This window comes from Centrocercus urophasianus, unplaced genomic scaffold (assembly GCF_019232065.1).
Source record: "Centrocercus urophasianus isolate 14NV4802_14NV808 unplaced genomic scaffold, USGS_Curo_1.0 seq_14, whole genome shotgun sequence".
Classification (NCBI taxonomy): domain Eukaryota; kingdom Metazoa; phylum Chordata; class Aves; order Galliformes; family Phasianidae; genus Centrocercus; species Centrocercus urophasianus.
Genome location: NW_024884586.1, coordinates 45,373,572 through 45,484,281, shown reverse-complemented (window position 1 = coordinate 45,484,281; position 110,710 = coordinate 45,373,572). Strand labels below are relative to the sequence as shown.

Sequence of the window (110,710 nt, the reverse complement as noted above, 5' to 3'; positions counted from 1 at the left end):
TTTTTTTTTTTGAAAAACAAACATTTATTGCTGACTTGTCAGGCATATTCCTTTATGTTGTTTTTTTAACTTGGCCAGTTCTTTCAGTACAATAGTACATTGGCCATCTGTGCAGAGGAGAAGAGGGTTTTAATGAATAGACAAAGCAGGGAATGATTGACTGATTGGGACTGCTTCCCAGTCTCATTCATACCAGCCATACAATGGAATCACTCCCCATTTACACCGCCAGAAGTGAAAGGAGAATCATGTCTGTTTTGAGTTCATTCCTCAGAAGCTCAGATCATCCTCCTGGGCAAAAGACTTTAAAGCACGTGCTGCTGAAGCCAGCCTATCTAGTTTATTCAGTACATACCCAAGCCTTTTATACTTGCTAGTAAAATTAGCTTCTCCTCGGCCCCTCTGATGGTGTCACGCAGCAGACGTGGCCTTTGTATAGGGCTAGGACAGTTTGTGTCCGGACAAACTTGTTTATGCAACCCAGTATGCCCCTTCCTTTTTTTGTCCCCATGTATAATGACAAAGTTCTAGGCACGTGGGCAGATCACTTTCTTTCCCCTTTTGTCAGAGTACAAATTTACAACAGCCTGTTTGCATACCGTGCGCTGGATTTTAATCAAGTTCACTGTAAGGAGAGATAATAAAAATGAGAACCATGATTACTTCACAGTTGATTTCATTTGAATAAAGAGCCGCTCAATGACAGATGGTTTCTAGAGCTGCTCTATATGTGAGCTGCCATGATGTTGAATAGTAAGAAGCACAAGAAAGTGTGCTGCTGTGGTCTTTGGATCCTTACTTTGTCTTATCTATATTCATGTTTTATTCAGGGAGGAAATTAGATTCCACACCATTTTTTATTCAGAAGAGAAGGTTGGAAAGGGATAATACACAGTATGCAAACCTGCCAGCCACTCTGGGATCAGGCCCACAACCCTCTACTCTGCCAATGCAGCTTTAACAGTATTCTCCAGCAGCAAAGCACCTTACTGTAAATACAGCCCATATCAGAACTGTGCTTTTACCATCATGATTTGTTTCACATCCACCCTCAGCCCAGAGGCAAACGTCTTATCCCCAAAAGCCAAGTACAGGTTTGCATCTGTAAGATCTGTGTGAGGACGTGACATCTCTATATGCTCACTGATGTGCAAATCTTTGCAGCTCAGACATGAGCTGTACATCCGTATCCACTGCCTTTGCATTTGGTTGCTTCTTTTGGTTTCTTTGGCTGTATGGATATGCTCCAGTAATACACAAAATTCCTGATGACTTCGTATTTGGAGTTTCATTCTGTGGCAAAAATGCCTCTGTGGCACATGTTATAGCTTTTATTAGGCCACCCCTTGTACTTGGAAAGGTTAGAGAGAAGGTTTCTGAGTGCACCACCGATCTTCTCTTCAGAAAGCATCATTCTTCAAAAATAAATTCAGACTGAAAACCATTGCTCTGAGTTCAGTTAATAGAACAGGAAGAGCACTTGAGATAAATGTAGTTTGTGTCAGAAGGGCTTGCTAGTAAATACTGAATCCAGAAAGGCATTAGCTAATGAGGTTCAGAGAGAGCAAGGTGATTTAGCACTGAGGAACACAGGGGGATTTGCTGAGAACAGTTAGTACAGTCTTAACTATATCCACACATTTTGCACCCAGTACTGATTAAATCCAAGAGGTAAATATTTCACCTCCTAAAGCCTCATCAGTGAACATTTCCAGTGTTTTTAAAATGCTTTGAATTGTGCCCATGTAAAGCACATTCATCTTGCAGGCTTTTGGACTAAAGTTTTTTGGCTGTTGAGTCATGGGTTCAGCTAGTGACCACCTGTGACCCTTGAGATCACTGTGATTATTAGCTTAGGCAAATGCACTTGTCTTCCACTCCTCCTTCCTGACTCCATTTATCCTAGGCATTCACCTGTTGTATATTGTCTAAATTCTTGATCAGGAGGTCTCAGGGTCAGAGCCTGTCTTTGTGTCCTTTGTTAGATCTCTTCAATATTAATCCCTTTCACACTGGCACTACATGAAAGGTAGATTCCTCACAAATTCCTATTAAGTACCCAATTAGTAAGAGCAAGAGTGTGTTAAGAGCACGGCACAGAGACAATGCTTATTCAGATGCTGCTTGAAATCTTGATGCTGATACTGTCATTTGAGTGAAGTCTGTCTTGATCTGGGGGTGAATCCCATGGTGAGCATTAGGGGAGGATTATTAACAAAACTGGAATTCTATTTTTTTTTAATTTGGAATTTGAGGTTTGTGTGTGTGTGTGCAGTGAAATAAAAATAACAAAGGATTCCTTTATTTTTCTCTGTGTAACATTCATATCGATTGAATTGTAGAAATTTGGATAGAATTTTATCTTGGAGGAAAAAAATTAAATTGACCTAAACATTAGCACCTAAACCTGAACATAACCTGAACAAATCTGCTTTGCAACCTCTTCAGAGGCGAATCACAACTCAGAGCCTTTCCTGGTCACTCATGACTATGTGGGGGAACAAGCCCATCTAGCATCCTGTCCTGAGACATCTCTGTTTTTCGAGGAAGTTCGTAATTTCCCTCGCGCCAAACGATTAATGTAGCTCAGACAGTGTCAGACTCAAAATTTGGGTAGGGAAAAATCTCTAGGGTCATCAGTGAGGAACTTTGTGGCAGTTAGGCACTGCTAAGCAGAGAGTTTCATCTCACACAAGGGCATTTAGGGTCTGTGGCAGTCGGGGACTGACAAAGACCAGATGATCATGAAGGCCAGCAAGATGAAGGAAAATATTCTTATAGGTTTGGCTGGAACTTCACATTGAGTGAAAACCCTAGGTTTTACCTGAAACAACAAACTAATATGGCAAGTGAATTTTGGATTGTCCTGTGTGGAGCCAGGAGTTGGACTTGATGATCCTAGAGGGCCCCTTCCAACTCAGGCTGTTCTATGATTCTATGACTTGTTTCATTGTAGACAGCTTCACGTTTCTGGAAGGAACCTCCTATCTTGGGATCTGTACAGAAAGATGCCAATCTGTGAAACCTGCTTGCAGGCTTGCAGGCTCCCTTCCTTTGCAGGGTTTCACCCTTCTTCCCTCACTCCAAGTCCCCACCAACACAAACGTCAGAAGGCATGGGCATGCACAGAGTGCCTGGAGTTTCTGACTCTACCACAGCAGTGCCTGGAAAATATATTCCCACGATGCGCCTCCGGCCATGGATGCAAGAAGATAAAGGCAGGTTTCTGTGTGCTCCTAAAGATGCTGGGTGCTCATTTTGCCATTCATTCCCCTATAGAGCACCATTTAGGCTGCTCTGAATGGTAACAGGTGCTTCTGGCCCCATTGTGCTGTCCCAGCTGTCAGGGATTTCTGGGGACCAGAGAGTGAGATTGTGTAGGAGTTGCTTTAGTGGCTCTTTGCCATTCAGGAATTCTTTTGCGCCAAGGGAATCCTTCAACAGCTGTTTGGGCTGGCTTGGTGACAGCTTTGTGCTGCCGGAGCTGGGCAAAGTGGCCCCAGCTGGGCCAAGGATCTGGCTCCTTGCATGCAACTTGCTTATTTAGGCCTGTCGCCCTGTTTTGGAGGTAATCTCTGCTACTGTTATTGAATGCAGTGAGCTGCTGAAATCGGTGGCCTTTGCCAAAGAGCAAAATACCAACTGATGTAATTGGAATGTGAGATCTGCAACGCTTGAAAATTCTGCCAGAAAGTTGTTAAATGGAGATGACATCTCGTTAAAGGGAAGAATGGGGCCTCTGTGCATGTTTTCCGTCCTTAGTCCAGGCATTGGATCTCCAGCAAGATTCTTCTGCAAAGGATAAGCATTTGAAAAAGGAGATGTAGAAGAGATGGATCTATGGGTGAAATGTGTAGGAGGAATCCTACTTACTCAAGGATGTGACATCCCAGTGCAGCAATTGAAGACATGGCTGAAAGGTACGTGTTCCCTGCAAACAAAGCTATGCTTTGCCATGCCATACTTTTCATTTGTTCACGTGCCCTGAATGTCTTTCCTCATCCCTTTGTGTTGCTGCCTATTCAGGAGCCACGAGGAACGTATCATAAGGCCAGCTAGCAACAGTGCCTCCGTATCTACTGAGTCAGGATTGGCCATGCAGTCTTCAAGGATCAGCTGTTTGATTATCCAGAGAGCATGTGGCTTTACTCAGCTGCTCCAGCAAAAAAAGCCAAGAAAGACAACTGACTGATTGTGGAGAAGTGTGGGCAATGAGGCAGGAGGGGGAATCCATGTGACTGGTTTCTGAGTGTGGTCCTTCAGTACCCAATCAAAATAGAATTTGCTGGAGCTGTGTGATGTCTTGCTTATGTAAAAATATTTGTCCTTATTTGAAAGGAAGTAGGACACCATAAATTGTGAATGGAACAATGCATGCAAGTACATGGAAATCCAAGAAGTGCCTTGAGCTAATTCATACAAAATGACATATCTCCCCCAGTGTACTGTTGATGGGCAAAACCCGTGATACTGAGCAAGCCCATTATTTGCCTGATGTTAAATAGTTAAACTGAAATAGGTTAAGAAACTGAAGCTTAAAATAAGGTATTTTTTATTGTTCTTGCCTGTATTTTGTACCCTAATGGATTTAAGTGCAAAACTGATAGGCTGTTTTAATGAGATGTTCCCTGTGGGACATTAAGAAGACTTTATATATTTCACCAGACAAAACAGCCGACTCCCTGTCTTTGCTCTGGGCAAAAATGGGGCTGCTTTTTATATTCAGTGCTACTAAAGGATGTGCTTTATTTTGGTAACCGGATGGAGGAAGGATACGCAGTAGATAGGCATCATCTAGAAATTACAGTATTTGCTGTTATTTGAAGTACATCTCCCTCAGGAGGATGGTAAGCACTCACTTCCCTCACCTCTGTTATGAATGGGTACAGAATTATGTGGCCTGGATTTATCCCCAAAATTAATGCCTTGAGGGTATCTTCCCAAGGGAAGAGAGGTAAACGTGATCCTGTGGTTCCCATCCGTTTCCTCTTGGGGCTTTGAGAAGACACTGCCTGCAGTTGGCGCCCCTGTGGGATGCCAGGCTGGAGGGGCCAGGGTTGTGTCTCCAGGCTGGTTTGTCCCTGAAAACCACTTGGTTGTCAGCTACTCTGCCTTTCCTGCAGCCTCAGCACATGAGATTTCACCACTGGACTGGGACTGCTCCCATCACCCGGCAGTTTTGGCATCCCCATTTCCTCTGTAGAGGAAGTGAGTGCCCACACCTGGGCAGCTGAGCTGCTGAGCAGTTTCCCACCAGAGGCTGGATGGGCTTGGAGCCAGAGTTCACAGCTATTTGAATGCAGAGGCAAACTTCATCATCTCCCACAGCCAGAGCGTGGGGGGCTGAAGGGAGGGATGGCCTCTCCCTGGGGGGATATCTTCCCTGTGAGGGACTCTCCAGGGTTTTTTGAGCGTAGGCTGCAGAAATCTCTTTGATTCATAGGTACATGTTGCTCTTCTTTGAAAGAAAACAATTATTTTTTTCCCCCTCCTCAGGCTAATTTAAAATCTTCTCCCATGAGGACTTTATCCAAAGAAGTCGTTTCCTTGTTGCACTAAAGAGTGTAAGTTGTTGCATCAAACTCAAAATAAAGCTGGAAAATATTGCCAAAAATTATAATAATAATTTTTAAAAAAAACTGTCTACACGCTGTGAGAAAATATGTTGGAAGCAAATTAAAATAGGAAAGCAAGGGAAAGCTTTTCTGAAGTAGAGCTCCGAGGATCTTTCAGGGCAAGGCCTGAGAGATGCTGACCCAGTGCAAATTAGGAAGAAAATCTCCAAGCTCCCCACAAAGTTAATGCAGGAAGAGGACCAGCTGAGACTTCATGCAGCACTTCTTTGTCTGCTTGAGCATGAATCATAGAATCATACAACCATTAAGGTTGGAAAAGACCACTAAGACCATCTAGTCCAACCGTCAGCCCATCACCACCGTATTTTTCATGCTTCATTAAAATGCAACAAAGATTTTTAGGGCAGTGTACCTCAGTCTTAACTGCCTTAAAAATCAGCAGTACAAAATGTGATGCGGTCACTAGGACTGACTGATGGTGGACCAGATAGTGAACTCTTTTCTCAATGCTATTTTCATCTCATACTTTAATCCCCCATCAAATCATTTCTTACATATTTCCCTACATATTGCAATTTGTTGTGGGGCTGGCCTTGGATATTCTTTTTAGTTAGTTGCTACTTCTCTTTGTTTTTTACGTAAAATACACTAGTTATAAGAAGCTCTGCCAGGGGAACATTGTCTTATGCTCTGTATGTCAGTTGTGTTTTCATTTGCTCCTTTCTTTCCTTTTTTTGTTGGGCTTTTCCTCCAGACCATTCCCCTTTCTAATTCAGCCCTCAGCCTCTAGTTTTCAGCTGAGCATACTACTCCTGTTAGTGATGTCATTCCAGAATACACACCTCTTAGGGCTCAGATAAGAATCTTTGGGGTTTTGTCTTTGGGCAGCATCTTTTCCTTTGGCCTCATGTACAAATGTTGTTACAGACTGTTGCAGCAAATCTGTACCTCTTCGATTCACAAATTCATCCCTCATATCCCTGTGGAGCTAATCCTGTAATTGGATCCAGGCACAGAAGCCACATGCACACTGGTAAATTAAACATGCCCAGCAGTGCTGCTGGACACTGCGGCCAGTTGGCATGGAACAGGCAGCATCTGTGCTAGTGATCTGCCAAATTTAAGGTGTTTACATGGTGATCACTTACTGGAAAAGGTCCCTGGACTGGTTGAAGTGCCGTTTCTAGGATCATTTTAAGACGGGATAAACTCATGCCAGGGATGTTTGACCTTGCTGAGCTTCATTTGGTTCATGTGGGGCCATTTCTCAAGTTTACCCAGGTCAACTCTACCACTCATCTCGGTGTCATCAGTGAACTTGCTGAGAGTACACTTGATCCCACTGTCTATGTCCGAATAGATAAGGATGTGGTACGGGACCACATCAAAGACCTTGCACAAGTCCAGGTAGATGACATCAATTGCCCTTTCTTTGTCTGTGGATGCTTTTCATCACAGAAGTCCACCAGACTGGTCAGGCACAATCTACCCTTAGTGAAGCCATGCTCTCTTTCTCAGATCAACCTCTCATCTGGCATGTGCTCTACCGTCTCTTTCAGGAGGATCTGCCCCATGATCTTCCCACAGAGGTAAGGCTCATTGGCCTGTAATTCCTCAGGTCCTTCTTTCTCCCTTTCCTAAAAATGGGAGTGATAAGCCCCTTTCTCCAGTTACTGGAGACTTTGCCTGACAGTCACAACTTTATGACAGAGAGTGGCATGGCAACCAGTTCCTTTAGGACTCTGGGATGCATGTTGTCCAGCCCTGTAGATCTGTATACATTCAGCCTCATGAAATAGTCTCAGTCTTGCTCTGCTCTTACAGATTTTGTCCCTCTGATCCATACGTAAAGGCCCAGGAACACAAGAAGTATGGGAAGCCTGACTGGCATTGAAGACTAAGGCAAAGAACTTGTTGAGCACCGCAACCTTTTCAATGTTTGTTGAAGCCAGTTCTCCCTTCTCATTTACCAAAGGAATACACTCTCTTTTGCCTGTATTTTATGAACAATGTACCAATAGAATCCTTTTTTTTTTTTTTTTATTTTATTTTTCAGATCCCTCTCCAAGTTTAGTTCTGTCTATGTTTTAGCTTTCCTGATCCCATCCCTGCACATCCAGGCAGCATCCCTGTATTCTTCCCATGCCACTCATCTCTGCTTCCAGGGCCTGCATTTTTCTTTCTTTTCCCCCATTTTGAACAGAAGGTGCTCCCTCAGCTGTGCTGTTTTCCTGCTAAATGACAGACATTGTTGGATAGATAAGTAGGTAGTGGGGAAGTAGGTGATAGATACATAGATAGGCAGATAAACATACAGACAGATAACTCAGGATTTTTCATCCTTCGGGTCATTTCAAGTGCCTAATTAGAGAAGATAAGGTGGAAGGGACCTCAAAGAGATCTCACTGCAGAACACTGACATAAAAATGCGTATATAAGGGCAGCCCATGAGTGCTGCTGCCCCAGGAACTATCTCTGACAGTGACCTACGCTAGGTTTGCAAAGTCCAAAGCTGGGCATTACAGTCACTCTCCTGTGAGCATTGCCTCCTCTCAGCTTTTAGCAGTCTATGACTTCCTAAGCCTTTGCATTCAATAGACATTAAAGGCATTTTTCCTCAATGTGTCTGTTCCTTTTCTGAAAACACTTATAGTGTTGGCCTCCATAACACCCTGGGCAAGGAGCTCCACAACTCCATTAGATGTGGTATGAAATCACATTTCTTTTTGTCTGAAAGAGCTTAGTGCTTGATCATTTCTTTGCATGTCTCCCAGTTCCACTGTAAGAGCAGCTGTCTTTATTTACCTTTTTCCATGCTGTTTAGGATGTAAAAGGTTTATCTCAGATATTGCCTTTCATCATTTTTTTTTTCTTTTTTTCCCATAAGGAAGATTCTAGTTTGCTTGTTCAGTCTTCACAAAGAATTTTTTCCTCAATAGCTATCATACCATGTTCTATCACAGTACCTGATCACTGATCGAGTCTAGTGCTGTTCTGTGCTTTTAAGAAGGGGGCAGGGAAGGAGAGGACAGGTTTGTTTGAATGTATGTGGATTTAAGGAACGGCTGAATAATATTGTCTACTTTTTCCTGTTGGTTTTTTCTTCCCTCCCTAATAATTATTAACATTCAATTTCCTTTTTGACCTCTACAGAGCACTGATGCAATATTTCCATAGGGCTGTCCCTAGTGTCTTCAGTTTCCTTTTCCTGAGTGGTAATAATTAGATGAGAAGCCCTCATTACATACATAATATTCAAATCTTCTTTCTCTGAAGTGCATTGCTTTCCATTCCCCAACACTGAATCCCTTTGCTGCTTTATTGTCCCATAACTTGGTAAAGCCAACCTCTCTTGCAGCTCTTTTTCTATCAGCTGTAGTTTTGGCAGCCAGCTCCTAGCAGATTTAGTGGAATCCCTTGTGCTCACCCTTTATTTGACTTTGATTCCTCTCTGTTAACAGAAGTCAGTTTACAAAGGAGCCCATCCATCCCTCTGCAGACTCTCTGCAAACCTACACACTATTGCTGTCATCCAAACAGAAGTCTTATCAAAGCCATTCTTCTCCAGTTGATGTTGAACTAATGAGTTAAATCTCCTATGCACGTTGCTGGGAATGAGATTGGACTTCTCCTACTCTATAAGCAATATACTGTGCTCCCTTGGCCCCTTGTAGCAGTTTTCATCTCCACATATCAAAGTACTTGCAAAGATGGGGGAGTATCAATGTCTCCAGGTGACAGCCAGGGAAACTGATACCCCTTTTAGCAGTAACAGTATGCAATGTTCTAGAGTGGCTTGAATGCTATTTGTTGAATAAATTAGTTAATGAGTAACAGCAATAGTTGCTAATTAACATACTCAATGAATATTTATGCTGGAATCTAGCCAGTTGTACATCTTATACAATGTGTCTTTCACTCTCACTTTCCCCTTATTTATTTCATACCATGGGCTCCCATCGGAAGCAACCTACCCTGGCTCTCCCTCTGCAGCATCTGTCAGAAGGAAAGCTGACTTCTTCTTCCCACCCTGCAGTGGCCACTCACAATCCAGTGTAAACTTAAAAAGTAATCCCTGGCCTCATTGTGTCCCTGCTTCCTAATGTAGCACTCAATCATTGGGCCCCACAAAGCACCCCTCGCATTTACAGAGTCAAATCATACATGGAAAAAGAGATCCCAGCCTATGGGATGAGACTGAACAAAAAGACTGACACTGGAAGAGGTGTGTCTTCGAAACATGAATGTAGTGGAATATTTAAAGCCTCACAGAGAAAATCAATAGCTTAATTTCAACCTGGAATCCAATCTGCAGCCAATGTAGCTCCAAGCTCATCACTGTACCCCTCCATCTGGACTAGCTCCAGTGCCTGGAATAGCCCCAGGCGTGTGCATTACACTCATCTCACTAATCAGGCATCTCAACTCAGTGCTCTCTGTAGAATGGTGAGGTAGCAATTGGTGTTTGTAATTCAAGAGACGAAGGAATCTGTCAGTATCATCTCTTGTTTTGAGATGTCCAACACAGCTTTGGTTCAGGGAAGAGCATCGTACCAGCATAAAACTCAAAGCCTTATGGCTTGTGTCCAACAGTACCCTTAATGATAGGACTCTGTATTCAGCTCTACTAATCATGCATAGGTTTGTCAAAAGCTAACGATGAATGTGAAGAATAAAAATCATAATGCTAATGTGAAGAATTCCAGAAAATCCCACACTGCCAGTGACATTCGCATTAATGAATGATAAATTAACAAATAAAAGTTTCATGTCCACAAATGCAAAGTCATGCTTATAAGGTGAAAAAAAAAAAAAAGAAAAAAGAATAAAAAACAATCATCCACACCCTGACAATGTCTGTACAGTAATGGATATTACATTAGCTGCTAACGCTCAGGAAAGACACTGCAATCACTGTGGGTAGTGCTATAAGTACTTAACTCAGGAACCAGCAGCTCTTAGGAATAAAAACTGGAAAGACAGAACTATTAGAAAAGATACTGAGAAAAAAAAATATAACCTCCTTCTCCCCATCTTTCTTGTCATAGACATGATGTTCTCCAAGTGATTTTGAACGACTGAATTAAATGTCTTATGCACGTTGATGGGATGAGACTGGACTTCCTTTACTCTAAAAGCAATATACTGTGCCCTCTGCACCACTGCAGGCAGGGCTGCTAGCTGTGCCTTGGGAAAACAGAGTAGAACTAGGAAGGTTCACAGGAGATCAACAGGATTGATCAAAGCTACAGAAAGCCTTCAAACTAAAGAAGTATATCACATGGGCTGGGACTGTTCAGCTGGAAAAGAGACCACTGGGACAGCAGATGAGAGAGGTATGTGAAGCCAGGAATGGCCTGGAGAACATGATAAAAATGTGTCTCTCTCAGAGCAAGAACTGGGGAGCCTTTACATAAGATTAAGTGTCAGATTCAAAGCAAAACACACCCAACACAAGACCGCATTGTGACTCTTATTGCCACAGGATGTGGTGGAGGCCAAAAGTAGAAATGGGTTCAAAAATCAATTAGAAAATTCTTGAAAGGAAAGTCCATCAAAGGCTTGTAGACTGCAGAGATGAAGATACAGCCCTAGCTCAGGAAGTCCCTAAACTTCAGATTGCCAGAAACTGGGAGGATGAAGTGGAGGAAATACCTCTGTTCTTGCCCAGTTCTTGTACTCCTTTGCTGAGCATCCGCTGGTGGCTGGCCAGAGGCAGGATATGGTCTGGGTGACCCTTGGTCTGACTCAGCACTGCTGCTCCTGTAGCCTGGCTCTCTTCCAGCTGGGCTAATTCACACGATGGCTGCTTGGAGGATGTATTTCTCCATGGCCAGCTGTTCAGGTTGTCCAGGAAGAAGGATTGCCTTCAGCAGTGAGGGAAGAGCCAGTGAAGCTAGAGGAAGGTCACAAAAATGATCCAAGGGATGGAACACTTCCCTGTGAGGACAGACTGAAGTGCTGGGGCTGTTAAGCCTGCAGAAGGGAAAGCTCTCAGGTGACCTGATAGCAGCCTTTTAATATCTAAAAAGGAGCAACAGGAAAAATGGGGACAGACTCCTTAGCAGGGTCTGTGATGAAAGAACAAGGGGAAATGGTTTCAGGCTTAAAGAGGGTAGATTTAGGTTGGATATAAAGAAAATCTTCTACAGTGAGGGTGGTCAGGCACTAGCACAGGTTGCACAGAGAGGTGGTGGGTGCGCTGCCACTGGAAACAACCAAGGTCAGGCTGGACGGGACTGTGAGCTAGAGATAGAGCTGTGGGTGTCCCTGTTCACTGCAGGGGGCTTGGACTGGATAGCCTTTAGGAGTCCCATCTAACTCAATTTTATGACTCTGTAATTCTAAGTCAAAGGAGCATAACGTTTTGGACACAATGACCAGAGCTGCAGAACTTGATACTGTAAGATTCTGACATGTAACTGCAAAATAAAGTGATGATAAGGGCAAGAAAGAAATTGGGCCTTGGATATGCCACCACCAAACCAGCACCAGCTACCACATCTGTCTGGCAGGATACCACTAGGGTATAGAAAATGGCATACCATGTATTCTACAACAGGCCCTATCTCCAAGCCGTGTGGCACAGCATGGGAACACAGCTTACAAGGGGTTTTGGGTCTGTGCCATACCCAGCACTTAAAGGCTTTCTTCCAACTTTGATTTCCACTGGGGTGTAGCAGCTCTGTGCTTTGCACTGCAGCCCTCCACCAACGAGGGGGGGGAGGGTTGCTCCAGGCTCCTGCCAGCCCCTGCTCCCAGACTTCCCGTGGCAGATGCACAGAGCCGCAGGAGGTTCAAGTAAGGCCTCACTCCAAAAACACCACCAACAAAACAACAAACCACGGGAGCACCCAGGTAATGAGTAGCACCTGTGCACCTCTAGGCGCACGCTGCTTCCCAGCGGAGCCCATAGAGCTGCTCCACATGCTGAATATGATGCCTGCACTTCAGGATTGTGCTTTATAGGGGCATAAAAGTGAGCGAAAAAGCCCTCCTTAGTCTCACTTTGAAAAACTGGAGTAGTCCTGAATGTCTTGCTGCAGATAAGCACTTCAAGTACATTGTAGCACCATGGCTGTTTTTGAATTACTGAAATCCCAACACTACATGCTTTGTCTGTGATAAGCCTAATCTCCTCTTCTCAGCGTTATCATGCAAGAAATCATGCTGGAGGCCTTTGTAATCTGACTTCATCTTGCATTAACCATAATTGTGAGAACTTGCTTTCTGCATGCGTGTTTGGGCAGGGACTTATACAATTTTTTGCCAAGGACTTATACAATTATTTTACTCCCAGAAGTATGCCAGAATCAACTGCTTTTGGCTTGATTTATAAAATTAAAAAATATATATTATCCCTAGAGAAAAAAAAAAAAAAAGAAAAAAAAAGAAAAGCAGCAGAAGAGAAATTCTGTGCTATATACAGCATTTACAAAGTCAGAGGTACGGGGAAGCCAGGCTTGGGTAAAGCCAGGCTTTACTTCTGTGAATGCTGCTGTGATGGATGAAGTCCCAAAACAACAGCCCTTCATAGGGGCAATGTGTTATGGAGAAGACTGCAGATGTACCATTGTTGTTGCTACTCTCTAATTAAAACAGACACAGCTCTGGGTTTGTACCTCCTATTTTCCCCCTTCCATTCTTACGAAAATTACATTTTCCATTCACTCATTTCTTTTTCCCCTTCTTTACAGACTCTCAGGAGCTTTCCTTTCCTACAGGGGCCAATCCTATTCCTGCTAACCAACAGGACATGTGGGATGGGACAAGAGTGGGGATGGGAACTCCAGAGGAAGCTTTGGCTGCCGTGTGAGGACAGAACAGAGGCCAGCAGCTCTCCGGAGTCAATCAGGAGCTACAGAGTTCAAAGAGCAGAGCCAATGTTTGCAGATGCAAAGCAGACCTGATGCTGATCCCAACCCTTCTAGATCCTGGTCTGATATGAGAAAGAAAATGATTTTGTAGTCTTTCAATTAAACACCTTATCAACGATATCAAAGCATTTGCAGCAACTGAGTGCTAAGGAGGAGAAATTCACTCTGCATGAGAGAGGTTTGTAAAGAGGAACACCTAAAAACATGAAACCAAACGTTTTATTATGGCTAATGAAACAAAGGTATTTGATTAATTACTGACATTGCAGCTGAAGGAATACATTTTTAAAAGTGATTACTATAACTAGAGATGTCGAGGGTGATAACATGCACTAAACAACACACGGTAGGGCTGTAGGAGATTTATGAGGTTCCCCTGCACCTTGGCTGTAACAGGGTAAGCTGAGTGTCAGGAGTTCACAGGAAGAGACCTCCAGAGCTGCGAGTCTCTGGGAGTCTTCCATGCTCCAATTTCCCGTCCAGGACATCTCCAAAATGTGGTCAGCTTGCATTACAGATACGAGTGTTGGTAAATGTGTAACTTTTCATTGACATCTTACACATTACCAGGTGTTACAGCTGGATCAGATAGTCACCTATGGCCAGCACAGCAGTCTGAGAATTACAACTGCTGCTCTACTCTTATCTTTCTCCTCAGCCACCAACATATAGCCCAAACTCAGCTTACAAGTGACATGTGTAACCTGCAAACTAATTTTCTCTCATCATTCTGTTTGTGCTCTGGCTTTGAGCTCCTGTTCACAGTCAGAACTAGCCATGCATATTTAGACAGTGAGGTGGAGAGCCAAGGGTTTAACATTGCCACCTGCATTTGAATTGAGGACAGCCCCTAGAAACACTGCTGCTCTGCACTCCGAATGGAAGTACAGCCTCATTGATTACAGGTAGAGCTACAAACAGAGCAATTCGGACAGGACAAATGATGATAGTGTAAAGAAAATCAAATTATGTATATAAATATGTATGTATATACATACATGAAGAGATATAAAAAGGCAAGTTGCAACAGTGAGCACTGGGGGTTTGTCTAAGGGCTAAAAAATAGCCTGGTGTTTGTAGGTGCTCTTGGATAACTGCAATACAAAGCTTGGAACCAGGTTCTTTGGCAGAATAAGCAAGCAATGAAGTAAATTGCACTGATCTGATTTATAGCAGCAGAGACTCTCTGCCATTAAAAGCTTAGATCCCTCCAGAAGAGCAAAGGGAATCTTTTATGAGTTGCTGCATGACAGCAATTCCTTGCGTGCTGAAGAAATAGCTCAATGACTTCACTGGCAAACATGCCTGTAAGGATGTTTCAAAAGGTGAAAAAATAACAATATCCTTAAGCTACCTGCAGCAATTGCTAATTTCCAGCTACCTTCTTTTTAATCAGTGAGACTGGCGAATGTTGACATTCCTTTATCACTGTTGTTAATCAGATCTGACTATCTGTGTTTAACTACCACCTTCATATGCCTCGTGGCATTTCTTTTTTTCTGCATTTGTATGACAGCTCCATAACCTTACCTGCATGGCCCTACTCTAATGACACAATGTAACGTGATAGGTTCAGATAAAGGTGCTAATAAATTTGCTTGCAGAGGCCCTTAACATAACGGTGTGTGTGGAATATTATGGGTCCTGCCCTTGCCAGTAGAGGTCACTGCAGAATGGATGTGAGAACATTCACCCAGAAACCATCTTAAGTCCAGTCCACAGAGTGCATTTCTTCTCTTTCTCAGACACACACATGCAAACTCAAGCATAGAAGTTCCTTTGTTTTTTTTGTTTTTTAATCTTTTAATTTTTTTTTTTTAATTGAAACTTATAGAGACCTGTATCCAAAGAGTGCCAGAGCCTACATGTAGTGCAGCAGATGCCCATGGTGCTCAGGTGACCAGACACAACAACTCACCTCTGAGTCTGTTCTGCACAGATCATGGATCATATTGGTTTTAGGTGACTGGACCCATTGCACTTGGAGACAATAAATTTTCTCACAGTAGAAGTATACTTTAATACAATTGCTAACAGATCAGAGATCAGTTACTTTTGACAGCAGACCTATTGTGTAGTTAAAAAAAATAGTATATTTTAGTTATTATTACTCTTCATCTCAGCTTATGTGGCCCTCTGTTGAATGCTGTAATTTCAGTGAGATTCAATTATAACTACCCAGCATGGAAACGTTTTCCTCATTGCTTTCTCTGGTGTATATAAACACAAGGTAAATATGGACCATATGGATTTCCTGCGAACCTGCGGTCATGAGAGGGTTGTCAGAGCAGGAACTCCAGGGGATCAGCATGGGAGATCTCCTCTGCTAGAAGTACAGCTGAGGATCATGATGATGATCCATCTGACCTCCTGTATAATCACAATATAAAACTCTCTCCAGTGAGCTCTTCTCCATCTTCAGATCTTGTGGAGGAGCTTTTGGGAAGTCATCTACCCTTGGCTCCAAGAGAAACAGAGAATCCAACTTTACTCCAGTAAGTAGAGGTTAATTGCCTATAATTTTTACCTTACTTCTGAGCTGGATGTGTCTAGCGTCAACAACCAACCACTGGATTTTATTACAGGTTTATTTTCTGCTTGAAACATCTGTTGCCTTTTCCCCATGCTCATACTTGTAGACCACAATCAAGTCACCCCTTTGCCTCATTTCAAACCGACAAATTCCACCAACTTTTTAGCCTCCTACCATAAACTTTTCCAGATCTCAGATTGCTCATGTACCTTTCCAACCTGCCAGCACCTTTCTGAAGTGTGGACATGAAATCAGGACAGAGCATTCCTGTTGTAGCCCCACACTTCTGCATGCAAAAATCGATCCAGGTCATGCTCCCCCTGTGCATGCTTGGGACATTCTGCACAGCAGCATTGTGCGAGGGGCTGACCTGTTCTGATTTTTTTCCCATTGCCCCTGCATCTTTCCAGCTGCCCTGTGGAGCAGAGGATGGAGTCTTCCTCTTCTCAGAGGCATTTTTGACCACCCATCTCTGTACACTGGAACGAAAGGAAGAAAATGGCTGCCCTGCTCCTTGGACCACTTGGCTTGGGACCAGCCCCAGGTTTAAGTTAGAGCCTCCAGGGAGGCTCCCCAGCTGCAACAGCACAAAAAGGATGGAGCTGGGAGCAAGGGTGGAGCCTGCATTCCTCAATCTAAAAGGAGACTTTTAGTCTCTTCCTCACCTCCTTTTCTTTGAAATGTCTCTCAAGAGATGGTTAGAGAACAAAGGAAAGGAACGAATAAAACACATTATCAGCAGCTTGCATAAGTCTTGCAGGGAAAGGTGGAAGTTCTCTCATTATTTTTTTTCTCCCTTTCTCGTTCCTCCCTTCCCGCAGTGACTCCCAGGGTTCTGGCTGGCTCACTTCTCTCCCGTTGCAATCCTTTGCAGATCTGCCCTCATTGCTGCACGAGATGCTGACTCCCTTCTCTGTGGGCCTTGCTGCTCAATGGCTGACATTTATTAGCATAATCCCCTTACAAATGCCTTGATGGCAGTGACACAAATGGTAGCAGTGGAGGGAAACGCACAAGAATGGGAACAAAATGCAGCACAATGATAAAGGTTAAATAAAAAGCCTTAAATACTGTGAGGTTGTGCATGCCACTGACTCAGTCGGGAAATACTGGATAGACCACTGTTACAGCCTAGAACCACGACATTGCTAAAATAAATAGAATCCTCCTTTTCTGACTCTCAAAGCATACTTTTAAGAACAAAATCGTCCTGTGCTGCACCATATTTCTTTTTATTTCCACGCAGGATTTTAATTGAAGTGATTCCTTTCCAATCCACAGAGATTTACACAGTTTCTCTAAGTGTAAGTCCATTAGTGTCATGCCATGGAAAATCAAGCCCTGCATCTTGTCCTAATTGCTCATAGTTTTTTGTATAGGCCAGAAAATCTTTTGCATGCATTCTTTTATTGGTTAATAAAGGTTTTGTTCATTTTCCAAGCAAGTCCTGCAGAAGACTAGCATTTGCTAGCCTGGAATATGTCAGCATAGCTCCATGAACAATGTAAAGCCAAATCTAATAATGCCATTTGTATTAATTTGCATGATCACTTAATGTAATCAAGGAAAGATGGATAGGGATGGATTGTCCCTGTTTTTTGGTTGTTTTTTTTGTTTGTTTGTTTGTTATACTGTAGGTTCAAAACAAACAAGATGTGGTAGTTTTGCATGGAATAGATAGCAGATCTATGGAATTGCTTGCCAAAGGATTTTGTGGGTGATAAAAGTTTATGAGGGTTCAAGCAACGACTGGACAAATTTACTGTACAGAAATGCACGGAGATTACTAAACGTATAGAAACCACACCTAGCTCAGGGAGTCCCTGAACTGAGAGTAGCTGAATGCTGGAAGAGTATCAGGGAAAATATCTTACAGGTTTGCCCACTCCTTACTCTTCCCAACTGCTAATGATTAAAGTCCAGAACTAGATGCTGAGTGGATGGACCTTGTCTGAGCTGGTATGGTTACTTGTCTGTTCTTACAGTGTGGTACAGATAGCTGTGAGCAGGTGGATATAGCTGTGCTTGTATTTCGTGAAGAGCTTAGTTCTTATAAGGAAAATAACATAGGTATTTGTATTTATTTCTGCTACTGCTGTGAGTTTTGGCTTATGCATGCTATCAAGAAGCACTGCTGCTTAGTGGCAATGTTACTTAAATTTTCTGTGGTTTATTCTCAGTCTCAGAAAAAATCAGGACAGAAAAAAAAAAGAAAAAAAAAAAAAAGAAAAAGAAAAAAGAAAGAAGTGGAGTACACGTGTTATTCTGACCCCAAACAAGTCCGTGACAGCTTAATACACATAGACATTTCAACAGGCATGTTGGCTTTATAATCCATTTTTGGCGTCAGCCTAAGTGATGAAAGGTAGCCATGTGTCCAGATAACTCCATATGAATGATTTGAAAACCTGGTCAATTTTCCTGTGCCACAGGCCCCTACCTGCCTTTTTCAAGACAGGCTTAAACCAAATGCTTGATGAATGCCAGCTCATTGCGGTATTACCAGCAATGGCATATAGATACCTGTGAACATGTAGCCCAGCCCTGCAAGAAGCTTGTGCCAGGGAAGAAGATGAAAAACAGCCCCTGAAAGCTTGAATGCTCCAGATGGGCAGACTGTCCCCGGGGAAGAGCTCTTCTCTTGTTTCTATCAGCAAGCAGAGGGAAACAGTTAAAAGAGACAGGCCTTGTTTGCATTAATATTTGGAGTGTTTTGGCCAAAATGTAGCTAAATAATGAATCTGAAGGTACTAAACACTGTTGTGTGAAGCTGAAGCTCAGACCAGACAGAGAAAGAAGGGTGGAGGAAGGCATCTTGGAGAAGCAGAGATACTGCTTAGCCCCAGGTGCCATTACAGTCTCTCTGGACGATCCCAGCTCTGAGGTCACAACAAACCGAACAGATCCCAAGGGGAAACATTAGTGCTGGTAAAGAGCTTTTGCTGAGGAAGCTAAGGACTGCAGCTGAGATGAGAAGCTCTGATGAGGGCTCACCTAACCAGAAACTTTGTCTGGATTAACCAACAAAGCTTTGAAAGCAGCCCTGAAGGGCTGGGGATTGCCTGAACTTCCCTAACGCCAGTCAAAAGAAGTGATGAAGGAGGGACAGGCACTGAATCAACACTGATACGTACAGTACAGATGTACAAACAGGTGGAGAATCGAGCTCAAAAACTACTGCCAAGATGCTGCTGGGAGTGGGAAATGGTGAATCTTACTTGGCAGATGCAGATTAGATCTAGATGCAGACACAGATATTGTTGGTTTATTAATGCACCTATTCTCAAACTGGGTGGCCTGTCCCCTGGGGGGGGGGCTGGAATGCAGAGGGTTGAGTAGTTTATATTTGTGAGGTAGAGAGTGTGTCTGAAGCTGATCCCCCACCCCACTTCCCTCCACTGGAAGGAGGATCCCCAGGCTCATCCTCCAGACCTCTCCGTCCAGTTGTGCTGAGCCAGGCCCCAGGCCTACCCTCATTTGTGTCTATATGCTATAGTGAACATTTGGAGGAAAGGAACAAAATCCCAGAGAGGTTTGCATCTGACTGATGCCCAAAGTGGGTAGCTTTTTTTCTGGAGGAAAATCAGTGCATACACATGAGCAAAAGATGACTTTGTAGCTAAAACCCTCACCAAGGACCTGGAAGAATGGGATTTAGTTCTTTTCTACGTCGTGTGCCTCTGAACATTATTTCCCCACCTTTCAATTTCTTTCCTGAGTAACGGGGAGTTTCATCTTTGTTCTCCCATCCTTTGCTGCTCCTGTGCTTAAAATGCCAGTTGGTTAAGCAAGAGCTGTTTGCCCATACTGTGTGCATACAGCTTCTATGCCTTGGAAGTCACAATGGGAATTTAGGACTCCATTAAAATGACAAATCCCAACAGGAAACTTGCTCATCCTGCAGGCTGCATCTATCAGGCATCAGCATATGTGGTCAGTGCTTTGAGAGGCATTACTCCGATATTTCCTTGCACCCTCTGTCTTTGACCCATGTGCTGTCTGACATACATGGCTACGGTGCGCGTCCCTCGTTGCTGGCCACTGACAAATAGTCAGCCACCAGCCATTCTGACGTGTGCCAGACACGTAACTGGGACATGTGCTCCGCTCAACCCATCTGCACAACAGTCTACAGATGCCAGCTGCCTTGCTTGGAATAATGTGGAAGACAGATTAAAAAGGGAAAAGGAGAAAACAGTAACTGAAAATCATATTCTCCACTCTTCTTTTAACTCATTTCCCTCTTGCTCTTGTCTTGCTGTTGACCACTTCTTATCTCCTTTTCATATTCCCATTAATTAATTAGGTTATTGAGTTAATAAGTTTATTGAGTTTTTATTCCATGACAATAAAATACGACCTGTTCCTTAAATGTCTCCATACCTATCTTTCAACATTTGGGACTTCTATTCAACATGTCCACTATTCCCATGATTAATTAATTTGAATACACCCGTGAGAGTCCAGGGTTCTGAGAAACTTCCAGTGTAATTCACCCTTCCTTCACGAAGAGGATTGGTTCTGCTGTTTTCCTTGGAATACTCCCGATTCATGAAAGGGTAAGATGCAAAAGAGCACTGGAGATCATAAGCCTAACCTTGTTCTCCATTATACTATGGCTCTGACTCCACTGACTGTGACAAAGGTTGATTCTGGCCAGCAGTGACTGCAATGGGAGATGGGCAGACTGAAATGAAATGCAGCTGGCCTGTAGTTGGTACACAGGAAAATGCCAACATGCAAGTTCTAAGGCATGCTGGTACAGCAAATCCGTGCCCAGGTCTGCTCAGTAAGTAACTGCTCAACAGGATGAAATCTACAAAAGGGGAAATGGTGTCACCATGATTTTCATGCAAAATCATAAATATTTTCTGCCAGCATTTAAGAAAGAAAACTATCTTATTACATTTTTTATCCGCCTGGTGCAAGCCTCCACACAAATCCTCTTAGTTTATAATAAATGGAGCTGGATACGGTTTCATGCACAAAAGCACACAAACACAGCTATATCGCCTGAATAAATTCCACTTCAATGCAACTGAACTGGTAATGCAAAACAAAGTGCATTCGAACAGTCAGGTGTAGGAAAAAAGAGCAAAGAGATCCTCACTGTGTGCAGTTTTTCCTTTTGAAAACAAAATGAATGAAAGCAAGCAGAGGTTAATCATTCCACACACCCTCAGACGAAAGGCGATGTAGGTGAAGGCGAGAAGTCCTTCTGGGAGCTTTAGGGTTTTTTTAGCACACAAATTTTTGTGGAATTCTGAATTCAGTCAGCATCTCCCACATCCCAGATTATCGGGGAACCCTACAGACCCTCCCTGCATGTGTAATGAATAAATAAATATTGTGAACAGCAGAAGCCACATTTTTTCTGAGTGAAGTCTGTCTGCACAGACACACCATATGAATGAAACCATTTTCAATTCACAGCTCTTATTAATTTGGTGACAGAGGGGGAGAACACAAGCCTGATGGGTACAATGAGCTAATTGGATAAAAGGCATGTGAAAACACTATACCTATAATGTACCTTGTTAGCATATGCAAATGAGATAATTATACAGGCTGATAACAGTCAGACACAGTAATATGCAGTCCCTGTGAACTGTCCACAAATGCTTCTGAGATCAAGAAATGAAAGTAAATTCTTTAAACATCCTAATTGGTTGCCAAAAGGAAATTCATTCCAGCTAGAACTTAATTCAGGGTAAAGCAATGTATCTCATTTGATCTCAATGAAGATCAAAAAAGACAGCCACATCCAGACAATCTTGGATTAAGGCGCTTTGTTTGTATATATTTACCACATAAAGTTGTTATGCAAAAACAACCTGAATGAGATGAAGGCTCTCTGAAATCATCCATTCCCATTTCTCATGAGTTATTAGTGAGCTCCAAGCGGTTCTGTTTGTGCAAGGAGGCTCCTAAAACCTTCCTAAAATCTGGGTTCACATACAAGTCAAGCGGATAGTCAGATATTTCTCATTCCCTCAGTTGCACTCGGTGATTTTACACTTCAGATGCTTTTTGCTTATACACATTTGAGCCAGCCTCTCACCTCTCAAACTACTAATGTACCTCAGAGACATTTTCTAGGGAATTATTCAGGTAGACGACATTTTTTCTACTTGATTTGCTATGAAATGACAGGCACTGTTAAACCAAAGGTTAATCATTGATTAAGTTTAATGACACTAAAAGAAACAGGTCATGTGAGAAAGCAATTGCACTTTCATTTTTGCTGTCCCAGGTCATTTATAGCTTTTGATTCAAATTCCACCCCACACAAAGAGTTGCTAACAACATCCTACTTCAAATTCTAATGTACTACAACTGCAGAACAAGCATGTGAGCAGGCGGTAATCAGGCCATTTGTAAAGCAGACACAGATTATTTCATTCATCCTGGCCATTAAACTGTTTGAAAGGATTATTTTACTGTGCTGCATTAAGAGGCAGTGCTTTTGACAACTTGTTTAACAGAGAAGTCCCCATTCTATTTGTACACAAGTTCTGCCATTTTGTTGCATTTAAGAACCTCAAATTCAGCACCTCTTGCAATTCTTCCTACTTTGGCAGGTATTTATGTTCTCTGTGACCAATAACTCTTATGATCCAAAATCAATGAGGAGCTTAAACGTCAACTGTAATTCTCTATGATCCTTTCAAGGATGGCTACATCAGCTGGAGCTGCTTTTCCCACTAAGACAGGTTGCATCTGGTCTCATCCTCCTTAGTATCATGGTTTCCATTTGGTTCCAGGACATGGCTCTTTCTTTACACTAGCACCAAGCTGTTCGGAATCAAACCTTCTGCATGCTGAGGGACAGTTAATGGGCACTGCTAATCCAATATGCATCTATTCTTTGGCCTACTAGTCAAAGTAATTATCCTACTAACAAAGAGAGGAGCCTTTGAAAACTTAGATGAAGGCAGGAAATAAGGAGTAGAAGTAGATCATCAAGCTTACAAGGCAATATAAAGCCTCTGTAAGCTTTCTTTCCTCCCTTTTCATCCACATAATATGAAAAAGAAGGGTCTATGCTCTAAGCTTCTGGGCACACATGTCATGTATCGTATGCACAAATGTCAAAAAAAAATTCAAAAGTGACTTTGTTTAAAAGAACAGATGTAAAAACAGAAATATCAGCTTGTTTTAGTGAAAACGCTTCACAAAAGTTAGTTTCTATTGCAAACAGCACCTATATGCAACTAGACGATTGAGCAGATGCAAAGTTCCTGTGACAGGCTTGTCTCTGAAGCACAGCAACGAATCTGATGAAAACAGGTTTTTGGGATAGATCTATTTCAGCATATCATCAAAGCTGGCATCAAAAAATCTACTTTAGAATGGTAGTACAACTAATTCAACAAAAGGAAGGCCCCAAAATAATGAGAGATTTCTTTCTCAAAGAGTGCAGCAAGAATTATTCAAATGTATAAAACAAACAAAAAATGCTCTAATTTGAGAATATTGGAGTGATATTTTCTTTTTAAATTTAATTCAGTGTCTTTAATAAAATCTGCATTAAAAATTCTCATTTTCACAGCTTTAGTGTTAGAGTATTGCCATAGTCTTTTTGAAGAGCCACTCTGTATATTTCCACCCTTACAACTCCGTTCTTTATTGTTACTGCTGAGAAGTGGGTCTGTCTTTGAAAACATGCTAAGTAGGTGATTTTTCAATTGTGTGAAGCCATGTTTGGCTTCAGGTATTTGAGTTCGTGGGAATAGCCTTTCCAAGAGTCTGGTCCAAAGCATAGTGAAGTCAATGGAAAGCCTCCAGGTGACTTCACTGGGCCTTGGATTCAGTCCAGACTCTGGAGCCTCAAAGTCTAGAAGTTTAAACTGGGCACAAATTAGTCTTAATTGTTCAAAAACAGAATAAGAATTTTGCAAGGTCAACCTCCTCCTCACATGCTGTGCCTGATTTTGCAATTAGTGGAGTGTCTTCTAAAATGCTGCAGGCATTCCACACCTTGCTAAATGGAGTCTCATCTCAAGATATACATTCTTAGGAAAGTCACAGCAGTAGATGTGCTGTAGATACATTACACTGTCTCATCCCTTCTCTGCCAAAATGCATTGTTATCTTAGACACAGGTTATGGTTGTTGCTCATCTGCTGAATTAGAAAGCTGCATGGAAATTTACTCCTAGGAGACCATTCCCACAAAGAGCCAGCCACGAGAGGTACATAAAAACAAAAAATGCAAAAATTAAAATTAAAAATGGGATCTGATCTCCCAAACAATTCTTTACCCATGAAGTTCCCACCCAAGGAACCAGTTGCATTCGTATTTCAAGGAACTATATTGTTTAAAGAAACGGTAAATGTCACACAGTTAAAAGAGAAGCAGCTAGATTTAGTTGAACAATCGACTAATAACTCAGTCAACAATATTCTTATCCTAGGTAGTAGTTATCAGCTTAGACAGCTGTTACAATCTTTCACTGTAATACTTAAAAGGCAAACCACCAAATTCAATACCATATTGTTTGTGTAGTGGTGTTTGTTTAAAGGTAAATCACTCATAAAAGTGTAATTTCCTGCTGATACATAATGGCGGACAGTGACAGGAAGTCGGTCTGAGCCAACTGAAACCCTGAGATATGCAGCTCAGATCGCCGGCAGTACTTTGCCCTAGCTTTAAAATGATTGTGTTTTTATACCCAGTCACACCTAAATTAGCCCCGGCCTATTAGGCCTTCTTGCAGACGCCTCTTTTCATTTGTGCAACAGCACAAGATAAGAAAAAGTGCTACAATTGGCACAATGAAATCATGTTTCTTCAAATAAAGATTCCCTTCCTGCTGGGAGCCCCTGCTGGGCAAAATTCCCTGCCCAGTCTGCTTTTCTTATCGATTTTTTATAGAATCATCCTTGTATTTTGGTTTTTCTACTGCATGCATTCACTACCTCTTGGGATTTCACCAGTTTAGGAACTGCTTATTGAAGCTCACACACTCACAGTGTTTCCTGCACTAAGTATCATGTCACTAAGTTTCATTTCTAAGTGTCAACAACATAAAGAGAACTTCTTGTTGGCACTGGAACTGATTACTTTATAGTGATGTCAGTGTAAATGGGAACCAAGATAACTTGTAGGCACGTTCTAATTCTTTACCCAATGGCCCCTCAACTTGTATGGGACTTGACAGTACAAAGGTGATCAAGATGCTTCCAGGAATTAGCCCTGGGACACTGACTTTACAGCAGAATATGATGGAACATGCCCCAAGAGGAGTCATCTATTGTTCTCATCTTAGTCTTCTGAGTGCAACTCCTTTCGCCCATTTTTTTTCTGTCTAGATCTCAGGTTGCTGAATCCAAGCCAGATCTCTAAGTAGTCAATGGAAGCAAAAGGCAATTCACTCTATGTACTCTATACTTTTTTTTGGGTGTGGAATGAATCCATCTCTTATTTGTTCCCCCTGAGTGCCTGTGTGGGTGGAGATGTATTTTACTTTCCTGTTTTCTTTAAGGAGCTATCCTGGGATGCCATCAATATGCATTTTACTTTCCTGTATTGCTTTAAGTAGATATCCAGGGATGCCATCAATATGCCTTGATGGCCTGGTGCCAGAGCACTCCCCATAAGAATGCCATAAGAATGTTCTGGGTAGTATCTTATAACCTACATCTCACCTATAGGCAGAATGGGGAAGAAAGGGCTCACACTTCCTTTCTTCTTTGCCAAGAGCCTACTCATTCAGTCAGGAGATGGTTAACATCAGGAAAGAGGTTAAGAAAGGAAGAACTACTTGCATCCTCTGCTCTCGCTCACCCACGTGTGCTTGAAGAGCCAGACCCAGCCAGACCTGAATCTAAGCCACAGTGCTCAGAGGATGTTTTGACAGAGCGAGGATGTTGAGGCTTGTTTGGTAGGAAGGGCAGCTGCCATGGACTTTTCACCAGACTCTCTTGTTCTTTTGGACAAGAGACAATTCTGATAACCTGTATATGTAGCTATATGATACGTAGCTATTTTTTACAGAATCCTTTTTATCAGTCCTCAGAAAGGAAAGTCTTGCAAAGACCACAGAAAAGTGACCTACTCTGCTAAATTTAAGAACCATAAAACATTAAATAACTAAATAGGAAATCAGTTCTGTCTTCCTCCATCTGCTAAGCTCTGCTTTCTCAGCAGCAAAGCACGTAGCTCAGGGAAATTCTCCCATCTCTCTACATTAGGGTTTGATGTTAACAGCTTTTTCCTGTCACAAATAAAAATTACCTGTAATTAGCTCAGTTCACAGTTCTACTACACTACCTTGGAAACTTCCTTTGGGATCTGAGAATCCAGTTGTCTTCTAAAGTGTCTTATGACTCATCAGCAGCAATAAATAAACACATCAAGGTCCTTCTGCTCAGGAGGGCTCTCTGGCCATAACTGGGGCTAGCTCCATTGAGCATGCCATTTCTCTTGCACAGTTTTGTATCCAGTCCAGTACTGAGCACCGTGTGAGCTGCTTCCATTCCCTGAAGTTCATGTTGCTAGAAGCAAAGGGGGATTCACTTCCTGATAAGTTGGATGAAATCCTTTTGCAGGTTGTGTATTTCACAACTAAATATAGCACTTGTCAATGCTTTCCTTGCCTGAAGGAAGAGAAGATCGTCTAATGGTTTCCTCTTCATTACACAGTTCCTAAAATAAAATGCCTTTGTTTAATTGAATGCCTCTGCAGTCCCAGTCAGGTGCAACTCCTCTATCTTCAAACAAAAGGATAACAAAGGAAACATGCAACTGCCATGTGACCTTGTCACTCGCTTTGAGGAGAGGAAGAGCCACAAGCCAGTCATATGTTTCCCTTCGTGCTTCAAGGACAGGAGGAGCAGCTGTCAATCCGGGGGCAGAAGGATGGAGAGGATCACACACTGTATAAAAGCGGAATAGGAACCGGAGTTAAGCTGCAGTAAGCAGGGAATGGCATCAAAAAGGGTCCCCTCTGTACCCAGTTCTGTCATGGCAGTTACTTTGCTGGACTGTGGTTGGTGGCTCTTCATCGAAGTCTCATGAAACTGAGTGAGATTCTACCATGACCACGATGTCAGTGAAGATGTACTGCTTGCAGAAATTGACTTCTTTCATATGAGGACTGAGTTATCAGTCTGAGTAAAGTTTTCAATAACTGTAATTCCTTTCATGAATGTTATTTTGCATTATTGTTTTCACGGTAAGCTTGACTGAGAACAAGATCTCATTGTATCAGGCATGGAGCATACCCACAGAGGCAGGCTTTGCTCCTCCAGACTTGCATTTGAAATTGGTGATAAATATGTGGTGTGGCAAGGGAATGGAATGGAAAAAGAATGGAAGGGAAAGGAATGAATTAGGTGCTCAAAATTTGCATGTTGTTAGTGGCAGTGTATGAATGCCAGGTTTAGGATGCTAATAATAAGTAGTAGGAAGATGGGGAAGATGCTCCTTATTCTGAGCAGTGGCTGCTTGTGCACTCACGGCTTCCTAAACCTGAATGCCCTCTCCTGTGGTAGAAAAGAGAGTCTGGGCAATGACTGCATCTTCCACGTTTGTTAACCTACAGGTGTGAAGGCCAGAGAAGCTGTCATGATCTTGTGATCTGATAATGTGACCTCTGGTGTAACCCATGGCTGAAGAAATTCATGCAGGAGCTCCTGCACACCACTGTGGTCTCAATTTGTGGTTGATGGCGGGTTGGAAACTATGGCTTGGTGCAATCTCCTGAAGATGGATCGCCACATCCTGGGTCAGATATTGCAGCGGTTTGTGTTCAGTGAGTCACTGCAGCACGCACGCCATTGAGCCTTGCCATCCTCCTGTGGTTCCCTCCTGGGAACCAATACATTTTGCAGACTCTTTCAGTGCAAAACAAATAAAAGTCTCATGTTGGGTCTATTGCTCAGCCTCAAGTATCTGACAAAACAGAGCTGGGGCTCTGAACGTGCACAGATTGTCAATAAAGTGCCACTGATGAGAGGAAAAACTACTTTCTACCTACGTCACAAACTTACAAGCTGGGGTATTATCTAACCCAGACATTGTTATTTAAGCCAGTAGTCTTGGCCTTAGGGAGACGGTTTGGCTTTGCCAAGAGGCTCCTAAGGACATTAAAATTGAGTTCTCTTCCTATTTGAAAACATCTCTCACTGAAACACTCTTCAAGGGAAATCACAAACGCAGGAAACAGCAGTTACAGTGAAGTGTGTTTGTTCATATAGAGGAATGCGATGATATCATTTTGGAATGTGCTTTCTTTCTCAGGTTTTTGTTTTGGTGGTAAGAATGTCACTTTCTTAAAAAGTAAAGCACATTCCTAGCTATTGTCTCCCTCCTTCCCCTCCAAATGTTGCCTACAAATCAACATTCCCACCTCCTGCCATGTGTTTTTCCCCATCTGTCAGATACTGTTCTAATATTACCAGTACAACCATCTGATGTCAGGTACCCCAGTAGGCAATTATAAATAGTCATTTGCTGTGAGCTAGATAACTGATTTCTAACATTTAAGTTTCAAGATGTTCTTTGCTATTTTATCTTGAAGATGCCATTTTATTTGCATTTGGGATAGAAAATTTTACCATTTAAAAGCATCAGTTTCCATCATGCCCTTGTAAAACCCCAGACCTTGGTCCTCTGAAATGCACTCAGACACTCAATACCTCAGACTGAGAATTTTCGGAGGAACCCAAAGGCATTTAATGTCCCGTTCTCCATAAATCTGTGTGGACATACTCCCACAGCCAGGTAATATTTTTCAGTGCAGATGAAGTTTGCCACAACATGGAGATATTCTGTGCTACGATTTTCTGTGGAACTGTGTCTTTTTCCCCATTTTACTCTAATCCATGTTTTATGCACCTCTAACACATCCCCTGTGACATCATGCTTTCAGGTTACCACCGTCAGTTGTTGTTAAACCTAACTTAGGGCTAAGTGAGAACCAACACCAGTTCAAGACCTCAAAGACCAGTGCTCCAAAGGGACCAAGATCTGAAGTATACATCTGCCTTCCCAAGAGGCAAACCCTGTCTTACCATGCTAGGCTGCTGTCTGTGGGAGCATTTTTCATCTCATGGAGGAATGAAAATCCAAACCTGCCCAGAAAATAAGCCTGCAACTGATAGGCACAGAAACAATTTCCCTATCAGGGAACAGCAATGCTCTGCATTGTCGGAACGTTCTGCTGTGTGCATGGGGAAGCTGAGTGTCACTTCCCCAAGGACAACACTTCTCTTTTAGGAGCTTGTCCTGCAGTCTGCAATCTCTTCAAATGGAAAAGTGGATCCCAGCGGGCTGAGAAAAAATGAGCTTCTTGCCCACCCTAAGAGCCAGATTCAACACTGAAATGTTGTTGTTGTTCTATAAGTCTTTACTTTCACTGAGCACTGTTTAAAATGCTACAGTTCTATGACTGGACAGAAAATTAAAATGATGGAGGACACTTCAAGATCAACAATAACTTTGCTTTATAACTTTGCCATTGCTTTATCAGAACCACTGCTAAAAAAGAATGATTCTTCATACTGGGCTGGGTGGATGTAGTACTACCAGCATAAATGAGTATATTCTCTTATGTCTTTTATTCTGGCTACAGAATGATTATACAAAAACAAAGGGTTCCTACTGACTTAAGTCAGGATTGTGTGGGGGTGTAAGGGTGTGCCTTCACTGGCACAGTTTACAGGTCAGTGGCCAGAAAACCAACTCAACACTTCTCTGTATTCTTTAACAATTAGATAAACCAGTAATAAGTTCATAATTGCAATTCCACAAGGTAATTTCATGTGCCCAGGAGATGACAATATGCATGCAATTAAAAGAAGAAAGCTTTTCATCCCTGCAAACTTTTATCACCGAATGCTCCGTCATCTATTTGCCGCATGCAAGCAGAAGGGAGGCCAGGGGTCACCCTGAGCTCGGTGGAGGTACCAAGAGGGGAAGCAGAAATCCTGCTGTAAATTCACCGAGTTCAGCTCAACAGAAAATACGGAAACGCAGCTCTCTGACCTGTCAAGCAATTATCAGCTTTTCGGTAATATGCAAGTGGAAATATCTTGGGATAAGGTTCTTAGGCCTTGTATAACAAATAGGGTATAAAAATCCCTTTATCCTGACCATCTTTGAAATTAAAAAAGCAGCTCAATTTCTGAATTATTACACTTAAGCTGTCTCTCAACTTTCTTTTTTCCCCCGACAGCTTTAAATCTCTTTGTGGGTGGAGGTCTAATGTCAGCACATGCAATTCTATACTTTAATCATTTTTTAACTGTAAGATCAAAGTAAGTAGGTTTTTATTACTCCAGTGTCCGATGTTTCATAACTTAACTATTGAATGCCAGGCAATAGGTCTCAGTGCACTGCTTTAAATCATTCCAGCCACACACATTTTCCACCAAGAGATGTATTAAAGGAAAAAAAAGAGTATCCTAATAATCATTAGATATGAAAATTATTAGCAGTATGAATAAAATATCACAACCTTGTTCCTACGCTGACTCTGGGGCTGTGAGAGCAGTGTACTATTCAAGAAGAAACCCAGTGGCAGACTGTGTTAGCATCTTCATCTCATTTTCTTTTCCAACTCTCCTTCTCTTTCATTACTCCCACACAGGAACTCAGTTAAATTAATACCTGGCTCTCAGCCAGATTGTGAGCACCCCTATGGTGTGACCTCTCTGGCCATAACACACGAAGAATGAAGGCATCTTTCACCCCTCTGCTGTCTATCCGTCCCTAAATGTGCCTGAATCCTGTCTATGCTACCGGTGTCACCCCATTGCTCTGGCTGTGGGAATTCCTCCCATACTTGAGATGCTGCCTCACTCCCATGGATGGGTATCACAGGGATAAGGTTTTCCAGGATAACTGCACGCTGCTTTCATTGACACTACTGCCTTCAAATTTGGAACAGTAACTGCAAGCCAGGGCAATGTTGTGATTGCTCCTTTATACTTCTGGAGAAAAGATTTCACTTCAGATACATTCTGATATATTAACATGGCCAGTGCTCACAGGAATGTGACACAACATTGCCTAGTAGCCCAGAAAAACTGCAGTGGCATCTTACTGTGACCATATTTTAAGAAATATTATTTGAATTTTGGGGGATCCTATGTGAGGAATTCGATTTGATGACGTCCTTTCCAGTCTGGCATATTCTGTGACTCTACGATGCTAAGCCCAGAGCTACAAATTTCACTACACAAACCACTCTGGATGGACATGCCATCCTGCTGATGCTCACCATTCGGCTGCTCCATGTGCACATGGGTTCATCAGGCTGTGCTTCCACATGAGCAGAACACGCTTGAAATCCTCCCAAGTACTTCTCTGTCACAAGCTGTTCCAATTAAGAAAGTATGCAATAATACCCCTAATTACATTTTACTTTGATGAGAGATCTAGGCTTTTTTTTTTTCTTTTCTTTTCTTAAATGTATGTTGTATAGGGTTAGGAGAACCTTCATTTCCATTCTTTGCATACTTTGGCATCAGCCATGTCTCTGCCCGACGGCAGGCTCAGGGCCCTGCAGGGGCACGTGCACCTCTCAGCTCTGGGTTTGGGGTACCAGGCACTGGCAGAGCAGTGCAGGCTGCGCTCTGCTGACTCAGCCCTGCTTCAGCATTTCCAGCATAAAAGGTATCCTGTGCTCACAAGGGGTTGGGGTCTTGCTGCAAAATTTCTCCCTTGGCACCATCAGGATCCAGCGAGTGCTGAGCGGGAGATTTATATTTTGTTGATTACAATGGTAATCAGCCACAAACACAAATTCAAAGAGCAAGATTCAACCAAACACATGTTCTCTTTGAGTGAGATAAAATCTCTGCCTTTTACACGCCTATCTATTGATGTGTTCCTGGATAAAATGTGTAATTTTAATTAACTGAAAGTACAGGCTTTTTCATATTGGACTTGGTGCTTAAATCGAAATCATACAGCAAAAACCTCAAGCTGGCTGAGTGCATGAGAGATCTTACTTTGTGCTGAAGAATTGGTATGTGTGCCACTCTCCTCTCAATCAATATGCATTAGTGTGCAACTGGTGACTACGGAAACATCCACACCACTTGGCTCATTCTCTTGCCAAGCATTGATGTGTTCAGCTTCTTAGATGCAAGTTACACAGAGAAATTTCAGCTATGGGGAATGCAATTATTGCTAAGAAAGAGAAAACCTGAAAATAAATTCGGCAGTACAATACTAAAGTTAAGCACAAGGAATTAGATTCTTAATTGTAACTGTTCAATATTATTCTAGTACAAAACATTTTTCTGTTATATAAATTACCACATCAAAACTATCTCCCTCCTTTTAACCCTCATGTATGTAATTATGGATGAAGGTGCAGTTACTGTATTTATCATGTATTTCTCAAGAATGTTGTGCTTTTGTTGGCTCTCAGGATTATTTAGTCAGTAGAGATCACTTGATTGTACCAAAGAAGAATTTTAGGTCAGGAATTTACAGTTACACAGAACCTAAACCACGAGCCAATGGCATCATATTAGTGCTAACTTCTCATCTCCATCCAGCCCCAGGTCTCGGGCGGCCCTTCCTGGATATCCTCTGTTGTCCCTGCCCAAGGCTTTTGCCATCTCACTCTCTCTTTTGACACCACCCTGTTGTTTGGCTACTGAGCCCTGTTGTTTCTCTAATGAGATCAAGGATTTTGCCAAGTCCTGTTCCTTCCACTTCTGTAGCATATTTCAAATTCCTCCAGCCCTCTCTATCTCAAAATTCTTGGCTCTGTATAACTGTTTTATTTTGGCTGCTGGAATCCCATACTAACCTAACCAGATTTATGCTGGCAACACACATCTTTGTTACCACGTCTGTTTTTCCCTGGGCATATCTTTGTTTACCTAGTCTGGTGGTGGTAGAACCAGTACAGTAAAGCTCAGCGTATAGACACTTAGGAAAATCCATGACTGAGTCTTTAAAACATATAGAAGTGCCACAAAACAGAGATGAGGACGTAGCTTAACTCAGAACTCTGGTTTTCTTTGTGTTTTGTTTCTTTCTTTCATGCCCACTTTGCACACAGGTGAATGCCCATGAGCAACTGTCTCTTGGTAATAGCAAACATGATGCAGAGACTCTCAGATTCTTCCATTAAAGCTGATTGAATTAGGCTATTGCAGCTAATAATGTCTGTTAATTACATCAGAGGATCACTAGTTTAATGTACACTGGTAGATAAATGTAGATGCTGATATTGGTGATGGCAGTGATAAAAATACAACAACACAAATGCATTCTCATCTGCTGCAAATCACTTCTTCCTCTATAAACTTTCCCAGTATTTCAAGTAAAATTCACCTTCAGTTTTAGTTAGCAAACCTTTATGTAAAGCTCAGATAACATTCATCCCATGACCATTTCTATCAGTATTTTCCTCCTGCTCTGGCAGATCACCCAGAACACTGACTATAACAGCTTTCCCATACACAAAATGCGCTAGATCGCTTTCATTTCAGAGTTTCTTCAGTGGCTTACTAAAAGACAAAGTTCATCTTATTTTTAAAGCTTTTTATAAGACCCGTTTTGGCTGAACTTGGAAAATGTGACTATACAATGGGAAAGGGCAGACCCTCTTTCTTTTTTTTTTGTATGAACACAATGGCAGGATAAGGGAGGCACCGCGCATTGCAAGGAATACACTTTAATCAAGTTGCCCAGCACCAAATATTCATCTCCTACCACTCTAGATGCCAATGTTTGTTTTCTGTCTGGGAGAAGAAACAGACAGCACTTTTCACTTTAATAAAAATCTTTCAGAATGAAGCAAACAGATGACCTAATTTGGAGGATCTGCTGCTTTCCTTGGTTTGCCCGTGACTTAGGAGGTAAGGATGACTGCAGCGTCTCTCCTTACAGCCTTGCTGGAGTAGATTTAACACTTTCTTGTTCAGTTAGCTGCTGAGACACAGGAGAACAAATCTGACAGCACTGGGTTCGACACTCCCTTCAGCAAGGGACTTACTCTCTTCTGCAACTCCTACCAACAACATCACTGTTACTAACCCATACTGCTTGCATGGAGTGGGAGTTGCAAAACATGCTGCTATGACTAACACTTCAGGATGGAAGGTGGAAATCTAGCTTCATTAAACACACGCAGACGCTTGCTAGTACTACTTGTGCAACTAAAATCAGGACTTCATATTCAATCTCACAGCAGTCCCGTTCTCTAGTACAACAGTATCCAGTGCTGTAAGTTTTAAGGACATCGTCACAAGCTTTCTGATTTCCTTAAATTCCCAGCTCCTACAGTAGACATCCAAGTATATCATGACAAAAAAGCATGAACACATGGAAAACTTATCTTTTACCTAAATAATTCACTCCCAGCCTTCAAGTTTGCAGGAAAATATAAAAGTCTTGATTTGCAGTGCAGAAAAACTGAAATGCTTATTTATTTATTTTGAATTGTCATTATAGCATGGCCAATCTCCAGGACTCTGGGGCTCAAGTGTTACGTTTTTAATATTGGTAGCTGACAGTGGATATGAACAACACTGTAGGGCTGCAAGCATCTTGTCTTCTATGCACATAGCATCTGGAACAGCAGAGATGACTTTGTGATCTGCGACCAGGTAGAAACAACAGCCTGAAGAGTCCTGCTCTTTTCATGGATTCATCTCCTTTAAAGCCAGATCTCCTGCTCTTTTCTTCCAGCAGAACTTAATGCCCCAAAATCAAGAAGACGAGGTAAGAAGAATGGTGAAGAGGAAGAAACATGAAACCTAAATCCTCCATTTCCTACATCACACCCTGTTGCATGCTGGAAGAGCATTCCTGTTGTCACTGAGCTGCAGGTAGAAAAGACATCAGTGCTGCGTGCTGTCCTGAGATCCTGTGCTAGGAGTGGAGGAAGAGGAGAAGGGAGGTAGTGGTGTACTGGAACCAAAGTGTTTTCTCCCCATGTAAATCCTTATCAGCTGTGCCTTACACAGCCCCACACAGCCACCACTTGGTGGAATTTGCAGAGTTGTCCACAAACTTCCAAAAAAAATAGCATCAACTATCAGCCAAAAGGAGATGGATTCTCTTGGAAGCTGTGCTCTATTGGTGAATCATACCCACTGGTGGAAATACATGTTTTATTTCTCATTTAAGCTTGGACACTATACCACTGTTTTTTGCTACTGCAACGTAATAGAGCATCTCCCTGTAAGGATTTTGCATTAGGCAAAAAACATGCATACACAGGTAATACTGCAATAATTTTGTAAGCAGAAATTGAGACTTGTTCTTACACCTGCACAGGAGACTACAGCAGTTGTTGCTACCAGCATGGACTGTTACCGAAGTCCAGATGAAAAGGTAGTTTACATGAGAATAGGTGGTTTGTTTTAAATATCTTGAAGTAACACGTGGCAGTACATCTAGGATTCCATCTTTGTTCCAGAGCCACGTGTGAACTGATCAGATTTCATTTTCATAAAATCCTGGCTTATTCTGTGGCTCACTGGTTATTAATATTAAAACAAATGGTACCACGTGTGGTCCTGCACATGCATTATTAAAAGCACCAGCAACCTAGGGCTACCAAGCACCCAGGCATGGTTTACTTCCACTGTGTCTTAGGGCAATTCCTCTGCATGGCCTTTACCCATTCTGGTACCAGCTGCCTACCTGTCTTAGCCATTAGTTGTCACCAGTTCTCCATATTCAACTGGGAGAGGTTTCTCTCTGAGCAAGTTGTTATGATTATGAAATTTTCCTGTGTTAGAAGGGATAGGAGTGAAGATGCTTCCACATACTCTAAGCCCACATCATTTCTGTTGCCCACATAACATACCATCCCCTGAAGCTACATCCCCTACTCACTGCTGACATTGAGTATTCATCCAGATTTGAAGCTGCAAGATATAATTTAGTACGTAGTTTTGCATCCAGGCATTGTAAACTGACTTTTCTCTCATCACTACGCCTAAAAGCAGCCACTTTGCTTACCAACTCCAACACAGGTTTTTTACTCAAATTGAAACAGTTGAAATCAAACATACAATCACTTAATACTCATGATCTGTTGTTGGGAGAAAATGCTTTTCTTCTGCCCAGAACTTCTAATGCCTGTTGTTCCTGCTTGGGAAGTGCAGAAAACAAGCAGAGAAATACAAAGTTATTTTCTATAGATGCAAACCTTTTTTTCCAGTCAGTTCCATTATTGAGTCAGCTATCTATGTGCACTGCCAAAAGAAGTAATGGGAAGTGTCTATGTAGAACAAAGAGAGCACAGATCAACAGGACAGAAAATTGAGTCTCTTTTGAGCCACAGTCAAAATCAACGCCATCAGTGATGGACAACGTGACAGGGCTCACTGCAGATTTGCCCATTCCCCATACTGTACAGACAGTGTCTATGCTGCATGACTGCTTTGCAGCCCTTTTTCCTTTAATCCAAATAGTGTCAGCCTTCAGCCTGCTTTTCAGGGTATCTGTCCGGCTGCAGACACTACTGCATTGATTCCCATCTGGTGCATGTTTTTAGAGTTTTTTACACAACCTTAAGGATTAACTGCCTTTTTTTTTTTTCTTTTTTTTTTTTTTTCCCCACAGAAATTTAGATTCTGAAGCCCACTGAAGAAAACAATCACTGCAAAGAAGTACCAAATCTCTTGCAAACTCTCCCCTGATCACTGCATTCAAAGATCTACCAGCAGCTGTTGATGTAACGTTATGGATGTTTAGCAGGACTTCCTGTATCTAATGAACATAGCTCTTTCAGTGAGGAGACAAAGTGCAATGCTGTCCCAGGAAAATAAAAACGATGTAACATTCAGTCAGGAATGCACTTACTACACAGCCTGGAATCAGGAATTGATCTCATGCCTCTGTAACAAAGATCCCATCTGTAGTCCCATGCGGGGAGGGCACTGACACTGCTTCAGAAGGGAAGTGGTTATCCTGCTCCCAAAAGGAACTGATTAGGGGAGATGTTCCAGAAGCTATTCGATACAGACTGCACAATTCAGGATGGTATTTATACAGTGAGTCAAAAAACTACACAGTATTCTCAAATATTTTATGTCCAAGAGTGCCAACAGCTTTGTCAACTGACAGTGAAAATTAAACTTCAAGAGAAATGAGGCGTATAAGTGCTTTTAAAACCTTGCTCCTTATTTGTGCCTTTCTGCACAGAGGATGTGCCCAGGGATATGGGAAGCAAAATACAAAGTTGTGAGGTGGTGTTGGAAACAAGGACGAGGCAACACAGGCAGCTTGTAAGAAAGGCTTTCAGCATCTTTTGTCAAATATCCAACTTGTGGAAACTGTGCAAGCAAGGGAGTTTTGCTTCATCAATACTATAAAATAAACTGAAGTTAAAATGGGTGCTGCCCAATGCAATTGTCAAACATTGCTGCCGCAATACAAAGACAAATGTTTATTGGCTTAACTTTGAAACTGCAGTAAATGCTCTTCTATTCAATTAGATAAACAAATAAAGTACTGAGTATATAATGGGGTTCTTTCAAGTAAATTATGCTTCCTAACTCATGTGTAAAAGAAAAATGACTTCTAATGTTTATATTACTGCAAAATAAGAAACCATCAAGGCTCTCCTTCTGTTACATTCCAAATATATATTTAAAAAAAAAAAAAAAAAAGGAGGTTTAAATGATGTCCATTTTATGACGTGAGCAAAGGAATAAAATAAAGCCAGGCTGACACTGCAGCTTTTCTTCTCGCTGTTACCAGAGAGAGAAGAAAAAGTAATTCTCAGTTCTGTTCTCATTTACAGTAGCACAAATCTCCAGGAACTGCACTGACTTCAGTTGGTTATTTTGGATTTATGGCAGACTGTGAGAGATTAGAATTTGGTCACACATGAATGAAGAACAGAACGTCCACTTTTGCTGTAAATGTATTTTCCTTTCTTAGGTACACAAAAGAGCAGTGCTGTCCTTAGCTCATGTGCTGTGGGTTTACCTGACAACTGAGAGATATTTATCCTGGTACTGAGTGGGATGCTGCAGGGAACTATGTGCTTTGTCACCTTTGCCAGCAAATATTTCCATTTTATGGCCATAAAGAACCACATTCTCTACAGGATAAGGGCGTTAGAGAAAAGGCTAAATGCATACATACAGCATTATGCGTCCAGTGATGAGAACCACCTGTTTATGAGTCTGTTCTATTGTTTCTGCCAGAGATTGGCTCTAAGTCACAGCAATCTCTCATGCAGATATATTTGCATACATGGACTGCGTGTCTTTAAAATACCAAGCAGAAATCTGTAGTAGTTATTGTCAAGCACTCTAGTTAAAACAATCTATAATTCCTGATCCTGATGAAGGACGGCATTTTATTCACTCAGCTTACCCAGTTACGAGAGTCTAAGATCTAAACTCAGCAACTAAAAAATATAACAAACAGCTCTCTATGGATTTAGAACCAATGATATCCCCTGCCTAGCTTCAGATCTCAGTGTCCCCAGTGACTTATTCAGCATGTGGCCAAACAGTGACTTTGCATTGTCTTGACACCTCTCAGTTTGCAATACTCATGCCTCCTTCCATTCTGCAGGCTTTCTAACGAAGAGTCTGCAGGCAAGGAAGAGGCATTAAGAGAGGGAGCATGGCAAAAGAAAGGTGAAAATAGACTGTTTCAGATCAGTAGAGATTAGGGATGGATTTCTATGGGCTTGCTTTTGCTGTGAGCATGCTAATGCCCAAATCTCCAATTGAAATGCACTGGTTACGTTTTCTGCGTCCTCTAAGGCCATACTACAGAATAACAAATCCAAATGATTCACAAATTAAAAATGTGGAGCCCTTCTTCAATTTTTGTGCATTTGCTTTTGGTTGTTTTTGTGCTGAATTAGAACTAAAGAACTGCTATTGTCTAAATGCACAACATTTATTACAAAAAAAAAAACAACAACAAATGCTGCCAGGATTTCAAAGTCAAGCACTCAAAAGCTAGGAAATGTCAATGCCAACAGTTTTGAGGGTCCAATTTAAAATGCCTCGGATTTAATTTTTCAGAACCTTCTTATACAGCCCTTCATAGGACCAGTGGACTGGTGTTCAATTTCTCAGTGAGCTCTCAACAACAGCTCAGCTCAGCTGCTTCCAGGTTCATTGCTAAGCCACCCAAACTCAATCAGCCTGACCCCTGTTTGTTTCCTGACTTTAAGTTGTGCACCTAACTCCTGCTTCCCACCTCCTCCACTGCTGTGGTGCTCTCCTTTCTGTGCCGTCCTTCAAGCACTCATTCTCCTTGATGAAAGCTACACTCCCTTGAATTAGGTTGTGCAGAGCTTAGCCTGTCCTTCCTCAGAGCCCTCCTCCAGCTTGCTTCTAACCACAAGAATCTCTTAAAAGCATGCAGGCTGTTTTGTTCTGTTTTGATACTGATGAGTACAATAAACTTGTGGATTCCTATGCACTACTGCAATACAAATAAATATGAAAATAATATTGCTTGCTTAATGAAGAAGAGGCAGGAAAATGGCCAGTTGTGGCTTCTTACCATTCTATCTCATAAATCAGATATATACTTATATTGAAATACGTCAAAATTAAAGCCAGGTACTTGCTCCCTACATCTGGTAGAAAACAACTCTCCAACTATATTTTTCTCCTTTGGAACATCTGAATTTACTGGACAGAAACGTTTCATAGAGACAAGTATTCAATTAAATTCCTCTGGAAAACATGCAAGCTTCCCTTGGAGCTGCGCCAGCCCCCGGCTTCTGAGCAGCCCAGCTGGTAGTCTCCTGAGGAGCAGGGCTTCCAGCTCCCACAGCTTCAACAAATCTTGCTAGGCAAACTGCCTGAAGATAAAGACCCACAGGCTTTTACTGCCTGCAGCCCAAGGCAGGCTACCAGGCTCAGTGTCATGGGGATTGAGATAGCCGGGTCATGGCTGGAGCCATGGCCAACACTCAAGCATTCAGCCAGTCGGGCTCCAGTCCTTTTTACAGACAATTTCAAACAACTGGAACATCAAGATTCCCTGAGAAATCAACATACTTTTCTCCTTTCAGCTCTATTGCATACGTATTGGCCAAAGAAAAGCAGATTTCTTATTCCTTTGCCCTTCTTCAGCTGTTCCTTATTACTCTGCGTTAGTCTTGTTTGTTTCTTTGTATAAACTGGTTTGTAGCTCTTTAGGGAAATTCACTATTTTTCTACCTGTATTTCTAGCATAATGAGACCCAGATTGTAGCTGTGCATCATACTGCAACACAGACAACAAGGTGTTATCGTTTTCTTTTTTTCCCTCATTAGAGAGGAGCTTATTGAAAAATCAAAGTCTTCCCTGTAATCATTTTCACTCTGCTAGCTGTAGGCAACATTTGTTGGATAGTAATTAAAATAATTAAAAAGCATCTGAATTTTGCATACATATTGTTTCTTATTTTTTCCACAGGCGATGTGTTTGTTCTTCCCCCAGCTGAAAAGCTAGAAATCAGAATTTACTTCCAATGTTCTCACCTCCTTCTCTCTATTTTATACCATATTGCAACTTGTCATGTTTTGTTATGAATACCTTATGAACTGCCTTATTGACATATTAGCTACATATTTATGTGGAAGAGCTTTTTTTTCCTCCACTATTTTTAGAGATCAATATAACATGTCATGATACCTGCATCTATAATTGTACTGATATTTCAATCATATATTTTTTACATTATTTACAGTATTTAGTACAGCCCAAGGCATTGTATGAGCCCTTCATTTCCCTGGGCAGATGGCTAAATTCCAGCTCTTCTGAAAAATGACACTATTCTAGTTGAAACAGGTGAGCTTTTCTCTATACCCACAAGACAGTACTTGGCTTTGCAAAGTAAAGATGGTCATTTCTCACTCAAAGAGACTCAGTTTGATTTTCTCAAAACAAGCAGGAGCCAATGAAAAGATCTAAGGGAAACAAACCAAAATATTCCCATAACCCAGGGTGGTGCACACCAGCAATACCACACACCGTTCCTGTCTCGCTCATGCTGTCAGTCCTTATGAACCAAATTCTGCAAACCCATACACGAATAATTACTCTGAGTCCTTCTGACTGAAGCTATTCATGTGATTAAAGCAACCCTGAACCAACTGATGGTAAATAAAATTGTTGGAACATACTGTTACATACCGTAGTGCGGACCTCTGATTTTATATTTAGTAATGTAAATGTAAATCACTTAAAACAACACCAAAAATAAGTCCCTCAGATAAGTTACTATTAAAATAAAATAAAAATTTCTCTAGGGCTCCATTTAAAATGCCAGAAGAATTGCATAAGCACGATCCTGACTTTCATGAATGTAACCAGGGTGGTTATACCCCAGAACTGAGTAATAATTAAAAGCGAGATATTGGCAGCTTCAGGCTTGCTTTTTTGCAGGAGCCCAGGGGGTAAACTTTAAAGGCAAACTTCAGAACAGCCACTTCATTATAGAAAGAACCTGCACCTTATCCCCAGAGAGGCACTCATAACATCTCTGAGGCAACGCAAGGATGGCCCACGTGCAGAGGACATGCTTTCATGCTGCCACCCATATGGATTTCTAACATGAAATCATACTGGATTTTGGATCTTTTACCCATCTTTTGGCAGCTCTGCTGGCTTCCTTTTGCCCATCACTGGGGATTTAGGTTATGTGTTCCCCTGACATCAAAGCCTTGCTACTAAATTTGCGGCATCTCCTCAGCACAGGACCTGTGCTTAGCAGCTCACAAATGATAGATTTGGTATAGTTTACATTTCCTCGCTTTTTTCCTGTAACCATGATGGTTAGAAATAACTTTTAAAAATGAAAGCTGAGAATGGCAAGTGAGTGAGCCTCTAACTGCTGAGTCTTTCATACTTGCAGTATCTTAATAACTAGAGTACTCACACACATAAAAAAAGCCACGAGAGAACAATGATATCCTGCAATATCTGGAGATAAGGAAAGGTCTGGACTCGGTGATTTTGTTCATGAGCAACGGTATGCCAAGGAGCAAAGGTAAGCCTGGTGAAGACAGACTGAATTTAAAACCATGCACACACACAGAAATCACTGCACGAAATGCGCTGCCTAACTGTGCATGAACGCACCCAGCAGTCAGGCACTTTGCTAAGCTTCAGCAGGGACACTCCTCTCTGCACATGGAAAACAGTGGGGCTGCAGCAGCAAACTTGCGGAGGAAGCATTCCCAGTTGTGTCCTAAAGTAAATAGCATAAAACAAGCTAATAGGGATACAACTCAACCCTCTGCAAAGTACATACCCACAGAGCATGCGTCTATGTGTGTTTCAGGGGAAGGAAAGGTCTGCAAAGAAAACTGAAGCTCAAGGAAATTTTTTTAAAACACCAAAAAATTGTTTCGAAATCTTGCTGGTAGTTAAGAGTTACACAAAACATCTACATTTTAGTAACTTACAACAGGATACAAGCAGGTCCAGGTCACCACTCATGACAACATTACATATGATATTTAGAGTCATAGAACCCCTAGAGTTGGAAGGGACCTTTAATGGTCATCTAGTCCAACTCCCCGGCAATGAACAGGGGCATGCACAGCTAGATCAGGTTGCCCAGGTCCTGATCCAGCCTTGCCTTCGAAGTCTCCGAAAAGACATAACACAGAAATCCTTTTTGAGGAAGAAAAAGCAATAGACGTGCTGCCATGAAAGGCAACCTGTTATTCTGACGCCTTCTTGTTTTTTGGAAGTCAAATTAACAGTAACACTTAGGAAGGAAGATGTGATGGAACAAGGCAATTGGTTTTGGAAGCATATTATTTGTATCTATTTCAATTAGGAGTGTAGTGGTAAAAATGGATAGTGATCTGCAAAGAAACTGCGATAGCAAAGAGTCATCCGGGGTGTAAGAAGTGTGGGAACTGATGATCTAGTGACAATATCACATAAATGAAAACGTTATTTATGGAGAATTGCTAATTGAAACCAAAGGACTTTGCAAGCAGTTAAACATCTGCCTAAGCTTAAATATCAGAACCATCTCTGTAAGTAATAGACACAAACACAGCACTTGATTACCTTGGAATTATGAATGCCCATTTTCACATTTCAGGAGGAATGAAACCACCTTAAAATAGGAACTGCTTTGAAACAGGAACAGACATGTGGACATGTCTAGTAACACACAACATGGTACAGAGATCTGCAAGCTGATAGTGAGCTGGAGTAATAAATCCATATGGGGCAGCACTGAGCAAATGCCTCCCAATGTTCTCTGGAATCAAGTTACTCCAGCAAAAGTGGTGAGGACATGGTGGGCACGTCTGCTCTGGTGGAACTTTGTGTGCACTGTGTGAACAGAGCTCTCCTGACCCCAGAGCCAAGCTGCCAAGTAGCATCTCTGCTTTTGCTGGGTGTAGTGAAGTGAGTGCAGTTACATCCAAGTCACAGTCACTGTGCTGCAGGCAAGCTACAAAAGTAGTGCAAGGAAACAAGAAAGCAGAAGTACACCTCACTCACTCAACAGTAAGTTATTCCCCTTTGTCCATGGGAGCAGGTGGGAGCAGAGGGACATTTCCTTCCCAGGATTGTTCTTGGTCTTGCTGCAAGCAGTATCTAGACATTAATTGTAACAAAATTCCTATCCAGCTGCTCAATACCAGTTTCACCACAGGGCATATTTTCCTATTTATTCTCTCACTCAGATCTCACCTGTAGCACTAAGCTAGCTCCTCAAACTTACTGTTATGTCCTTAGTTCAGCTGCCTGCTCACAACACCATCTGATACAGAAGTCTACTTCCAATTACAACTGCAGGTACATTAGCAAGACCAGGTCTGTGACACGGGCAACCCCAAAAGCTTCCCACCTAAGAATAAGAATGGAATATGCAATTCATCACATGCTATGACACGTTCCCAAAAACATACGCACACTCAAAACCTCAAAGTAGTGTCAGAATGTTTATTGAAGAGGGCAATCTAACTGGCTGAGCCGACCTGGTACCCGGTAACTTTTAACATAAGCAAACAGAGATACTGTAAACTTGCTGTGCACGGAAACTGTGTTTATACTTAAGTTGGTCTTGGAAGACTTAAAATAATTTAATAGCAAAATATAGCTTAAGTTCCCAGGAGCTCTGAATGACCTCAAGATCACTGTGAGAAAAACAGAAATACGGGGATACATCCAGCGATGCAAACAGTCACACCAATACTTCCAAATAGTCAGCTAATAAAATACGTTCAGCTGCCTACTTGTCATGAAAGTTTTACAAATATTTCTCTTAAAAGACACTACTTTTTGGTTCCACAAAACACACAATTTTGTCACTTGCATTATCAGAGCTGACAACAGGCGTTCTGCAATGTGAGCGCTGGCCTCACTTCTCACTGAGCTCTGTAATTGCTAGCTATCTTTTTTTTAGCCATATTGTTAAGACTCTCACCACCACATTAAGGGATAATAAGCTTATTAATGATGCAGGGGGAGAGATTAGAAAACAAAACAAAAAAAAAAGGGGATGGGAAGAATAGCAGGTTATTCTCAGCGTAGTCCATATATCATAAAATAATTTGATTTTTATGGAAAATAAAGCAGTCATACGCTGGAAAGGAGGTGATGGGGTCACCACCCCGGAGGTGTTCAAGAACTGTGGAGGTGTAGCACTGAGTGACACAGCAGTGGGCATGGGTGGGGTGGGATAGGGTTGGACTGGATGATCTTAGCGGTCTTTTCCAACCTTAATGATTCTACGAGCCACCCCTGGCGCAACTTGATGTCATTACCTGTCATCCTCTCAGTTACCTGGGAAAAGGGGCTGACTCTCACCTCACTACACTCCTTTCACAGAGCTGCACAGAGCCATCAGGTCTCTCCCGAGCAAGGCACGCAGGCAGATGGGACCATCCTTTAACACCCAGGTCCTCATCTGGCAGAGCTGAACACGCAGCCAGGATCAGGATGAAATTCAGACAAAACTCAGCACTGACTTCACATCTCTGGTTTCAGCTTAGAGCTGGAGCACAGCACTGACGTTCACGTGTAGAAACAGCTGACAGCAAACGTTCGCCTTCGAGAAAGCAGCCTCACACACAGGTGTTTCTGGACAGGGTAAACCTACGGAGGCCCCTTCGTGCCGCTGCCTCGCTCCCTTTTGGGGGAGAAAGCCGGCATTTCAGCCCCTCTCAGAGAAGGCAGGCGCCGCGTCCCTGCGTCACAGCTGCTGAACGAACGGAGCTGCGGCCCCAGGCTGTGCCCGCACCCAGGCCCTGCCTCGCCCGGCCCGCAGCGGCTGCGCGCGCCTCTGCCCTTCCTCCTCTTCCTCTTCCTCCTGGCGGCTGCCGCCCTCAGCGGGATGGACGCCATTGAGGAGCTGGCGCTCCAACCCTGCACGTCCTCTCTCTACCTGCGGCCTTTCCGCCTCACCTACCGGCAGGTGAGCGAGCGAGGGAGGGAGCGAATACCGGCTAGCGGCTCGCCCGCCCAGCGTCTTCCCCCACGTCCCTCCGCCCCTTCCCTCCGTCGAAGCCGGCAGCTGACGAAAGGGGCGGGAGGCCGCGGGGAAGGGCAGGCGGGCGGCGGGTCCCTCCGCTGTCCCGCACCCCTCCCAGCGCCGCGCCCGCCATCTTGCCGGCGTCGCAGTGCAAGGGAGGTTGCGCGGGGCTCGGCTTGCAGCCGAGCTGGTTTCTTTTCAGTGTTGTTTTATATTTTTATATGTGGTTTCCCTAAAGAATCACAGAATCAGAGATGTTGGAAGAGACTTCTGGGGATCATCTAGCCCAGCCTTTACTAAGGCAGGTTCCCCACAGCAGGTTACTCTGCTCATTGGTTGGGATAATTAAATTGATTTGCAAAGAGTTGTAAGCTTGACACTGAATTAGTTATTTCTCTTTAGGATATTGGAAGGAAACTTGAAGAATGTTCTTTCATACTCTGAATTTTTGCTGGGTTAATGTGTAAATAGCACTTAGCTGTTTTATTTTCATTTCTGATTCATGTTGTATTTACTTAGAAAATGGGATTCAATTAAAATGTATGAAACTATTACAAAATTACATTTAATTGAGTACAAGTGCCTCAGACGGGTTTCTCAACGCATGTTGAGAAACAGCGTGTTTGTTCACATGCTGCGGTTTGAGAAGGGATGGCACTGCCACCAAAAGAAGTACACTTGCGTTTTCTGCTGTCCTGCTGCTTCACTTTCTCTCTCCTCCTTTTACAAGGCTCTGTGCAGCTGGGTCAGGGATCTGCTCCAAGTCAGGCCTAATTGGTCAAAAAGGAAATAATTTTTGACCTCAACCAGGTCTTTGATTCAAGTGTTTATGCTAGCAAAGGAGAGGTGATAATCTGGTGGTTAGGGATGGATGTTTGGGGGCTGATTGAGGGTAGAGATTGTTTCTGTTGGCCTCAGCACTATCCTAAAATGAAGGTGGATGATGAGGGTTTATATGGTGTTTGTACAAAATCTAGCTTGGACCCAGCCTCCTAAGAGCATATGCTGAACAACGCGCAGCTGCCCGCACCTGACCTGGGAGACATGCCCTAAGTTTATTAAAAGCACACTTTTTCATGTAAAAACTGACTTACTAACCAAAGAAAAATGCTGGATATTTTTAGTCATTTGACTAATTGTTTAAAAGGTGTTTAGGCCTGCTGAAAACCTCAGGAAATGCGTAAACACTTAAGTGTCTAAAATCTGAAAAGTCTTTTTGAACAAGTGGAATCATCTAAATGAAGAAAGTTTAAATAATAGCATTTGTTACACTAGGAAAACTGAAACTGTTTGCATACTTAGTTAATGAAATGCATGGGATCTCGCTGTAATTGGAAGACTTGAAGTGGTCTTTCAGATATTGTTTCACAAAATGTGATGTGTCCTCTAAAATTCATTGTAGTCTGAAGAAGATTTAGAAGGTGCATATTTTTATGTTTGTTTAATTCTGTTGAAGGATACTTTTGTCCTTACAGATTGTCATTTTGTGGATGCCCCAGCCCTGGAGGCGTTTAAGGCCAGGCTGGATGTGGCTCTGGGCAGCCTGGTCTAGCGGTTAGTGACACTGCCCATAGCAGGGGGGTAGAAATCAGATGGTCTTTGAGGTCCTTTTTGAGGTCCTTTTCAACCCAGGCCATTCTATGATTCTGTGATTTTAAAGTCCATTAAGAATTGTTACAAACAATATGTCACTTTATTTCCAAACATCCAAGAACAATTAAGCCATGGATTGTTACATACTTTGTCTACAAATTGCACTACTTACGTGGAGATAATTTTTGATCCCATCACTATGGCTAAAACAATGAGCTCTTCAGCGGTTAAATATAAATTTAGATACGGATGATTTGTATCACAGTTTATCCTCCAAGTCTGTTTATATCCATTAAACGTGCATCCCGCTGAGCTGTAAACTACCATTGCTGCAGTGAGTTTGCAGACTGCCAGAAATGTGCAGGATACCAGAAGGTGATCCATAGGGGGGTTAAATAAAAAATGAGGGGATGAGGTGAGGGGGTAAGGCTGTTAGCTTCTATCGGTTACCAATGCTGAAGGTGATTGTGTCAAACCTCATCAAGTGGAACCAAAGACTTGGAAGGCTTCTGTATGTGCAGAGCGCTCGTGAGCAGCAGGCAGAACCATAGGCCAGAAGATTGGGTATTTCATCCAGCTCAGTGTTTTGCTGAGTATCGGGGTGCTCAGACAAGGATCTGTGGACGCATGCAGGAACAGAGTTGTGTGTACTTTGAATCAAGTCTGGTGGTTCCTTTCATGTTAAACACAGCTTGTTAGGTTTGTGCTCAGGTCTTAAGTTTGCCTGTGTTCTGAAAGCTTGGATTTGTTCCATGTTTATATAATGCAAAAGTAGAAACAGAAGCGCAGCGAAGGAGTCATAGAAATCAGCAAACTGTAGGCAGATTTGGATAGGCCCAATGCAGAGGGCTGTCTTTAAAACTGTGATTCAAAATAAAAATCTACGGCGCCTTGGAATGGACTTCACTTTCTAGATGGGATTTTCAGCCTAAACTTTGTCCTCACTCACATACAGGATAGCATCTGGCTGTTATTAGTGTGTATTTGCCCCCATAGTGCAAACTGATTTGTTGTCTAAAGAGGCTCCTTTTTAAAACATATATCACCTACAGAATTTGCTTCTCTACCAGGAACTGCGTGGTAAATCTCTTTTCACTTTTTCCTATTGAAGTCTTTTTTTGCTTTTCATAAATAATTTATTCAAGAGACCAGAGGGATGGCTAATGAGAGATTAACTCTATGCCCAAGGGCTAGGGCATTTCCCTGGGATGTGGTAGAGTCAGGCTGCAAGATCTTGCTTCAATTAATACTGCTTCCCACATCACAGGAGAGTGCTCTCACTGCTGGGAAACACATTTGTGTGTAAATCTTCAGCCCTCTTTTGTGTATGTTAGCCAGGCACCGGCCTCTATGCTAGACAGACAAAAAATAAAAAATAATAATAGAAATAGAGCAGAAAATGAAGGTTACAAAGCCTGCTGAGGCTGAGCAGAGTTGTGAGGATTTGGGGCAGCTTTAGGTACCTAAATGGAAATCTACGTTCTCTGTGTTCTTAATAACAGTTGCATGGGATTTCAGTTGTTCTTAATGTTAGGTTTGGACTGTAATATAGGGTTTTGACAGGCAGAGCTCTGGCGAATCTTCCTGTAGTAATATGTTAGTGCATGCATTTGTTTGTCTGCAGTACTGGTAATTACCCTGTGAGAATTAGCAGAAGCAAAAGTATTTTTGCTCCAGCTCTCACTCTGCTGTTCCAGTTCAAACCTACCTTTGTTAGCCTTTTAACTAAATTAGCTCCACACAGGAGTGAGTGACTTGGCATGTTCTTTTTGGTGACCTCTGAGCTGGGAAGTGTCCTTCCATGGCAGGCAGAGCATGAGAAGCGTTTAGATGGAGGAGTAACAGCTTGAGCACCTATGGGAACTTTTGCCCAGAGCTCACATGAAAAGGTTTTGTGGATCTAGCCCAGACTTCTGTAGCTTTGTTTTTGAAGGTTGTTCTGGCAAGGGAGTTCTTGCCACGGTTTCCTTGCATTGTATAAACATATGCATTCATTCTGCCCAGGAACTTTAAGAAGTTTGTTACTAGACTAATTTCAACTGTCATTAATTTTCCTAGTATGCATGTGAGTGAGGCTGTATTCCAAAACTGTGGAATGGTGAATGGGCATCTATTTCCCTTATGTGGGATAAACCTGAAAAACTGTGCATCTCAATTTCAGGATATGATCAGTCATGGTAAGCTGGAACTCTTTGCTCTTCTGTGAGCTTCACATCCCTTCCACAGTTCAGAGTAGTTTTGCTCGTGGTTCCTCCCGATTTAGTGTTTAAAATAGTTTATTTTGAAATTAGGTATGTGAAAAATGCTCCTCTTAATTGAATTTTAAGGTGTGATGCTTTCATTCTGTGTTAAGGGAATTAAATTATAATCTCTTGAAGTTTTACAGTCTTTCTAAAGTAGTTTTCAATACTACTGTGGATTTTAATACACGATGAACTTTATAATGGATGGAAAACATACCTCAGGGGTAGCATAGAATTCACTAATGAATAGGGTATTTCTTATTTCTAATCTTAGGTTTGGTATTGCTTTCTTTTGGGGCTATGAGCTACCACTGCTTCTGTGTCTTTACAATTTAACTGCCTCAGAGATGTCAAGAAGATTAAGACCCTGATTCTGTGATAAGCTGTGTGCATGCCGAGCAGAAGCTAGGCCTGTATCATTTATGTCATGCAAACTTTGAAGATGAAAAGAGCAAAGCTGTGCAGTGTTAAAATAATAATAACAATCTGATTTTACATTAAAAAAAAATGGTTTATATGGTAATAGCAACATGAATGTGCCCAGCTGCCTGAAATATTCTCTGGAACTTCCGTCTGCTTCTTTATAAACATAAAACATTCTTTTTGTATTTTGACAGTTAAAAATGATGCTGTTGAGGGAGTAAACAGATTTTTAAGTTACCTGTTCAAACAAGTAAGTCTTCTCTTGAATCTTCAGAAGGCTCCAAGCAGTAGGAAATATGCTACTTGGTAATACATTTATTTTGCACTTCATTTTTTTTCTTAAAAATGGTGCAATAAAAGGGGATGCTGTTTTCACTGCAAAATTTGTTTCATTTTCTTCAGTTTGACTAGTCTGTTATGTCAGTCCATAACATCAATCTTAAAAGCAGGCTTGCTGCTGCTAGTTGAGGAAGTCTCTGAGATGCAAATTGCAGAAAGCTGGGAATGTGTTAACACTATATTCTTCTTCAGGCATCTGGGATCCTGGATGAGATAGATTTTTGATCTGCTGTTGCTGTGTTGACTGGGAAATTATGGCTGAAGTGCAACATGATTCTTTTGTATGGGTGGAAGAATGGAAGCGTGAAAGTTTCACAAGAACAATGTTAGGGAGTTAAGCATGGAGGGAACAGTTTCCTTTGGAAGGAGCAGTATTCTTTGTAAGTAGAGCACAGGTTTAAGAAAAGAAATGACAGAATCTAGGTGTATCTGCTTCTGAGTCAGCTATACAGCCTTGAATTGAGTTCTGGAAATATGCAAGATATATTTATATGAGATATTTATGAATTACCACAGCAGGAAATGAGAAGCATTACTAAATAAGAGCAGGAGTTGAAAAGAAAACAAGTTCTGATTTTTGTTTCAGTGAACGTTAAGCTGTGTAAGTCTGAATGCCTTTATCCAGCGTACTTTCAGAAGAGAATATGGAGTTGTTTGAAGTAAACACATGAAAATTAATTGGCAGCAACAAAACTTCACATTTTTAGGTCAGTCAGATGGTGAGTCAGTAAACTTACGACAACAAATGTCATTCACTGCAAAGAAGACTGTATTGTGCATCATCTGTAGCATCCTTGCAGTGGGCTGAAATGTGCCTACTCTTAGGTAGCATTAAAATAGACTAGGCTACTTCATTTGGAAGGGACTTAGGAAGACCATGATGTCCAACTGCTATGAGATTAATATGTCAGTAATGTCATTGCTAGCTACACAGCTTGGTTGACTTTGGAATATCTATGAAGTTGAGACCAAGCATTAGGAGGAAATACGTGTGTTGTCTTTCCTTAAGCCAGTACTTTGCAGGTTCTCGTGCACTGTTCTGTGAGGCTGTTGGACTACCTGCAGACGGTCCACCAGCTGCCTAGGAGAACCAGGCTATTTAGCAGAAGGTTTTAATGTTCCCAAAGGTCTGCAGCTTCCGTGGAAGACGTTTCCAGGTCTGGAGGTAAAGAGGCTGCAAACCATTGCCTTTGACAGCACTACGCCAGTAGCCTCATCTGTGAGGGCTTGTCTACACAGGACTTTCCTGATTGACTCCAAGTCTCATTCTACAACAAAGAGTCTGATGCTGTTTATGTTAAACCACTTTCAAAGTACCACTGCACTTTGAATTCATACCCTACCTTAATCCACGCTAACTTTCCCGTTCATGCCCTAAGGGAGCAGTAAACTCAGCAGAATGACTTTGTCCACACAGGGGCTTAATGGAGTTTAACTAGCAGAATTCAGGTTCATCAAGGTACTTACTGCAGATGCGTTTTCTTGATGTCCTGCTATAGGCGAGCCATAAGAATGAAGGTGGTTTAGTTCCATGTGATTGAACCATGTTATGAAAGCCATCATCAAGATTTTTACTTATTTATTTATTTTTTTACTGGAGTGTAAAGTGGCTTTTTTGACTCGTTTGGTACTGTCTCCTTTGTAGTAATTGCAGTTAGATCTGAGAAATAAAATAGTGTTTGTGTACTTCAACAACAAAATGCTGTATTTATCTTTCAGTTTGGATCAAAATACATATGTTTGCTTAAATAGCAGATACTTCTTTTTCCCAGCACAAAAAATCTGTCATCTGAGTCATTACTTCAGCTATGACATTATGTGTATTCTGTATGTTTTAAGCAGATGAACGCTGTAACATTTTGAGTGTTTACAGCAAATCTGAGTATTATGGAAATGAGACCTTCTCTGTCAGTGGGAATATTCTCTAAAATGTCAAGTTTTGATGGTCTGTATGGGATGAAAATATGCCTTCTGATATTCCTGAAAATACAAGTGCATTTTCAATAACTATTTTACCTCAACTCCTGCTGTATTTAAAACACATTTGTATCTTCATTTTAGCTTACAGAAGATCAGCTCCTGTGCTTTGAAAACTCTTACTATAAGCTCAGGCTGCACGAATACGCTTTATGTAGCAGGCGTATGAAGTTTGCTGCCTCTCTGCCTTGCACTGGGATTCCTTCTTCTCCGTAACTTCGTCACAGGTTTTTGCATCTCAGAACTCAGCTTCTCGGCGCTGTCCCCCAGACATCAATCAAAGGCTTGTTAGCACAGTAATGCTAAAGTTTACTGAAGTTTAAACAAAGTAAAGCTCAGTTTTTCTTAGTGGTCAGCTCATGTCATACTAAAGCCGCGATCGCAGTTCAAAACAGCATTAATTATTTGTTTCACGTCGTGGTTGCTGTGTCAAAATCCTTTAAATACCACATGGAGCTGAGAGGGAATCTTAGGGCCTGTGACAGAGCAGCTGGTCTGGACATGGGCTGATGCCCCGGTTGACAGGTTGTTGGATTAGAAAGAATATCAAAGGCAGTGAGCAAGATTAGGGATAAGTGAACATCTGACAGCAGTTTGCAGCAGGGGAGAACAGATGATAAACAATGGGAGCGGGGCATGTGGGGGGGGAGAGGTGAGAAGGCCATGGGAAAAGTGTGGCGGCAATCACTGAAGCTCCAGGTTGCTGAGCCTCATGAATGGGACAGGAAATGGGATTTGCTGGGACAGATGTGCTGAGTGGTGATGAATACATTATAGGGAAATGAGGCTAAACTCCTCAAGGTGAGGGATGTGCTTTCTCTGAAAATACAAAATATGGGAAAAGTAGAATTTGTCCTCCTGGAGAAGTAATCATGGATACTTCAAAACTAATGTGGAAAGAGCAATGCTAGTGGCAACTTTAATTAAATGGTGATTCTGTAGTGTGACAAGCTCTAGGTTGTGTATTGCTGGCATAACAATGCTATAGCAATACTACACGTATAGTATTGCAAGTGTTTATTTTAAACCTAAAATTGCCAGAATGATTGAGTAGCTTGAGCAATAGAACAGCCTGAACAGAAGCTCTGAGTGCAGAACGCTCAGATGCCTATTCTGTATCTGGCATGCATTATACAGCACTCACATAACATATGTTTGATCCTGCCACCGTTGAAAGAGATGTGCTGGGGATCTTGTGAGGTCCTTCCAGCCCTACATTTTTCTAATTTGGTAAATTATTGCATGCTTGTAGGAAATTATACATAACTGTTACTGCTGCTCAGAATATTGCTTCTGTACTTAGTGAACTTCTTTGTTTTCAGGTCTTGCTGGATCTTTTTCCTATATTTATGATACAATTATCTCAGAAAGCCAACAGAGACTTTCTGTGTGTGTTTACTGATAGGGCTCTGTGCCAGTTCACAGACTTAGAATTTCTCCAGTGATTTTTTTTTTTGTTTCATTTTTTATTTTGATTTTTGAAGTAAAAAAAAAAAGCTTTTCGAAAAAAGCATCTCACTTCAGTGGTTGCACAGTGTGCTACTTTAGCAGGAGGAGAGGCAAAAAGTATGCTTGTTGATGTTCATCTCAGACATGAAAGAGGTTATTTCATAATGTATTCTTATACAGAAGAGGGAGTAGGAGCTTGCCAAAATAAAGTAGCAACACAAATTGTGAGAGCCAGCAACTGTGAAACATAAAGCTCAGTGTTATAAGGACAAGAGGTGACTGAGCCATAATGGCACTGCCCACCATCTGCCTTCTTGACCTCAGATCTCTCCCACATGCTGCCTCTGTCCCAAAGATGAGGATATATGTGTCTGGCCTCCTTCAGTCCCTGTTTGCTCATAAGCCATGTGTACTGTAAAGTAGCTTAATTTTTAAAAGAACAGGGACCTGTAACTAGAGTCTGGGATGAGTGGTTTTGTCCCAAAGCCTGACTTAATTAAAGTAGAGATGCCCCATATAGCGTTTTGACTACAGTGGTGTCCCTCGAGTGCAGCAATTGTGATACAAGTAGAGTGCTGAACTTCTCAGGTCCAGAAGTTTCCCCCAAATGAGTGATCAACAAAGGTTGTATTCAAGTGGCCATCATAGTGGAGAAATAAAATGTTGGTCTGCGTGGCAAAGCGTAGATCAAACCAGTATGCTCTACTGATTCTGGCTGGCGTAAATACTATCCTAATAGTTCTGTTTTCCATTACACTCTGATTTCTACATTTGCATGGAGCCATCAGCAGACAACTTGGCCATTTGTTACAAGCAGTTCCCATTTTTAAAGAGTGATTAAAGGTAATTTTCCGTTGGCTTGTGCAGTTCTTTAGGTTAAACCTCTTTAGTTTTAAACTGTTCCAGCACCTTTGTCGTTATGAAGCTTTCAGAAATACTGAGCTAAAATACAGAACAGCATGTAAATCACTAATCAATTCAGTTAATCACTCATTAATTTGGTTAATTGAATGTCAGTTATATTTGCTGTTAAGCAACAGGTCCATTTCTCTGTACCAGCACTCCCTTCAGAATAGGTGAGAGTTTAGGAGATGTTTTGGAGTTGCTTCTTGAATCTTTCCATGCGTTACTTCTTTCCCAATGGAAAGACGAGAAGGAGGTGGCTGCTGCTTTTGGAATCGCCTTTCAGTGGAGTCTTTCACAACTGGAAGGTAAAAGCGAAATGAAGAAAGCAGCAGAACCTGGAGCTGGTTGCATCTGTCACTTTGAACTGCGTTGGGGGGGGGTTGGGGAGAAAGGAGAGGATGAAAAGCCCTGAGGATCTTTGTGAGGAGGGTCTGTGAGAAAGTCTTAGGAGAAAAATCTAAAGATTGTTACTAAGCCTTGGCTTCTATTAGCCCCCTGCTGCTGTTCTTCATCAAGTTATTTTAATGGCTTTCAAAGCAAGTGAGTGGAAAATGGTTTCTTGGAACTTTAAGGAGCCTGAACTGAAAACTGTCATTGCTTTATAAGTAAAACACATCAAAGATTGATGGAAGAATTGCTTGTTAAACACATTGAAGATTTGAATTATAAAAAAATGGGAGATATCATAAAAGACACATCAAATCGTCATAACTACCTAAGGTGAAAGTTTAATGGCTTGTCATCTGCTCAGGAACCTCTGTTAAGTATCTCTTTCATAGCTTTTGTGACCCTCTGTGTGTGTGCATGTGTGCAAAATTGCCATGGCTGTTTTTGGGTTTTTTTAAGTTTTTTTTTTTTTTTTCCTGGTGTGGAGGAGAAGCACACACGTATAAAGTTGCAAGTTGCTGAGCTTTCTGGTTTTCATTTCCCCGTGTATAGGGATGTCTTCTGGTATTTTTCAATATCAACTGCTTCAAATCCCTGTATCTTTCTAAGGTAGTTATTATTATTTGTGCTGTAGTGTCTAAAATATGTTGTATGCATTCCCTGTGTGAAAAGTACATTTGTGTATCACGTGGGAATGGCACGAGTGTCTCTTCTGGCCGTCCTCTCACCTGCCTCTCTTTCCCACGTTCCTTTCCCTCCACACAGTGCAGTCCTTCCAGTCAGTAAATGCTGTGTGCTTTTTAGGGTTGTACAGACCAGACCTGCTGTACTGGAGGAAAAGAAGTGAGTGCACATAGAAAGCATGAGACGCAGCAGTCCCACTCCAACTTGGAGCATTACATTTTTGAGCCCAAACCTTCTCCTGGTGTGTCATGCTGCGTATGCTCCAGGTGTGCGTTTAGTAAGCAAAACAAACAGTTGCTTTAAAAGACTAATGAAGCAGCTCAGCAAGCAGCTCAGCAAGCTGATGTGCTATTTGTGGGTCCGTCTTAAAATTTCAGTTTTAATTCATTAGTTCTTTCTGGAAGTAAAACAGCTGCATCTTTTACATAATTTGGACACTAGACCAGATTCTTAATGAAGAAAATTGTTTTTTCCAAGAGTTTGACATGTTTGACTATTGCAGTCACTTGATGTTCTGTATGGAATAGTTGGAAAATGGAGTGCACAAGATTTTTAAATTGGGATTATTGACTATGCAATCAACTGCATAGAATTTGATAATGTTATTTTAGTAATTCGTTTCAACGATTTCAGCTGGTTTTTTAGTTAGCCATAATAACTGGTGTTATTTGTAAAGTTGAAATGTACGTAACATGGTGTTTTGCTGTTTAATGCTCTCAACTGTAAAAGGTTCCAGGCTTTGAAGGGCCAGGTGCTGAGAACCTTAGTATATGCTTCTATAAACTTGTGAAAATCTGACCTTGTTAAACACAACGGTGTATTTTTGCTCCTTATCAATATATTGATGAGGTCAGGGCTCCGTTTGCATTGTTTCTACTTGGTTCTTATTTAGGGCACATGTAAAGCAGTTTGTTTATCATCATCTTTACTTAGAAACTAAGGAGACTGCAGCTGTAGCGATGTGGCCACCAGCTCATTTCTCCTGCAAGATTTGGGCTGCTCTTTCAAATGGCATTTCATAGCAGCGCAGTGTGTACAGCATAAAACTCAATCAATAACTCGTCTGCTTTGTACCACTCCATTCAGTTAAAGAATAATGTGAGAGCATTCGCCTTCCATTCGCTGTAACCAGTCAGTAATCATTGGTACAGAACTGACTGCTACAGTACTTTTCAGGATAGTTCCTCCAGAAACATGGCTGTTTCCATAAGTAGATCCTTATAAAGGTGGGTGGCTGACCTGTCAGCCTGCAGAACCTGTTTTCTTTTCATCCGATTTATCTCCTTGCTTTCTCTTTGATCTGTGTGGAGCTTCACTGCTCTCACATGAACCACCAGAACACGAGACTCCCTGGAGCACCATGATACCCTCCGTAGAGAAGGATTCATTTGTAAAAGTAATAATACGAATGTTGAGATTTAAGTGTAAGAATTATGTTTGGAAGTGGGGAGATGAGGTTTAACCAGCTCCTGAAAACAAGCAATGAGGGAAACTTTCTCACTAAATGGAAAAAATGTTGGAACTCGTTGCTGTTTTTTAATAGAAATAAATCAAAGGAACAACAGGTGAATGGCAGCTGGCATTGTGTCTTTCCTCCACACTGCCTGTAGGTTCTCCTCTAGCCCTTGTGATGGAACAGCGGGTTGTGCCTTGGCAGGGGATTGCTGCAGTGGTACGTTTTGTATGTTCTTTTAGTCCTAAGAATGCACCTTGCTCTTGCAATGGCAGATTTGCAATTGTCTGCAGTATTTGTGGAACCTAATTCTTTGTTCTCAGTCCAGCCCTCCTAAATCTTTGGAGCAAATCTGCAAACTTCGTTCTTTGTCATAAGTTACTCTTACACTTTTGGGTAAGGACTTAGAGCTTGCAGTGTCTTGGTATTCTGTTGAAGGAGCCAGCAAAAATTATATTTATAAAGCTCATGGTATTCGAAGTACTGAGCAGACATGGTAAAAATGCACAGACCTTGTCTATAAAAACACCTGCAGTAAGTGCTAACCTTGAGTTCCAATGGGAATAGAGAGTGTCGGAGGCGTCCCTTCCTACCTCTGCCTCTCCATGGAGACACCACGGTGCTGCACCTGGCTTGGTTCCCAACTTTGTTGGAACTTAAGCTCTCCCGAGTGCTAACCTTGGTTAATCTTGTTAATGCTGGTTCTTTGTTGGCACGTACCAGATTGGTGTGATGCAAGGTGTGCAGCTCACTGAGCTATATTGTTCCTGCACTGATTTGACTCCTGCATCAGAAATATTTTGTCCTTCGTAAGTTATAAATCAATGGATTTCTAAATTACTTTTAAAAATCATACTTACGTGATATACATTATTGCTTTACAGATGCATTTGTAAAACCAAGTAACTTTGAAGTGATGTACAATTTTCTGCCTTTTAACAGAAATCTAATTTTAATGATATGACAGTCTATTATATACACAGCCTTTTTCTTCAGGTGACAGTTTTAGTTTGGTTTTGAAATTGCAATGACAGTTATCTACTGTATGGGTTTTAATGTAGCTTTATTAGCAGTCTGGAAATGCAGCAGTCCAGGGCTGCAGTAGCAGAGGGCTAGGTTCTTTTTCTGCTGGCTCTTTGTCAGCCAGAGAAGATTTTAATCAGATCGTGTATAAGTTGCAGAATTTGTTAGAATGACTAAAGAGGTAATGAGAAGTATTAGACAATTGATGGTGGTGGTTAATGTTTGGCTCAACTACCAGTGGTAACGTACGCTGTGGTTTTGTAGGGTTGTCAGTGTTGTTTTCCTCGAGTGGCATAGCAAAATTAATGATGACAGGACACTTTCCTTCCTCTTCTGGATGAGGGTCATGACCTAGGGTAGCAAAGGAGAAATTACACTTGCAGGCGTAGTGGTTGCCTTGGGACTGATGATTTTAAGATTCATTTTCTCCCTCCGCTGACTGCACTTGTGTTTGCTTCTCTCTGCACTGTGTCTGCAGAGATGGGCTGAGAAGCCTAAATCCTGGCAGACAGTGGTGTGAATGTCTCCTTCAGGATCGGATATTCTAAACTGGTTGTCCTCAGCAGTCTGGAATTCTTTGGGATTGCTCTACCTGTGAGCTGTCAGGGGAATCAGGAGTTACAGGAACATGATGAGTGCACTGTAGGAGTACAAGAAGTGAGATGTCATACTATGTAGAAACGCGATGAATGCCCTGTGCTGAATGTTACTCTGTTCCGAAATAGCAACCACAGGCATAACCAGCAGGTAGGTTGTGTCCAGTGCAGACTGTTTTCCTCTGACTCTCATTGATTATCACTACTCGGATAGTAGTTAGGCCCCTTATCTTGGTAACTGCGGCCAAAATGTCAGCTGCCAATGGACCAGAAAAAGATGAAAACACAGGCTTCCTGGAGATGTTTTCCATTGAAAACAAGGATGTTTTTATTTTTTGTTTTTTTATTTTTTATTTCTTTATAGTTGCATAGCAGTGAAGTTGAGCAGTTCAAAAAATGTACTAATCTAAATAAATTAGGAAAAGTCTGGAAAAAGAAATGAAATACAGAGCATGTAGGAGTTCTCAGCAGCCCTGCATTTGGCTATTTCCCTGGCTGTTGGGCTCTGGGCTGGAGCCAGCAGCCGTGTCTCCTGTGGCACCAGAGTCTGTAAGCACCTGACTGCTCACAGTGATGAGCTGGGGTTGGATGGCTTGTAGTAGGAGTGCTGCTCTGAATCCAGAAAGAAGACTTTTGATGAAACTTAACATTCTTTTGTGATTTAAGAAAAAAAGGGGCAATGGGCTGGGGTGTCATTTTGATTATTTTCCATTTTTAAACTGTCTAGTTAAAAATCTGAAGTATGCTAGTTGCCTTAATGCCAAATTAATTTTGAAAAATTGAATCTGTGTTTCTTATCTCCAAGATTGTTCGGGGAATTTTATTTTTAATTTCCCTTAATGTTCACTGGATGTGGGAGGTGTGCAATGATCTAATCAAAGACCCATATTCCTTCTCCTCAGGGATGTGCTCTTAATGTTAGAAGCACATTTGCTTGTTCTGACACAGGATTGAGGCGATGAAGCATTACCAATTTCTGATCATGGTATACCCAGGATAGTTGTGTCAGTTGCTTCGAGCATCAACTCGTCTTCTAAGATACATGTGTTAATCCCACTGAACTTCATAAAGTCTTGCACGTCCATCATTATTCGGAGATCACGACTGAAGAACTGGAGAGACACAGTCATGGTTATGCAGGTCCCACGTGGCACATACACTGATGTAATGGCAGCAGGCCTGGCAGTGGAGAAGCTTTTCTTGTCTAGGTCCTTTATCCATCTTCCATCTGTAGTGCAACTCACTGTGTGGCTGGAGAAGCATTTGTGCTGTTTGCAGGGCAGGAGACCGTGCAGGAAGTGGGGAAGGGGAGGTGGTCCTATTTTGATGGGAGGGCTGACCTGGGTCAGACTGGGCAAAAGAAATCGTTGTGGCTGACATTTCCTGAGCTTTTCCTTTTGTCTCTTCGGTAGCAAATTTGCAAAAATAAATAAACAAAACCAGACAACTACTGCTTTAAAAACAACAACACAACAACAGCGTGGAACAAAGGAGAGAGATGGTAAAGATGCTAGGTGAATTTGTTTGCTGTGGATGCAGTGGGCTTTAGGAATTTAGGTAAAAGAGCACTGGAATATTCATTTACATCTTGTTTCTGAAACCTGCTTAATAGCAATTGGTCATTTACAGCAGAATTCTCTGGGATCAACTTGATATCAGAAAAACCCCACCTGCATCTCAAGTTATAACATTACCAGCTCAGTATATAATTTAAAATGATGTTAGTGACCATTGTGCATATCTTATTTCTTCATGCAAGCACCGTATCCTTACTCTTTGTAGTATAGATTTCAATATGCTCCTACATATTTGACTTTGAATAAAGTATGTGTAATATATATATGTGATCTCTCTTAATAGTAGTGCATTTTAAAGGCATAAGAAAACAAGGACAGAAAAGAGGTTTGATTTAATGTATTCATATATGCTTAATTGTCAGGTTTTATAAATTTCATTCAAAAGTAAGTGATCTTACTGATAGCTGAATGCCAAACTAACCTGCAACAATTCCACTGTTGAAAAGTACACACGAAAAAACAAACTGTTGACCTGAAAAGTAAACTTCCAGAGGACTATATGAGAAAGTTTACTTACACATCAGGTATCTTAGTTGTAATTGTTCTGGCATTTGATGTACATAAAACGAACAAAGTGGCTTGGCCCAGTATTGCATTAACAGTTGAATAAATTAGTGTGTTATCCATTGTTTATTTTACCTCCTAAAGTGTGAAAAAATTGCACCTTTGAACAGCAAACTCTATTGCCATAACCATCTGTTTGCAGTTTCATTACAAACTCCTACCAGAATAACCCTCACTTTGAAGAGAAAATTGATATGGGTTGTAAAAATTATAGTCCATGACCTTAGGTTTCACATCTCTTTAGGTAACCCTGGTGTGGTCTCTACTGGTGTCTGTTAACATTTCTTCAAGGAACTTTGTCTTCCAGCTAATTTCAGATAAGAAGTCAAGTCCATGCCTCAAAGAATTTGCTTTTGCACAGAGCTGAGCACCTTTGTCACTCAAGATCTTCATGCAAGAAATGAGCACAGTGGTGACCACAGCAGCCTTGCCTTGCTCTGCCCTGCCCAGAAATGCTGTGTCAGCTGGTGGTGGCACAGAGCTCTGGAGTGAGTAGGGTGATTTTTCCCTATGAATTTTGCTGGTTTTAGTCTTACTTACAGAATTGTTAATTTAGTCAGTTAGAGCCAATTTGCAGCAGTATTTTTGTACTTTAGAGACAGCATTTATTTTTAATGTATTTGATGTATTTGACAAGTTTGTATATTTTTGCATGCACATTCCACAAAGGCACAAATGACTAAAACAGTCCTTTCTAACTGAAGCATTGGAATGCTGGTAAGTTAAAAACTGCAAAATACCATTATTAGTAATCATGATGCTTTTAAAATAAACATTCAGAATAGTTTAGGAATGAAATCTTAAAGCCTTTGTTTAAAAAACAAACACTCCCCCCCCCCCTTTCCTCTTGAGCTTAAACAGTGGTTTGTTTAAAAAACAGTAAAATTCCATAACACTTAAACTCTTTTGAAGTAGTTCTTCAACATCAGCAAGTAATTCTGCAAATTGCTTTTGAAGATGAGGCTTCATTTACTCCAGCATGTGCAGTCTGATGGAGTGGATTAGTGGGTGTGAACTGAAATAGTAATTTAGGCTTTTTCTGTGTGCATGTGTCTTTCTCTCCAACAGTTCTTATCGGATACATCTCTATATTCTTACAATAATTTTGAAGATACCAAGGCTGTTTTGTTTAACAGTCATTGGTGAAAACACCGTGTGTGTATAATGGCTTTTACATTCATGTCAGTTACTGAAATGCATTTTTTTCATTGTTTTTTGTTGTGGAGCCTGTTTTTTTAGATCATGATCCAGAACCAGCTTGCAGCATGGTTGCACAATTGCAAGGGATGGTAGGGGTAGGGAAGAGATGGGCAACTGGGGTAGAAAAAGAGGCAGTCTGAGTTTAGATTGACTTTAGTGTTAAGAAACTGTACCCTCAGATTGGCTTTAATTGAAACAGTTCACATTTAAATGAATCGTTCTGCCATGTGATAGCCAGGCATAAGACAGTTTGCTAATACTGATACATACCTTCAGTAGGGAAACAAAGAGGGCCAGGCACTCAGCTAAGGAAGGTTGGAATGATTTTATTGAGAACTTTCTTTTTTTAAGTTGCATGTTTTTATGCCAGCTGAAAGTGCTCCTTTTCTTCTTGGAATATATGTAGCATTTTCATAAAATCTGTCAGTGTTTGCCCATTGAGGTTGTGGGTGCCCCCTTCATGGAGGCATTCAAGGCCAGGCTGGATGGGGCTGTGAGCAACCTGCTCTGGAGGGAGGAGGTGTCCTGCCCATGGCAGGGGGCTGGAGCTGGATGGTCCCTTCCAACCCAAACCATTCCTTGACTCTGTAAAAAGATGGCAGCCATCTCCCTGCTTCTCACAAATCAAACCTTTGAAGCAGACAAGGAAAAAACCGTGCAACTGTAATAAGCCATTACTTCAAACAGATTTGATATGCAAAATAGTTTGATGAAGATGTTTTATTAACATGAAAACATTGAATATGAATTATCTGTGAATTTTTGACTGTTTGCACCTTTTTTTTTTTTTTTTTTTTTTTTTGTTAATGAAAACAATATTTCAGGACAGCACAACAGCTCCCTATCTCCTATAAACAAAAAAAAGACAGATGTTAAGCACCCCCTGGTTTACTAATCTAACAGAAATACTCAACAGGAAGCAACAAAAGTTCTAAAGCATGTGGAGCAGCTATTTTATTTTATTCTTATTTGGAAAACTGCACCAGTCCAAACCTGTTTCAGCTGTTTTTTTCCCCATATAATTTCTGTTCTTCAAATGGGTTTTGCAGTATCATGTTGATAATTAATGCTGTATTTCTTTAAAACAATCCCAAACTCTGGGGAAAGGGGATTTTCTGGCATCAAAGCTAACATGTTTGTTTGTTTGTTTAGATAGCTTTTCTGTGTTTGGCATAGTGTTGAAAGTGCTGTAAAATATTCAGACAGTGCAAGGTAATTTGATCACTCATTGATTGGGAGGTGAAAATGTGCAGTATTAGCATTAATAATTCAACTAACAAGAAATACAAGTTTATAAATCCTGGTAGATTTCCACTGAATATTACAGGTGTGACATCAGATTCCATTAAGTGGAAAAAAGAAATGTAGCAAGGAAATTTCAACTGATAGGAGCACTTCTGTACTGAGGGAAGAAAGGAAGGGAAGGGTTCACATACAGAAGGCTAAGGCCTTAGGTTGTAGCATCCAGTGTCTCCTGTCTTGCTTGGTTTATAGCAGGGAAGTCCACTTTGTGTACTCCAAGAGCTGTGACTGGTTGATGAAGAAGCAACAGTTGATGCACATCGTCAGGGTATGATTTACTATTTTAGGAGCATATATTTACCTGGTGTAGGGAACCTGCTTTGGCAGGGGGTTGGACCCGATGATCTCTGGAGGTTCCTTCCAACCCCTACAATTCTGTGATTCTGTGATATTTTATAAACCAGGGAGTACTGAATTACTGAGTTACTGTTATTATAGATGTAACTCTTTGCAGATTTTATTGATCGTAAAAAGGTGAATTTGAGTGAAAAGCATTAAGCTAAGACCACTTAAGAGAATAAAGTAGCAAGAGGCTGCAGGAACTGCCTGAATTGGCACAGATTTTTGTCTGTCTTCCGGAATCAGTTACTTGATTCCCAGGGCATCCATTTCATGTGGATTAACCTGAAAAGACCCAGCTAATCAAGTGATGAGTTTGGCATTCTCTTGCCAGGCAGTTCTGGGCAACAAGTAGATTCCTCAGCAAGGAAATGTGAATTTCCACCTGGATAGAGGCAACATCAAGCACACTGGTACCAAATTGTATAAATACACTTATAGAAGATTAGTTGGATTCCAGGGCTTGGATTTAATGGTCCTCATGGATCCCGTCCAACTCATTATATTCTACAACTCTAGTTGAATATGGAAAGTGTGCAGCAGAAAATAACTTTGCATTTAATGAGAAAAATACACAAATACTTCTGAGAGTATTTCTCCGAGAAGACAGCAAACTCAGATTATTCCTGTAGGGAGTTTTACTGCTTCGTGATGTGTAAATGATTAAACAGGGACTGCACACTTGCTTGGCACTGCTGGCTCTGGTTAAAGACCATTATTTGCCAACTAGTTTTCTTACCTGTTTTTCTTTACCTACGGAGTAACTTTTATTGCTTAAAGAATGGTCATAACCCTTGGATTAAGGACATCAGCTGTTCTTTTGTCTTAGTACTGTGAAAATGGAATAAGTGGAGTAGCAGAGTTATTTCTATGTTATAATTATGTCAACTTCAGGAGTTCTGTTTTTTTTCACAAACGTGGAACATTCATTTCTTGGGTAACCACTTTAAACCCAATCCAACTGGTAGAATCTAAGGGATCATTACTGGTGTTTGTCATTTTACCCCTCATAGCATCTCCACGTAACTTATCTATACCATGTTAGTATGTATCTGCCTTTCTTCCTTAACTGCCTTTTTGTTTACACCACTTTGTCTGGGCTCTAACTGAATTGAAGATCATTCAACAGGAACTGTTCCCATTACCTGTTTTTAATGCCTATCACAATAGGTCGCCAAACGTCTTGTTGTCTCTCCTGCAGTGTAAACAGTAAGAAGTTAATCATTGTCAAGGACAGATATATATATTTTTCCCTCTTTTTAATGGCATATGTGAGGTTTGCTTATTTTGGACACAAATCTGCTGCATTTTAAGTGATCAGCTTGCTTAGCCTGCTATTAGTTTCCTGAAAAGTCTGATGTAAGGAAGTCTAATAAAGTACTGGCCCTTTACTGAGGTGACTTTGCTGATACTGTGCAGTCCTTGGAAACTTCGTCCAAGCAGCTGCTTTCCCTGGATAAACATAGGAGATGCTCCTGGCCAACATTTTCAATTCAGTAGCTGTTTAAATTGTCAAATGCTTTAAAGAAGCAAATACAAGAGGAGCTTGAAGTAGGGCCTAGGCAAATACATTTTCTACTCCAGTCACACGTTGTCCATGCAGAGTTCATTACAAGAAGGTTGGCTGTCATTTAAATAGGTGCAGTTCTAGCATAAATTTGTTTTTTAAGTGGCCTAGCCTCCCTACAGTGGCACTATGGGAAATGTGTTACTGTAAACCTGCACGGTGAGGAGTTGTTTTAGACACCCTCGTCCTAACCATCCTGTAGCAATTGTTTCCTGCTGTCAAAGAAAGCATTTAAAGAGATTTTTGGAATGTTCTCCTGTCTGTTACAATGGCATGTTTTTAGTTTACTCTTAGGAATAGAACTTCCATAAAAATGAGGCCAGGAAGTTTAAACCTTGAATGAGAATATTTTAAAACCTGTGTGTAATGCACTTTGCATCTGGGTGTTTCAGAAACAATCAGTTAATCGTTTTGTACATAGAAAAGGAAGGCAGCCTGCTGGCCTTACGCTGCTTCCTTGAGCGGGGCCAGTTCAGCAGCCAGGTAGGCCTTGGCCCTTCAGGAAGACAAAGTGCTTCTATGACAAAGTGCTTCTCAGTTCTGGGAGCCAGTGAACAGTTGTTTCGTACCCACCATCTTCATATCATTTGTAATTTTGAAGACTTCTGCTTTGTCGGGAGATCCCATTCTTTGATGGGAGTGCAGTGATCCTTGAGAAAACTCCATCATCTGTCTCTCATGTGAGGAGCGATCCTCTGTGTTTGCTAGACTGACAATGTGACTGCATCATTCAGACATTATATGACATAAAGTAGTGGAGAAAGGCAGAGGACTCTGGTGCAGTGTGTGTCCAGGTACTTTAGCTAGATTGTGTAGGTGGCTAAAAGAATGGTATTCTGGCCAGAGGCTGTAGTCAAGTCTAACTTGTCTGTCATAGATAGTGTGAGCAGACTCCTGTCTGTAAGCATGGCAAAGAGCAGGTGCAAGAAGGGTCTTCATTTCCTGCAGAATGTGCAGATCAGGTATGGGTGGCATCACATACAGATCTCTGCTGGTAGGGGTGACATCTGCTGAACTTAAATCTACTGTCAACACTTAACCAAGTAGAGAGTACTTTCCAGTGCATGGTTGTCCTGCAATCACTTGAGCCAAAATGGATCAAGTTCTTCTTACGTTGACTGGGAAGCTTGTAGTATAGTGTTGGGATTCTAAGTTGTCAATGGCATTATCAATTCAAACCTGTGACAAACTACTGTGCATGCAAGTAGAATAGAAATTGCTATTCGTGCTTGCTTTTCTGGGTTGGAAGAGGAGAGGACTGTGTTTAATTTGGATGCCTTGTGGTGGGATGGTCTTCTGACATCTATCAACTACCTTTTGTCAGAGGTCAAAGAGTGTCCTGGGGAAGCGCTGCAGTATGCTTTCTCTATCCCTAAACTTTCCCTTCACTGTCAGAGGCGATGTATCAGGCAACTTGGACATCTCGTCTGGCCTGATGTGGCTTTCTTGTGCAATTTGTTCTTATGTAAGTAATCTGGCTTCTGAGTAACCGGGAATGAAGTTGTCTCATATGCTACCTCTCCTGGAATACAGCTTCGTTAATTTACACATACTATATGCAGTAGATCAGCACTGCAGCATCCCAGAACCCGATCACTGAGCACAGAACTAGAGAGTGATTACATTATGATTAAAGATTTACCAAACCAACTGTGTCTTACACAGTGCTGCTGAGAGTATCAAAACTGCTATTCCAAACAAGTAAAAACTAATACAAACTACTGCTGACATGTCTTTATAAAATGTGAAAGGATGCATTTCCCTTTTGAAGGATAACAACAGAATCTGTTTTAAATGTGAAGTACTAAGTGTCAGTGTTAAGACCTCACAAGGATGTATTATGTTTACTTCTCACACTTCATTGAGAGATACTTTGATTGTTCCTTAGCAGACATTGGAGAATGGACTATTTACAGTAAAACAAATGTATCTGTATTAAAATGAACAACATTAAGTGTTTGAGAGAGCCTTTCCATTTCACAAAGATACTGCTGCTTCCTGAGAGTATGTTGATCACTTGCATCTTTTAATTCTTTGCAGTTGGGATCTGTAATTGGGATGATAAGAGAAGTGCTGTCAAAGGCAGAAGACAGAGTATACAGAATGGGGCAGTTTAATGTAACAAATCATCATGGCTACCCAGTTTTTGAAAGCATGAATTTTGATCAGTTCTGCAAATAAAATTTTTGTCTTACAGCTAAGATAGAGATATTTCATACAGCTTCACATAGGTGGTCAGAAACTGGTTGGAATTAATGTTCTGTAAAGTATGTAAAGCAGCATAAGAATCATTGGTAACTGTTTACATGCTATTAATAATTAGCAACCTTCATACTAGTCTGTTAGGAATGAACCACGCATTGGGTACAATAGGAACTCAACTCCATACAGTTGGGTTCAAATTACATTTGGCTTGGACAATAGGGCATGGCTGGTGCTCATTTGAGTTTCTGCCATTGTAAACAATGAGATGTTGGAATGTTTCATTTGTTTATTGATTTCTTTATTTGGACAGGTGCAGGTTGATCATATAAAATATTTTTTTTATTCAAATATAGGCAGACAAGAGCTTAATAACATTGTCCAGTCAGAGTGTACCATCATAACCAGCTTCTTGAGTGGACAGATTGAAATTAATTTGTGACTCGTTTTGAATTTGAGTCTTAAACTAACTGAATTATGTTCCAGTGAAAGTTCTTTATGTGCTGTCCAACCACTTACAAACTAGAAGAAAAAGATTTATCTTGTATGATCCTGATTCATTTCTGTTTTTACATACTAAGTTTCTTTTACCTTTTTTGTTAAAAATTGCATGCACATCTATGAGGTAGATTCTGCTAATGTTAATGGGGCTCACCTGTGAGAAGAGGGTGTTCAGATCTTATGGATCCCGTCTGGTTAAGGCTCGTTCTCCAGGGTTTAATTTTCTTCAGCTGTATGAAACCCTTCCTTAAGTGGTCCAAAGCAATCAGATTCTGTAAGAAATGATGGGAAGAGGAAAAAGCCAGGAGGATTGTTGTTGGGATCATACCGTAGGAAGTAATATCACAGGACTAAGAGCATAAGTTAATCTAGGATAGCCTTGATGTAGGTGTGTCTGTCGTCTCCATCAGTTGGACACCCATATTTTTGTCAAGGGAAGGAGAAATTACAACAGGGGAGTGGATAGGCAGGTATCTTACCTGTGGTGGCAGGAGGAGGTTGGAGCTGGTGAACTGACACGAAGGTACATATAGTAGGTGTTACCTCTAGTTCGCAGTTCCTCAAGTCACTCATGTCAAACAGCAAATTGCACCGCAGTCTGCAAACAAGAAAAAATATCACACGTTCATTCGTCTTACGTGTAGAAATAAATCTCTGAGAGGATTGAGCAGAACTTACGGATGTAATGCCTTAAATTATCTTACCACACAGCACTGGCCTGTGCTTTTAAGTTGCAAATACCTGTTGTGTCACAGTCTTTTCAGAGTTGTTCTTCTGTCTGTCACCAGGTGGAACAGATTGGATATACTCAGCTTGATGGCCAAAGGTTTTAGTATTTCAGTTCACCCTAAGAATTTGCTGTCGTTATTTCTCTTTCAACATTGTTGCATTTAAGCATTGACATGGCTGCTTTTCTGATGTTTACCACTTGTAAGTTCTGATATTTACCACTTGTAAGTCATCTTGTCCTCTGCTCTCTTAAAATGAGTGACACCTCACACCACACATTTGATTCCTGTCAATGCTACAGAAGTTATGCACAGGCATTGATGGAAGAGTAGACTAAAGTTTCTTGAGGTGGACAACTGTTTATAATTAGAGCTGTGGGAATGAAGGAAAACCCAGCTAGCAAGCAAACCGTCACTCTTCCAAAAAGCTTGGTAAACTCATAAAGCTCAGGAGCTTAATCTCTGAACCAGGGTGCTTGTTATCTAATCCCCACCAGCTGTTGTGTACTTGGTAGTCATGACATCTGTAATAGAGCTGAAGAGCCTTTCTATATTGGTTGGCACCTTTACCAACCAACTGAACTTGTTTCTTCTTTCATTGCTTGCATTTACCTGCTTTAAATCATTAACCAGTTGCTTAGGGTTTGATCATCTGCTAAAGTATACGTTATAACAGAGAGCTTGTGCTGCTCTTCACATGAAGCATATTTAAGGTTTGTATGTCTTCAGCTGGTCTGGTTTTTGTTTGCTAATACAAAAAAGGTATCAACTGACTGAATTTCCTTGAGTCCTATTCTGTGACACAGACTTAAACCTGACTTAGGAGGCAAGTCCTTTGATTTGTACAGCTGAAAAATACTGCCATGTGTCTAATAGACTTAAAATAGGTACCAAAGTATGTACATGTCTCTTTTAACTAGTATGTATGGACTGATGTAAGTTATTACAGAACATAGATATGTGTGCAAGTAAGTGTTTACGTGGTCACTGTGGAAAAGTGCTTTCAGGAGTTGCTTTCAGCTATGCTGTGGTAGGTGTCACTCATTTTAAGAGAGCAGAGGACAAGATGACTTACAAGTGGTGAACAGTGGCATGGAGGCTACCCGAGAATCACCTTTTGTAGGATATAAAGTCAGAGAAATAACTCTGCAAACATGTTCAATGGTTTGGTTTGGTTTTGTCCGTATGTGTCCTAATGCTGGAAAGCAGAAACCAAAATATGAAACGTCAATTAGGTGTGGGCTTCAGCCTTCTGAGCCTGGATCCTAAATCAGTTCAGCTGGTGCTGTCCTGAAAAGATGAACTATTCTGCACAGGTACCATGGGAGAATGTAGATCTGTGGGCTATTTTACTGGTTAAAACTTAGCTGCATATACCTTCCTGGTACATGGTGATTAAATTGGGGGTTTGAGTAAACACTGCGGCCGGAGTTGGACCCAAAGACTATGTTGTACATTAGCAGTCAGCGTAGTGTTGTGTATTTAAGGTTTGGAATGGCCTGAGATAGTTCCCAGCGTCTGTAATACGTACTGTCAGAATCCAGAATAATCTCATCAATAAAATCAGCTCTACCAAATTTTTAAAAACACGCCTGTTAAATTTTTTGCTCAATTTCATTATAATCAGTTCTCACTTGGAATTAATTTTACTGACACATTTATTACTTTTTTTCCCCAGAATGGCGCTAGGAAATTTTGGGACTTTATGAGGACACATGACAGGTAACAGATGGAATAACATTACTTCCTTTTGTGTTCAAGTTGTATTTCACACTGTATTCTTTCAATGGTCAAACCTTAATGTTTTGAATATTCCGTTTTTCACAGAATCACAGCATGACCAGGGTAGGAAGGGACCTCAAGGATCATGAATCTCCAACCCCCTGCCACATGCAGGGCCACCAACCTCCCCATTTAATGCTAGACCAGGCTGCCCAGGGCCCCATCCAACCTGGCCTTGAGCACTTTTAGGGATGGGGCATCCACAGCCTCTCTGGGCAGCTGTTCCAGCACCTCACCACTCTCTCTGTAAAGAACTGCCCCCTGACATCCAACCTAAATCTTCCCTCCCTCAGCTTAAAACCTTTTCCCCTCGTCCTGCAGTTATCAACCCTTTCAAAGAGTTGACTCCCCTCTAGTTTATAGGCTCTTTAGGTACTGAAAGGCTGCAATGAGGTCACCTTCTTGAGGTGACCTCAAGAAGGAAGCCTTCTTTTCTCCTTTCCTCCAGGCTGAACAAGCCCAGCTCCCTCAGCCTGTCTTCATAGGGGAGGTGCTCCAGTCCCCTGATCATCGTTGTGGCTCTCCTCTGGACCCTCTCCAACAGCTCTCTGTCTTTCTTTTCCTTTAACTTGGAATGGATGGCCTTCAGCTTTCTTCTGTCTTTCCAATTTTATTTCTCCTATTAAGAAAAAAAAGAAATTAACTCCTGACTTTAAATATCAGTTCATGCAAAATAATAGCAAATAGAGTATGTATGAGAGAGACTCAGTCTCAGACTTATTTAATAATAAAATATTTGACTTTTTACATGGTACAAAGGTATGATCTAGTCACTGAAAATTCAAGCATTGGAAAATAGAAAAATAAAAAGCAAAAGTAGCAACTTTTCCCTGGAAAAAGCCTTTCTGAATTGATTCATGTAAAAATGTAGCAAAGCACTTATGGCAAAAGTAGCTGGAACAATCAGAGTCATCCTGAGGGTTGTATTCTTCTTCTGTATGAGGTCAGTAAAATCATTTGTGTTTTCTCAAATTTTTCTGTCAGAACCCTCTCAGTCCTTAGAGTGATTATATTTTTTTGTAGGTTCCTGAGATGGATATTTGCATCACTTTGGTGATTGTGACACTTTCTATCAGCATAAAGATTATGAACATAAGGCTTTCAGGATGTCTATGAAAATATTAAATTGAGGAAAATTTAAAAAAGCTTCTACTGCTTGAGGTTAAAAACAGAAAAGAGAGTGACATTTCATTACTTTACACTTGCTTTTGGAATTTGCCTGGAAGACTGTTCTGTCTTTGCACTTTGTCCATGTGGGCATGTGCTGGGATTTATGATCACAGATACAAAGGCTGAAATGATAATTGATTGCTGGAAATTTAATATATGCCTTGTACTTTCAAGAAAGTGAATCCAGCTTCTAGTCAGAGTGCTAAGGAGGGCATGACTTCCAGAAAAATAACTTGTCATTACTTTTGTGTCACTGTGCGATAATGTGTGAGCATATGCAACTAACTGAGCGGGGTAAATAGTAAAGGCTTGTTTTTCCATGAACTTGTTGAGAACGGTATTTCTGAAGGACTTTTGTGAACATTTTTAAAATAGTTGAGTACATAACTGTATAAAAAGGCTACAGACACATGTCGTGCCAGTCATCTCTGGCCACATAACATTTGTTAGCTTCAGATGTACAACAGCTGCCATCCAAACTTATTAGCGATCACTGTTGAACTGCAGAATGCCTAATGCTCTTTTGCAAGTAAATTCATGGCAACTTCTGAAATCAAAGGTAGTAATGCGAACTTTCTGCATAGGAAATCCATGCTTTTGCATAATCTTTCTTTGTGAATGGAAAGTCAATTATTATCAAATGGATTAGTCAAGAATTCCTTGTCAGCTTTTGATAAACTATGTTTTACTGTATCTTTGTAAGATAGCTGTGATGCTAGTTGTAAGGAAAAGTCATTTCCATCTGCTGAAGTGTGTAGAGGAATATATACTTAGAGGGCCCTTACAGGTTTTAAGGGCCTTAATGAAGGATAAGATATTGGAGAAGAGCAGTTTCCATGACACACGTGCTGTTGATCATGATTGCCTAGTGCATGAAGTTAGGAAGCGATGGTCTCATTCAGGAAGATTGTAGGAGTTTCAAAATTTAAGACACCTTTTTCACTTTTTTCTGAAAATGCTGTAATACCATTAAATGCTTCATTAAAAAAAAAAAACAACAACTGTTTATAACTGTTTATCTAAATTGAACTATAGATTAGAATGGCAGATCTGCAAAATACACATATAAGGGCATTATAAATTTCCATACAGTTGATACGTGCTGTATGACAGTAAACTGAGAGCTTGTGCTCTGGGCTCCTCTGGGACCTCAGTGTTTTTTCTCATTTTGGATGAGGTCAGCGTAAGCCAATATTCAGCAGATTTTTATCAGAATATGTATTTGATACAGGAAAATGTTTAGCAAGAGAGTTATTTCCGTATAAATGTATCCTTTCCAACTGTTCAGATGAACAGCTGATTGAATTTAACAAAGAGGAAAACATGAGCACTGCAGCAGTCAATTCATTTGCCTTAGGTGTGAGTCACCTATTTTAAAAATCTTAAACACATATCAGGAGGGCTCGTTATCAGTATCCTTTATACATCCACAAGCTGGCGTAACACTGGTGCAAGCTGAAATGGTACATTTTTATTTGATTTTCCTTTTTTCCCCCCCTTCTTTCTTACTTACTGCAGATCTGAATTTGAGCCCACAGTGCTTTATTTAGTTTGTAATTTATGCTGAACAATTTATGCTTACTCTCAATCCCACTACTCTATTTAAAGAGTTGATTTTTGTTGTTTTTTTTTTTTTCTTCCAAAATTATTACTGGTCACACAATCAACTGTTACCAAGGCAGACTTTCAAAAACGATATTGTTAAAAACTAAGTTGCATCGTGGGAGGTTCAGATTGGATATTAGGAAAGGTTTCTTCTCAGAAGAAGTGGTCTGTCACTGGCACAGCTGCCCAGGGAGGACATGGAGTCACCGTCCCTGGATGTGTTCAAGAGCCATGGAGATGTGGCACTGAGGGATGTGGGCACTGGGCATGGTGGGGTGGGTTGGCACTTGGACTACATTATCTTTTCCAGCCTTAATGATTCTGTGATTCTATGAAAAGTCAGTTGAGTATTGCTCAACCAGAGCCTAGCTCTGAAGTTAGCTCTAGGATGAGAAGGAGATTGACTCAGGTGATCCACAAAAGTCTCTTAGGACCTGAAAATTTCTGTGTGTTTTTTTTTTTTTTTGTAAGTAAATTAAATATGCTTAATAAATGCTACATTTCTCATCTGATGACTGTCAAAAAACTGTGAACTTGTCAAGAAATCTATCAAGTCAAAAGCCACTACTCTGCCTGCAAATAATGCATTCATTATAATTCTGGACCCAAGGACTTGCATTTCAGTTCATGTTTCTTTGGCACATACATATGGACTGGTACTTTTCCTCCGAATAGTCAACTGATTTATTCCACATTTTTAAATGCACCTTTAAGAGAATCACACAGAGCACAAGAGATGAAAATCTAAATGCAGGGTGCTTCTTACGCTTGGGTCTTTCAAAAGTACTCAGCAGCTGGTGTGGTGGTCTTTAGGGGGAGAGTTTTGTTGTTGTTTTTTAAGATCGCTGGTGTTCAAAACAAATCTCTTGACTGGGAGGACATTTTACTTCTGCCCATTTACAGTGATATTCTGTCAGGAACAGGAATAGACCAAGTATTACAAAATAGTCATCGATGTCTGTAACAAAAATCTTGTCTCTAAAACCAGACTCACTCTCTGGTTATATTCCCCCGCATCCTAATTCTGCTATATTTAGTACAGTAAGAGCCTGAAATGTAATACTTCAGTTTTACATTCATCTACTCTATAAAGCAGTAGACTTAGTTCGTTTCAGGTTTCAGCAGCTCCCCTTAAGCGGATTCAAGGCTTTTAAAAGACACGATTTGGGAACAGATGAAGGTCAGTGCGGAGTCATGCGCTTGCTTTTGTGCTTGGGGTAGTAATGTTCAAGAGCAGGAAACTTTTTGTAATTGACAATTAGGACACATTTCAGACTGGATATAAAGCAAAATTATGGCTACTTCTCTATTTAGAGCTATCAAAATGTCAATCTAAAGAACACTACATTTAAAAGGAAAAGGGAAATTGAGGAGCTTGAATTGCATTGTTTAGGTGAGCTCCTCCTGACCCTGGCAACGTCATGAGACAAGAAAAAGGCACGAGGACCCAAAAGTTTACAACAAAGGTCCGATGCACATGCACAGTTATACTTTGGGTTAGACTACAAAAACATGTCACAGTGTCATAGGAATAGTTCCTGACTTAAAAATTATGAATGGAAAAAAACTTCCTTTTCTTTCTCATCTCTAAATGGGGAGGAAATAAAATTGCTGCGTTATGAGATTGGCTTCTTTGAAGGTAAGAGATCAATTCATTTCTCGTTAAAAGCAACTTCATTCTTACTTGAAGTGTTTGCTCAGTGAGGAGGCTGCAGGCTGTATGTACTGCAGAGGCAGCTGACAAGTAGAGCTTCCCATCAGTTTGCAGGTAAAAGGGAACAGAAGAAATCAGTGTGGTCTCCCACAGGTTCTTGAGACCCACAGAACGCCTGGCAGCACAGCGTGGGAGGAGAAAGCTGCTCTTGGGGTGGATATCCACAGCTCCACTGCCCACCCCATGGCTGCAGCCCAGGTTGCTGCAGCCACAGGCAGCCGGCTGCTATTCCGGCCTGGTGGCTGCAGCAGCAGTGCTGGAGATATGGTGGAAGTCATGTGCCCTGAGCATGTTATAGGAGTAGATTAAATTCCTTCTCCTATTTCATACGCCGGATCGGTTGGGCTTTATGGAAATTTAATCCCGCATGTATTTTTCTGGTTTATGTCCTGGTGTATTATAAGATGCCGTGAAATTTAACTCAGATGCTTCCTTTGCACAAGAATTATCACAGTAGCTTTAGAATGGGTAAAATACAGCCTTTTAGCATCTTTACAGCTTAAGAAAAAATTAATCTTTCTTGGGTAGCATGTGCCTCTTGTGCGCAGCAATATGTTGTGCTGTAAAGCTCCTCTGTCTTTGTAACATCTCCAGGGTGTCAGTGCTCCAGAGTTCTCATCCTTATCTTCAAAGATAGTAGAGGAGATAATGTACCAGATATAGTTCGACAAACAACAGAAATGATGAAAAGTTTAGGGAAACAGCAGCTGAGGGAAAAAGTAATGATGGCGGGGCATGTTGGTGCAGAGGATGATGTGACTGGAGAGAGAAATTACTGCTTATCAGGAAAATGGAAAGGAATGTTAGAAAGCGGACCAGAACCTTTATGTCTCATCAGTAACCAATGACAGAACAAGGAAGAATGGCATTGTGCAGAAAATATTCCAAAATTGAAATGCTAAGAAGCTTTTTTTTTTTAAACAATTGGCATTAAGAAAATCTGGGAAGGCGTGTTCTGTAACCCCTGTCACTGGAAGTGCTCAGGTCTAGAGCCAGTATCTGTTTATCAAGGATGCTGTCAGGGTGATGGTATGGTGGAGCAAAACTAAATGCGTTTCATGCTGTAAAGCTATCAGAGAAAAACACAAAATCAGAAGCCAGATTTTTGAGTTCTGATTTTACCTTTTTAAGCGGCTGTCATTAAATCACCGTCTGCCTTATAAACTCTACCACATAGGATAAGATGGTGATAAAATACTTATTCGGGGCATTGATTCATTGGAAAATTACATGAGTAAATAAAAATACTTAAATGTAAGCACATACATCAGAGTTTTGGTTGATGAGTCATGCATTTCTAAATGGAGGTCTTTGGTGGCCAAATTAGCGACATCTAGTTTTTACAACTTCAGAAATTTCTCTTTTAAGTATTTTTCAGTGTTATGCAAAAGAAGTGGACATGTTTGTTTTCTTCTAGTCAGTGAAATCTAAGGTCTTTGCTTTGCTTCTGAATGGGTTTGACTTAAACCTCTTCTGTCTGAAAGGAGTGCTGGAGGTGTTTACATCATCTGCAGACAGTAACGTGGGCATCGCCAGCATCTGGGATTGGTAAAAGTAAATGAAAACGAGGAAGTTTCTCTAATTAGAGTGCCTCTATTTTGTGGATTTAGAAATATCTCTCTGAAAGGAGGGAGCTATTAAATTGATCATTCTAGAAATAGGGAAAGTTGGTAAAATATGAGTTCTCTATTTGTTTCTCACTAATGGTGATGAGACTTACCGTCTGTTCCTGAGAACATGTTGCTATTCACTTCATATTTGATTTTTGACAGGTATGAAACGAAGTTTCTGGTTTATCCCTTCCTAGCTTGGGCAGAATGCTTGGCTTTTTTTTCTGTGTGCTGTCCTTGGATTCTCAAATTGTTTTAAACCTTTGGCTTTTGCCTTTTTAGAATGAAGTCATGCCTCTGCCTTTTAGATAGATCATTTAGTGGTCTTATTATGTGATAACATTTGTAAACAGTGGTTTCACAAATAATTAATAATTGGAACAAAAGCCCATCAGATTCTGACTTACTCTATGCTTAATGCCCACAAAGATTTATTAATTAACCGAATTAGAATAAAACCTGAATTTATTTATTAAAATATTTTGTTGAAAGAATCCCATTGAGGTGCAGTTTTTCATTTCCAAGGGTATCCTGGGATACAGGCCAAGATACGACTCTTGAAGAATGTTATTGAGAGCAATGGGCTTTGATGTCTCATTTATTTTGCAGTTGAACTTACTTTCTATTTTTTCCTTTGTTAGATGAAAACAGCCTGCTGGGAGGATTGTTTATTCCAAACAAGTTGTCCTGCGCCTTGTTCTTTGCCTGGGTACTAATTGCTACTTTACAATTAGACAGAGATTGTTTTAGAAGTGCACGTATATGGATTTGTTAGCACTTCTTAAGTCATTCTTCTGCAAGTCTGATGATTAATCAAACATACATGTCTTACTTTATGGTGCCACAAACAACTTCCTGCTGCACTTCAATTTACTGAAACCTGCCTTCCTTTTGATTTTTTTCAATGTAACATTAATTTCCTTGAGCGCAAGCATCCTGCCACTTTAATCCTGGTTTCACTTAGTAATAAATATCTAAATTGTATTGGAGAAAGCATTCAAATTTTATTTGAATACAGAAGTCTTCTAGGCATCTCCAATTATCTTTTGCCAAATCCACTTTATCTGTGATTAGTATGAAAGGGTGAATGTTTTTGTCAGGAGCTTATAGCTTTGCTTTTGTAATAGGCTGCATTTTAAGTAGCCAATTGGATTGGTGTTGGCCTTTGAAAAATGTAAAATGCTTTGAAGGAAGACTTAAATAGACCAATAAAGATTGTACGAGCACACACGTTTAATCTCAAGACTCTCTGCATTATAGTTCAAGCTCTGGGAAACTGGAGGAATTGCACTGGAGAATAATCAAAGGGTACAGCTTTATTACTTGTCTGCTCTGAAAATGGGCTGTTTCCTCTGGCTTAAGACACTGGGTGCTCTAGATTTTCTGATAAAAGAAAGAACACAGCACTTTAGATACTATGTATTGTAAATTTTAGGGATGTGCAGCTGTGAAGTTGATGGCTCATCTGATTACAGAAGTAACACAGGATGCATGCAATGCTTTTCTTGTGGTCCCCCCAAATAATTCTGAAGTAACTTGGGATGACAAAGGTCTCCCTGAAGGATGAATCCTCCCTTAAAATTATTTTTGATCAGAGTCATAAATTGACACAGGAAGTGGTGGGAAAGATCAGTTTGTCAGCTTTGTGTTCAGAAAACTTAATGCACGTAACTTCAAGAACAAAAATAAATTGATGCTTTAAACAGTGGTATCACATCCCAGGGATTGTTTTTCTTACTACCTTTCTTTCTTGAACGATTCATGAATCTTCCCATTTGCTCATTTATGAGGCCATAAAAGGACAAAGTGCTAGATGTATGTTTCATATTCACATGCTGTCCAGCTGCAATGAGTACATTTTTTCTAAATACTTGTGTGATTGCACACTGCATTATTTTCTTCTGATTGTATCGGGGGGATCCGAAATACCAAATATGCTGATAATGAATGGGGAGGGACGGATTAAATCAATTGGTTACTTTTATTCCTGCTTGCCATTCTTGTATTTCTTTTTTTATGAATCTTATTTTCATTGTCTGTTCTGTTTTGATTGTTTTTGAGAATGTGAATTGAATTGGCACGGGCTCTGACGGTGTTGTGAGGGTTTGTCTCCTTTATCTTTTCCTTTCTTTTTCCCATTAATCAAATAGCATTATTTCCTGCAGTCTCCTCTATGGAACATAATCATTTCCAAGCAGCACAAAGATTATTACAGGTTTTCAACTAATTATGAGATTTTTAGCCTTTAAAAGGAGGTGGAAGTGGCTGGTTAATAGTTGGGAAAGCTCTGGCTTTCCATGTTAATGCCAGTCTTTCTTTAAGTGCTTCATCTTCCTTTATTCAGTTTTGATTAGAATTATTTGTGTGACACATACATACACATATACCCTGTTCCCACCTGCACAAGGAGGGTCCTGAGTTCCTCTTAGGATGATTAAAGAAAGGTCAATTTCTTTGCCCTTATTACCTCATCAATTACTTAGCGTACTGTAGTATTAGTACAAGATTATCTTTTAAAAAGCCTCATCTCCAGCCTTGAGAACCTCATTTCATTCACAGAAACACAAGAGAATCTTGTCCTTTTCTTTGCTATTATTTAACTGGGGTTTATTTGGGCATTTTACTTGTTTTGTGGATGAGCGTTTGTAAAGTAGGCGATAAAGTCACTGTAAGAATAGTGAAAGGCTGAATGAATCTTTTGTTTATTAAAGCCTTCTAAAAGTTTGTCTCATGAGAAGCAATTAGTAAGTGTTAGCAGTTGCTTGTGGATTAGCAGTAGCCCGGGCCAACAACTGACAAACCGTCCAGATAGAAATTACAAAGCCAACGATTACAAGCTGAAATTCTCTTCCTATCCCCAAAAATCAACATCAAGAAGGAAAGCCCATAACCTCAGCAAAATCAGAGGAAAAAAAGCATGCTTTTAGTATTGGATCTCAAGACGTACTGGCTCTTGTAGCTTTGGCAAAGCTCATTTACTGATCTTAATGGCTGGAGTGTGTTTCAAAAGAATTAACTTTCTGTCCCTCCGTATGTGTGTGCACGCTTTAAAAACATGTTGGTTATCATCAGTTCCCTGCCTCAGCACTGCTGCTGTCAGACCCCATGGTTTTTTACATTGCTTCTAGAAGCATCACCTGCCTTCCTCAGCTGTGAGCATGTGGAGCTGTAATGTCTTTTCTCTATCAATGTCTGCTCTGCTGAAACGCCGTAAAGCATCATTACCGTAAGCTCAGTAAATACAGAGCTGTGCTAGGCTCATGGAAGGAAGAACCTGGAGGAGTTGTTCAGGTCTGTGGCATCTTCTAAATTCTTGTAAGGGGTATTTTGAGACATAAAGGAAGTATTTAGGTGGATATAACTCTTTTAATGGTAGAAGAGGAATCAGTCACTCCAAAAGTACTGCCTCCTATTTCTTTCCATGGGAAATACAGTAGATACAAAGAGCGCAATAACAGTGTTTGGTAGAGCAAATTTTCAGCTACAAAACACTCTTTTTCAGCAGTCACCACCATTAGATACGCGTTTTTGCCTGTGATGAGCAAGAGCTGTGCTCGTAAAAATATCTGTACCAGTGGAGGTGGCCCACTGTTGCTGTTACCAGTGCTAAAACGCACCACCCACTGCCTCACTGTGCTCACATCCACTGTTTGGTCTCTGTAAATGTTCAGCAAGCATTAATGAATGTCAGTGGGTGCCATTGGGTGCCATTTTTTCTGCACAGAGGAATTCAATTCACCTTTGCTCCATACGCACCTCCGTGTCAGCCTCCATTCTGTCAGACTGCCCTTCTGGTGCCATCTGTCACATGTCAACAAGATGGAATATTGGTTGGAAGGTTCATCCTCTGCTGCCATACCACCAACATCGACCTCTGGTGTTGTGGGCTGACATAATGGAACAGGAAGCATTACTTTTGGAGCAGTCTGTGTGCTTTCTTAATCTTGCAGGCCAGACCAAATGACGAAAATTTACTGCTGCATTAGGGAAATCAATGAAAGCAGTGGTCGTGGGGATCTTCTGTTTAGATCAGTGGAACAGTCTTGCCCTAGCTTTCTGCCATACTCAGATAACTGTCCTGAATACTTCAAGTGGCTTCTCTTAAGTTATACACACGGTAACCTGTGGAAATATTTCACATTTTATTGTTTCTTGTGGAATAAAAAATACCAAATGGCACTGATAGAGTGACACTCATCTTAAAGTATTTAATTTTGAACTTTCTCCTCTGTGGCTCTTCAACTGACATGAAATATTAGAACTTGTACGTTGCAGTTTGTTAAAAAATGTAAATTTATGTTCAGAATTGTTTGTCAGTCTCTCAGAAAATTGAAAGTAATTAAATAGAAAGTTCTACAGATTTGTGCCATCTCTGTACCCTCTCATCTCAAGATGGTGTGAGAAGCAGACAATTGTAATAACTTGCTGCTACTCCTTTCCAGCTTAATTTGATCTTGTTCCTTAATTCTGACAGATTGTTTTTAATTTTCCCATCTGTTCCATAAAAATCTCAAGTGATTGACTCTTAGGAAAAAAGTAATGTCTAATAGCTGAGCCACTTTTAATGAGTTGGTACGATTTATTTAATGAGACGTGCTGAAGAAGGAAAGCCAAAGGAAAAATTGGGCCTGGGGTGATGGGAGTGAAGAAAGGGAAAGGACAACTGCATTCTTCAGAAGTCCCCACTACTCCCTTTCCCCTTAGCTCTGGGCTGCTGCTGTCTCTTCTTTCAGGCAATCTGCTCTGTCTTGGAATTACGGTCAGCTGTATGTATATATATGTATTCAACAGAAGTAATACCTTTTTGCTTGTTGCTCAGTATTTGCTTCCAAGAGCTCCAAAGGCTAAAATCATTGCTTAAAAATTGCCTACAAATGGCATCTCACCATCAATGTGCAGTACTGATCTTTAAGAATAACAAGTGTGAATATAAATGCTCGCATCTGGACTTCCCTCTTCTGTTTGCTCTTTAAATATTATTATAATAAGGTTTAACATGTATTCTTAATAATCATCAAATAGCAGTTACTCTGTCATCTCTACTTGGTTATAAAATCAAATAATGAAAATAAATGCACAGCTCTTTTACAGGGAAAGTTGAAAGTTTGACTAAATGCTGCATATCTGCCATTGCAGTACAACCTTTGTAGACTTCATAGAATAATGAATTAAATTTCCAATTGCATATAGTGGGGCATAACAAATGGGAGAGTGCTGCTATGGGAAGAAGCACAACGTGCACTTGTCCTGCAGGTCTTGATGGGCTACCAACTTTTTTAACTAGTAAAGTGTAGGAGTAACTTGACTGGAGATCAGAGCAGGGAGGATCAATTCTCCACACTTTCTGGGCATCTTGGAATCAGTTTCCCAGTGGCAGGGATTTCAAACAGCCAGGAGGACAGGGGAAAGGTTAAAATCTGACTTTTGAACCATAGAATGTTGTAGCGGTTAAAAGCACTCCAGATTTAAGTCTGGACAGAGTTGGTGGTGTCTTTTTCTAAGGCCCAGCTGAGCAAATGGCCGCAGATCAGATATCTTCTGTGCTTATACAGAAGTCTGGTTTCAGGGCTGGACGGTGCTTAAAAATTAGAGTATTCTAATATGAGCCTTATAGGAGGGAATAAAATGGTCTTGGTTTTGTGGAATTTTTGACTTGTTGCTATCAAATACATGTTTTACTAGGTTGGGTCTTGTTGTTGGGAAGAAGGAATCGATTGGCAGATTGCTTTATCTGCACGACGGAAGGCAAAAGTGACTTAATTTGGGCTTTGGGAACATGACCCATTATCTGTGCCTCTTGATGGATCTTTGTCAAGGATCTTGTACTGTGGTTTAATAATTCTTCTATGTATTTATGTAGCTAAAATGAAATTCACAAGATGTAAGTTTATAGTGCTGCACGTATCCTTCATAAAGCATTGATCTTGTGTTTTTTATCTTCTCCCTAGCGTGTCGATCCTGATCTTCAATACTTCTCGGCAGTGCTTTGTAGTGGTGAAGCAGTTCCGCCCAGGTAATCCTCTTTTTTTAGATTTACTTTTGCTCTCTAGCGAAGCAAGCTTTTAAGGATTTAGCAGTTAAATGTTGGTGCATCTGTGGTGATAAAATCTTTGTTCTATATTCCGTTCTTTGTGCAGCAGCCCACCCTTTTCAGCAAGTTGGAATTTCTAACCAAGGAAATTTCCATTACAGATGAAACGAATGATGAGGGTAGCCTCACACCCTGCTTTTGGGAATGCCTTTGTCCTCTTCTGGGGACGTTTCAAACAGCTCGTGCAATGAGTTACTCTTATTTGAAGCTGATTCTTGACCTACCTAGCTGCCAGCTTTTGTTTAGAATTGCAATGGTCCTTATTTTTTCTTTTAAGTAGCTTGTGTTTTTTTATGTGTAATACACTTGGAAACTGAAAATATGAGAAAATCAGCTTCATCCATACAATGACAGTTTCATGTAATGGGACATTATTAGGAATACAAGTTAATATATTGTATTTTCTGGCTTTTGAATCAGTTATTTTTATGCAAAGCAATATTTAGTTTTTGGAAGTTAAAAATGAAATGCATATTGTCTGAATCTTAAATTAAAAAATTCACAAGATATTTCACTGACTGTTGCTAAGAAACCATTTCAAGATTGTTTGTGATAGACTTCATTGGAAACTTTCTGGGGTGGTGTCATGCTGTCCTTACTTACCAGCAGTGATTGACAGGCTCAGTTTTGTGCCACACTGTTGTAATAATAGTGTTTATTCCTCAGGAAGCACTATATTGATTATTATAAGGAATTTGTTTATCTGTTTATTAGTAGTTCAGTGCCTTTTATTTGCCAGCTGCGTAAAATCACTCACGTAGCTGTTGCTCTCTTTGAGGCAATCTTAAGCAGAAGCTGGCATAGATATATGCTTAGTAATGTCCGTTGTATCATCTCCATGGGGATGTCAAACCTGGCCTTGGGGGCCAGTGATCAGTTCAACACCTTGTAGCAGCTCAGTCAATGCAACCATGTCCCCCTGTTACTCACAGCACTGTAATTTTATTTCCATCAGCTGGTTACTGTCTGCGTTGAAGCCTGTTTCTCCGAGCAGAAATTAAAGCGAAGGCTTCTCATTGCCTCTCTCAGGATCCCACGGAAGATGATAATACAGCTTTCTTCTTGCAAGCAAACAGCTGCAGCTCAGGCAGCAGGCTCGTCCCCTGCATGTGTGGTGGATGACATATGTGCTTGCCTTGCCTTGGGGTGTGGTGTGCTGATCAGGTTTTCCCATTTAAGTCCGTGCTGTTTCTGAAGGCAGTTGTCCATCTTTGTGCATACATCCCCACCACATTTCCTTATGCAGCATTAGCAGAGGTCTGATGTGGCTGCAAACAGATCATTTTGCAACCTATTGTAGGGAACCTGCTTTTAGCAGGGGGTTGGACTTGATGATTCACATAGGTCCCTTTCAACCCCTGCAATTCTGTGATTTTGAAGGTTAAGCAGCTTATCTGACTGGCCTGAGAGAGGTCAAGGATGGAGGAAGCTTCATGATGGTAATGAAATGGCTGTTTCTGACCAAAGTAATGTAAGCCATCAGAAGAAGAGGAAGCAATAGGACACCGCAGCAGTGAGTGAGCGACTGCTGGAAGAGGAACTCTGTATTCTAGTTTCTGCCCTCTGAACTCTTCATGTCTCTGCAGTAAGCAAACAGCCTGCAGTGAGGAAGAGGAATGTCTCAGGCTTCTATCCAAAGAGTGCACCTAAGCCAGTAGACCACAGGCTGATGTTTGATCTGTTACCTTAGGACGTTGGGTGCATCACTTGTGCAGTCAGTTCTCCACCTTCAAGAGAAGCCTGAGGGACTCTGGTTCCTGGTACTAGGGCATCTTGATCTTCTAGGCTTTGCTTCTGTATGAGAGAGAAATTCAGTCCAAACCTTTCCAAGCCTAGTGGTAGTGAGTCCATGCTTGATTGAAAATTGATTTTTGGACTTTTTAAAGAAGTGATTAGTACAGCTTGTTTTCTTCCTTATTGACAGAGAAAAGCTGCTAGTGTGCTAGCATGTTGGCATATCCCAGAGTTTTTCTCTGAAGAGGACTGCTGGATTGGGTCCTTCTAGGAATATAACTTTGATCTACATGGAGCCCAGTTGTGCTGGGGGAGAAGGAGGATGGCAGGTGCCTGCTGGAATGACAGAAGGGGTTTCAGGGATTCAGCAGCCTTACAACAGAGAGTTACTGTAATCACAGTTTCGTATTTCCATTCCCACACTCTCACCTATATCCTGGTTTGGTGCCTAAGCCCTTTATTGGAATGTATGCTTTGCTCCATTTTGTGTGTACTGATAAGGATACGTCCATACTGACAAAGCAACACTAGCTTAAAAGTACTGGGTTCATCTCAGAGAGATCCTGAAAGTAGTTGTCTATTTTGTGGTAATTCATAGCTTTTAAAAGTTTGTGTATTAACGACAGTAAGCACCCTTCAAGGATTTTGTTTCCTCCTCCTTACTGCGTTTTAAGAAAACAGCTCTACTTGTGTCTATCAACTCAAAAAATGAAGGCTGCTTTTCCTTAAATGTTTGTATCTCAAGGCCCTAAATGTACCTACTACAGACTGCTTTGGGTATCTTGAGTTCTGGACAAAGGTGAATTTTGGGCACACTTCTGCACCTCATGTTTCTGTCCAGACTGATCTGAACAACACCCACAAAGTGCTGATCTCTTGTACAACCCTTCTGAGTTGTCACAAGAAGCCTGGTGGAATTTCAGGCACCAATTTCTGGGGTTTAGAAAGTGCTTGAAAAGTTGTTGCTGTGGTACCTAAGTGATAAGGATCTGGATTTGTCAACAATGATTTTTTGTGTTTACATCCATTCCTGCACTTTTCACTTGGGCAGAATTTCAGTTGACATCGGTGAGAGGTTTTGCTTAAATGAGGACTAAAATCTGGCCCTTTCTTTAGGAGTGCATTACAGTGGCAGCTGTTTGTAGATTAATTCAAGAAGTCTTTTTCAAACTCTGCACAGGAATCTGTGCAAGGAACTATATGTTCAAAAGGGGATTTTTTTTTCCAAACAAACATACATGCTTTTCATACCCTTTCTAAATAACAGCTGAGTTGACAGGCTGAAAGACTCATCATTGTGCACATGGTCCATTATGTGCAACCCAACTTTCCTGCAAAATAACTGCGGCTTTAAATTAAATCCTGATAGCCACATTGCTTAACGAAGGGAAGCTGTTAGGAGCTTCTGGGGTGTAGACTTCTTGGATGAGCTAGATTTCCTTTTTAATGTGCATGGCCTCATCCCAAATGATAAAGGCACAAATAGAGCTCAAAGAATAAATTTACAGAAGTTGGAGGAGATCCTTTGCTCTCTAAAGTTGTATTTTCTCTGTGTCATTATTTTAATAGCTAGCACACCGAATACTTGCTGCTTTCACATGCTCTCATGATAACTTTCTGCCCCAAATTTGAGTAGTCTGCATGTTTTGTCTTTTGAATACGAATAAACTCAAAGAACTCTCTTTTCCTTATGTATTTGTTTGTTTGTTTTAAGCTGTTTACATGTGTGAAGTAGAAAGGCAACATCCTCAGCTCTTCCAGAAGCAGGACAAGGAGAGTTTCTCTCGCCTGGAGGATCCCTTACCTGCAGTGGTAGGAGTGACTTATGAACTCTGTGCTGGCATCGTAGACAAGCCACAGCTTTCTTTAGAAGAAATTGCCTGTGAGGAGATCTTAGAAGAATGTGGCTATCGTGTTCCTGTTACAAGCCTGAAGAAGATCACTTCCTACAGGTAAAGAGCAGCAAGTAAAGCACCATGTTTTCTTGTGTCACCGATTTCTGAAGTAGCTTAAATGTGAATTAATGCTCCCTGTTCCCGTATGTAAGCAATGTGTTGGAACTGTTAATGAGCTTCTAAGAGCAGTTTGCTACACTGCTTTACTGGGTCAGTCTTTTTCCACTTCTGCTTCTTACTATTCTGATACAAGCTGCACACAGTGGGCTCTGATTTTCTATTCTTGTGACTTTGTGGAAGCATGAGAACTTTTGCCATTATATTTAGGGCATAATTAATGCATCTTTGAATGGAATGATAATTAATGTCATCTGTGAAGATTTTGATGATTTAATGGTGAAGGTTTTTACATGTCATTTGTTGCAGCGTTTTAAATGACATTGAAATAGATTCTAATGTGTAAGAAGAAAATAATATTTAAGAAGAAAAATAGAAAATGTGAGTTGTTTCAAGAAAAAGAAAAGAAAAACTCAGGGGAAACTCTGCTCTAATCCCATTGTATCTCCTTCCCAGCATTTGGTATCCAACATGTATGTATGTTGGTATTTTACAGAGAATGCTGCGAGTTTTTTCTTTTCTTCATTTTGCTTGACATCTCCATTGAACCAGGCCTTGTCGTTGGTTTTTAATTTGGGAATTGAATACAAATCCACAGCTGTCAATCCTGGCAAATGTTATTTCCTGCTGGATTAAGAAGCAGTGCTTCTGTTGAGGGGAGGGGTTGAATCACAGGAGCTGCCTCCTACAGCTCCTTGACACTAAACCAAGGGATGTTCTGCTGGAAGAAACAGTGCCTTCCAGATTGATGAGAAAAAACTGTCCTACTGCATTTCCTACGCTGGGTTACACTGGTGGGCTGTACCATACTGATATGTACACTTGTATGCACACCCACAAACTAGAAAGAGTAGAGTATAATTTCTGTAGTTGTCAGTGTAGAACGTTTGTCTCAGTAACAATTCTCATCCCACTAAAATGGTGTATATTTTTGGTTGTTAAATGTCTTTTTCATTTACATGTTGTTGTGAGGTTTTTCTGTTTGTTTTTAATTGCAGTCTGACTTGCAAAGAGAATATGCAATGGGAGTTTTCTGTGTTGAGACTAAGCAAAGCATGCTTGCTAACTGTGTTAATTCCCCAGCCTTGCTTTGTGTATGTGGACACAGCTTTCTGCCCATGGAGATCCATGCTGGAGTCAAAAGATCCTGTATAGTACTGACTTTTTCAGATTCATATAAAAGGCCGAAGCATCAAAGATGATATTTTTACAGTTTCTTTGTTCAACTTACTGTGTTGTGTATTAAAATTTGATTCTAAATGTTACGATCTTGCTGTTGGCAGCGTCCTGTTACTTTTCCTTTAGCCAGGCTGGTGTGTCTCTTTGATCCTTGAGCATTTGATGCAAAGACAAGAAATAATTGGTCCCTCTAGGCTCTGCTAAGGACATTTTTTTTTATAATAGCTATGTTATGTACTAGAATTTCAGGGCTTTTTCTAAGTGCAACAGATTTTTCCAAATGGTTTATGTTGTTTTGTGCTGCAACCATCAACATAAAGAGATTAACATAAGTGTTACATGAATGTGCATGCATGCCATTAATGGTTGTGTCATACAATTCTTTTATTATTTGTCATCCCAACGATCCGTGTAATAGATGCTCTATATTATTAATTGATCCATTGCAGCAGTTCAGAGAGAAGCCTTGACAAATGGAATCAGAAGGAATTTGGGAGGATCTCCTGTTCCAAAGAAGAGGCTCAGCTGGATTTATGTCATTTCTAACAAGCATGCATCTGTGCTTTCTCTAAAATGACATCATTTCACAGCCTTTCCAAGCATTCAGTCTGAAGTGTCCTTACTATAAGCAAGGTTTTCCTGATATCTGGTCTCATTTTCCTGTTCTTCATTTCCAGGCTGTGATTTATTACCCTCTTCCCAGCAGACATGACATACATCTGTACCTACTGTGTGTTTGCTTGAACATGTCTCCTCTTGATTTTATTTTTGTCTATGCAAAGCTGTCTTCATTGATTTTACCTTTCTCTTCAGACAATGCTTTCTCAATGTCTGATCATTCTTTCTGCTGTCCTCTGCCTTCTTTCCATCCGTTCTGCATCTTTCTTAAGTGGAGCCTGAAGTGGAGCACAGTACTTGAATGTGAAAGTCTTAAAACAAAATAGTGAACTGTGTTAAACGGAGTACCAGCAGAATCCTGTTTGGTGTACCTTTAATTTGACAGTGGTGTTCACTTCGTGAGTGCCATGTTCATACTGGTTTTGCACCAAATTCAGTTTCTTCAGTTTCCTACTGCATTGTGATTTCCAGATTTCTTACTAAACTGGTCACATTAGTGAAGTTTTAATAAATTGAAGTTACGTTGGTTTTGCTGCTGTTCCTGTTCACCAGTCCTATTATCCTGTTACAGCTGAAATAGTTTGTATGTGACACATTCTTCACAAATTTGTTAGCTGTTGGCTCTTTCCTTGATGCAAGCATTAAAAACATTTATAGAAATATAATTCAGAATTACTAAGCCTGCTATATGTTTGTAGATGAAAGCTCAGAATTCCATGCACAGTGAGAGGGCTTTCACACAAGCAAGGACTTATGTGATCCATCCTTTGGTCTGAAAGGAAGGAGTTGTCTTGTCTGCTTCATGTCACCTGGTATCATGGTAATGAGAATGAAATTGCCTGACTTGAATAAAGGCACATCTGACAGAACAATATGGAGAGCAGAAGATGCAACAAATGTAAAGGGAGAAGCAGTTTTTGCTAGAGAGATGAACACAGTTCTGTGGATTGAGAAGGGGAGGGACATGGACAGTATGTGGTGAGAACTCAGAGTAGGGGTTGAAATGGAATAGAAGTAGGCTCATTTCACCATTACAGCAAGTTTGTTTTCTGTTCCATCAGCAGCTAATCCACTCTTGCAGTCTCCATTTTCCATTCTGAATGTTTTGACACGTAGTAGTGTGCTGAGTTCTAGGCAGCTGTGTGTATGGCCTCAGTCAAAAATGGCCTGGATGCAATGGTTACCCCCATTGGAACCATTTAGACCAACAGCAAAATGAAGATCATACAGCAGCAGTGGGATTGAAAATTGGCGCTTCTTGAAAACCGTTGTCAGTGAAACTGTTAATCTGTGGGATTTCTTCCCACTTTGTTTTCCTGAATGCAAGATTTCAAAGGGGGAACGAACCTTTCTCATATACTAGATTATTATTATTCTTTCTGTCATTGAATCCCAGCAGCTTTCAGTTTGAATCCCATTTGGAATTAAGCTTTTAGTTAGTTTCATAGCTTGAGATACTATCTTCCTTGAGACTTGTTTCGTTACAAGACTGGGGCAAAGAAATGCTTTGTTGTTACTAAACATGTTGTCATAAATATTGCATCTTGTAATATTTTCTGCAAGTTCTTGAAATGTTTGGTTGTCGTGGAAAATATTTATAAACTTCAGTAATATGTCACCCCACCAGGAGAAAAGCTATTTAGAGCTTCTCATTCATCTTCTTTCCCCTTTATTCCATCTTTAGTTTCTCTCAGAGGTTGGAGGGAATATAAATTGGGTACAATAGGTCCTGCAGGTTCTCAGCCCTCTAAAACGCTCGGATGGATTAGTTTAAGGGCTTACCTATATTAATAATGGCACTTGCTTTAATCTTTCTACATTTGAAACTTTTCCAGAAGTATACAACAAAGGAGAGTATTCACAGAATTAATATTGGATGTTCCAATTGCTGTGCCGTGGCTATTAGCCGGTGTGCAGTGAGGTAAAAGTGGTCTGCATTCACAGGTCATTGTGCAGAAAGAGTAACGGCCTCGAAAATGTCGGAGTGCATTATAATTAGAAAGATCACCTGCCAGTACACCTGTTGGGTGATGGCATAATGTAATATAATTTTATGTTAATTACTTCTCTGCTTTTCTCCTGCACCTGCTGCTTATAAAGTCAGAATTGTGCAAAGGTCTTAAGAAGTGACAATAGGAGCTGCATGTCGCTGTTCATCAGTGTACATCTTGTGTGCCTGAGTAGTTCTTGATTTCAGCATGGATAGCTGAGATTTCTGTCATTTATTTGTAAACGTGAGTTATGTATTCACTGTATACCCAAATTTCTGTGCTAATATGAACAGATCAGTGATGCTTCTTCATATATTATTAAAATCTGAAAGATGGGAGAGTTAGCTATTAATTACCATCTATCAGAAATCCGAGTTTAACTAGAAAGTTAATTAGTTGATAGTAAGTTAGTTAATAAGTTAATCTCAATTACTTGTTCCTCACATTTCAACAGAGGAGTACGGTATCAAATGCCGTCTGTATTCTCACAGGTGCTTGTCTGTTCCTTTAAATTGAAATATTGAACGTAAAAATGGATTTGAGTAGAGGAGCACCTGGACATGAGAAAAGGAGAGAGCTAATGTTAAGTGTGTGCTTTCAATTTTGACCTGCTCACAAATGTTGACATGTGCATGTGTGTACCTGTTTGAAGCAGAACTCCCCATCGCTGAGCACAGGCACTCACACGAGGTGGATTCAATCTCATTTGTAGCTTTTAGGAACTACTTAACTTTTTTTTTTTAAAGATTCTACCAGCCAACTGCAATCAAAATACGTTACCTTATGAACTCAGTGAGTGAGAAGTTCTGCTTTGTGAGCTTGCTTTCATGTGCTGTGTATTTCCTGATACATTTGATAGAAGGGAAGAGCTAAAGAAAGGCTTGGTGGGAGCTGCTGTTGCCATGCTTCAGAAACAGCTTGGAGTGACAGTCTCTGTACTGCAGCCATGTGCCACCCCTGTGCAGGAGGGTAGGAGAAGCACTTTGCAGTAATGCTGCAGCTGCGTCTTTGCTGCTCTGATGCTGCCAAGTGTTGTTCACAGGTCTGAAGGAATAGCGTGGTTTGAACACAATGTTTGGGCAATTTAGTTGAAGTGAAATGTGGGACAGCAGTGTGCAGTCTTGTTTTGATGTAGTCAACTGAAGCTGAAGTTATTGTTATGATGAGAACCATACCGCTTTGGTATCCTTAGTTTGACATGCTTACATTCTTAGACCTGCTGTTGACAAAGGCATTGGGGGTTTCTAATCATCTCTGAAGCAATGCTTAAGGTTTAGTGCTAAGAGTCTTTTAAAAGTCTCTCTCTTGAAGGTAGAGTTTGTGAGCTTAAGCCTTAATGATTTGCCAGAGACTTTGTCAGCCATGTAGCTGCTACTTGAAGTAACTATAAACTCAGAATATCCTTCTGAGAAAGGGACCAGGGAACCATAGCTGCAGTTTGTATAGATCATTTGCATTTGTCCACATTGGTAAATGAGAATCAGGCACCATGCAGACGCATCAAAATCCATCTGGAACAGTGAGCTAGGTCAAGCCAGGCGTAATAGGTCTGGGTCAGTATGAGCCATGCTATGCCTGGTCTGAGCAGCTTGGGGCTAAACCTACAGAGTGAGGCTGAAGCTTGAAGGGCCAATGCTGTGAGTTTAGACCCTGCTTGCCCTCCCCCAAAACTGCATCTCTCTTGTGTTAGAAGGGGAGACACCTTTGTCAGGGGGGTGGTTTTCCCATCACTGGCAGTTCGGGTGTGCTGACCCCTGTGATTTTCACAGATGCAAAGCTAATGAATGTTGTTGTAATCTGTTAATAGGTAACTCATTTTAGACCAAAAGCATTTTATTTGTAGGGTGAAATAGTACAGAAAGGAAAAACGTATGTTGCAGACTGAGGATAGAGAAAGAAGGCAGCAGAAAAGGGAATATGACCACAAATAAAGGCACGCCAAAGTTCCTTGAACAAAGTGCTCAGAAAATAACTGTGGGAAAGGATAAGAAATTTCTAGTAACAGATAAACCTGAAAGCACACCTGAAAGCAAAATTGCAGCCTTTTTAGCAGTCACTTGCCTTCTGCCTCTCCCCTCTTTTCCTCCCTGTGCCCACAGATCAGTGAAATGCATACACATTTTCCAAGGTACATGTTAAAGCACTTTGTTACTTTATCCAGGTGGAGGCTCGCGTTGGCTTCGAAGCAACTGACCTGCAGAATTTTCATTTGTATAAAAAACCGAAGGTACTAAAAAATGGATTGCAATTAGCACTGATATTTTTACAGTTTTCTAAGGACAAGCAGAATACAGGAATACCTGTGAGTCTGGAAATGTGAAAGCGGTGGGCAATACTGGAGAATGTTTAATTTAGTAAAGGGCATTGCAATAGCTCCATGCGAGAACGATCGAGTGACAGAGTGAGAGCATTTGGAGAAAGAAACATTAAATTAAAAAGATGAGAAAATATCTATTACCTGCTTTTATGAATTACAATATCTTGTATATATTCCTGTGTCTTAATGAAGACACTGAAATGGGCACAGAGTTAGGCAATAAGTCAGTGAATGTGTCCATAAATAACACAGTGTGCTTAGTCACCAAAGTCACCCAGCTAAATGGTGAGGGGATCTTAAGCAGTCTTCACGTGTTTATTATACTCCTACAGAAACAACTGCAGAACAAGTGTCACTGTACAGAGAGAGCAGCAGACCTGGCTCTAGGTGATTCGGAAAAATCCTTTCTGCTTCCTCCTGCAGAAAAGAAGGAAAAGAGGAAAAAAAAGAAAAGGAAGAACAGAGAATGAAGTGTTTCATCATTGCAGTGACTGAAATCACATAGCAGCCTTCATTCTGAGTCCTTGGAAGTGTGAAAGATGCTTAAGTATCTCTATCACTTCGTAGGGATGGAGGAATGATTCCGCGGGGGTGAAATGCCTTACCCAAAGTCAGGAGTGCTTCTGTAGTGGTCTTAGGAAAATAATACAGTTTTTCACTCCTGTGTTTAGAAAAGAAGGTGTATACTGATGTAAGAAACCAGTTTCAATAATCAGCGTTAATTGTCCAAACAAGATAATTGCCACTGTTCTTAGAAAGCTGAGATAGCTAATGGATTCCTGCTATAGGGTGTCCTTTATGTCGGGTTATTGCAGACTGGCTGGACCAGTGACTGAGCAGGTATGGATATGCACTCTAAGATTGTAACACTGCTACAAATCTTGGCATCCTCTGTGTATATAACAAAACAGAGGCTAATTTTTCAGCTTTCCCTAAGTCCTGATTCATAGCTTCAGTGAACTCTGGATCCAGCTTCAATCTGAAAAGTCGCCTGTAATCATATGAAATGACAAAATTGCAATTACAATGTGAATATTTTCTTGGAAGGACTAAATGAGTGGATTATGTACTAATCCCTTATTTAAAAACATCTAAATGAAATAGTCTCAAGGAAATAGAGGATTAACAAATAAGAAGTATAATGCACAGCAAGTGGTCTGGCTGAAGAAAGATGATATAATCTAAAATATCCTCAACTAAATCCACTGTAACAAATTTAGTGGGAAGACAATTACTTCAGATACATGTGAGCTTACAGTGGTCCATTTGGGTCAAGGCTAAAGTTCAGGAAGGATAGAGAAAGACTTTCAAGCTGCCTTTCTATTGTACTTCTCCAGTCCACGACAGAGGATTCCAGCTGTGAATGGACCTAATCTTCTTAAGAGTAAAAAATCTAAATATTTGTGTAAAAACAAGTAAGCAAATGTAGCAATAATAGCATGCAGATACACTGAGGAGCTTCACTCTGTTGTTTGTAGATCTGTGTGAGTCATGGCGCAGTCCTGTTCTCACCAAGATTAATTGAAAGAACTTCTGTTGATTTCTGTGTATGTAGAACAACTGTTCACCAATTAAGAAAATGTTTCTTATCTTCCCTCACATTCACGTTTCCCCGAAGTCGCAGAATATATTTGAAGACGGAACGATTTAACATGCAACTGTATTCAAAACCGATGACGTTTTGACATGAAAGTTGTATTCCATTTCCATGTTAACAAATTGCTTTTGAAAGCTCTAAATGACACTGACGGAGAGTCGGGACCCAAGGGAAGGATTCAGGTTTCTAGATATCGTTTTTTGTCTAAAGCTTCCTCTGCTTTTTTCCAGGTCTGGAGTAGGTGTGACAGGTTCCAGGCAGACGTTGTTTTATGCAGAAGTAACAGACCAGATGAGAACGAGTGAAGGAGGTGGTCAACCTGAGGAAGGAGAGCTGATTGAAGTTGTAGAGATACCTTTAGAAGACTCCATGAAGTTTGCTTATGATGAGGCTTTTCCCAAGACGATGGGTGTCATCTTCAGCTTCATGTGGTTCCAAAATAACATAGCACCCAAGCTACCAAAAAAATAATATAAAAGCACCCTGATTTCAAGAGAACATCTCCTGCTGGGTCTGTGGGCACAGAAAACTGCAAGTCTGCCTGCCTTCATCAACTCACCTTGCTACAGTTTTCAAATCATTCTCACTGTAAATTTGGAATTAAAATCCGAAGTAAAATCTGAAGTAATCCATCATTAGCAAAAATCTGGTGAGCTGCACTGGGGCCAGTATTTGTCTCCAGGAGTCAGGTGTTAATTCTCAGTCAAAGCCTAAGGAGAGGTGCCTGGTTCTCCTTTTTCATGGCATTGCTCTACCACTGTTTTGAAGAGATGCTCAGGGCCACAGTGCAGCTGCTATGCCAGCCTGTTGCTGTTGGCTGTACATTCTGGCAGCTGTGTATTCACTGGAGCTCTCAGAGCTGTTTGTCCTAATATTTTGGGGAAGGCAGCACAGCTTCGTAGTGACAGATATCCTAACTATGTTGTTGAGTTCTGCACAGCTTTCAGGGGACAGCTTTCTCTGTGTAGCTCCTGTACCAGAGAAAATGCTTGCGTTTCTGAACATGCAGACTTTTATTCCATAAGCAAACATGTCTGTAAATCCTTTTGCTAACACATCGTTCTGACAATAGACCAGCTGTAAGGCTGCGTACTTCTGTTTGCTCTCAGCACAACGCTGAGCAGCAGTGGTGGGGTGAGTGATGGGGGGTTTCTACGGGAACACATGCTTCTTTGTTAGTTTTATGGATAGTACTTGCTTAATTAGATCAAACTTTGTCCTCCAGAGCAGGACCTGAGAGGCCAAATTCTTCTCATTTGACTCCAAGGTGGCTAACACAAGTGATTTCTCTGTCGTCTCAGATTCCATATCACCAAAATGTGAAGAGTGGGACTTTCCCCTCCAGTAACGCTCCTTTGAAACCCCACAGTCAGAAGTGCTTTAATGAGAGACTTTATCATCATTTGTGCAGTTTACACTGAAGGCCATGCAGCTTGCACAGACATACTGAGCAGCACAATTTGATTTAATAAAGTGGTCTAATTGAAATGTATATTATTCTGCCAGCATGATTTAGATGTGGACTGTTTGTCACGTGAAACTGTTAATAGCATGAATGAGAGAGAATCAAGTCAGGACATTTAATTACAGAGTTGTTTATGTTATTCACTGAGTTAGTGTTAATTAAGATGTCTGCATTATCTGTACTTGTAGGGCTGCGGAGGTATGAAGTATTTTTAGAAGACGAGTAGAGGGAATGTGCAAACTTTCACATAGCAGCTGGAATAAGTGCAGCAGGGAAGTGATTTGAAATAGCTGCAGATCTAAAGAGGTGCTTAATAAATTAATATAAATAAAAAGCCTTTAAAACTGGTGCTCGCCTCTTGTGCTGATGGGAGGAAAGCTCACTGAAAAGCGACTGGAGAGAGCTGTGGCAGCCTGTGGAGTTGGACACCTCTCATGAGAGTTCAGCACAGTTGCACTGAGTTGTGCCTGTGGACAGTCGAGGGCTGAATAGTCATGAAAAGTAAATCAATTTGGTCTGTCTGATATATTTACATTGGAAGATGTTTTAGGGCACGGTCTGCATTGTTGTGCATCATTACAGTGCTCAGTATGTGTCCTATAGCTGCTGTGGCCTTCAAAACTGAATAAAATATGACTTATTAATAGTGCCTTGCCTGCCCAGGAGTGTCAGTGTTGGGAGAGGACTGAGGGCACTGCCAGACTTCCCAGATCTCACCCACACTGCTGCTGCTGCGAGCAGGAGGCTGCTTAGTCCAGCCCTCCCCTGGACACGGTCCATTGGACAGAGTTTAAAGTACGTTCATCCTTTTCCTTCTTCCCTGTTAATTTTGGTGGTGATCTTTATGAGTAATCAGGACGGTTTGAAAATGCAGGAGAAAGGGTTTGGACTTTTTTCCAAATGGTGGATGATTCATATATACAAAAATACGACGAGAGCAATTCAGATCCCACTTTTTTTCATCAGGGCTCATTTCAGAGATCATAATTAGAGCAAATCTGATATACATCGGCCAAGCCCAGGCAGGAGAAAAGTGCTTCTAATGGAATCTTGAAATCATGTCTGCATTTCAGACCCATCCTTCGGACGTGCCACCACACATATGGCCACGGAGAGCCCGCGTTTGGAATAAAACAGAGTCCCATTTGCTGGTAATGAATACTGACTCCTGCTTACAAAGACCTGATCTGATCTCATCCCGCCTTCCCCGTGAGATCAGCGTCTTTCTTTTATTGAGCACAACCGATCAGACCACACTTAAATGACAAACCTGAGTGTCTCTGATCTTCCCGATGTGGCTTTGGGAGATGGAGATAATCGATCGATACCAAAATGATACAACGAGCTTTGTTAGAAATCATACAATAGTGGCTACGAAGTCATCATCAGATTTACTACGAGATGGCAGGAACGACACGGCCAGTGCTTTGTGAGCACGCGGATATCGTGTATTTTTTGTTCTTCCTTGCCATATTTGTGTAGCACCTACCAGCACGATTCCCAGTGATGAATCCTGGGCCAGGTGCCGCGGCTGCAGGGCTGCTCCCCGCTGGCGGCCGCTCGCCTTTTTGCCCGCTGCCTCATTTCCATCCCTCCCCGCCGCGGACAAAGGCAGCGTGCCCCAACTCCCTGCAGGGCTGGGGCCAGCCCAAGGGCAACCGATATAATTGCTCCTCAAACGCGCGCGGACCGCGCAGGGCGGCCCACCGGCCGAATGGGATTTTTGCTAAATTAGGACAATTGCCGAGCAGGCTTCATCCCCTGGCCGTAGCTCTATAGATAGATGAAAGGCACGCCCAGTTGTGAAATCTGTTGAAATGGCACACCTGGTGCTGTCTGCAAGTCTATTCACAACCGTCAGCAGGTGCGACTTGGCCTTTGTGGCCATAAAAGTCTGTGTGTGCGGCTCCCGCTGTGCTGCCCGCTCCTTCGGTCCCCCTCTGCGGGCTCCGCAGATTAGCCTTGTTTGAAGCTGCTCGGAGCCAGGGCCTGGAGCATGCAGCAGTTCTGGAGGAATCGGGATGAGGCTCTTGTGGTTCCCAAGAAGGGACGTGGGGTGGGATGGGCTCACCTCCACCACGGTGCCGAGTTCAGCCCGTCTCTGCGCTCAGCCTCTCCAAAGAGGATTTGCACGCAGGGATGCACAGCCCCCACTCACATTTGGTTTAAAGAAGGATGCAGCTGCCTGTTGTAGAGTTTGCAGCAGGTTTCCAGTGGTAGTTTTCCCTCGCGCTGGATTACTTGGGATTTTGCTTGATATAAACCAAAACGATGTTCATATAAATCCTTCCGCAGAAGTTACTCCTCAACTCCTGGAACTGTATAATTCTTGAGAGCCTGTCTCATTCTGTAATCAGGAACACATTTTTACAAGGGCTTTAACTGCTCTCCAGATAAATTACGAGGCAGCAGCAGCAGTCAGTCCATAGCTAAATGGCCCGGATTTGTAGTGCTCAGAACTCTCTGGCCTGCCTCAGACCTGGAAATACAGCCGTGCACTTATAAACCCTGCCTTGCATTGCTTTGCTGCTGGACAATGCAATATCCTGTGCTGGCCAATAAAACATTCAAAAGCAGTGGTGCTCTGAAAACCCTTTTGGACGCTGCGCTGTGAAGAAAATGGGCTGTCATGGGAGGTTGGCTTCTTCTCCCAGGTAACAGAGATAGCACAAGAGGTAACGGCCTTCAGCTGCTCCAGAGGAGGTTTGGGTTGCATATTAGTAAAAATTCCTTCTTGGAAAGAGCCGTAATGCATTGGCACAGGCTTGCCTAGGGAGGTGATAGTGTCACCATCACTGTAGATATTCAAGAACTGTGAAGGTGTGACACTGAGGGACGTGGTTGGTGGGCATGGTGGGGGTGTTGGATTAGATGATTTGGGGCTTTTCCAACCTTAATGATTTTATGATGCAGTGACAGCAAGGAACAGCTTCCCTCATGCCCTGGCTCCACTACAAATGCCTGTGCTCCTCTTGTGTCTCCTGGGGTTGAGTGCTGGGTGGGGGTGTGAGGAGCAGAGCATTTAACAGTAACTTGATTAGATCATTTTACAAGAGAGGAACGTTGCTGTAATCATGATGGCGGCCACCTCCAAAGGGCTTTCGCTCATGCAGTAATCACAGACAAGGCACAACCAAGCACTCCAAAGTGCTAGAAACAATTTAAGAAATGTTCTTGGGACAAGCAGTGGGTGCTGTGCAAACACCTCCTGGGCTTTCTGAAAGCGGCCCTGGCTGCCCTGCCCTGCAGGAATGCACTTGCTCCGATAACCCACAGCTCCTTTCGTAACCTCTCTTCCTTCGGGCTCCCCAATCCCACCCTGCACTTTCGGGGTGTTTCTTTGGCAATGGGATCAGGAAAACCAAACACAAGGTATCTCAAACCCTCCTTTCCTATTCAGCATGCGGGTGAGGGACAGCACGCCACGCTGCCTCTAAGGAGCAGGGAGTGGCGAGATGGGCTTCCAGCCAGATGAAAGCAGTTAGAATCATTAAGGTTGGAAAAGACCACTAAGATCACCAGTCCAACCCCAACTCACCTCACCATGCCCACTGACCACATCTCTCAGTGCCGCATCTCCATAATTCTTTAACACCTCCAGGGATGGTGACTCTACCACCTCCCTGGGCAGCTGTGCCAATGCATCACCACTGTATCTGAGAAGAAAGTGAGTTTGGGGGAATGAGGGCTGAGGGAGGCCCTGCTGCTTTTGCCTGGCTTTGTGCCTTCGACTGCTCTGATCCCAGTGTCCCCACTGAGCACAGACAAAATAACGCTGATATAACCAAGAAGTAAGGGCTGATTCCAGGGACTTTTCAGGCACTGGGCAGCATTAGCGTTTCTATTTGTCAGAGCAGTGACAGCTCCTCCAACAGAGGATTTAGCTCCTAGATGGACACTAATGGGCAGATTTTTTTTTTTGCTGGCAAAAGCAATGTGTAAATACCCTGCAGTTACTAATATAGCTCAGCTTCCAGCCAGATTAATGGGAGGTGTCAGCGAGCACAAAAAGAAGCAAAAAAATGGAGGGGACAGTCCTGCTTCCTGCAGTCCCGTGGCTGATCCTAATGCCCCGTCCTTTTTCTATCGGTCAAAGCTGATTGGCAAAGCTTTTTAATTCAAGTCTTTAAGCAGGATGATCAGCCTTTACTTAGCCAGTGTTGATTTCCACTTGACCAGACTGCCTTGCAGCAAGGTATCGTCTTATGCCGCAAACCTTCTTACAGGAGATAAAGAAACTGAGACCTCCTCAATCCTCCTCGTTACCACCCCAGCCCTAACGAAGGTGTCCATCCCACTGCCCTTGTGTTGTGGGCTGGAGTCCCAGCGCTGCTGCAATGTGAAGCAAGCCTGGCTCCAGCAGCACACAGCCCATGGCACGGCTCCCTGCCTATTTTTAAGATAGAAAGAAACGGGGCTGATGCAAGCGGCTGCCCAGCACGGGGCTCCAGCCATCACCCACCGTATGGACAGCAGAGTGTTGGGACAGGGTGGCAGCTCCAGGATGGGCTTAAGGATGTTGTTGGAGATCCCGACCCCACCGAGCAGAGATGCGAGCACACCGCACAGCCCCGTCATGCTCAGCACTATTTATTATCACAGTCATAGAATATCCTGACTGGAAGGGACCCACAAGGATCATCGAGTCCAACTCCTGGCCTCCCTTCCCTTGGCCTGGGGGCACGCAGCAGCATCCACACTGAGTGGCAGTGATGTTTAAAAAAACGTAAATGCCACAAGATTGAATATTAGATGATTCCTCTAAGCCTGTCTGTACGTTAATATTCCTGTTACTGAACACTGGAAGACCACTGCACTAATGCCCCTTATAAAACCAGCCTGAGTTTTAGTGCTCAGAAAGCTGCTTATCTGCTCCTCTGCACTAAGGAGACTCAAATGCCTTTTAATTATTAAAAGGGCTGAATTATGTCTCGGTTTAAACCTGGAGCTCAGAGGACCCACAGACCTCTAAAGGAGGCAAAGTCCTTTCAAACCCAAGCTCAACTTCCCAGTAAGAGCACGTGTCTTCAGGAGACATCGCTTAGTAATTTATTTTCTTGTCTGCTTTCAGCTGAACTCATTTCCAAGTGGCTTCCATTGAACTGACTTGATGAACTTGAGCTTTCCAGTCCTCAAGGAATGCCCCAGTGCTGAGTGATGGGACAATAGCAGGGAGGGGCCCAGCACCCGACCCTGGTTTGTGGGTCTCGCTCTTTCCTAAAATAATAAAATCATGCAATCATAGAATCGTTAAGGTTGGAAAAGACCTTTAAAATCACCAAGTCTAACTATCAACTCATCACCACCGTGCCCATTAAACCACGTCCCCAAATGCCACATCTCCACATCATGTCACAAATGAACCTTTATGAGGGACATCATTTCAAATGGGATGGGGACCAGGGGCAGCACTGTCATCTGTTGCTGGAATGGCAGTACCACCACAGCAGTGGGATGGGATGGGGCAGGACAAGCATCTGCCTCCCCTCATCACCCCCTGCTCCCCCCTCAAATTTGGAGACTGAGAGTTTAAATTAACAAAGCTCAATCTGCTTACTTGTACAACCTAATACAGCCCGGTAATCCTGGGAGAGCTCAGCATCAAAGGCTATCGTTTCACTTGCAAGCTGTTAGAGCTCTGAAAATGGAGTTCTGCTTTATGGAATGGCAGCCCTGCATAAGTGCCAAGCTCCTCCAGGCCCAAGGATGATAGACAAAAGCAGCAGACCTCCGGGGGCACTGGGTGTATGCTCCGCTTGCAGATTTATGGGCCTGTCCTGGCTTTTGTCACTTGTGTGCGGCACAAGTGCTGTATTTGACACTTTAAATCAAAGAACAAAGAACGTCAGCGGCGGAGGGGACGAACCTGAGCCGAACTGATTTGTTTATCCTGCAAATCAGCGTCTGCCTAAGACCTATTTCTTTCAGCTCTCAAGTTGTCATCGTGGAATATTTTGCCTTCTGTGCAGCCTAATTACAGGCACGGGAGGCGAAAGCTCTTATTTTGCTCACAGCCATCAGCAGGGCTGTACTCTGAACCAGCACACTTAAGCCCAGCTGTGCTGCAAGGTTTTGGGCCTTTCCCCATCTTCGTAGCCCTCCTTTGGACAGTCTCTTCTCTCTTGTGGATGCCCCATCCCTGGAGGCATTCAAGGCCAGGCTGGATGTGGCTTGGGGCAGCCTGGTCTGGTGTTTGGCGACTGCCCATGGCAGGGGTGTTGATACCCAATGATCTTTAAAGTTCTTTTTAACCCAGGCCATTCTAGGATTCCCTTGAGGAGCACACTTACCTCCGCTCTCCCCCAGAACCCTTATTCTTTCCAAGAGTGCATCTCCAGTTCTGTTGGTGACAGCCTGCAATGAGATGTTGTCTTCCTGCCCTAACCCTGCTGCTTATCAGCAGCCCTGGGGCTACCCCAGTGGTCCTGGTTGCAATGCATGGCCATTATTTCCTCTTTAGAGCTGCAGAATTAGGTAAAACAACCAGCTTCCCCCCACGTTTCATATTTGCAGCTGCAGGTTGCAAACTAATTAGCTCCCCTATCTGCAGTCATCTCCAGCATGCCCATCGGGTCTTCTTTAAGAAAGGGTCATTTAAAGAGGAGCAGTACAGAGCCTCAAGCACTTAGGGTTTTCTTGGAGACATGAAGAGTTTTTATCCTTAAGTCACTACGTTCAGATAATAGCACTTTGCTCCCCTTTACTGATAAAGAGCTGAAAACAATCCCTGCACATGGTGTTGGTGTCTGCATGGGAGGGCTCTGAAGTTGTTTCACTTCTATGGCACCTCCCTGGATGCTTTCAGAGCAGTGGCCTCAAACATCCCACGGCTTTCAGCCTGGATGCAACGCACAGAAGCAGAGCTTACGGCAAAGCAATACTGCCCTTTATGTATAGAGATGATATTAAAAACACATCCTCTGAAGGTCAGCCCAGGAGAACCAAAGAGGCGAAGGGCTGGATGCAAACTGCTGTGTCCCACACATCTGCCAGGGCTGGAAGGGAAAAGGGAGAGTGAAAATGAAGGCAGAGCATAAGCAAAGTCTTCTCCTGGTGTCCATGCAGGAATTTGGAGCACTCGAATTGTCCATCTGCATGGAATAATTTCCAGGTCTGACCCTGATCCTCCTGCATGCTGAGGCAGGACTACGGGAATTTGTAATCAGTGCTGCAGACATGATTTAAGACCCTAGAATATGTATCTCCCTATCACATCACAGCCCTTTGCATCGAGGAGCTCCAAGTATTGTATTTTCATGCATATAGCCAGCATCTCAGATAACTCACACCACTGTCCTTTGCAAACAAGAACTTTGTTAATCTGCATCCTGAGATAACCCAGGGGTCACATCAGAGGATCAGTTATGGACACGGTCGGGGCGCAGGGCAGTGAGTGGTCACCCCTCCTTCATTGCAGCCTGCCCCCTCCATCCCTGCTCCCATCTCCCTGTTCTGCAGCCCTCAGCTCCCCCCAGCCCACAGCAGTGGTTTCAGTCACTGGGGCCAGCAGCACCTCGTGCACCTCGTCCCGACCCTCTGCCTGCAGGTTGGGGCTTCAGGTTGTCTCTACGTGTTCCTGGCACATGGAACTCTGCGGGTTCAGCCCCAAAGTTGTGCTGAGAAGCAAATCATCTGGATTTTTTTGCTTGTCTTGCCTTCACACAGGCTGCTCTATCCAGATCATCTTTCTGCATCTGTCTGGGTGCAGACAGCAAAACCTCCCTGATGCAAATTTCCCTGCCAGCCTGCAGAAGCCAGGCAGAGCTGAGCATGTACAGGGATGCTTTCAGAAGCCGTGAGCCTAAAATTAGACTTCTAATGCCACATTTGGCACCTGAGAGCTGACCTGATTTTCAGAAGTGAAAATTCACAACGTGGTGCGTGCATGGCTGCAAACTGCATCGCAGCAGTGAGCCTGCAGCAGTTGTGGATCAGCTTCTCAAATCCTGCTTTGCACAGCTCGGGCAGGGCTGCAGCACAGCAGGGTGCCATGCATGTACAACCCAGCTGCCCTCATTAGGGGGCTCACCTGCAGAACTGATGCATCAAATCTATGCCTCCACTTTGCCTCTTGCAACCCCTTCCCACCTGCAGAAATGTCTGCTCTTCCCTTTCAGGTGCTGTGCTCTAGCAAATTTGCACATGCATTTATTCAGCCGATAATGACACAGTGCATTTGCAAACATCAGCTCAGGGCAGAGAGATTGGCCAAGAAAGAGTTTATTTGAAAGCACTGATATATTTTATGGCTTTAATATGAGCTGCACAAGGCCAGCAGCTTCTGCAGGACAGTGACACACTACAACTTTATTTTAGCAAAACCCATGGGTGTCTGAGCTCCTCTGCACGCGCTGCACCTTGGGTCCAATGTTTGTTTTCCACCAAATGAATTATATCCTCATTGCAGGGTTTGGTAGAAAGGGTTTTGAAAGCAAATGGGATTGTGAAACACTTTCACTGCACCTAATGCATTGCAAATAACAGCGGGGAAAAAAAAATACAGCACTCTGGAATGCTGAGAAAATTGCTTTGATAAACCAAAGTGTTTAAAATCAACTTTAATGTTACTGATTTTAACCCGTGTCGGGAAGCTGAAGCAATACGAATTCTTGTTGGAGTTTATGAGTTCAGCCTGAAGCCTCTGTGGAAAAAAAAAAAAGCAACAAGGAACAAGAATTAATCAGTGATAAATTAGAGAGGCTTGTGTCATTTCAGAAGACAAAGCACTCCAGCTTATATCCTTTAACATCCTCTGGATGTATTGTTTTCTTTCACAGAGGAAGATGGCATCCCAAGCAGCACCTCGGGAAGGCATTGGATGGAGCGTGCAGATGGATGAGTCCTCAGGACCCTCTGGGTCAGGACCGTCCATGGTTCAGCCCCTGACCCTGAGCCGTGCTGAGCAGTGCCTGGTTTGTGAGGCAGGAGTGCACTGGCTGCTCACTGCTTTTTCCTGGAAATCTCCCAGCCAGCTGCTGCTGTGGCCTCATCTTGTCTGATAGGATCAGAGCCTGAGATAGCGCAACCGGAGGCCTAAAGGAGCGCTGTCACCTGCTCCTCACTTGCTGCAATGAGCCCCCTAGGGCCCGATGGTGATGGTCTGTAGGGTCCCTCTTTTGGGCCCTCCTGTTTGCAGCCCTCTTCTCTGCAGAGCAGATGTCCCCAGTACGCATTTTAAGTCTCTCCTTTCAAAGAAGCACAACATAACCCTGCATGTGTCTCCAGGTTTCCATAGACGTGGTTATGTAGAGCTACTTCTTAACCCCTGTGGGCTCTGTGCTATCCTTCTTGCTCCACCCCAGGCTATAGAAATGTGGAAAAAATGACAAAAATGAAAAAAGAAATATCTTGCTGAAGTAGTTCTGCTGTACCAGGGGCTGGGCACTCACAACAGGAGTGCAGGAGCCCCATATCCAGCCCCAGCTCCTCAGCAGCATCACCCAGGTATTGTTCTTTGCTCCTCAAGGCCAAGCCTTGCTCTTCCTCCACCATAACCCATCCCACTTCCCTACATCAGCTGAGGCAATTTGCTTTGCTTTTCACACATACCAACAGCACCCCTCTGAGTATTACATTCTACAAGTCCAAGCTTTTAAACACATATACCAATATGTACCATTTCTGAAAGTCTATTAGCACTGGCAGAGCCCTTGGTGTTGGGTTACAGAACTCTAGGGGCAGATAGTAACAGCCCTCAGCCTCATAGGCACAGGTTTAGGACCAGGACAGCTCTTTGGGTGTTCAGTGCTATTGGCCACATCCCCCCACGTACTGATGGCCACAGCACTGCCTACACTTGGGGGCTGGAGAGCCAACTGTGGGCCTGAAATGGCAGAGCCTGGCAGCAGAATGAGGGTGTGATTTGGTCCTGCCAATGTATTTTTAGACTTTCTATTTCAGACTACTCCTCTCCAGCAGAACATCTGTTGGATCATTTTATAGCCGTGATTGTTTACTGGAGACTGACTGACACCAACACCGCAGGGATATGATAATAGTATTTTTGTTGCGTAGCTGTAGATCCGTAGAACTGGAAGGGACGGGTGAGGGAGCTGTGTTTAAACACCACGGAGAAGGGAATACATTTTTAAAGCAATCATTTTCTCGCTATTTGTGGGATCATTGAGGCCGTAAAGGACAAAAGCAGTCTCTTCAGCTAATGTTTGCTATTCAGAGATTACCTTGAATTTGACCCTTCTGCTCAATTTACTCTAAGCTGCCGATATGGTCATGTCCAAATGCTACATGAAGTCAATTAATCTGGGCTTTACAGTGGCAACTCTGCCCAGGGACTCCATGGTTTCTGCACTGTCAGTTCCTCCAAGCGGCTTATCTGCAGGGCACGTCAGATAAAGGAGAGCAAGGGGTTTGGAATGATAAAGTCGTGGTTTGTTCCAACAGAAAAAATAAAATAAAGGAGAAGGCAGAGGGAGGGAGGCAGACAGGGCACGCGGTTTCCAGAGGAAGAGAATCAATCCAGGCAGAATTTCCAGCAAGGCACATTTAGACGCGGCGCGTAATGGAGCTTACATTGATTTTCCTCCATTTACTGTAAGGTAACTGCGAGTGAAACTGTAACAGGAAACTTAGAAATGCTCTTCACAGAAGCTATATTTAGGCAGACACACTGACATGATACCACTGAATAAAATAAACATGCAGGAGACAACCAGTCCTGGGAGACTTTCGGCTGCATTCGCATGACATGCAGTGAGTGGGGTGAGCTGTTCTCAAGCCATCTACGCGACCTTTACTGCAGAAGCCTGCAGTGAAAAAAAAAGCCAGAAAGCCAGCGTGCTGCTGGGTAAACCGGGGGCACCTCCCTTCAACACAGGATTTTGCCCCTCCTGGATGAAGCAAGCCCCCTGCTCGCTGGCCTGGCCGCAGCTCTCCGGGCTGTCGGTCCCTTTTATATAACAGGGTAATTTATGGCTTGTTGTCAACAGAAAGAGCAATGATTTGTTTGCCACGCCAATGGGAAGAGATGAGTTTTCTCAGAAGTCCGGGTCATTTCTGGAGTTAGTGGCAGCTGCTGCTTCTTCAAACGCTCTGGCACCGCGTCCCGCGTGAAATTAAGCCATGCAACTCTGTGATGCCCCCATGGAGCACACACTTTGCCCATGCTGAGCTCTCTATTGCTCCTTTCTCACTGCCAAGGGGTACCTTTCCCTAAAACGACAGCTCTCAAATTCCCGAGGAAGAGATCACTCCGTGCCCAGGGCTCCGCTCACTCGTAGGTCCTGCTTGGGGTCTTTGCAGAGCAGCCACAGACAAGTCACTTAACTGCCTTGTAAGTGGGAGCGATGATGCTTTCCCTCCTCGCAGCCTGCACGTGACACACGCTATGTAAATATTTAGTATTTGAGCCAACTAATGCTTGCCGGAGCGGCACAAGTGAATATCAGATCTGCAAACATTACGTCCAGGAATGCAGCAGAGAACACTATTTATTTTTATGAGCTAAGTGCACACCTTCTCCCCTTGGCTGGAAAGGCTGCTCTGCCACCGGCGGGGAAGGCATAAATGTCTTAGCACTGCCCCAGATTCGAGTTTATTCTTCCTTGAACTTGGCCTAGCAAGCATTAAGGGTGATGTGGTCAGAGATGTGAAAGGACATAGGTTGATGGTTGGACTAGATGGTCTTACTGGGTTTCCCAACATTAATGTTTTTGTGATTCTGTGATTTCCACCGGGCTGGCAGATCTCAGGGTGCCACCACCATTCCCCAACATTTGGGGAAGACAGAGAGTTTTGGTGAAAACTCTGCCTGGCCTTTGAATAAATGAGAGCAAATGCCCTAAGTGCAAATTCAGAGGGATAGAAAGGTGTGCAAGGAGGCACAGGGAGCTATGATTATGATCTTTGCGTGGTGTTGGGGAATAAGGGCACTCCACAAAGGCAGAGGATGTATTTCAGCCTGAGAAGGTGACCCATGTAAATCTACTCTTTGTTATCAATCACACCCATTGTTTCCAATCTTCTGGTTTATACCAAGTGCCAAAATGATGGATTCATCTGTAGGAATCAGCCACGTGAAATCAACCCCTTGTTTTTGCATACCTGGAGTTAAGTCACTTCTCTGTGCATTAAAGCACATTTTGCCCACCAGAAAATAAATAATCTCTCCTGACCCAGACCGACCGCTGGGATGATGGGTTTGCACGAGCAAAGAATTGTCCCATTTTTTGCTCACACTTAACACTTGGTTGCATTAATCACACAAAGGCGATTGCCAGGCTGTTACTTCTGCCAGGAAGAGGCGAAAGCCCCTCTCTGTGCTTATGGACTGCAGAACACTAAGTGCTGAAGCTGCAGGCTAAGATAAATATGTTGCATAGATATTTCAAACTCTTGCAGTGGCTCAAAATCCTTCTGCTCCCAGAATGAGTATGGATTTCACTTGTTACAGACGAATGTCTGTAAGGTGACACGCTTCCCTGTGCATGCTCTATCTTTCCAATGACTACCGTGTACATTTGCATGAGATTTGTCCTGCAGAAGGCCACCACATGAGAATGAGTTGTGTTTGCTAGTGCCTCTCTCACTCACCTTCATCATATTTAGCACCACAAACGCCAGGTGAGGATCGTTTCACTCCAGCACAGCCCAATGGCACGGGAGTGAGGAGGAGGCTTCAGCAGAAGCCAAAGTGAATCAAGTATAGATGTCATTTGTTGGTCATTCTGCTGCCTGTTTTAGAGTTTGGTCACAGGGAGACTGCTAGGTTGGGAACCATTGGGAACCATTTCTTTACAGCACCAGTAGCTTGTTCCAAGCAGTACCTGCTTCTTTGGAGCCCAAGCAACCAGCTATCTCCAAACACAAGACAAGGCATGTCCCAGCAGTGGCACCCAGAAGGGATGAGGTGGTGCGGCACGATGTTAGGTGAAGGAATTGAAGCCTGGAGAAGGGCAATGCATGCACAAGGCGTCACGGACACAACACAAGCCGTCGAGTGCCATCTGCTGCTATCTGGAGATCATGTTAGCTCTGCGAAGGGCACGACACTTAGGGGTCTGCCTAATATGGAAGGAAAAGCAGGAATGAGCTCAGTGGTGCTGCATCTGCTCTCCAAGGCTAAGGACACACAAGGCACGGGTCTGGAAATTGTATAGATCTGTCGGCTGGCTCAGCACAGCCCTGATGCAAATGTAGCCGTGCCCCTGTTCTGGGGAGGAAAGTCTTTCCCAGTGATGTTTTTCTTGCCACAAAATGTTAATAACGTGTGTGTGAGGTCCCCGCAGACACGTGATTGCTCTTCCAGCTGCAGAGCTCTCTGCATCGATGTTTCTTGCTGCTGGAAGGATGACTGGGAGGGCACAGCAGAGCTGGCAAAGAGCTGGCATGGGCTGCAAAGCAACTGTAGCTTCTGAGCAGCAGCATCCCATGGGAAGCAGCTGGGTTGGCACATCTCGACCCCAGCATCTCGAGCCCAGCATCCAGGTAGAGCCAGCAGGAATCTGTCTGGGCGATGTATGCTGCTTCCACAGCCCGTCCTTGTCTTCTCCAGAGATGGACAGAACCGCCACACTGGGATGTGGCATGTAGGTCACCAAGGGCAGGAGGTGGAAAAAAGGATGGCCACCTACCACGGCCCATGGCTACCCAAACCATATGTCAGGGCTTCATCTGAAGGGAGACAATCCACCCAGAGACAGTGCTGCAGTCAAAAACCCCTTAACCATTCCGTACCTGAGGAAACACTATTCCCATCCTTGGTATTCTCCTTGACCTCTCCCTCAATACAAACCAAGGTTCTGCTCTGGAGCCCATGCCTCGTCTTGGTACATGAACTCAGCTGCACACGCAGATCTGAGGCTGCCAAATTTCTCTGCTCTCGGTCATGCAAGACCTGCAGTTTTGGAACGAGCGTTCTGGTGACTATTGCACTGCAGCACCATGTAAGCTTGGCCCCTTGCCTCGCTTCCTTCAGGAAGGCTGACTTGGTGAAGAAAGAAGATTCATCTGTCAGAGCTGTAACAGCTGCAGCACGGTTCAGTTCTCTGCCGGTCCCGCAGCTGACAGCTTTCTCACAGTCCCTGCCCCGATAACACGTGGAGCTGCACACTGGAAGTGGTGATGCCTTTAGAACTGGATGAAGCAGCTTCTGGATGCGAGTGCTGTGTTTGTGAGAAGCCAAAGGCAGGGTCCGATCTCCCACACTGTGGATAAGGAGATGCACTGAGACCTTGGGCCTGGCAGGAGCAGGACCAGGCCCATGTTGTGCGTGTGCTGTGACTCAGCCCAAGGGCAGGAGCCTCTCGAGAGAACATAAGAAGGAAAGCAGATATTTAAGTAATTAGTCACAAGCATAATGGCTTAATCGAGAGTGTGCTGGAGGCCACTGGGCTCTGCTGTACCAGAAGCTGCTCTGTGCTAGGTGCAGATGTGAGGTGCTTTGCCCAGGAGCACTGCAAGCCCCCTCATGCCTTCCTAGTGCCAGTGCCACCAACAGACAACAAGTTGTTGGCCTCTCCTCCTTGCTGCTCTGTTAGCTGCTGCTGCTTACCCAGCGCACTGCCAGATAGATGTCTACAGCAGTGACCTGCGTACTCTGCAACCCAATCCAAGGGAGCGGAGGGATGAGATGCTGAGAGGCGGTGACACATTAATGCTGCTCACAGCTGGTGAGTGATTGGGTCTTCAGTGCAAATAGGACACTGAGGATAAACCGAGTGCCTTCCTGAAGTGAAAAATTCTGCAAGCAAAGAGAATTCAAATAGAATGATCTGAAAACAAAAATCCAGGCTGAAACTTGTATTAATAGATGTCTATTTCCTTTCAAGTACTGACAAGAATATATGCTGTTAATAGATAGGAATAAAAAGCACACTGCTATTAGTAAATTTGGTTGAAACCTTTCTGCTTAGACATTTTTGCTAGCAGAAAGAGTGCCTAACACATATAAAAGCCTTTCTGAATTCCACAGAAGAAATTCAGGTTTTCCTGAGAAATGCCAAAGTGCTTCAATGCCACTAAAACTTCACCTTGACAAAAATATCTCGGCAGGAAAAGGAGCGGAAGAGATAAGGAGAGGATTTTCGTGGTCCACTTTAACCATTAGCTAAAGTGATATCTTGATTTCATGACCTCTAATAAAATGTTAAGCTGCAGGGAATGGTCCCCGCACTATGAAGTTCTTTTCTGTCTCTACTGAATGTCTCTATAAACATTTTGGCACAATGCAAGAAGTTCTGATAAGAGATATTGCCGACAAATTCCCAGCTGCATTACAATATAAACATAAAAGAAGAAAAGAGAAGAAAAGAGAAGGGAAAGAGAAGGAAAGAGAAAGGAAATAGAAGAAAAGAGAAGAAAAGAGAAGGGAAAGAGAAGGAAAGAGAAAGGAAATAGAAGAAAAGAGAAGAAAAGAGAAGGGAAAGAGAAG

At 42.0% G+C, this 110,710-nt stretch overlaps 1 protein-coding gene across 2 annotated transcripts; it reads left to right on the top strand.

The window, feature by feature from the left end:
• The first annotated feature begins 45,203 nt into the window (after nt 1–45,203).
• On the top strand, nt 45,204–95,670 carry NUDT14 (nudix hydrolase 14). Of its 2 annotated transcripts, none has more exons than XM_042814304.1 (5): nt 45,204–45,327; nt 70,116–70,159; nt 82,267–82,331; nt 85,858–86,095; nt 94,088–95,670. In XM_042814304.1, exons 1-5 carry the CDS (start codon nt 45,247–45,249, stop codon nt 94,326–94,328), a joined length of 669 nt encoding a protein of 222 aa, XP_042670238.1. In that variant the 5' UTR covers nt 45,204–45,246; the 3' UTR covers nt 94,329–95,670. The 2 variants fall into 2 exon arrangements, with proteins under 2 accessions (XP_042670238.1, XP_042670237.1); XM_042814303.1 differs by lacking the exon at nt 45,204–45,327 and adding an exon at nt 66,424–66,471.
• Nucleotides 95,671–110,710: the final 15,040 nt, after the last annotated feature.

Excerpts from the sequence above, each read along its gene's own strand:
- NUDT14 (XM_042814304.1), top strand. The coding sequence starts at position 45,247 with ATGGACGCCATTGAGGAGCTGGCGCTCCAACCCTGCACGTCCTCTCTC. Across the intron at positions 45,328-70,115 it reads TCCGCCTCACCTACCGGCAG|AATGGCGCTAGGAAATTTTG; the intron begins GTGAGCGAGCGA and ends TTTTTTCCCCAG. Across the intron at positions 82,332-85,857 it reads GGTGAAGCAGTTCCGCCCAG|CTGTTTACATGTGTGAAGTA; the intron begins GTAATCCTCTTT and ends GTTTGTTTTAAG.